Source organism: Oncorhynchus tshawytscha, linkage group LG28 (assembly GCF_018296145.1).
Source record: "Oncorhynchus tshawytscha isolate Ot180627B linkage group LG28, Otsh_v2.0, whole genome shotgun sequence".
NCBI lineage: Eukaryota > Metazoa > Chordata > Actinopteri > Salmoniformes > Salmonidae > Oncorhynchus > Oncorhynchus tshawytscha.
Genome location: NC_056456.1, coordinates 8,845,838 through 8,971,322, shown reverse-complemented (window position 1 = coordinate 8,971,322; position 125,485 = coordinate 8,845,838). Strand labels below are relative to the sequence as shown.

General features: G+C 42.8%; 6 protein-coding genes across 6 annotated transcripts in view; 3 read left to right on the top strand and 3 right to left on the bottom strand.

The window, feature by feature from the left end:
* Window positions 1-15,103: 15,103 nt before the first annotated feature.
* LOC112226641 (cactin-like) lies at window positions 15,104-24,054 on the bottom strand. The gene is made up of 10 exons (XM_024391095.2): window positions 23,708-24,054; window positions 22,915-23,599; window positions 22,039-22,134; window positions 19,430-19,575; window positions 17,564-17,726; window positions 17,332-17,446; window positions 16,862-17,054; window positions 16,548-16,667; window positions 16,095-16,438; window positions 15,104-15,969 (listed from the first exon to the last, which is right to left on the bottom strand). Exons 1-10 carry the CDS (start codon window positions 24,007-24,009, stop codon window positions 15,479-15,481), a joined length of 2,655 nt encoding a protein of 884 aa, XP_024246863.1. The 5' UTR covers window positions 24,010-24,054; the 3' UTR covers window positions 15,104-15,478.
* Window positions 24,055-24,744: 690 nt separating this feature from the next.
* Window positions 24,745-28,971, top strand: LOC112226629 (ubiquitin-conjugating enzyme E2 R1). Its single transcript, XM_024391089.2, has 5 exons — window positions 24,745-25,465; window positions 25,844-25,930; window positions 26,276-26,373; window positions 26,984-27,118; window positions 27,231-28,971. The coding sequence occupies exons 1-5, from the start codon at window positions 25,280-25,282 to the stop codon at window positions 27,436-27,438; spliced, it is 714 nt and encodes a 237-aa protein (XP_024246857.1). The 5' UTR covers window positions 24,745-25,279; the 3' UTR covers window positions 27,439-28,971.
* Window positions 28,972-34,477: 5,506 nt separating this feature from the next.
* Window positions 34,478-42,136, top strand: sirt6 (sirtuin 6). The gene is made up of 8 exons (XM_024391094.2): window positions 34,478-34,698; window positions 35,148-35,275; window positions 36,377-36,559; window positions 37,441-37,500; window positions 38,674-38,769; window positions 38,923-39,003; window positions 40,499-40,622; window positions 41,462-42,136. The coding sequence occupies exons 1-8, from the start codon at window positions 34,633-34,635 to the stop codon at window positions 41,873-41,875; spliced, it is 1,152 nt and encodes a 383-aa protein (XP_024246862.1). The 5' UTR covers window positions 34,478-34,632; the 3' UTR covers window positions 41,876-42,136.
* A 19,556-nt stretch (window positions 42,137-61,692) lies between these two features.
* LOC112226622 (cyclic AMP-responsive element-binding protein 3-like protein 3-B) lies at window positions 61,693-75,342 on the bottom strand. Its single transcript, XM_024391078.1, has 10 exons — window positions 75,167-75,342; window positions 71,828-71,920; window positions 70,670-70,946; window positions 68,671-68,786; window positions 66,199-66,291; window positions 65,926-66,032; window positions 63,228-63,296; window positions 62,890-62,974; window positions 62,602-62,698; window positions 61,693-62,479 (listed from the first exon to the last, which is right to left on the bottom strand). Exons 1-10 carry the CDS (start codon window positions 75,185-75,187, stop codon window positions 62,289-62,291), a joined length of 1,149 nt encoding a protein of 382 aa, XP_024246846.1. The 5' UTR covers window positions 75,188-75,342; the 3' UTR covers window positions 61,693-62,288.
* A 17,253-nt stretch (window positions 75,343-92,595) lies between these two features.
* Window positions 92,596-119,622, top strand: LOC112226611 (elongation factor 2-like). The gene is made up of 14 exons (XM_042308241.1): window positions 92,596-92,746; window positions 101,120-101,334; window positions 103,511-103,692; window positions 105,788-105,999; window positions 106,226-106,404; window positions 108,931-109,036; window positions 109,200-109,452; window positions 109,582-109,777; window positions 109,878-110,001; window positions 110,189-110,431; window positions 115,045-115,398; window positions 115,619-115,801; window positions 115,938-116,070; window positions 119,049-119,622. The coding sequence occupies exons 1-14, from the start codon at window positions 92,744-92,746 to the stop codon at window positions 119,240-119,242; spliced, it is 2,577 nt and encodes an 858-aa protein (XP_042164175.1). The 5' UTR covers window positions 92,596-92,743; the 3' UTR covers window positions 119,243-119,622.
* Window positions 119,623-122,039: 2,417 nt separating this feature from the next.
* Window positions 122,040-125,485, bottom strand: part of LOC112226615 (BTB/POZ domain-containing protein 2-like) — a 4,790-nt gene continuing 1,344 nt past the window's right edge. The window contains exons 4-9 of the mRNA XM_024391068.2: window positions 125,253-125,358; window positions 124,845-125,042; window positions 124,502-124,694; window positions 124,294-124,381; window positions 123,848-123,994; window positions 122,040-123,657 (exon numbers count right to left, since the gene is read on the bottom strand). Of these exons, the coding sequence (XP_024246836.1) occupies window positions 123,496-123,657; window positions 123,848-123,994; window positions 124,294-124,381; window positions 124,502-124,694; window positions 124,845-125,042; window positions 125,253-125,358 (894 nt within the window). The 3' untranslated portion in view covers window positions 122,040-123,495. The remainder of the gene's footprint in view (window positions 123,658-123,847; window positions 123,995-124,293; window positions 124,382-124,501; window positions 124,695-124,844; window positions 125,043-125,252; window positions 125,359-125,485) is intronic.

Sequence of the window (125,485 nt, the reverse complement as noted above, 5' to 3'; positions counted from 1 at the left end):
TTTAAGCAATATAAGATGGAACGGAGTTCCATGCAATAATGGCTCTATATAAAACTGTACGCTTTCTTGAATTTGTTCTGGATTTGGGGACTGAAAGACCCCTGGTGGCATGTCTGTTGTGGTAAGTGTGTGTGTCAGAGCTGTGTGTAAGTTGACAATGCAAACCATTTGGGATAATAATGTTTCTTATAAAAAGAAGTGATGCAGAGCCAAGAGAGACTGGCATGCATATTATTTATATCAGCCCTCTTATTACAATGAAGAGCAAAACATGCCGCCTTGTTCTGGTCCAGCTGCAACTTAACGAGGTCTTTCCTTGCAGCACTGGACCACATGACTGAACAATAATCAAGATTAGACAAAACTAGAGCCTGCAGGACTTGCTTTGTGGGGTGTGGTGTCAAAAACCAGAGCATCTCTTTAATACGAACAGACCTCTCCCCATCTTTGCAACCATTTAATCTTATGTTTTGACCATGACGTTTTACAGTCTAAGGTAACGGCAAGTAAATTTAGTCTCAACTTGTTCAACAGCCACACCATTCATTACCAGATTCAGCTGAGGTCTAGAGCTTAGGGAATGATTTGTACCAAATACAATGCTCTTAGTTTTACAGATGTTCAGGACCAGTTTATTACTGGCCACCCATTCCAAACAGACTGCAACTCTTTAAGGGTTTCAGTGACTTCATTAGCTGTTGCTGATGCGCATATGGTTAAATCATCAGCATACATGGACACATATATTTTGTTTAATACCAGTGGCAGGTCATTGGTAAGAAAACAGTAGTTTGTGTTTCGTTACACCAACAGAATCGGCTCTTGCAGCCTTTACTCTGCTCTCATCGGAGCCTTGCACACCAGCAGGTGGAAGCAAAGTGCAAATTTGAATGAGAGCAATATCCTCTTCAGCATACCTTCCATAACTGTTTCAAAAATGTTTTGTAACATTTTGCTCATTGTCTTTATTTTGTTAGTCAGTCTCAGTCAGATATCATATAAAAAAAACTGCAAACATTTCTCTCCACCCTATGGAGAAAAAAATTGAATCGCAGGAAATTAGCTGTAAAATTTCCTCTCTGCCCCATGGCAAAATGAGTAGAATTGCAGAAAAGGAGTTATATAATTGCAAAATCCTCTCTCCGCCCCATAGCAAAATGTTTAGAATTGCAGCAAATTTGCTTTAAAAAAAAACGATAACATTCTCTCCACCCCATGGCAAAATGTGTAGAATTGCACTAAATTAACTCTGAAACTTTTTTTTTTTTTAAGATATATCTCAGCTGTCAAGACGGAGGCCACTAAAATGTTTCGCTCGCAATGTGGTGGTGGTGAGGGGGCAGGGGTATGGATGTGGGTACGCAGACCAGCGAGCAACTGTGGCCCCTCATGAGTTCCGTTTTTTTTCCGGCCCATCCCTGCTGTAAAATACTATACTACACACCGTAGTATCCCTTGATCGTACAGTGCTTACTATATAATATTGTAGTCTACTGTAGAACAGTGTTTCTTAATCCTGGTCCTGGGGACTCAAAAGGGTGCACATTTGCGTTTTTGCCCTACCACTAAATAGCTGATTCAAATGATCAACTCATCATCAAGCTTCGATGAATCGAATCAGGTTTGTAGTGCTAAGGCAAAAACTAAAATGTGCAATGCTTTGGGTCCCCAGGACCATGAATAAGAATATGCTGCTGTAGAATTCTATACTCCACACTGTAGTATCCCTTGATCGTGTGTGGTACTTACTATAGAATTTTGTAGTATACTGTAGAATACTATACTACACGCTGTAGTATCCCTCAATCGTAATATATATATATACAGGTAACTGCCTAAATAAGGAAACACTTGAGTAATTGAGGGATACAAAGTATGTTGAAAGTATGTGTGTGTGTGTGTGTGTGTGTGTGTGTGTCTTAGTCACCAGATCTCAACCCAATTGAACTCTTCTGGGAGATTCCAGTGCGGCGTCTGAGGCATTGTTTTCCACCACCATCAACAAAACACCAATTGATAGAATTTATTGTGTAAGAAGGGTGTCACATGCCTCCAATATAGTTCCAGACGCTTCTAGAATCTATGCCAACGTGCATTGAAGCTGTTCTGGTGGCTCATGGCGGGCCAATGCCCTATTAAAACACTGTATGTTGGTTTTTCCTTTATTTTGGCAGTTACTGACAGATCATACCCCCAAGACATACCCTCCACTGTTAATGTTAATTTTTTAAAATATACAATAAAGCTCAGTAGTTCAATGATTTACTTCATACAGTCATTATTGCTCATGGTTATCAAGGGTGTCAATAATATCGGACCTATTGTACCAGTCAAAATTCTGCACACAACTACTCAATCCAGGGTTTTCTTTATTTTGACTTTTCTACATTGTAGAATAATAGTTAAGACATCAAAATTATGAAATAACACATATGGAATCATATAGTAACCAAAAAAGTGTAAAATAATCTAAATATATTTTGGCATTCTCTCAACCAGCTTCATGAGGTAGTCATCTGGAATGCATTTCAATGCATTTTCATGCGTTTGAGCCAGTTGTCCTGTGACAAGGTAGGGGTGGTATACAGAAGATAGTCCTATTTGGTAAAATACCAAGTCCATATTATGGCAAGAACTGCTCAAATAAGCAAAACCATCATTACTTTAAGACATGAAGGTCATCAATCTGGGAAATATCAAGAACTTTGAATGTTTCTTCAAGTGCAATTGCAAAAACCATCAAGTGATATGATGAAACTGGATCTCATGAGGACCACCACAGGAAAGGAAGACCCAGAGGAACCTCTGCTGCAGAGGATAAGTTCATTAGAGTTACCAGCCTCAGGAATTGCATCCCAAATAAATGCTTCACAGAGTTCAAGTAACAGAGATATCTCAACATCAACTGTTCAGAGACTGCATGAATCAGGCATTCATGGTCAAAATGTTGCAAAGAAACCACTACTAAAGGACATCAATAAAAATAAGAGACTTGCTTGGGCCAAGAAACACAAGCAATGGAATTTAGACCAGTGGAAATCTGTCCCTTTGCCTTTTGAGTCCCAATTTTAGATTTTTGGTTCCAACCGCCATATCTTTGTGAGAAGCAGAGTAGGTGAAAGGATGATCTCCGTGGAGGAGGAGGTGTGATGGAGGTGTGATGGTGTGGGGGTGCTTTGCTGGTGACACTGTCTGTGATTTACTTAGAATTCAAGGCACACTTAACCAGCATGGCTACCACAGCATTCTGCAGCGATACGCCATCCCATCTGGGTTGCGCTTAGTGGGACTATCATTTATTTTTCAACAGGACAATTACCCAACACACCTCCAGGCTGTGTAAGGGCTATTTGACCAAGAAGGATAGTGATGGAGTGCTGCATAAGATGACCTGGCCTCCACAATCACCCGACCTCAACCCAATTGAGATGTTTTGGGATGAGTGAAGGAAAAGCAGCCAACAAGTGCTCAGCATATGTGGGAACTCCTTCAAGACTGTTGGAAAAGCATTCCAGGTGACGCTGGCTGAGAGAATGCCAAGAGTGTGCAAAGCTATCATCAAGGCAAAGGGTGACTACTTTGAAGAATTTAACATCTAAAATATATTTTGATTTGTTTAACACTTTTTCGCTTACTACATGATTCCATATGCCCAGACTCTAAAAACCTGTTTTCTGCAGCATTGAAGGTCCCCAAGATCACAGTGGCCTTCATCATTCTGAAAAGGAAGAAGTTTGGAACCACCTAGACTCTTCCTAGAGCTGGTCAAACTGAGCAATCGGGGGAGAAGAGCCTTGTTTGGGGAGGTGATCAAGAACCCGATGGTCACTCTGACAGAGCTCCAGAGTTCCCCTGTGGAGATGGGAGAACCTTCCAGAAGGACAACCATCTCTGCAGCACTCCACCAATCAGGCCTTTATGGTAGAGCAGCCAGACTGAAGCCACTCCTCAGTAAAAGGCACATGACAGCCCACTTGGAGTTTGCCAAAAGGCACCTAAAGGACTCTGAACATGAGTAACAATATTATTTGGTCTGATTGATCCAAGATTGAACTCTGGCCTGAATGCCAACCATCACGTCTGGCATCATGCTGTGGGGAAGTTTTTCAGCGGCAGGGACTGTGAGACTAGTCAGGTTTGAGGGAAAGATGAACAGAGCAAAGTACAGAGAGATCCTTGATGAAAACCTGTTCCAGAGCGCTCAGGACCTCAGACTGGGGCGAAGGTTCTCCTTCCAACAGGACAATGACACTAAGCACACAGCTAAGGCAACACAGAAGGGGCTTCGGGACAAGTCTCTGAATGTCCTTGAGGGGCCCTGCCACAGCCCAGACATGAACCCGATCAAACATCTCTGGAGAGACCTGAAAATAGCTCTGTAGTGATGCTCCCCGTCCGACCTGACAGAGCTTGAGAGGATCTGTAAAGAAGAATGGGAGAAACTCCCCAAATACAGGTGTGCCAAGCTTGTAGCGTGATACCCAAGAAGACTCAAGACTGTAATCGCTGCCCAAGGTGCTTCAACAAAGTACTGAGTAAAGGGTCTGCAATCTTATGTAAATTGATTATTTCAGTTTTTATACATTTTCAAAAATGAATAAAAACCTGTTTTTGCTTCATCATTATATTGGGTATTGCGTGTAGATTGATGAGGGGAAAGAAATATTTAATCCATTTTAGAATAAGGTTGTAACGTAACAAAATGTGGAAAAGGTAAAGGGGTGGAACGCTCTTAGACTCACCCAGAAAATCTCACAGCTGTAATCGATGCCAAAGGTGCTTCTACAAAGTATTGACTCGGGTGTGAATATATTGTTAAATGTAAATCTGAGATCTGAGACCAGGCTAAATTCTTTAGGTTGATATCTTCTATATTTTTATTTCCCAGAGCCCAACTTCATCTCCTTGGCCCAGATGCCAGAGAGTGAGAGCAGGTCAGCGGTTGTTGATGACAAGGTATACCTGTTCTTCAGTGAGACTGCTGTGGAGTATGACTTCAACAGCAAACTGGTGGTGTCCTGCGTGGCTCGTGTCTGCACGGTGTGTGTGAACCACCGCATTTAACCATGACAAGGTGACTGGGATTATGGCCGAATACAAACAGTGTAGTTATTCCCTCCGTAAGGCAATCAAACAGGCAAAACGTCAGTACAGAGACAAGTCGAAATACAACGGCTCAGACACGAGCGGTATATGGCAGGGTCTACAGAGTTCCTCTGTCCAGTCTCTGTGTTCTTTTGCCCATCTTAATCTTTTATTTTTATTGGCTAGTCTGAGATATGGCTTTTTCTTTGCAACTCTCTGTTGACGTTGAGACGAGTGTTTTACGGGTACTATTTAATGAAGATCCCACTATAGGACTTGTGAGGCGTATGTTTCTCAAACTAGACACTCTAACGTACTTGTCCTCTTGCTCAGTTGTGCACCGGGGCCTCCCACTCCTCTTTCTATTCTGGTTAGGGCCAGTTTGCGCTGTTCTGTGCAGGGAGTAGTTCACAGCGTTGTACGAGATCTTCAGTTTCTTGGCAGTTTCTCGCATGGAATAGCCTTCATTTCTCAGAACATGAATTCAGTTTCAGCTTTGCTAACATAATTGCAAAAGGGTTTTCTAATGATCAATTGTCACACCCTGATATGTTTCACCTTTCCTCGTTATTGTCTCCACCCCCTCCAGGTGTCGCTTGTTTTCCCCAGTGTATTTATCCGTGTTTCCTGTCTCTCTGTGGCAGTTTGTCTTGTAAAGTTTCCAAGTCAACCAGCGGTTTTCCCGTTCGCCTACTTTTACATATATACATATATATATATTTTTTTACCCTTGCCTGTTTCTGGACTTTGTAAGCGCCTGCCTTGACCACGAGCCTGTCTGCCACTCTGTACCTCCTGGATCTGGTTTTGACCTTTTTGCCTATCGATTACCATTCTCTTGCCTACTCCTTTGGCTTAATAAACATTGTAAGACTCCAACCGTCTGCATCTAGGTCTCGCCTTGATAAATTTGCCTTTTAAAATGATAAACTTGGATTAGCTAACACAATGTGCCATTGGAACACAGGAGTAATATTCCATAAAAAAGCTGCCGTTTCCAGCTACAATAGTCATTTGCAACATTAATAAGGTCTACACTGTTTTTCTGATTAATTTGATGTTATTTTAATAGAGAAGAAAATAGCTTTTCTTTCAAAACAAGGACATTTCTAAGTGATCCCAAACTTTTGAACGGTAGTGTATATCCTACCAACGGGACATTAACTGTAATATCTTATGTTTCACTGAGTCATGGCTGAACGACGACTATCGGCAGCATAGAACAGAAGCCTCTGGTAAAGACACGGTACGGGGGCCTATGCATATTTGTAAAGAACAGCTAGTGCACGATATCTAAGGAAGTCTCAAGGTTTTGCTCGCCTGAGGTAGAGTATCTCATCATAAGCTGTAGACCACACTATCTACCTAGAGTTTTAATCTGTATTTTTCGTAGCTGTTTACATACCACCACAGATGTATGCTGGCACTAAAACCACACTCAATGAGCTGTATACCGCCATAAGTGAACAGGAAAATGCTCATCCAGAGGCGGTGCTCCTAGTGGCCGGGGACTTTAATGCAGGGAAACTTAACTCAGTTTTACCACATTTCTATCAGCATGTTAAATGTGCAACCAGAGGGGAAAAAACCTTAGACCACCTTTACTACAAAGCTCTCCCTCGCCCTCCATTTGGCAAATCTGACCATAATTCTATCCTCCTGCTTACATGCAAAAATTAAAGCAGGAAGCACCAGTGACTCGGTCTATAAAAAAGTGGTCAGATGAAGCAGATGCTAAACTACAGGACTCTTTTGCTAGCACAGACTGGAATATGTTCCAAGATTCTTCCGATGGCATTGAGGAGTACACCACATCAGTCACTGGCTTCATCAATAAGTGCATGGATGACGTTGCCCCCACAGTGACTACGTACATACCCCAACCAGAAGCCATGGATTACAGGCAACATTCGCACTGCGCTAAAGGGTAGAGCTGCCGCATTCAAGGAGCGGGACTCTAACCCGGAAGCTTATAAGAAATCCCACTATGCCCTCCGTCGAACCATAAGGCAAGGGTCAATACAGGACTAAGATCAAATCACACTACACCGGCATCGATGCTCGTACTAGCCTCAAAGCTCATCACTAAGCTAAGGACCCTGGGACTGAACACCTCCCTCTGCAACTGGATCCTGGACTTCCTGACGGGCCGCCCCCTGGTGGTAAGGGTAGGTAACAACACATCCGCCACGCTGATCCTCAAAATGGGGGCCCCTCAGGGGTGCGTGCTCAGTCCCCTCCTGTACTCCCCGTTCCCTCATGACTGCACGGCCAGGCATGACTCCATCCCCATCCTTAAGTTTGCTGATGACACAACAGTGGTAGGCCTGATCACCGACAACGATGAGACAGCCTATAGGGAACTGGCAGTGTGGTGCCTGGACAACAACCTTTCCTTCAATGTGAGCAAGACGAGTTGATCGTGGACTACAGGAAAAGGTAGGCCGAACTGGCCCTCAATAACATCAACAGGGCTGCAGTGGAGCAGATCGAGAGTTTCAAGTTCCTTGGTGTCCACATCACCAACGATCTATCATGGTCCAAATGCAACTGCTCGGCATCTGACTGTACAGAGTGTGTATGGCCCAGTACATCACTGGGGCCAAGCTTCCTGCAATCCAGGATCTATATAATATGCGTGTCAGAGGAAAGCCTATAAAATTGTCAGAGACTCCAGTCACCCAAGTCATAGACAGTTTTCTCTGCTACCGCACGTCAAGCGGTACTGGAGCACCAAGTCTAGAACCAAAAGGCTCCTCAACAGCTTCTACCCTCAAGCCATAAGACTGCTGAACAATTAATCAAATGGCCACCAGACTATTTACATTGACTCCCCCCCTCCTTTTTTTTGTACACTGCTGCTACTCGCTGTTTATTATCTATGCATAGTCACTCCACCCCTACATACATGTACAAATTACCTCTAACCTGTACCCCCGCACACTGACCCCCGCACACTGACTGGTACCCCCTGTATATAGCCTCGTTATTGTTATGTTATTGTGTTACTTTTTATTTTTTACTTTCGTTTATTTGGTAAATATTTTCTTCTTCTTGAACTGCACTGTTGGTTAAAGGCTTGGTAGTAAGCATTTCACGGTAAGGTCTACACTTGTTGTATTCGCCGCATGTGACAAATAAAGTTTGATTTGATTTTGATTTGATATTCTACTGTGTTTTAGTTTATGCCGCTCTGACACTGCTCGTTCAAATATTTATTGATTCTTAATTCCATTCCTTTACTTTAAATGTGTGTGTATTATTGTAAAATTGTTAGATATCATTGCACCGTTGGAGCTAGAAACACAAGCATTTCACTACACCCGCAATAACATCTGCTAAACATGTGTATGTGACCAATAAAATTTGATTTGTGTGTTAGTGTATCTGTGTGTGTGTGTACGCGCATGTGAGAGTTTCTCTTTAATGCACTGTGTTGTTGTGTTCAAGGGACCTCTCTGTGGTGTGTGCATACAGCATGTTGGACATCGATAACCGTGGAACTGTTCTTTGTGAAGTTGGTGATGTACAGCTGTGACATCCCCACCCCCAGACTTGGAGCTGTGAGTCAGACTGATATCCTCTCTTTTCTCTTGTTTTTTATTAAACTTTATTCTCTTCCCACCCCCATTTTGAGAAATGGAAACAGAACCCGGAACTAAAGTGATCTCTTCTGTTCTGGAACAGAATGGTTATTTTCAAATCTTCAAGCCAAGCCCCCTCCATGTTCACCCCTCTCTCTCCCCACCTGTGAAATTTCTGTTGCATCTCGTGCCGAGCGTTCCATAGAAAGCTTCTCTAGCTGTGCTAATAGGTTGAGTAAATTAATGATCTATTCTGTAAAAACTATGTTGATTTCACAGGTTACAAAAATTACAAAAATGAACTATATGGGTTCGAACTGGTTCAGAACTTATTTTTTGATCAGACAGGAACAAAGAAAATATGGGTCCTGTTCAAAATGATTGGAAAATAATTTTGGTTCCAACTAAGTGGATCATATTTTGAGTGTATTCAGCACTCATTGTGACTGAACAGTATGCAAAGGATGAAAGTTAAGTTTTCATTGGGAAAATCATTTGAATTAGAACAGATAGGTGTTCTGTTACCAAATAATGACATTAACAAATTTTCTAATCAATCAAATGTATTAATAAAGCCCTTTTTACATCAGCAGATGTCAAAGTACTTATACAGAAACCCAGCCTAAAACCCCAAATAGAAAGCACGCTACTGTGTGCTTGTGTCTTGAAAGGCTTATTACATTTTGTGTAATTGCCCATTGTTGATATGCTGTAAGTGTGTGAATGAGATTAAAACATGATCACACATTGAAAAACTAGTTGGCTTCGGCTATTCAGACACAGAGGCATGGCAGTGCCACTAATAAATATAGCAAGAGCTGTATGAAACCCTTTTAGAATTTGTTATTTGATTTTATTTCACCTTTATTTAACCAGGTAGGCAAGTTGAGAACAAGTTCTCATTTACAATTGTGACCTGGCCAAGATAAAGCAGAGCAGTTCGACAGATACAACGACACAGAGTTACACATGGAGTAAAACAAACATTCAGGCAATAATACAGTAGAAACAAGTCTATATACGATGTGAGCAAATGAGGTGAGAAGGGAGGTAAAGGCAAAAAAAAGGCCATGGTGGCAAAGTAAATACAAATATAGCAAGTAAAACACTGGAATGGTAGATTTGCAATGGAAGAATGTGCAAAGTAGAAATAAAAATAATGGGGTGCAAAGGAGCAAAATAAATAAATAAATTAAATACAGTAGGGAAAGAGGTAGTTGTTTGGGCTAAATTATAGGTGGGCTATGTACAGGTGCAGTAATCTGTGAGCTGCTCTGACAGTTGGTGCTTAAAGCTAGTGAGCGAGATAAGTGTTTCCAGTTTCAGAGATTTTTGTAGTTCGTTCCAGTCATTGGCAGCAGAGAACTGGAAGGAGAGGCGGCCAAAGAAAGAATTGGTTTTGGGGGTGACTAGAGAGATATACCTGCTGGAGCGTGTGCTACAGGTGGGAGATGCTATGGTGACCAGCGAGCTGAGATAAGGGGGGACTTTACCCAGCAGGGTCTTGTAGATGACATGGAGCCAGTGGGTTTGGCGACGAGTATGAAGCGAGGTCCAGCCAACGAGAGCGTACAGGTCGCAATGGTGGGTAGTATATGGGGCTTTGGTGACAAAACGGATTGCACTGTGATAGACTGCATCCAATTTGTTGAGTAGGGTATTGGAGGCTATTTTGTAAATGACATCGCCAAAGTCGAGGATTGGTAGGATGGTCAGTTTTACAAGGGTATGTTGCAGCATGAGTGAAGGATGCTTTGTTGCGAAATAGGAAGCCAATTCTAGATTTAACTTTGGATTGGAGATGTTTGATATGGGTCTGGAAGGAGAGTTTACAGTCTAACCAGACACCTAAGTATTTGTAGTTGTCCACGTATTCTAAGTCAGAGCCGTCCAGAGTAGTGATGTTGGACAGGCGGGTAGGTGCAGGTAGCGATCGGTTGAAGAGCATGCATTTAGTTTTACTTGTATTTAAGAGCAATTGGAGGCGACGGAAGGAGAGTTGTATGGCATTGAAGCTTGCCTGGAGGGTTGTTAACACAGTGTCCAAAGAAGGGCCAGAAGTATACAGAATGGTGTCGTCTGCGTAGAGGTGGATCAGAGACTCACCAGCAGCAAGAGCAACCTCATTGATGTATACAGAGAAGAGAGTCAGTCCAAGAATTGAACCCTGTGGCACCCCCATAGAGACTGCCAGAGGTCCGGACAGCAGACCCTCCGATTTGACACACTGAACTCTATCACAGAAGTAGTTGGTGAACCAGGCGAGGCAATTATTTGAGAAACCAAGGCTGTCGAGTCTGCCGATGAGGATGTGGTGATTGACAGAGTCGAAAGCCTTGGCCAGATCAATGAATACAGCTGCACAGTAATGTTTCTTATCGATGGCGGTTAAGATATCGTTAAGGACCTTGAGCGTGGCTGAGGTGCACCCATGACCAGCTCTGAAACCGGATTGCATAGCAGAGAAGGTATGGTGAGATTCGAAATGGTCGGTAATCTGTTTGTTGACTTGGCTTTCGAAGACCTTAGCAGATAATTTTAGAAAGAAAGGGTCCAGATTGTCTAGCCCGGCTGATTTGTAGGGGTCCAGATTTTGCAGCTCTTTCAGAACATCAGCTGAACGGATTTGGGAGAAGGAGAGATGGGGAAGGCTTGGGCGAGTTGCTGTTGGGGGTGCAGTGCTGTTGACCGGGGTAGGAGTAGCCAGGTGGAAAGCATGGCCAGCCGTAGAAAAATGCTTATTGAAATTCTCAATTATGGTGGATTTATCAGTGGTGACAGTGTTTCCTATCTTCAGTGCAGTGGGCAGCTGGGAGGAGGTGTTCTTATTCTCCATGGACTTTACAGTCCCAGAACTTTTTGAGTTAGTGTTGCAGGAAGCAAATTTCTGCTTGAAAAAGCTAGCCTTGGCTTTTCTAACTGCCTGTGTATAATGGTTTCTAGCTTCCCTGAACAGCTGCATATCACGGGGGCTGTTCGATGCTAATGCAGAACGCCATAGGATGTTTTTGTGTTGGTTAAGGGCAGTCAGGTCTGGGGAGAACCAAGGGCTATATCTGTTCCTGGTTCTAAATTTCTTGAATGGGGCATGTTTATTTAAGATGGTTAGGAAGGCATTTTTAAAGAATATCCAGGCATCCTCTCCTGACGGGATGAGATTAATATCCTTCCAGGATACCCCGGCCAGGTCGATTAGAAAGGCCTGCTTGCTGAAGTGTTTCAGGGAGCGTTTTACAGTGATGAGTGGAGGTCGTTTGACCGCTGACCCATTACGGATGCAGGCAATGAGGCAGTGATCGCTGAGATCTTGGTTGAAGACAGCAGAGGTGTATTTAGAGGGCAAGTTGGTTAGGATGATATCTATGAGGGTGCCCGTGTTTAAGGCTTTGGGGAGGTACCTGGTAGGTTCATTGATAATTTGTGTGAGATTGTTTAGATTGTAGGATGGCTGGGGTGTTAAGCATGTCCCAGTTTAGGTTGCCTAGCAGCACGAGCTCTGAAGATAGATGGGGGGCAATCAGTTCACATATGGTGAACACAGCTGGGGGCAGAGGGTGGTCTATAGCAGGCGGCAACGGTGAGAGACTTGTTTTTAGAGAGGTGGATTTTTAAAAGTAGAAGTTCAAATTGTTTGGGTACAGACCTGGATAGTAGGACAGAACTCTGCAGGCTATCTTTGCAGTAGATTGCAACACCGCCCCCTTTGGCAGTTCTATCTTGTCTGAAAATGTTGTAGTTTGGAATTAAAATTTCAGAATTTTTGGTGGTCTTCCTAAGCCAGGATTCAGACACAGCTAGAACATCCGGGTTGGCAGAGTGTGTTAAAGCAGTGAATAGAACAAACTTAGGGAGGAGGCTTCTAATGTTAACATGCATGAAACCAAGGCTATTACGGTTACAGAAGTCGTCAAAAGAGAGCGCCTGGGGAATAGGAGTGGAGCTAGGCACTGCAGGGCCTGGATTCACCTCTACATCGCCAGAGGAACATAGGAGGAGTAGAATAAGGGTGCGGCTAAAAGCAATAAGAACTGGTCGTCTAGAATGTCTGGAACAGAGTAAAAGGAGGTTTCTGGGGGCGATAAAATAGCATCAAGGTGTAATGTACAGACAAAGGTATGGTAGGATGTGAATACAGTGGAGGTAAACCTAGGTATTGAGTGATGAAGAGAGAGATATTGTCTCTAGAAATATCATTGAAACCAGGAGATGTCATTGCATGTGTGGGTGGTGGAACTAATAGGTTGGATAAGGTATAGTGAGCAGGACTAGAGGCTCTACAGTGAAATAAACCAATAAATACCAACCAGAACAGCAATGGACAAGGCATATTGACATTAAGGAGAGGCATGCTTAGTCGAGTGATCAAAAGGGTCCGGTGAGTGGAGAGGTTGGCTGGGTGTCACGGCGATTTAGACAGCTAGCCCGGCCATCGGTAGTAAGCTAGCATAGGATGGAGGTCTGTTATTAGCCACCTCTTGCGTTCCGTCAGTAGATTAGTGGGGTTCCGTGTGGTAGAGGGGATTAATCCAAATCACACAACAACAACAAAAGTAAAAACAATAGATATAGTTATAGAGGCCCAAGAAGAAAACATAATAATAATAATAAAAATAAATAAATAAATTGTCGATTGTCTATTCAGATAGCAGCCGATAAGACAGCTAACGGTTAGCAGGCTGCAGATGGGCGTTCAGGTAACGTCGCAACGGAGGAGCCAGCCGGATAACTCCTTCGGGTAGATAACGTCGGCAGTCAGGATAGGTGACTATAATAACACAATACAAAATGAACAAGGGCTACTTATTTGTGGGCAAAGGTATTGAGTGTAATCATGTTGGCCATATTGGATTCAGAATAAAATGTATTTACAGGGCCTCCCGACTGGCGCAGTGGTCTGTCACTACTGACCTCGGTTTGATCCCAGGCTGTATCTCAACCGTCCGTGATCGGTAGTCCCATAGGGCCTAGCATCGTCCGGTTTAGGAGAGGGTTTGGCCGGGTTGGCTTTACTTGGCTCATCGAGCTCTAGCGACTCCTTGTGGCAAGCCGGGTGCCTGCAGGCAGACCTCTGTCGTCAGTTGAACGACGTTTACTCGGACAGGGGTTAAGCGGGTGGATGTTAAGAAAAGCGGTTTGGCGGGTCATGTTTCGGAGGACACATGACTCGATCTTCGCCTCCCGAGCCTGTTGGGGAGTTGCAGCGATGAGACAAGATCGAATTTGCGGGTAAAAAGGGTGTCAAATACACACAAAAAAAGAATTTACACCGACAGTCTTTATAGGCATGAGTGTTGTACACAATTCTTAAAAAAGGCCTCATTTACAAAAGTTATATTTACAGGTGATTTAACCTCCATCAAATGTTATTATGGCAGCCATATTGAATTTGAGACCAAATATAAAGATAATCTGTAATGGCTCTCTGACTTAATTGCAAGATTAGGGAACCTTTGACCCCAAAACATCTTATTTGGATGTCAGAGCCCACTTGTTTTCCTTAGAGCGATTACAATAGCCACAACATAAAATAATGTGTAACTGTATGTATTTTTGCCAGGCGGTAACATACAGCACTGAATGAATGCAAATTTGACATGGAAAGTTGTCTATTGAACAGCTACCAAAAAGCAAAGTTTACATTCATCATGATTCTTGATAGTTATTTTTGCCTATTGTATGGATCTGTGTTTACAGGTCTTTATTTTAAAAGTTATTTAAGATATCCCAATGATGTTTGTGTATTTGGGCAGACATTTGACCTGTTGTATTCAAAATTTGAGCAATATCAGAGCTTGCCATATTGGGTTACCCCTGCAGCCAGGCATTATTCTGCACTGTTTGAGTCAAAGGGGGTCACAATATCTATAAATGTAACCCCTTCTGCAGTAAAATATTTTTACACAACCATCCATTTCATACATGGGAGACCTTAGAGATATGGAAAAACATGGTTGTGCTTTGTTATACCTCAGGTAGGAGTATCTAGAAAAACCATTTTTTTTGAGGATTGGCCACTAGCCTAAAGTGCATTCTCAGGATCCTGTTAACTGTACTGTATCAGTGTTGTTTACGTTATTAAAACTCTTTCTATCTGAACTGTTTTTGGCATCTCCAATGTGTGTGAATAGAATAGTCAACAGGCATGACTGGTTTCAATCTGGGGCAGGAGTGGACTTGCTAAGAAAGTGCTAACATTGGGGGTTAATTAGTCCTAAATCAAACAGCTGTTGTTTCTAAGATTGAAAATAGGTCAACGTTACACTTAGCCAATGGTAAAAAGGACAGTTTACTATCTTGTGATTTGTTGACATCCTCTTCCTGACTGATTATGAGACATAGCTAATGCCACTCCTAGGAAAATTGAAATCTTGTCAAATGTTTTGTTATTAGACTGTTTTACCTCACAGCTCTGATGGCAACAAATGGAAGTCAGCTAGGAAAAGAATCTTTAATATGTAATTTCAGAGACAGGTACATTGAAAGCCTATCTGATCAAACTAAAATACAAACCATTCTTTGTGACAACAGAATGGACAGTAATAACTAGGAGAAAGGTTAACACTAAGATAACCAATAAAAACACAGTAGATCCCAAGTGTGTAATTTTTTTTTTTTTAGGCCTTCAGACTAAACATTAACCGCTAGAACACATATTAACCTTACTGATGATCCCAACTGATGTGATGTCTGATCTATACATTCTATTTCTATGGTTACAACCTGGCAGTGTGAGTTTCCTGGTCCGGATTGGGGTCCAGGCCCAAGGCTGGTGATGTACTGTTGTACTGAGGTTCTAAACTCAGCTGGTTCTATCTTCTGTAGCGGTACCTCTTGAAGTGGAACCACAGCTGGAAGATCCCGTTGGCGAACTGACAACGGAACCCGTGGCGGTGAGAGTACTCCCACTCGCGGTTAACGATCTTAAAGGCAATGTCCTCATATGGCGGGCCCGCATGGAACCGCAGAACCCCAAAGTCCTTGTTGTCGGGACTGGGTTCTAGGAAGTACTGCGGTGTGGAACGTTTGTTGATCAGGTCCGGGTAGAAGATGTTGAACTTGTAGCCCTGGACGATCTTAGGCGGAGGGTTGTCGAAGTCGTAATGGGTCTGGTTATATTTGTTCCACTCGAAGCCTGTGTGGACCCTGTTGAAGAAGCGAGGTTTCCGGGGACGGTATTTATCAGCCCACAGGTACATCTTCCCTGTGAGGGGAAGCTCTACGCTAAACTGAGCCTCGTCCCCGCCCATGCCCTGTTTGGCGCGACGCACAAACTCATCCTCTGCATTCTCATTGGCATCACCTGGAGAACAAGGGGTGAGCAGAGAGAGAAAGATTGATTAATAGGACGATGGGTAGAGATAGTCCTTGTAAGAATGTCTGAGCGTTTTTGTGTATGTATGAATATGGGTTTGTAGAGCCTCTTACCTGTGACGGCGAGCTGTCTGCGTGAGAGGTGTAGTTTGTGTGTGTCTTCGTCAGGTGTGATGGTGTGTGTGTCCAGCGGTAGCTCTGAGGGAAGCAGCAGTGTGGGACTGTAGCGGCCAGAGTCATACTCTGCCTGGCTCTGCTGGATCAAATCCTCCTCTGTCAGAACAGCCTCTACCACCTCACCCTTCTCCTCTCCATCCCCCTCTTTCTCTCCGTCTCCCTCCGTGGATGGGCCCGCCACTTGCTCATCCTTCTCCTCTGCATCTCTCTTTTGATTGATGGAAGGGGAGGAAGAGGAGGGTCCAGGCACCCCTGAGGGAGTGTCTTTCTCGCTCTCGGTTCTGTGAATGAAAAATAGAGGCGGCAAATGTCAAACCTAGTGTACTTGAGCGTGTGTGTGTGTGCGTGCGTGCGTAGAAAGAGGTTGACGGTGTGCGTGCGTGTACTCACACAGCCTCGTCCTCAGGCTCCTCTTTGATGATCGGGAAGAGAGGCTCACTCTCCACTCCCTGCTCCTGTTTCAGCTTGAACAGCTTCTGACGCAACACGTCCTGGTGCCTCTCTCTCAACCTACAACACAGATAGGGGTTGACATTTTTTATTTTAGTCATTTAGCAAACACTCTTAGCCCGAGCGGCATACGATAAGAGTGTGTGAGTGGATACATTTCTGTACTTTTGCCTGTACTGGTCCCCAGTGTGAATCGAACCCACAACCCTGGCGTTGCAAGCACCATGCTCTACACGCAATCAACCGGTCCTCACCGTGCTCGGCCCATGAAGACCCTGACTTGCTGCATCAAGCTCTCCCAGTAGCCTATGTCCAGGTTGGATCCCCCAGCTCGGATCTTAGTCTCGATGTTGAGGTTCAGCGCCTGGAGCTGGCTGTACGTCTTTCCCTTAAACACTATCTGAACATCGGTGCTCACTGACGTGTTAATGCCATCACGACGGTCACCTGGAGAACAGAGAGAGACAGTCAACTAAACAGTAAACCTCACTTGACAGACTAGGGCTGCACCAGAAATGGTACCCTATGCCCTAATTATATATTACACTACTTTTAACTAGGGTGCCATTTCCGACACTCCCTAGGAGAAAGAGACGGGGAGAAATGCCTAGGCGTAAAGTATAGAGGTTGATGATGGACAGCCAAGACATAAAATGGGCCAATGAGAGAGAGCAATACTGAGATGTCCATGTAGCTGGGCCTATGAGAGGTTGAGGTGGTGCACCTGGGCCTTTTCCAGATGCCTCCAGTTTCCGGAGCTTGCTGATCTCATCCTCTGTGATGGTGGTCATATCCCTCCAGAAGTCTACATTCTTCCCCTGCTCCAGCTCCATGTATACCTACGGAGAAAACACACAGGGTCACACAAAAAAACACTCTCTTCCTCTGCACACCACAATTTCTCAACCAACAAGCTCCATTTATTCTAGAAAGACATTAAGCACACACACACACACCTTGATATCTTCAAGCAGGTCGTCCATGTCAGTGACGGTGAGTCCGTTGAGGAAGGTGTAAGGTTCGTGCATCTCCACAGCCAGGTCGTCATCCTCAGCACTGATGTACTTAGCCAAAAGGTCTATGGGCTTAGCACGGCCGTCACGGATACGGATCTTAGACCTAAACATACAAACATTTATTAGTTAGAGGGCTACACACAAATCCACATCGGCAGACACCGGAGCACTGAGGTGTTGTTTTTGGACCAGGCTGTTTTTGAGTGAGTAAATGGAACCACCGTGCCTTCGGAAAGTATTCAGACCCCTTGACATTTTCCACATTTTGTTTGGTTAGCCTTATTCTAAAATGAATTAAATAAAACAAATCCTCATCAATCAACACACCCAACAACAAAGGGTATTCAGACTCTTTGCTATGAGACTCTAAATTGAGCTCAGTGCATCCTGTTTCCAGTGATCATCCTTCAGATCATCCTTCAACTCGACTGGAGTCCACCTGTGGTAAATTCAATTGATTGGACAGGATTTGGAAAGGCACACACCGGTCTATATAAGGTCCCACAGTTGACCGTGCATGTCAGAGCAACAACCAAGCAATGAGGTCAAAGGAATTGTCCGTAAAACTCAGAGACAGGATTGTGACGAGGCACAGATCTGGGGAAGGGTACCAAAACATTTCTGCAGCATTGAAGGTCCCAAAGAACACAGTGGCCTCCATCATTCTTATATGGAAGAAGTTTGAAACCACCAAGATTCTTCCTAGAGCTGGCTGCCCGGCCAAACTGAGCAATCGGGGGAGAAGGGCCTTGGTCTGGGAGGTGACCAAGATCCCGATGGTCCCTCTAACAGAGCTCTAGAATTCCGCTGTGGAGATGGAAGAACCTTCCAGAAGGACAACAATCTCTGCAGCACTCCACAAATCAGGCCTTTATGGTAGAGTGGCCAGACGGAAACCACTCCTCAATAAAAGGCACATGACCGCCTGCTTGGAGTTTGCCAAAAGGCACCTAAAGGACTATGACCATGAGAAACAAGATTGTCTGGTCTGATGAAACCAAGATTGAACTCTTTGGCCTGAATGTCAAGGTCATGTCTGGAGGAAACCTGGCACCATCCCTAGGGTGTAGCATGGTGACAGTATCATGCATCACGTGGTGACAGAATCATGCTGTGGGGCTGTTTTTTTTCACCGGCGGGGACTGGGAGACTAGTCAAGTTCGAGGGAAAGATGAAAGGAGAAAAGTACAGAGAGACTCTTGATGAAAACCTGCTCCAGAGCGCTCAGACTGGGGCAAAGGTTCACCTTCCAACAGGACAATGACCCTAAGCACACAGCCAAGACAACGCAGGCTGTGGCTAGGACACTCCTTGAGTGTCCTAGCCACAGCCTGGACTTGAACCCCATCGAACATCTCTGGAGAGACCTGAAAATAGCTGTGAAGCTATGCTCCCCATCAAACCTGACAGAGCTTGAGAGGATCTGCAGAGAAGAATGGAAGAAACTCCCCAAATACAGGTGTGCCAAGCTTGTAGCATCATACCCAAGAAGACTCAAGGCTGTGATCGCTGCCAAAGATGCTTCAACAATCTACTGAGTAAAGGGTCTGAATACTTGTGTAAATGTTTTTATTTTATACATTTGCACATAAAAAATAAAAAAACACGGTTTTGCTTTGTCATTATGGGGTATTGTGTGTAGATTAATGAGGGACAGAAACAATGTAATACATTTTAGAATAAGGCTGTAATGTAACAAAATATGGAAAAAGTCAAGGTGTCTGAACTTTCTGAATGCACTGCATGTGAGAGGTTATTGAGGGTCAGGGTTTACAGAAGGATAGTAATGAAGGTGGCACCACTAACCGTAGCTTGGCCTGGTGCAAGTGAAAGTTGTCCTCTTGTTCCGCCCAGGTTTTGAAATGCTCTGCCTCCTTCTCTCTCTGCAGCATCTCCAGCTCGGTCTCTCTCATGGCCTTCTCCCTCTCCCTCTCCAGACGCAGCTGCTTCACCTAAACACAGGCAGACACACAAACACAGTTACACACACACAGGTCCTGCTCTTGCATGGCTTTCTCTCTCTTGCTCTACATTGTCCGACAGTAAAATTGCATGACTTCGTTGGAGTCAAATGTAACACTATTTTGGGGTTTAAATAGTCCCAACCCCATTTTGTTTTAAAACTACATTGTTTTAAAAGATTTTCAAACCACAACTCTATGCACAAGGGCTACTTTTAACAATTTCCACAAAAAAATTTACAAAAACGAGTTTAGTAGAAGAATTGTGCAGATGTAACCCTAAGGTTTTTATGCGACCAACGTTTTCCAAAAACGATGTTAAATATCTTCTCCGAATGAAGATTAAAAGATGTCTGCTATCAGTAATGATAGCTTGCGTTTGAAAAATCTCTTTTGGTTATTGAACTACAGTAAACGAAGTGGATTTATACCCGGTGCTGGCACTACGGTAACAAAATTACATCATGGGTCCCTGATCTGTTCTACACAGAAATGCATAAATATGGAAACTAATGTCATTTACATTTCACAAGTTTGGACATCACAGTAGAATACAATGCAGTACAATACCGCGCAGCAGAGTTCAGTAGAGTTTAGTTCAGTACAATATAAACTCAGCAAAAAAAGAAACATCCTCTCACTGTCAACTGCGTTCATTTTCAGCAAACTTAACATGTGTAAATATTTGTATGAACATAACAAGATTCAACAACTGAGACATAAACTGAACAAGTTCCACAGTACCAGATTTGCTGTAAGATGTTACCCCACTCTTCCACCAAGGCACCTGCAAGTTCCCGGACATTTCTGGGGGGAATGGCCCTAGCCCTCACCATCTGATCCAACAGGTCCCAGACGGGCTCAATGAGATTGAGATCTGTGCTCTTCGCTGGCCATGGCAGAACACTGACATTCCTGTCTTGCAGGAAATCACGCACAGAACGAGCAGTACGGCTGGTGGCATTGTCATGCTGGAGGGTCATGTCAGGATGAGCCTGCAGGAAGGGTACCACATGAGGATGTCTTCCCTGTAGCGCACAGCGTTGAGATTGAGCTTGTTGTCATTGCAGGCAGTCCGATGATGCTGTGACATACCGCCCCAGACCATGACGGACCCTCCACCTCCAAATCGATCATGCTCCAGAGTACAGGTCTCGGTGTAACTCTCATTCATTTGACGATAAACAAGAATCCGACCATCACCCCTGGTGAGACAAAACCGCGACTCGCCAAGAGCACTTTTTGCCAGTCCTGTCTGGTCCAGCGACGGTGGGTTTATGACCATAGGCGACGTTGTTGCCGGTGATGTCTGGTGAGGACCTGCCTTACAACAGGCCTACAAGCCCTCAGTCCAGCCTCTCTCAGCCTATTGCGGACAGTCTGAGCACTGATGGAGGGATTGTACATTCCTGGTGTAACTCGGGCAGTTGTTGTTGCCATCCTGTACCTGTCCCACAGGTGTGATGTTTGGATGTACTGATCCTGTGCAGTTGTTGTTACACATGGTCTGCCACTGCGAGGACGATCAGCTGTCCGTCCTGTCTCCCTGTAGCACTGTCTTAGGCGTCTTACAGTACAGACATTGCAATTTATTGCCCTGGCCACGTCTATAGTCCTCATGCCTCCTTGCAGCATGCCTAAGGCATGTTCACGCAGATGAGCAGGGACCAGTGGCATCTTTCTTTTGGTGTTTTTCAAAGTAGAAAGGCCTCTTTAATGTCCTACGTTTTCATAACTGTGACCTTAATTGCCTACCATAGGACTGTAAGCTGTTAGTGTCTTAACGACCGTTCCACAGGTGCATGTTCATTAATTGTTTATGGTTCATTGAACAAGCATGGGAAACAGAGTTTAAACCCTTTACAATGACGATCTGTGAAGATATTTACGAGTTATCTTTGAAAGACAGAGTCCTGAAAGAGGGACGTTTCTTATAGTTTAGTACACTCTACTGTGCTCTACTCAATGTACAGTACTGTACTATCCAAACTTATGAAACATACATCTATGATAGATTCAGATTTGGTTCAACTACTTTTAAAAGTCCATGGACGTCCAGTATCCATGGAAAGAGAGGGGGCTCGTGGGTATGTGTCAGTAAGACCTGGGAGAGGTGACATTAACTAGAGAGAAAGAGAGGGGGCTCGTGGGTATGTGTCAGTAAGACCTGGGAGAGGTGACATTAACTAGAGAGAAAGAGAGGGGGCTCGTGGGTATGTGTCAGTAAGACCTGGGAGAGGTGACATTAACTAGAGAGAAAGAGAGGGGGCTCGTGGGTATGTGTCAGTAAGACCTGGGAGAGGTGACATTAACTAGAGAGAAAGAGAGAGGGGGTTGTCCAGACTCAGACTGTTTTAACACTTGTTACTTTCTGGGGACTTAATTTAACACCGATTTCAACTATCCTTGATTTATTATGCAGACCCAGAAAACTTGTGTTGCATAGAAGCATACCTTCTGCAGTTCTCTGCGATTCTCCTCCTGGATACGTTTGTTCCTGTCCTTCAGGTCCTTCTCACCCAGATGGCCAATGCCCTTCCTGTCCAGAGCCTGACCACAACAACAACATAGAGAAATACACAAATTCCTCAGAGCCTTGTCTGATGAAGCCTGAAGACCTGACGTTGAATTGAATATAATTCTCAGTCGGGCAGAAATTAGCATTTAGATCAGGAAAGTTTCATTTCATGACCTCTACAAGCCAGAATGCTGAATAAAAGTATTGGTTATCCGTGTTGTTGTTCCTTTTGCTGGTAGAAATGTGAGACAAAATTACCAACAGAATAATGTTATCAACCCAACCTTCAGTACGCTGTTCTGTAGATAATTTGTATTTCTGGTTTTTATTTTCAATACTTATGCAATTAGCACGTGACAAACACTTTACAATATACCCGAGTCTAACCGAAAGGCAAACACTTCCAACTGATTGCGAGGAAACGTGTTTCGGCTATTGTTTACATATTGTGCATCACGTGTAATGTGACAACAGATTGATAATACAAGTGACAGAACCTATCGGCGCTGCAAAAAGTCAGGTAAACACATTCCTGTGGAAACATTATCTCCACCTCCTACCGCCAAAAGGACCAACAGCATGTACAACCTGTAAAATAAGTATAAATATTTTATTTTTAAAAATTCTGCCTTGTAGAGACTATTGCGTTTTCTTTTACAGCGACTTCTTTCAGACTGATATTCATGGAGTAACCATTGTATCAGTCTGCTGTTTAGACTAGGTCTGACAACCACTGCACTTCTAAAAGCAGGAGGTTGATAGTCTCATATATACCCAATTCTCAAGTGCTCATTCTCCTCTCCCCGTCTTACCTTCTGCCATTTGAAGGTGCCCAGCAGGTTGTTGTCTCCGAAGGGGTTGTCTGCATTGGTATAGCCCATGTACTCCTCACTCCAGCCCATCTTTTCTCTCTTCTTCCTCTCCTTGGCCTCCTTCTTGGCCAGTCGTCTGGCCCTCTTCTCCTCTGGGGTCTCCAGGGCCTTCAGCATCTCTCTCTGGTTCTTCTTCTCATCTCGTACCGAGGGACCGGCCTCTCCAGACCCCGGGCTGCCTCCACGGGCCCCGCCATCCGACCCAGAGCTCTTAGACGAGTCAGAGGATCCAGAGCGACGTCTATTACGCTCTTTGTCCCTTTGGTCCTTCCCTCTGCTTATTTCTCTCCTCCCTCGGTCTTCACTCCTCCGGCTGCTTCTTTCTCGACTTTTCTCCTTACATCGGCTAGGCTCCTTGTCTCGGCTTCTCATTCTCTCCCTGTCTCTCGTTCTCTCCCGCATCTGTCGTTCCCTTTCTCTGCTGGGGCTTCTACTCCCTCTGTCTGCACTCCTCCATCTCCTCTCCCGGTCATTGTTCCCCCCGTCCCTCGATCTCTTCCGGTCTGCACTAGACCCTGAGTCGGACTGGGACTGGCTCCTGCCAATCATCTTCTCTCCTTTGTCTTCTCTTCTGCTCTTCTTTTTCTCTCTTTTCTTCCTTCCCTTTGGATCATCTGAGTCAGACCTGATGGATAGAAAAACGTTTAGTTGCAGATACAGTATGTGGGCCACTTTTTGCGAACTACATACACAGTACATTTTTATTTCATATAGCTTAACCTGTAACGTTTACCTGGATCTGTCTTTTGATTTGCCCTTCAGTTTACGTCTCTTGTCGCTGTCTGAGTCGCTTCTCGATCCGGGATGGTCTCTGCTACGGGGCCGCTGTCCTTGTCGCCTCGTAGATCCACCACTGCTGTTCGAGTTTCCGCTCTCAGAACGCGCAATTCTCCGGGTTTTTATGTTTCGATCAATGGACCGACTCCGGCCTCTCTTCTCTTCGGGTGATCGTGATCTGCTTATTTTGGACCTGTTTCGATCCCGGTTCCGACTACGAGAGCCAGAACGGGACCGACGATGCTTTTTTGGACCCATGGCAAAAGAGTTCCCAAATTTTTGTGGTCCGTTCTCTTCTAGGTCGCGTAAATAGGACCTGTATAATTATTTTTGTTCGCAGCACACAACTGTATTGTATTTGAGGGGAGAAACACATTAAGAAAATTACAAACATAATTATTTAACTTAAACCACGAAGGGATCCTCTCCTAATAACCTTTATATTGACTTTGTTCACATTTGTTTAATTCTCAGGTATATTTAAAGCCTACCACTGGGACTTGTATTGAGCCCCGACGCAGTTTGTACGCGTCATATTATAAACTGATTGGTCGTTTGGTTTGGAGCAGAATGGGGGATGGTGAAATACAACTGCGCTTTTCTCAAGTATTTTATCATGATCAATGAAATCCGCACACTACATCCCATCTATAAGTATTTTGTATAGAAATATTTCCGTTTACACACAAATTGACATCGAAAATGCCAAACAAGGCACTTCACATCAAAACAAACAACATTCGTGTTGTTGTAACGTCACACCATTTGACTGTTTTCCAGAAATGCAGTGAGTGTAGTTTTTAAAACCTCGAAAATAATGAAAGAGTTGTAAATACATTGCTATACACAATTAATTGGAGTACTTGTACAATAAACATGGTGAATAAAATGTATATCATGAAACCTTTTGGCAATTTTTGCAATGCTGATATGAGAAGTTTAAGTTCCATGTTTCAGTGGAACTTCATTTCCCAGACGGCACTGCAATCTTATTGAACGTTTTGAGAGGAGAGGAGACTGCTTTCACTCCTCACATTGCTAGCCAGCAGGGACACACACGTTCGCAGTTGAAAAATATATTCGGTGAATAATTATTCATGTTGTATAGACTTTGGCTGGTCAGAAACTAATTATTTTAGTATAACTATCAGTAGCAAAGTAACCGCTTTTTAAAATATTCATTTGTGCAATAGCTAGCGCCTTATGCTAACTACTAGCTATCTCCACGGCAGTCAGCTAGGTCGGTGAGCCTAACTACTGAAATACCAAAACATTGATTTTTAGTATGAGTTTTTCTAAATTTAGTTATTTTATAAAGATAATTAGCCAGATAAAACATTGCGCGGTTTCACAACAAATCCATCCACCTGAATCAAAATAAAAGTTAGCTAACTAGCATTTGTCCGCATCGCGAAATCGCAACAAAGAAAAGGTTGTTTTTTTTGCAGAATCAGGTGGCTAGCTAGGTTGTTACGTGTGTTCGAGTAAACAACGAGGTTAACTAGATTCGCTAGTTTGCTATTTTACCATGGCGCAACATGGTCCTACTCACGTAGCAAGCTCACAGAAAGCATTAATGTTAGAAATGAAGAGCCTTCAAGAGGAGCCAGTCGAGGGCTTCAGAATAACATTGGTGGACGAGGCAGATTTATACAATTGGGAAGTGGCCATTTTTGGACCTCCTAACACTCACTATGAAGGAGGGTATTTCAAGGTAAGTTCGACGCGTAGGTATGTCAGCTTGTTTTGCAAATATGTTACATACACAAATGCTATTTTACTCATTTATTTTGTTTGCTAGCTAGCCACCATTACTAATGGACAACTACATTGTTGGCTTCCGTTAATAATAGGCCCGTGAAAAACGTAACATCGCATCTGCATTCTATTGATGCAGCCTGCAGTGACAAGCAGTACTGTTTAGTGTCAAACTTGTTTCTGGGTCACGCTGTTGTTGCTCTCTAGTTTGGTCTACTTAGCACTGGGTTGTGACATCAGGATTACAATTGAATCCGGTTAGGTAGTTTAGGCCCCAGAGACGCATGTTAGGACATGTTGCTGACATATTTGCTTCTCTCCCTGTGTCCCACAGGCTCGCATCAAATTCCCCATTGACTACCCCTATTCACCACCTGCTTTCCGTTTTCTCACCAAGATGTGGCACCCCAACATCTATGAGGTAAGAAGAGATACAATTTTAATTAAAATTTAAATACATTTTAATTCTAGAAAAATACATTGTGTAACCTTTTATTAAAGTCAGTTAAGAACAAATTCTTATTTACAATGACAGCCAAACCCGGACAACGGCAGCTGTATGGTACTCTCAATCACAGCTGAATGTGATTCAGCCTAGATTCGAACCCCCTGCGCCAATTAATTACTCCATATAATTCATTTTCAGACATTTTGTGGTGTTATTCTACATTTCTCTCCATCTTTTTGTGGCCTAATCCTAGTCACACCTGCAATTTGTGAACATGAACATGTCTGTGTATTAATTTTAGCCTCTTCCCTGTGTTAGAATGGGGACGTGTGTATATCCATTCTGCACCCTCCAGTTGATGACCCTCAGAGTGGAGAGCTGCCCTCTGAGAGGTGGAACCCTACCCAGAATGTTAGGTACACATCTCAGCATGTTCTCTAATCCCACATCCCCTTCTCTCTCTACCTTTTCCTTCTGCTTCATTTTTCCTCTGTGACCTTCTCCCATTACCAAACAGTTGACAAATTCAGCTATGTCCCTCCCTGTTTCATTTGGTTTGCTTCCGTTTAGGAAATGTTTTCCAACAGAATCCATATAATTAATACACCCCTGCTCTCCCTCTGCTTACTATATCACTCTCCCTTCTATCACACTCCCTTTTCATCCCTTCTTTCTATGCCCCGCTCTCTCCCATTGTGCTGTGTCACTCATACTCAGATCACATGACACATGTCTATCTGGCTTCAGTGGAACCTCTCCAAGACTGCACAGAAACCCTGTTACACTTTGTTTATTTTCTGTCTGACCCAGTTACGTGGAATACTATGTCATGTTTGTCAGTTCTAATTTAAGAAGTTGTAGGTCTTATTTTTACCAGCAACATTTTAGGTTTATATCAACATCGACAGGCATAAATATCCTAGCCTGTATCCCACAAATCAGGATCAATGAGTCAACCAGCTTACTTCGATAGGAACTGCTTGGTGCTTCTTTCTGACATCAAACCCTCTGTGTGGCTCCTGTAAGGACCATCCTTCTGAGTGTCATCTCTCTGCTGAACGAGCCCAACACCTTCTCCCCGGCCAATGTGGATGCCTCCGTCATGTACCGCAAGTGGAGAGACAGCAAGGGCAAGGACAGAGAGTACGCAGAGATCATTCGGTAGGTACACACAAAGGACAAAGTGTAGCATGCATACATACCGCAAGTACAAGGACAGAGAGTACAGCACACACACACACTTATTCACCCTCTCTATCTCACTGTCTCTCAGGAAGCAGGTGTTGGCCACTAAGGCTGAGGCGGAACGCGACGGGGTGAAGGTCCCCACCACACTGGCCGAATACTGTGTCCGCACTCGCGCCCCGCCACCTGACGAGGGCTCTGACCTCTTCTATGACGATTACTATGACGACGAGGATCTGGAGGATGAAGACGACTGCTGCTACGATGAAGATGACTCTGGGACAGAGGAGTCGTGACGCGTCCTAAATGTGAACCTGGATGGCTGACGCATGCGCTCCCTGACTTCTCCCATAGGAGAGACAGTTCTGAAAGGACTACTTCACATATTTTAAACCTCTCACTTTTTCTATCCACAGATGGCAAGTGGTTCTCCTCCTCAGTTTCTTCTCAGAATCCAAGAACACTTAGGCTGGGCCTGGTGTGCTCAGTTTTCTACCAGTGGAAAGGCGGCACCTGTTGTTTTCTGAAAGGATTGACTAAAATAAAGCAAAAAATGACATGCTACCTTTTGTCCTTGTTTGACTACCTGTTAAAAAAAACAGGTGTCAACATTGCACTGGTGAAAACACTTGGTAAATCAGGCCCATAAGTTAGATCTCTCACTTGTTAAGTTTCCCTTCAACTTGCCGCCTCTAGTTCCCTCACCTATAGACTTCATTGACTGAACAGGTGACTGAAGAATTCTCCATCTGTCATGGTATCTGTGTGACTGACACAACAGAACTTATTTATCTCCAAGATGAGGTTCTGTGTTCTCACCACCCTTAAATTTTTGTGCGAGGGAAAACGGACGATACATTTTGCAACATGGGTGTTTCTGCATGTCAGACATCTTGGACACGTTAAATTTTCTCTTAGATGGACCGTTGCTCTTGTCGCCATACTGGTTTGATTGAATTTAGAAAAAAGTGTGATCATGGAAACGCTAATGACTTCTGTTTGGGGGTCCCCAGGTTGAGCTTGAGCTGTGGCCCAAACCCAGTTTGAACATTTTAACAGCGTTTTGCTGGCTTAGAGAACATCACCTCAGATAGTTACGGCTGTCATTTGAAAGTGGAGTGTGTGCTTCTAAAGCGCCCAACGATGCTGCGGCAACCAGTTCTCCTGCGTTTGGACAGAATCTCCTCAGAGACCCTTTGCTCATCAAGGTTCTCCTCTGTGAAACATGATGGAGCCAGTGATCTCAACCAAGTGGAGCCCAACTGTATGGAGAGAAAACAAAGCTGTATGGATTTAGCAGCTTCATAATTAGCTACTTTTGCAGTTTTTACTTTCATTGAGAATTATGCCTGTAGTCTTTGTTAGAGAATGCTTTCAAATGTCCTGGGGTCGATGTTGGTGGGTTTCTGTAGGAAGATTGTATCTCTTCAATATGTTGTATCAGTCAGCAAGCAGTGGGAATCAGGAACGAAAATGGCAGCCACTTTTGTTTTTGCTTATTTATTTTGTGTGTGCTGCTGGGGGGTGCTATCATGAATCTCCAAACAGGTGTGTGTGTGTCAGCAATATTGGATGTTGCATTTTATTCTAATTTGGCTTAATTTAACTTTCTCAGGATATTTAAGAATGAGGAAAAATTATATTTTAAGATGGTAACGTGATCTAGTTTATCCTACCTGGTGGGCTTCGGATATGGTTTACAGTAACATGTACACTTGCTGATATGCACATGTGGCTATATGGACGATCACCTTTTCATTTTATTTACATGTATTTTATTTTTTGCCTATTTAAAACTGAACAAATAAAGATCATTATCGAAAAACAAATTGTATTTTCTTCCTCCTACACCCAATTGAAATGGGCTGTATACATCACAATTGTTTTTACAACAATGCAAAAGTTGATTGTAGTGTAACAATGGTGTGTGTGCTGTCGATAGTACATCAACCATAGACAGCCTACAGAAGTAATTGTCAAACTCAAAAGTTCCAGAAACGGTTGAAAATGGCAGCCATATTGGTCAGCAAGAAAATAAAAGGTGATATCAGAAATTATGTAAAGATTTGTCAACCAAAAATATTCTCATACTGAACAAAAATATAAATCCAACTTGCAACAATTTAAAAGATTTTGTGTTACAGTTCAAATAAGGAAATCAGTCAATCCCTAATCTATGGATTTCACAACTGGGCAGAGGCGCAGCCAATTAGAATGTTTTTTCCCCCCACAGTCACCTTTTTTCCCCCCTGCTTATTTCTGTAAGCTTTATTACAGAAATACTCCTAAACAATATTTTGCTCCGTATGGAACATTTCTGGGATCTTTTATTTCAGCTCAAGAAACACGGGACCGGCACTTAACATGTTGCTTTTATATTTTTTTCACGTCAGCACAGGACCTCCACATTCGACTTGTTCACCTGCCAGATCACCCATGTTTGCACAACTGAAGAATTTCTGCACAAACTCAGAAACCGTTGCAGGGAAGCTCATCTGCGTGCTTGTCGTCCTCACCAGAGTTTTGACCTGAATGCAGTTTGGAGTCGTAATTGACTTCAGTGGGAAAATGCTCACCTTCGATGGCCACTGGCACACTGGACAAGTGTTCTCTTCACGGATGAATTCTGGTTTCAACTGTACCAGGCAGATTGCGTCGTGTGGGCGAACAGTTTACTGATGTCAATGTTGTGAACAGAGTGCCCCATGGTGGCGGTGGGGTTATGGTATTGGCAGGCATAAGCTACGGACATCGAACCCAATGCATTTTATCGATTGCAATTTGAATACACAGAGATACCCTTACGAGATCCTGAGGCCCATTGTCGTGCCATTCATCTACCGCCATCACATATTTCAGCATGATAATGCACGGCCCCATATTGCATGGATTTGTACACAATTCCTGGAAGCTGAAAATGTCCCAGTTCTTCCAAATCAAACTTTATTTGTGACATGCGCCGAATACACTGGGATTCTGCTTGAAACATGTAGGTATTTCAGGGAGAGGTTGAAAATGTCAGTGAAGACACTTGCCAGTTGCTACATGTCCTGGTAATCCATCTGAACCCTGCGGCTTTGTGAATATTGACCTGTTTAAAGGTCTTGCTCACATCAGCTACCGAGAGCATTATCACAGTCATCCAGAACAGCTGGTGCTCTCATGCATGCTTCAGTGTTGCTTGCCTCGAAGCGAGCATAAAAGGCATTTAACTTGTCTGGTAGGCTTGTGTCATTGGGCAGCTCATGGCTGCTTGGGATATGTACGTACGGTCACTGTGGGGACGATGTCATCAATGCACTTATTGATGAAGCCGATGACTGAGGTGGTATACTCCTCAATGCCATTTGATGAATCCCGGAACATATTCCAGTCTATGCCAGCAAAACAGTCCTGTAGCATAGCATCCGCGTCATCTGACCACTTCCGCATTGAGCGAGTCACTGGTACTTTCTGCTTTAGTTTTTTCTTGTAAGCAGGAATCAGGAGGATATATTTATGGTCAGATTTGCCAAATGGAGGGCGAGGGAGAGCTTTGTAAGCGTCTCTGTGTGTGGAGTTAAGGTGGTCTAGACATTTTTTCCCTCTGGTTACACATGTTAGTAGAAATGAGGTCAAACGGATTTAAGTTTGCCTGCATTAAAGTCTCCGGCCACTAGGAGCGCCACTGCTGGATGAGAATTTTCTTGTTTGCTTATGGCCTTATACAGCTGGTTGAGTGCTGTCTTAGTGCCAGCATTGGTTTGTGGTGGTAAATCGATGGCTACGAATAATATAGATGAACTCTCTTGGTAGATAGTGTGGTCTACAGCTTATCATAAGGTACTCTACCTCAGGCGAGCAATACCTTGCCCCTAGTCTTACCAGATGTAGCTTCTCTGTCCTGCCTGTGCATGGAAAATCCCGCCAGCTCTACATTATCTGTGTCGTCGTTCAGCCACGACTCGGTGAAACATAAGATAATACGGTTTTTAATGTCGCGTTGGTTATATAATCTTGATTGTAGGTCATCCATTTTATTTTCCAATGATTGCATGTTGGCCAATAGAACGGATGGCAGTGGGTGTTTACTCACTCGACTACGAATTCTCAGAAGACAACCCGACCTCCGCTCACTTTTCCATGGCCTGCATATTCACCAGACATGTGACTCATTGAGCACGTTTGGGATGCTCTGGATCGACATGTAAGTCAGCGTGTTCCAGTTCCCGCTAATATCCAGCAACTTCGCAAAGCCGTTGAAGAGGAGTGGGAAAACATTCCACAGGCCACAATCAACAGCCTGATCAACTCTATACGAAGGAGATGTGTCGCGCTGCATTAGGCAAATGGTTGTTACACTAGATACTGACTGGTTTTCTGATCCATCCCCCTGACTTTTTTTGTAAAGGTATCTGTGACCAATAGATCAATATCTGTATTCCAATTCGTAAAATCCATAGATTAGGGCCAAATCGATTTATTTCAATATACTGATTTCCTTATATGATCTGTAACTCAGTAAAATCTTTGAAATGGTTGCATGTTTAATTTGCATTTTTTTCTGTGTAAATATCTTATCACATCACTGGAAAACCATGGTTGACCAACTCCCTGACCAAAATGGCTGACCTTTATACCATCATAAGTTTATATACCAGAAGAAGCAACAGCCCCGAAATTAGGTCTTTAGTACAGGAGCAGCCATGGAAGCTCTATCATTCCGCACTCTAGTTCCACCAATCTGTCTTAAAGCCTCTCCATATGATACATCATGAGTGATTCTATAACTCTGAGCCTCTCTCTACACCTTCCATCCACTTAATGCTGCAGTATGTTCTCCCCCACAATTACAACACTTGACCTTCACATTGCTCCCGCATTCATCGTAATCATGTTCATGGGAGTTTCTCCCATTCTTCTCTGCAGATCCTCTCAAGCTGTCAGGTTGAATGGGGAGCATTACTGCACAGCTATTTTCAGGTCTCTCCAGAGATGTTCGATCGGGTTCAAGTCTGGGCTCTGGCTGGGCCACTCAAGGACGTTCAGGGACTTGTCCCGAAGCCACTCCTGCGTTGTCTTGGCTGTGTGCTTAGGGTCGTTGTCCTGTTGGACGGTGAACTGTTTCCCCAGTCTGTGGTCCAGAAAGCTCTAGAGCAGGTTTTCATCAAGGATCTCTCTGTACTTTGCTCCGTTCATCTCTCCCTTGATCCTGACTAGCCCCCCAGTCCCTGCTGCTGAAAAACATCCCCACAGCATGATGCTGCCACCACCATGCTTCAAGGTAGGGATGGTGCCAGGTTTCCTCCAGACGTGACGCTTGGCATTCAGGCCAAAAAGTTCAATCTTGTTTTCACCAGACCAGAGAATCTTGTTTCTCATGGTCTGAGAGTCCTTTAGGTGCCCTTTGGCAAACTCCAAGCGGGCTGTCATGTGCTTTTTACTGAGGAGTGGCTTCCGTCTGGCCACTCTACCATAAAGGCCTGATTGGTGGAGTGCTGCAGAGATGGTTGTCCTTCTGAAAGGTTCTCCCATCTCCACAGAAAAATTCTGGAGCTCTGTTAGAGTGACCATTGGGTTCTTGGTCACTTCCCTGACCCGAATGCTCAATTTGGCCAGGCAGACAGCTCTAGGAAGTCTTGGTGGTTCCAAACTTCTTCCATTTAAGAATGATGGAGGCCGCTGTGTTCTTGGGGACTTTCGATGCTGCAGACATTTTTGGTACCCTTCCCCAGATCTGTGCCTCGACAAAATCCTGTCTCAGAACTCTATGGACAATTCCTTCAACCTCATAGCTTGGTCTTGTGGGACCTTATATAGACAGGTGTGTGCCTTTCCAAATCATGTCCAATCAATTCAATTTACTACAGGCGACTTCAATCAAATTGTAAAGGATGATCAATAGAAACAGGATGCACCTTTGCTCAATTTTGAGTCTCATATCAAAGGGTCTGAATACTTATGTAATAAGGTATTTCAGTTTTTTATTTTGAATACATTTGCAAAAATATCTAAAAAACAGTTTTCACTTTGTCAATATGGAGTATTGTGTGTAGACTGATTAAGATTTTAGAATAAGGCTGTAACGTAACAAAATGTAGAAAAAGTCAAGGGGTCTGAATAATTTCCTTATGCACTGTACATGTCCCATTGTTTCAAATCAAAATCAAATCAAAGTTTATTTGTCACGTGCGCCAAATACAACAGGTGTAAACCTTACAGTGAAATGCTTACTTACAGGCTCTAACCAATGGTGCCAAAAAAAAGTATGTGTGTGTGTGTAGGTAAGTAAAGAAATAAAACAGTAGAAAGACGTTTGAAAAAAGAGCAGCAAGGCTATATACAGACACCTGTTAGTCAGGCATATTGAGGTAGTATGTACATGTAGGTTTGGCATTTAAAACACTGCAATGGAGATGGGACAAATTCTCTGACATTGAAACTAAGGAACTTTTCCAGGCAAAACCTTCTCAAACCTCAGCAGCACTGATAAGCTTTCATTTCTTTGACCCTCTTTCCTACTGATCAACTTTTGGCCTCAATCACTCTGCCTCCCTACACATTTTCTTTAATATCATATATGGACATAGATATTGGGACCCCAGTGATGACTCCCCTCAACCTAGCATAAGCACCAGGGACATGGCTTTTATTCTTCTTCCCATTACCATTTGCAGAATCTTCCCTTGCTGATCCTAGCTACCTCAAAATATTAACAATCTACCATTTACAATGAACCGGGCTAATTTGACTTCACATATCTCTTTCTCAACAGCCTTGGTTAGTCAGATTGGGTGTAAATGAGGCCCTGTGCTCTCATCAAACACCATCACCACTTTCCACTCCAACACATTATTACTATTGCTTCCTACCTTGGCCCTCTTTATGGTTTCTTTACTAGATGCTACACTGCTTTCAGTATCATGATCTCTCTTCTTCATGTCTTTCCACTACAGACCATTCCAGTCCTTGACCCTCATCCTCCTGCTCCATATAATCAGAACTGACACCCATATTGTTAGCATTAAAGCACAACTGGAACCTTTTCTCCATTTCGTTCCTTACTACTCGCCGCCATTTCGGCTGTCAGACTTCCAAACTTCTCACACACCAACAACTCATTCACTAAGTCGGATGTCCCACTCGTTAATTTTGCTTGAACTCGGTAGCTGAAGTCCTACTCGTTTCAAAATTGCCCGCCTGGAAGTACCGGAAATACTCGAAGAATGCCTACCGTGCAGCCACTTGGCTTCCTCTCATCACCATATTTGGTAGTGAGTGGAAACGCCAACCGGATGCTTCACATTTATACATCCGGTGAATTTTCTGTTTTATCTGCACTACAGCCAAGCCAAATAACTTATCAGTCATTTTAAGTAGAATCGTCCCTTATAGATGACGTCACCAAGCGGGCTGGTTTTCAGAAAGAAACAAAAGCTCATTGCGTTGAACGAGAATATTTACGAGAGCATTGAGGTATATTTCTGAGTTTTTGTTGAGGAGCTGCAGTAATGTCTGTAAACTACGCCGCTGGACTGTCTACATATGCGGACAAAGGTGTTTGCGGGCTCCCCGAGGTAAACACACAGGCAGGTGTTAGCTAGCTAGCTAAGTTACTAGTAGCTACAAAGCTTTTCGAGGATTCCCTCTAGTCTAGCCAGAAGTGTACCTACTACCGCAGCACAATATCCAATACTGCCAATATACAGGTAGTTCAAAACTAGCTAGCTAATACTATTATATCTCTGTTACACACTAAAGCTAACATGAACGCCAGTGTAGTGTTTCCCCTACCATTACGTTGTTGTTGCTGGTGCCCTAGTCCTTTTGGCACGTTTTGCCATGTTCTCCACACACTGCACCGGGCACCCCACTGAAATAGATGAGTCAAACCTGCCCTACACCAACACTACCCTCTACTCTCTCTCCCTTCTTTCTTACTCTTCCTCTCATCTTCATCCCCATCCTCCCTTCACTTTCCCCTCATCTCTGCCCCCGTTATCTCCCCATCCCTACTCTCTCCCAGTCGTTTGACAGTAAAGAAGAGTTAAAGGGGAAGGTGGAGGCTCTGGCCCAGCTGATTAGGGAGTCCCAATACCTGGTGGTCCACTCTGGGGCAGGCATCAGCACCTCTTCAGGCATACCTGACTTCAGGTAAGCCCATTACCCTGTACCGCTCAACCACTCAGAGTGCATCGCCATAGGCTAAAGAAGCACACTCTCCTCCACCTCTCCTTGGTTGTAAAAAGCTTGGTTCATGGCTATGCTAAACTGACACAGAGGATTTGGCCAGTTTAGAAATTTATTATTAGTAAAGGCTCGTTATGTTCAATGAACCTACTTGAATTGGATCAGTGTCTTTTTCTCGCTCAAGAAATTGAATGATGCATTTTAAACGATTCAAGTAAGAATATAGGAAATGTGAGTCAACACCATCCTCTTATTTGGCTGCAGTACTGTGGTATCAGCAGAGGGGGGCAGTATAGGCTAGCTTTAATACCAGAGCAATGATTGTACCGTAGTGTTGGCTGGATCTCTGTGATGTTGATTTTCACACCAACTTTCCAACGTTTTATTTTATATTACTTGTCATTACAATGTAATTCTTATTCTCTCGGTCTCTGCTTGTGTCTTCACGGGTTTTCCCTTTTCTCCAATGCTGCTGTCTGCTGTCTACATTCATATTTAATTCATCAGCCTTCTGTCATGCTGGTTTGTCTGCCTGCCTGTCTGTTTGTCCTTGAATTTAATTAATGGTCCATTACTGAAAAACCTAGGCATAAAAAGGACACGTTCCCCCCTAAAGCCAGTTTGCAGATTTTCATTGCTCTTCATGTCCAGCGGCCCTTTTCTCTAAAAGATAAGTACATAATACCTGGCTGACGTACTCCTCTAGCCTAATGACTGTCTTACCAAATAGCTGAGTAGCTTTGATCTGGTCTGAGCAGGCGATAAGTCACACAGTGAGAGGTGAGAGAGAGGGGGCTGTGTCAGTTAAAAGAGAATGGGAGAGAGGGGAATGCTATGGCCTTCATTCTGTATTCTCAGTATGTCTCGCTCTTCCTCTTGCATAGAAATGCATCTCTTGCCTTTTGAAGCCCGGCAGCTACCACAACAGATGCTACACCTTACTACAGAGATGTGGAGAGATTGCTTGACAGTCTGTCTTGTATGTTGCCCTGTCATAACCTTAGATGTGAGTGTGCGTGCGTTTGTACACACCTCTCACACTTCTATGTTGTCTCCCTCTCTCAGGGGTCCCAAAGGAGTGTGGACAATGGAGGAGAGGGGCGAGTCTCCCCACTTTGACACCACATTCGAGGAAGCTCGGCCCAGCCTCACTCACATGGCCCTGCTGGGGCTGCAGAGAGCCAGCTACCTCAAATACCTCATCAGCCAGAATGTGGACGGCATCCACGTCCGCTCTGGCTTCCCCAGGTAACACTCCTTTGCAAAAGAGACTCTGTATCTCAATGGGTTTTTCATGGTTAAATAAAATATGAAACCTGCTATACTATCCCAATGAAACACTACAATCATTCTCTGACCAGGACCCGTATGTATCAAGTGTCTCAGAGAATAAATGCAGATCTAGGATCAGTTTTGTCTTTTAGATAAAACATAAATGATAAGATTCTATGGACAGGAGGGACCTGATTCTAGATCATGACTCCTATTCTAAAAACTCTTTGAATAAGCCCTGGTCTCTCTTGTGAATAGGATTTCATAGAATTGGAACGGCTACAGCTAGAGAGTGAAATCAATATGATTCAATACATTAGCAGGAGAATACCATTATTCCAATCTATATGGTATTCAGTTGGGAAGGAAATGCAAAACTAAAGTACTCTGTTCAAATCAAAGTTTATTTGTCATGTGTGCCGAATACAGCAGGTGTAGACCTGAGAGTGAAATGCTTACTTACAGGCCCTAACCAACATTGCAATTTGTAAGTAAAAAATAGGTATTCGGTGAACAATAGATAAGTAAAGAAATAAAAACAACAGTGAAAATAACAGTAGCGAGGCTATATACAATAGCGAGGCTGTAACAGTAGCGAGGCTATGTACAGGCACCGGTTAGTCGGGCTAATTGATGCAATACGTACATGTAGGTATAGTTAAAGTCACTATGCATAGATGATAAACAGAGAGTAGCAGGAGTGTAAAAGAGGGGTTGGCGGGTGGGGGTGGCGGGACACAATACAGATAGTCCGGGGAGCCAATGTGCGTTGCTTCAACACTCATTTACATTCATATAAATAGTTTGTCACTACATACTTATGTGAAATAAGCAGTCTCTTTCTCTCTCTGATTCAGAAATCTGCTCTCTGAGTTGCATGGGAACATGTTCGTGGAGGAGTGTGGGAAGTGTGGCAAGTACGTCTGTTCAAACCACTCTTTGTGAAAGATGTCACACACAACGAATTCAAAAGAATAGAAATGTTATGCGCTTCACATTAGAATGAAAGCATAGCGAAACACAGTTCAGCCCATCTTGAACAAAAAATGTTATTTTGTGTGCCCTCAACTGGTTAATTCATACTGAACACACTCTCTTTGTCACATACACACGTCATATAAACGCCAGATTGATTAACCCTGCACTGTTTTCAATTGATGCTAAATCTTCTTATTGTTACCGCTTTTTTTCTTCACAATTTCTTGATATCCAATTGGTAGTTACAGTCTTGTCCCATTGCTGCAACCCCCGTACGGACTTAGGGAAAGGTGAAGATAGAGCGCCATGCGTCCGCCAAAACACGACCCCGCCAAGCCGCACTGCTTCTTGTCAACACTGCTCGCTTAACCCTGAAGCCAGCCGCACCAATGTGTCGGAGGAAACAACGTACAGCTGGCGACCGAAGTCAGCTTGCAGGCGCCCGGGCCACCACATGGAGTCGCTAGAGCGTGATGAGACAAGGATATCCCAGCCGGCCAAACCCTCCCCTAACCCGGACAACGCTCTGTGAATTGTGTGCCGCCTCATGGGTCTCCCGGTCGCAGCCGGCTGCGGCACAGCCTGGGATCGAACCCTGGTCTGTAATGATGCCTCTAGCACTGTGAAGCAGTGCCTTAGATCCGCTGCCCCACTCGGGAGGCATTGATGCTAATTGTAATCTAAATCTGCCAACACTGTTTCCCTACTTCAACTGTCAATTCCACAAAAATAAACAAGAATAGACAGACTTCTCACTTTCCATATGTTAACAACCTGAGGCAACTTGGGCAAGGGAGGCTGGCTTGTTAGCAGGGGAAATCCATTCCAGCAACATACTAATAGGAATCACTTATCTAGCCTTCAGCCACCATCTGTACTGCCCTACACGGGCATGACAACAGCAAAGTATTTACATCAGCCACCTCACACGCTCTTTAAACTCTTTGAAATGTGTTTGTTCGCTGATCTGTGTTGATAACTGTCACATGTAAAGTGGCACTGTCCATCAGAGTTCTAATACTGAATTATATGGCACTGCCTCACCGAAGGTTCTTCACCAGTAAGTCAATGTGAAAGGCATCACAGGTTCTGATGGATGTGTGGTTTTTCAGGCAGTATGTGCGGGAAAAGGTGATTGGTGTGATGGGGCTGAAACCCACTGGAAAATACTGTGTGGAGGTCCGGGGAAGAGGACTCAGGTCCTGCAGGTAACACACGCACACACTGGGGATTACTCATCCAGCTTCACTGTCTTGGTATTTCAGGGAAATACACTAATAAGATATCAGATCATCACGCTGTATCAGTACATAGCCAGGTGTCTGCTAAGAAATTACCCTAAAGTGTGTGTGTTCACACAGGGGGAAGCTCATCAGTACCATACTGGACTGGGAGGAAGCTCTGCCTGAAAAAGACCTCAACAGAGCCGAAGAAGCTAGCAGGTAAGAGAAAAAGATAGACAGACAGAGAACAAAAGCAGAGCACCTCCTTAAATAAGTATGTGTATTTCTGTTGGCCCTGTAGGTCAGAATGTTAGGTAACCCTGTTAACCCTGTTATATGGCGGCACAGTCTTCTTGTGTATGCCTCTATCTATTGATGTGCAAACCACCGCTCCATTTCTGGGTCAACTAATTCCCAACGTAATCCCCTTTAATGGATGACCTTTCTCCTCTTCATTAAATCTACAATTATGCGCGCACACACACATTGCACTTACAGAAACACCTTATTTAGATGTGTATTTGGGCTCTTTGCTATGAGGCTCAATTGATATCAGGTGCATCCTGTTTCCATTGATCATCCTTGAGCTGTTTGTACAATGTGATTGGAGTCCACCTGTGGTAAATTCAATTGATTGGACATGATTTGGAAAGGCACACACCTGTCTAGATAAAGTCCTAGAGTCGACAGTGCATGTCAGAGCAACAACCAAGAAATGAGGTTGAAGGAATTGTCCGTAGAGCTCCGAGACAGGATTGTGTCGAGGCACAGATCTGGGGAAAGGTACCAAAAAATGGCTGCAGCATTGAAGGTCCCTAAGAACACAGTGGCCTCTGTCATTCTTAAATGGAAGAAGTTTGGAACCACGAAGGCGCTTCCTAATGCTGGCCACCCGGCCAAACAGAGCAATCGGGGGAGAAGAGCCTTGGTCTGGGAGGTGACCAAGAACCTGATGGTCACTGACAGAGCTCCAGATTTCCTCTGTGGAGATGGGAGAACCTTTCAGAAGGACCACCGTCTCTGCAGCACTCCACCAATCAGGTCTTTTTATGGTAGAGTGGCCCGATGGAAGCCACTCCTCAGTAAAAAGGCACATGACAGCCAGCATGGAGTTTTCCAAAAGGCACCTAAAGGACTCTCAGACCATGAGAAACAAGATTCTCTGGTCTGACGAAACCAAGATTGAACTATTTGGCCTTAAAGTCTCAATGTCCCTGCCCAATCAGTGCCTGGACTTGAACCTGATCGAACATCTCTGGAGAGACTTGAAAATAGCTGTGCAGTGACACTCCCCATCCAACCTGACCAAACTTGAGAGGATCTAAAGAGAAGAATAGGAAAATTCCCCAAATACAGGTGTGCCCAAAGAGGACTTGAGGCTGTAATGGCTGCCAAAGATACTAAAACAAAGTACTGAGTAAAGGGTCTGAATACTTATGTAAATGTGATCTTTCAGTTTATTTGTATTTATAAATTTACAACAACAATTTAACCAGTTTTTGCTTTGTAATTATGGGGTTTGTGTGTAGACTGGGGAAGAAAAAGCTGTTTAAAGTAATTTTAGAATAAGGATGTACATTTACAAAATGTGGAAAGTCAAGGGGTCTGAATAATTTCCGAATGCACTGTATATAGCAGGTTCTATGGTGGTGGACCTGGTTGTTTATAGGTAATGATTATGGGTAATGTAGTTTTGTGGTGTTTCTCTGTCTAGACGGGCCGACCTGGCGCTGACCTTGGGTACCTCTCTGCAGATCAAGCCCAGCGGAGACCTGCCCCTCTTCACCAAACGCAAGGGGGGCAAGTTGGTCATCGTCAACCTTCAGCCCACCAAACATGTGAGGCTCGCAAACCACACGCACACACATACAAACTCCAACTTAAAAAACACATGAGTAACGCACACACTCACTCACATATACAAGCATTACGCTACACCTGCAATAACATCTGCTAAACATGTATGTGACAAATAAAACTATTTGATACACACACACACAACAATCTGTGCACCACTAAATGGACACGCACACAAACCTCAACTTACATGTAATTAACTCAATCACGCTGTATCCTATTAAACATGAGCTGCGAACATGAACACAATATCGGCCGATTTCCACAAATGATTGTTTGCACAGTTCAAATCAAGTAGCTCTCAGATGTTTACAGCCTGTTATCTTCAGAAGTTTCCTATTGTAACATAGAACCGTGTAATTCTAAGGTCTGGTGTTCCACAGAAGTTTCAAGCTAAAAATAGAAACCCAGCTGCATGAATAATTCAGCCAATGTGTTCAGTGAGATCATACTTGATTAATGACTCAACACATTCTCTCAGCTAATCCTACTGCAGGACCTGTAGAAAGTTTAGAGGCAATTCAATGATGGCCTATGTTCCGTAAGGAATACAAAGGCATAAGTAAGATGCAGTAGTGTCTTGATGTGTAGTCCTGCACTTGTCTGGGTGGTTTCACCCTTAAAGGTGGACAAGTAAAATTTTCGCAGCTGACGGTTCTCATTTGAGGGCCTGCCGTTTTTTGGATCAGGTTACATCACATGGTAAGTATATACTCCTATCCTGGCCCTTCTGTCGTTTGTGTTTTGCAAACACTGACGTGGTAGGTACTAGGTTGTTACTGGTCGAGGTCTCAAGCTCATGTTCGTTTCTGTCTGGCAGGACAAACACGCGCACCTGCGTATCAACGGTTATGTGGACGAGGTCATGAGCCAGTTGATGGAGCTGCTGGGATTGGACATTCCAAAGTGGGACGGGCCCACCGTCTGCGAGAGCTCCACCCCTGACCAGAAACCACTTCCTGCCATTGCTACAAAGAAGGAAGTAAAGAAGGGTGTGAAGAAAGAGGCTAAAAGGGAGGGTAGGAAAAGACTAGGAGAACCAAAGAAGGAAGAGGAGGATGAAGAGAAGATTGCAGTAAAGAAAGAGAGGGCGGAACAAACAACAGAAGAGCATGAGAAAGACCTGCAGGCCTGTACTGACTCTAACCCTATCCCAGTCCAAACACAGAATCAGGACCTGTCCAGAGGTGGAGACCAGAACGAGGGGGCCAACTCCCCAACTCTCTCCCTCTGACAGTTCAGACAGCCCCCAAGAGCCCAACAGAGTGAAGAATAAGCCAGTAGTGTCTTAGTATTGTCCCTTAATCAGTTCTTATACACACTGACCTAGAACAATGCTGCCTGAGACCAATGCAGAAAGGTCTGTGTAAGTGAGAATGTACAGTACCAGTCCAATGTTTGGACACACCAACTCATTCAAGGGTTTTTCTTTATTTTTGCTATTTTCTACATTGTAGAATAGTAGTGAATACATCTATGAAATAACACATATGGAGTCATGTAGTAACCAAAAAAGTTTTAAACAAATCAAAATATTTTATATTTTTGTTTCTTCAAAGTAGCCACCCTTTGCCTTGACAATTTTGCACACTCTTGGCATTCTCTCAACCAGCTTGGAATGATTCTCCAATAGTCTTGAAGTTGGGTGATTGAGGAGGCCAGGCCATCTAATGCAGCACTCCATCACTCTCTTTCTTGGTCAAATAGCCCATACACAGCCTGGAGGTGTGTTGGGTCATTGTCCTGTTGAAAAACAAATGAAAGTCCCACTAAGTGCAAAAATATCAAATTTGTACTCATCAGACCAAAGGACAGATTTCCACTGGTCTAATGTCCATTGCTTGTGTTTCTTAGCCCAAGCAAGTCTCTTCTTATTGGTGTCCGTTAGTAGTGGTTTCTTTGCAGCAATTCGACCATGAATGCCTGATTCACGGAGTCTCCTCTGAACAGTTGACGTTGAGATGTGTCTGTTACTAGAATTCTGTGAAGCATTTATTTGGGCTGCAATTTGTGAGGCTGGTACCTCTAATGAACTTATCCTCTGCAGCAGAGGTAACTTCCTCATGAGAGCCAGTTTCATCATAGTGCTTGATGGTTTTTGCGACTGCATTTGAAGAAACTTTCAAAGTTCGTCATTTTCCGGATTGACTGATCTTTGTCTTAAAATAATTATGTACTGTCGCTTCTCTTTGCTTATTTGAGCTGTTCTTGCCATAATATGGACTTAGTCCTATTTGGTAAAAGACCATCTTCTGTATTCTAGCCCGACACAACAGATTGGCTCAAACAAATTAAGAAGGAAAGAAATTCAACAAATTAACTTTTAAGAAGGCACACCTGTTAATTGAAATGCATTCCAAGTGACTTCCTCATGAGGCTGGTTGAGAGAATGCCAAGATTGTGCAAAGCGGTCAAAGGTAAAGGGTGGCTACCTTGAATAATCTAAAATATGTCCTTAACCATTTTGGTTACTACATGATTCTATGGGTGTTATTCCATAGTTTTGATGTCTTCACTATTATTGTACGTTAAGCGTTTGACTGTTACTGTATACCTCTGACAGAACATAGGGAAGGCTTGATTAAGTAACAGGGAGAACCAGCAGGAGTGCGGCTCTCTAGTGAACATTTCTCAGCAATACAGATATAGAGAAGGGAAAGAAGAGCCTTGAATATAATAGTAATCTGACCATGAAGACATGTACACAAGAAGTGCCAGAGCAAGGCCACCCAACACCACACAACCAACCATACTTAAAATGTATGCATGCATGACTGTAAGTCGCGTTGGATAAAAGCCTCTGCTAAATGGCATATAATATTTATTACATTTTCAAACACAGATAAGTGATGTATGGGTCAATCACCTGTTTAGAACTCTGTAGTAGAGCACTACGACATGGTGTCTTGCAGAGGGGGCTAACGGGTGTAAATTGAAGGCAGGTGGTGTGAAATGGTAAAAAGTAAGTGATTTTGCCATAGATCTAGCATACATGATCACATCTGTGTTTTGTTAGACACTTTACTGTTTATTTGGAGTACGGACACTTCGTTTAGTGATGGGCATTACACTGGGATTTCTAATGCAGTCTAATTTTGTACAGCCATTCTAGAATTCTTTCGCCTCGCAACTCAGTAACTCCTTCCTGTCATGGGAATACTATGACAGGAAGTTTGTTTTGTTATTGTATACTCTGCTTCTTGTCACTGTCAAGCCATCTGTCCTAGTTGACTTTCTCTTTAACTTTTATTTAGAAAGAATGATGTAGTTTGTTGCAACATTGTTTATTTCTGTACCTTTTTTTACAGATGTTTTGTAATAAACACTTGATTGTCGCTGTGTGTGTCTATCTGAGAGACGTGTTTGTGTGAGTGATGTCCTAGTTTTTCTGTATGGTTTCTGCTTGGTCCATTTAGCTCAAGTGTTCTGCTCGGCAAACCCAGGGCCCTTGTGGTAAATGCATGTGCTCCATTTGTGTGAGGGGACACTGCTTACACCCATCTGACCTGATTATACTCAGGGGAAGTGTCTAGGTTTGTTAGGGACTAGAGACACCAGAGCCCTATACTACGTAGCAGATTTTGAAGAGTTGGCGAGGTAACTTTGTTCAACGGAGTTCAACTTGGGATAACCGGTCATATGAAAGTGTCTCACCTTTTAGCGAGGTACATTTCTATGGCAACGAATCCTTCAGAACTAACCTGCTACGGGGCAGGCTAATTCAAGGCCAAATCCACTTTCCCTGAATGAAATGACTGAGCCGCTAGTTGAGTATCAATGAAATCAGATTCCCTCCCTCGCAAAGATTGCATCATCCCCTTCATTTGAGTGAAATTACTAATATTTTATTAATCAAATGTTTTATTAATAAGTAGGTAAAGTAGCTATCACATTAAGTCATGACAGGATGCATTTGAAAGTTTTACGCACAGTAAAACTTGTATGACTTTATCAAAATAATTTTATTGGCAGGTGCGGAAGAAGGTGCTTGTGCATTGAAGCACAACAAAGTCACATCAAAGATGGCATTAATAATACGTAATACAATTAAAACGGCACTTCTAGCCTATTTCACACCATAGTCTGCTGAATTTGCAAGAACTTTTTTTTCATGTTGATTTCAGCAAAAATTAGAACGTGACACTGACCCATGGATTTATGTTTCAGCATTGTCTCAATGAAGAGTTCGGCTAACAATGCGTAACATGCACGCACAGTTACAAGCCTGCTAGAGTTAGCATCTGGGGGACAAGCAATATCCACCGTCGTACGGATGAAGCCTGAGCTGGAATGTGAAGCTAACTGAAGCTGGCTAGCTTTATAAAATCCTGAGTAGATTTAGCTTGCTTTCGTAATATACCATTCTGGCAGTTCCAAAGCAATCATCTATTAAGAATGCCATGGTTGAACAGTGTTCACTCACACACCTTGAAGACTCTTGCCAGTGGACATCTTGCCAGTAGACACTCCCAAAGTACTCACTCATCATCTTCGCTTGCTCTTTGGAGCTTAACGCCTTGACAAATGGATCTCTACGCCATCTTATTCTGGGCCAGGCCCGAGGCTTTGTAGGTTGTCCTCCGACTGATCGGACCATCTGGCTATTTGTCTTCCTCTTGGGTGTGGCCAGTTGGTGGATGGCTCTTTGAGGATAAGGGCAAGCTCCAGAGGTGGGTTTGATCTGACCAGGTGACTGAACAGTCAGTGTCGGAACGATCTGACCAGGGAGGAGACTGGGTTAGTCATAGAGTTTGGGATGTGGTCGTGACATGTGATGCCATGACATGCCCTGTATGCGGCGTAGGCACTTAGAGTCAAAGGCGTCTAGACAACGTGTGAGGTCTAAGGTGAGGGTCCAGGTGAGGGTTTTGTTGTTTCCAGAGGATGTTTGGACTGGCCATGGCTGAGGCTGCCTGGCAGAATTTGTAGGTGGATGTCAGCTTTGCTCTTGCAGTCAGTTGTTAATTTGCTTCCAAGGTAGCAGAACTTAGGAACAACGCAGACCTGGTGGGTGTCCACAACAGGGCTGGCTGGAGGGGGTTCGAAGTCACTGAAGGACAGGATCTTAGTTGTCGCAGCTGATCAGAGGCTGAGTGGCTGGCTCTCCTTATTCATGATCTCAAGGGCAAGGTGTATGATGTCCAAGATCTTGGCCAGGATTGCGACGTCGTCCCCGTAGTCCAGATCAATGAAGCTGAGGCTGCCATAACTGGTACCGCACGTGTCGGGCGACAGTCCGAAGCCATTACGAAGTCTATGTCTGTGGTAAAGATGGTACGTGCCATGAGATAGAAGCTGTTTTTCAGGCTCTCAGTCCCTGCTTTGATGCACCTGTACTGACCTCGCCTTCTGGATGATAGCGGGGTGAACAGGCAATGGCTCGGGTAGTTGTTGTCCTTGATGATCTTTATGGCCTTCCTGTGACATTGGGTTGTGTAGGTGTCCTGGAGGGCAGGTAGTTTGCCCCCGGTGATGCATTGTGGAGACCTCACTACCCTCTGGAGAGCCTTACGGTTGTGGGTGGAGCAGTTGCCGTACCAGGCGATTGTGCATATCAACGTGCCAATGTGCCAAACTGACAATGACAGACAGAAGGCCAGTGTGAGTGGAGACACAATCAGTTAACTGTATGAGGCTACTACTGTGAGCTAGAGAAGAAGAGATGGTTACACAATTGAAGTGGCTTGTTATATTACTCTGTGCAAAAATAGTGTTCGACCGGATGTAGGTTAAAGCTGGGATCTTAGCTTTGATCCACGAGGGATGCAGTGTCTGCTTCATCCTTATCTTACCATTCGTTGATCAATTTAGTGCCAGGGATGAATCAAAACCAACAGAATTTGTGGCCCTTGATAACTGGAGTTCCTGCCCTGTCTTCCTCAACCCCAACCACAAGCCCATCCTCCAAATAATTGAGTCCCTGAGCAATGTACTTGAACTCTTTGGTATTGCTTGCTCTTTGGGGTTTAGGCTGGGTTTCTGTATAACCACTTTGTGACATGTGCTGATGTAAAAAGGGATTTATGAATAGATTAGATTGATTGAAAACTTATCTTGACATTTCTGCCATAGAGTTTTGTCTCTATCAGGTATCACCACCTGTGTGGAATAACTGTTGCTTAATTAGCTGATAAATTTCTCAGTATGATTGCATAATTTCCTCCAGTCTTCCTAGGCCCAGTGAAAAGCATGAACGACCCCCTTCTTTTTCTATATTTACCACAAGCAAAACCATACTCCATATATTCTCCCTATCTAGAAGGGTAGAGCTTCTAAAGCCTATTTAGTTGGTTCACCATGCAGGTTATAGATTTAAGTGCTTTTTCATTCCCCATATAGAGAAAAGCACTTCAGCTCATTCTGGTCATGGAAGTAGACACAGTGTGATTTGATAGGGAATGTGCCATTGTCTAGGGCAGTGTGGATATAGGATGTTGCCATGGCTACTTCACACAGCTGCTGTTGTTTTCAGGCGATTTCAGTGCAGTAGCAGAGACGTAGAGTGGCTGTTTATTAGATATCCGCGGTTGCTTTAAGGGAGTCAATGTGGGGCTTTCAAACACAAATCAATTTACACAATACTTGCCAGCCAGTGAGGTCTGACTGCGATGTGGTGAAATATTGACATGTAATCATCACACAAATACTACCCATCAGATAACTTTCTAATTTATGCTTTTAAATGACATGTTTACTAGTATGAAATACCAGTGAATGCATGATGCTCCCACTACCGCTCTGTTTCCATTTTGTGTTATGTATGATTCATAGTTCATAAACATTAGTCACAGGTGGCAGCACTACACGATAAGGCCCAAGTCAATACAGACCCTCTCTGCTGGCGTCATGGTAACCTCAGCAGATAAGCAAATGAGGCTGAAGACGAGGCTGAAGATGAGGTGTGTTGTGGAATTAGAGTTTAGAGGAGTGTTTGCTTGACTGCACATCACATCATCTGTGTATGCAGAATACATCTTCAGAACACATATTAGGCATATAATATGGTTTCCGTTTACCTTTGTCTTGAAAGTGTTGTCTCACCTCCTGAACCCCAAACCTGATTCAACTTATCGTGTTGATTCGACTTGTTCATAAATATAGAAGTTATGTCACTTGTGTTAGTGTTGGGATGAAACAAAAGCCTGCACACTCTGTAGTTCTTTAGGACCATGGTTGGCTGGTAACCACTGCAGTTCCCTACTGTTTGAAGATATTGGGCAGAAGGAGCTGTCCAGGGTCCTGAAATGTTAAGCCCCCGTGGTGGTGGTGCTGCTGAATGGACAGCTCTGATCTCCATTAATTGTATATAACATTTACATTTTCATTATATAAACATTTACATTACATGAATACATTACTTAATACTTATACATTTACATATACTGTACATACTACATTTTCTCATTTTCGTTGCATTCAAATGGCCTTCGAATGCCGACCATTTCAGACCAGCAACAGCCAGTGGCGCAGGTCCTCTTAAATGGGTTTTTGTTAGGCTATAATATATGTACCCTATGGATAATATTCTTGTAATATTCTTTTATTTCCTCTAAAACATGTTTCCCTGAGGATCCTGTAAACCTAATTTTACATTGTTAAATATGTGCATCAATGTTTAACCTTACCACTAACCTCTTCTTTACTGTAAGTGGTGTTTATTTCATGAAACAACCTTCATCTCTCCAGACATAGGATGCCACTCTTCTCTTGACTTGATAATAATGGTTATACCCACACAGACACACTTAGCATTCCAGTTCAGTGCAATCATCTTTACCACAGTTCTTCTGAAAATACCCAATGTTTCAATTGCTGTTTTTATCACAAGTACATGCCTTTTTCTGGTTGGAATAAAAAAGGCTAAGATTATCTGACAAACCACCACAATCTTATCATTCGTGCTCTGCTGCTATTACTGGCGCAGCAAAATAAACATATGCAGTTCATTTTAATGTATAAAAATGCATATTCAAGATGATGTGATAAAAATGCATTGAATCAAATCAGCATAATGACAATGTATTGATGATTATCATCATCAGTTATGTCAGTTATGTTATCATTTATAAGCTTTATGCTTTTCTCAAACTGAAAGCGCTCTACATTGCATGGGAGTAACTCACGTCTCACATCACTTTTAATCTCCCCGTCCTCAGCCTGATGCTGTTTGTTTTAATATTGGACTAGATTGAAGGTAGATATCTTCCTCTCTCAGTCCCCTAGAGCTGTGGACCGTGATTTGATCTTGGTGCTTTCTACTAGTGATGTGGGGGGAAAAATGGATATAGGTACATATCGCAATATTATGTTTGGACGATATTATATTGATATGTGACTCCAAGTATCGATTTGTAAATAGACAGAAGTAAACTCAGCAAAAAAGGAATCGTCCCTTTTTCAGGACACTGTCTTTCAAAGATAATTAGTAAAAATCCAAATACCTTCACAGATCTTCATTGCACAGGGTTTAAACACTGTTTCCCATGCTTGTTCAATGAACCATAAACAATTAATGAACATGCACCTGTAGAATGGTTATTAAGACACTAACAGCTTACAGATGGTAGGCAATTAAGGTCACAGTTTAGTGTCCTAAGAAAACTTAGGACACTAAAGAGGCCTTTCTACGGACTCTGAAAAAACACCAAAGAAAGATGCCCAGGGTCCCTGCTCATCTGCGTGAACGTGCCTTAGGCATGCTGCAAGGAGGAATGAGGACTGCAGATGTGGCCAGGGCAATAAATTGCAATGTCCATACTGTGAGGCGCCTAAGACAGCGCTACAGGGAGACACGACGGACAGCTGATCATCCTCGCAGTGACAGACCACGTGTAGCAACACCTGCACAGGATCGGTACATCCGAACATCACACCTGGAGGACAGGTACATCACACCTGCAAGGACAGGTACAGGATGGCAACAACAACTGCCCGAGTTACACCAGGAACGCACAATACCTCCATCAGTGCTCAGACTGTCCGCAATAGACTGAGAGAGGATGGACTGAGGGCTTGTAGGCCTGTTGTAAGGCAAGTCCTCACCAGAAATCGCTGTTAACAACATTGCCTATGGGCACAAACCCACTGTCGCTGGACCAGACAGGACTGGCAAAAAGTGCTCTTCACTGAAGAGTCGCAGTTTTGTCTCACCAGGGGTGATGGTCGGATTCGCGTTTATCGTCGAAGGAATGAGCGTTACACCGAGGCCTGTACTCTGGAGCGTGATCGATTTGGAGGTGGAGAGTCCGTCATGGTCTGGGGTGGTGTGTCACAGCATCACTGGACTGAGCTTGTTGTCATTGCAGACAATCTCAACGCTGTGCGTTACAGGGAAGACATCCTCCCCCCTCATGTGGTACCCTGACATGACCCTCCAGCATGACAATGCCACCAACCGTATTTCTCGTTCTGTGCGTGATTTCTTGCAAGACAGGGATGTCAGTGTTCTGCTATGGCCAGTGAAGAGCCCGGATCTCAATCCCATTGAGCTTCGTCTGGGACGAAGGGTGAGGGCTAGCACGTCTGTTGGATCAGAGGGTGAGGGCTAGGGCCATTCCCCCCAGAAATGTCTGAGAACTTGCAGGTGCCTTGGTGGAAGAATGGGGTAACATCTCACAGCAAGAAATGGCAAATCTGTTGCAGTCGATGAGGGAGAGATGCACTGCCAGTACTTAATGCAGCTGGTGGCCACACCAAATCAAATTTTATTTGTCACATACACATGGTTAGCAGATGTTAATGCAAGTGTAACGAAATGCACCAGATACTGTTACTTTTGATTTTGACCCCTCCTTTGTTCAGGGACACATTATTCAATTTCTGTTAGTCACATGTCTGTGGAACTTGTTCAGTTTATGTCTCAGTTGTTGAATCTTGTTATGTTCATACAAACATTTACACATGTTAAGTTTGCTGAAAATAAATGCAGTTGACAGTGAGAGGGAGTTTCTTTTTTTGCTGAGTTTATGTGGACACCGGGATTTGGCTATTTCAGCCACACCCGTTGCTGACAGGTGTATAAAATCAAACACACAGCCATGCAATCTCCATAGACAAACATTGGCAGTAGAATGTCCTGTACTGAAGAGCTCAGTGACTTTCAACGTGGCACTATCATAGGATACCACCTTTCCAACAAGTCAGTTAATAAAATTCTGCCCTGGTAGAGCTGCCCCGGTCAACTGTAAGTGCTTTTATTGTGAAGTGGAAACGTCTAGGAGCAACAACGTCTCAGCCGCAAAGTGGTAGGCCACACAAGCTCACAGAACGGGACCGCCTAGTGCTGAAGAGCGCAAAAATTGTCTGTCCTCGGTTGCAACACTCACTACCGAGTTCCTAACTGCCTCTGGAAGCAATGTCAGCAACGGAACTGTTTGTCGGGAGCTTCATGAAATGGGTTTCCATGGCCGAGCAGCCGCACTCAAGCCTAAGATAACCATGTGCAATGCCAAGCGTCGGCTGCAGTGGTGTAAAGCTCGCCGGTATTGGACTCTGGAGCAGTGGAAACACTTTCTTTAGAGTGATGAATCACACTTCACCATCTGGCAGTCCGACGGACAAATCTGGGTTTGGTGGATGCCAGGAGAAGGCTGCCTGGCCCAATACATAGTGCCAACTGTAAAGTTTGGCAGAGGAAGAATAATGGTCTGGGAATGTTTTTCATGGTTCGGACTAGGCCCCTTAGTTCCAGTGAAGGGTATTCTTAATGCTACATTATACAATGGCATTCTAGACAATTCTGTGCTTCCAACTTTGTGGCAACAGTTTGGGGAAGGCCCTTTCCTGTTATTACAAGAACTTGACTGGCCTGCACAGAGCCCTGACCACAACCCCATCGAACACCGTTGGGATGAATTGGAACACCGACTGTAGTAAGCCAGGCCTAATTGCCCAACATCCGTTCCTGACCTCAGCAGGTTCCAGCGCAATTTCCCAACATCTAGTGGAAGCCTTCCCAGAAGAGTAGAGGTTGTTAAAGCAGCAAAGGAGAGACCAACTCCATATTAATGCCCATGATTTTGGAATGAGATGTTCAACAAGCAGTTGTCCACATACTTTTAGTCATGTAGTGTATATATTTTTGCGACTGTAGGTAGCGTTAGCTAGCGCTAGTTGGCTGGCTGTACCTGAGCCAAAAAAGCGAAGAGATTTTTCATCCTATCGCTTGTTCTCAATCTTCTTTTTAATTAATGCAAACATGTTTTCAAATAGTGAGCCAACAAACTTTAATCACTTTTATTTCCCTGACTGGAACTCATTTTCTCATGCTCTTTTGTCTCTTTGCAGCAGACATGTAGTGAGCAATTTGGACATCAAATCGCAATAAAATCAGTTTCGAATTGCCATACAAATGCAGTACCAGTCAAAAGTTTGGACACACCTACTCCTTCCAGGGTTTTTCTTTATTTTTACTATGTTCTACATTGTAGAATAATAATAAAGACATCAAAACTATGAAATAGCACATATGGAATCTTGTAGTAACCAAAAAAGTGTTAAACAAATCAAAATATACTTCATATTTGAGATTCTTCAAAGTAGCCACCCTTTGTCTTGATGACAGCTTTGCACACTCTTGACCTTCTCTTCATGAGGTAGTCACCTGGAATGCATTTCAATTAACAGGTGTGCCTTGTTAAAAGTTCATTTGTGGAATTTATTTCCTTCTTAATGTGTTTGAGCCAATCAGTTTTGTTGTATACAGAAGATAGCCCTATTTGGTAAAATACCAAGTCCATATTATGGCAAGAACAGCTCAAATAAGCAAAGAGAAATGACAGTCCATCATTACTTTAAGACATGAAGGTCAGTCAATCTAAAAAAGTTCAAGAAGTTTGAAAGTATCTTCAAGTGCAGTCGCAAAAACTATCAAGCGCTATCTCATGAGGACCACCGCTGGAAAGGAAGACCCAGAGTTACCTCTGATGCAGAGGATGAGTTCATTAGAGTTACCAGCCTCAGAAATGTCAGAAATAATGCTTCACAGAGTTCAAGTGTTCAAGTAACAGACACATCTCAACATCAACTGTTCAGAGGAGACTGCGTGAATCAGGCCTTCAGGGTTGAATTGCTGCAAAGAAACCACTACTATAAGACACCAATAAGAAGAATGGTCTTGCTTGGGCCAAGAAACACGAGCAATGGACATTAGACCAGTGGGAATCTTTCCTTTGGTCTGATGAATCCCAATTTGTGATTTTTGGTTCCAACCGCCGTGTCTTTGTGAGATGCAGAGTAGTTGAACTGAGGATCTCTGCATGTGTGGTTCCCACCATGAAGAATGGGGGAGGAGGTGTGATGGTGTGGGGGTGCATTGCTGGTGACACTGTCAGTGATGTATTTAGAATTCAATGCACACAAGCAGCATGGCTACCACAGCATTCTGCAGCGATACGCCATCCCATCTGGTAAGGACTTAGTGGGATTTCCATTTGTTTTTCAACAGGACAATGACCCAACACACCTCCAGGCTGTGTAAAGAGAGTGATGGAGTGCTGCATAAGATGACCTGGCCTCCACAATCACCCGACCTCAGTCTAATTGAGATGGTTTGGGATGAGTTGGCCCATGAGTGAAGGAAAAGCAGCCAACAAGTGCTCAGCATATGTGGAAAGTCCTTCAAGACTGTTGGAAAAGCATTCCAGGTGAAGCTGGTTGAGAGAATGCCAAGAGTGTGCAAAGCTGTAATCGTGGCAAAGGGTGGCTACTTTGAAGAATCTTAAATATAAAATATATTGGGGATTTTTAACACTTTTTTGCTTTCTACATAATTACATGTGTTATTTCATAGATTTGATGTCTTCACTATTATTCTACAATGTAGAAAATAGTAAAAATAAAGAGAAACCCTTGAATCAGTAGGTTTGTCCAAACTTTTGACTGGTACTGTATATATGTATAAGATATATATAAGATCTGTACCTTGTCGTGGAAATTTCCTCTATTTACCAAATCATGAGATCAAACCACACACAAGTCAGAGTTAGTTATCAAAGTCCATCTTTAATTATATGAGCTCTATCACAACCCTGTGACTCTCAGATCAATTCGGTGTCTATCAATGAATTCTCTGAGAGTCCCTTCCACATTTCAACTGAGGTCCTTTATAGCAAAGACACACACAGGATAAGACAGCATCGGCATAATTCATCGTTCAGCTTTGTCTCCTTTCTCAAACTCAGAACCATAAACCAATCCTCCATATCAACAGGCATATATCAAATCCATCCTATCTTGACAAGATCACAGAGACACACTGACTGGCACACAGACATTGTGGAGCCAAGAGATACACGCTTGACCTCTCCCCTCTCTCCTGCCCAAACAACTTGGTCTTGACATAGAACAGATACTGCAACCCCGCCACAGTATTATACAAAAATAACATACTGATGAGAAGTAACTTACAAACATATGATGAATATAAAACATCTTACCTATGTTACCAACCAATTCTGATTATTCCCCAACATTCCCCTCTCAAGGGACATTGTCCCTTCTAAAGAATCAGAATATTAATTACATACTCAATATAAAAATTCAAATCCCCTCAATGCCAAATACCTTAGCTTATATGTAAGCTTTCTCCCTTCTGAAACTAAGTTTACAACCTTTATTCTACAAGACAAAAACACATGTTTAATAACACAGAATAATCCATTTGAGGAAAATAAAAACATAACATATTTATGCTCTTTAAGTTACATGAGAACCAGTGTCTAAACACAGGCCTCCTCACAACATATAGGACAGACATCCCCCTAAAATCTCATGCTCAGAAATGTACTCAGGAATACAGAATAGGGCAGTGAAATCATTCATATTCCAAATCTTAAGTAACAACCCAACTATTTATCAAACCAATATTTAGAATAGCATTCCTCAGTGATTCAAATTTGTCTTATCACTCAAAGTAAAAACCTCAATTTAACACACATCAATATTAGCAGATTTACTTACATTCAGTATAATTATCCCATAATTCTACTACTAACTTTTTTAATCATGATTATAATACAGATCAGTATCTCAATGCATTCTTAATCTAAATTACTACAATTTACATGGTGTAGACCTCTTCAATCAACCTGATACCACAAAAGTATAAACTATTTAATGGCACAGTTGACCAACCCCACCCTCTCAGGCACGGCATCTTCTGGCGTCTCTTTCGTTTTTCTTCAGATAGCTTTACAGTTCAAAGTGGACGGCCCATGATAATGTCCCAATTTCAATGTTTCATCTTTTACCACTCATGTCTTGTCCATTCGTCAACCAATATACCAGCATCATAAGAAAATGTTAGAACAGATCTTTCTCCATGATCACTTCAAGTGGACTCATCACAGTATGAGAGAAACATGAAAGCAGTTGATAGCTTAGATCTGAGACTGTACACCAATTTCTGGCTTGGTTCTTTTCTCTCGGTAGAAGTGGTTTGGAAAGCCTCCTTCAACGCCTTTGTCACCCTTCTTCAGCCAGTTAGAGGGGTTTTGAGGTACACAACACCATTCGGTCCAATTATCTCTTCCATGCATTAAGATACCGTCTGATGTCACTTTTCATGATAACCTCGAAAGAACAGATCAGAACAACAGTTTAGTTCAGTTCATTAACTACATGATAAATGATTACTTTTACCAATTATTCTTAATACACATATCTAAACATATTTCACAGAGAATATCAACACATTCTATTGAAACTATTCTTTCAAATTGGTTTATACTCCCCATCTCACTGTCAACTCCATCGTAGAGCCAAGGATCAAGAAGTTAGACCTATACCCCTCGGGAATAGAACAAAACAAACACACTATACACTCAATAATACAATACACTCCTTCACATATCACTTAAGTTGTATAACTTCAATTCAAACCCTCAAAAAACTGAATCCTCCCCCATGTTTTACACACATGTCTCCGTATGAGAGTAATGTAAAACAAAATTTCAGCTAACCTAATCAAATTAAAATCATAAACTGAAAAAAAACGTTTAAAAAATTATTTAACCCCCATGGCCATAGGAAAATAGACTTAAAGCAGCATATCCTTAGTTAAAAGCAATGCCCTCTCACTCTTCACAGTGATCCAAATTACAAATATGGCTCAGAAACATATTCACCAATTACACAAATTATCTTGAAAGCAGTAAGCAGTAATGACCATAATTTCATTATCCAAATGGCTTTCCAATGCGGGTGATCAAGCCACAACGGAAAGTCATCAGAAGGTCATAGGTCATACAAAACCCTTCAAAGCAGTGTTTTTCACTATATGAAACCATTTGCAAACAATAATCAACTAGTTCCAACATTTTTGTATTTCCATGTTCCCAGAACATTCCTTTATCAAAAGAATTTGCGTGTGTAAAACAAAAAACTTCCAGGCCCCCTCCAATGTGGTAGTTTATGGCCTCAATTTCACTCACTCTCCCCAAGAGTATAGTCCCTGGAAACATTCCAGAGAGAGACCGTGAAATATCAATTTTCCCAGAGAAAACACAAAACACTTAGTATTCATTACACTACATCGATTCAGAAACTCAAACATGAACTATAAACCAAACCTAATGATAATTCCACTGTATCTCAAATCATTAATCATAAGTTTTAATCACCATCAATGTATATGTATGATACAATGTTTAATTAAGTTAAATCAACTCCTAAAAAAAACCTTTAATCAGCAATCTAATAATTTCAACCTGTTGATATAAATTTTGTAAAAACCAATCCTGATTTTTTTAAACAAATCTAAAATCTTTCAAAAGTTGGCGCTGTCTCATCAGCGTAAAAATCTAAACAAACTTATTATTTTTCCCACTCATATCCACAAAGCTTTCATTCCCCAAAACATATGAAATTATTTTGACTATTGCGGTAACAACACTATAATTAAAATCTATGATACTCCCCCACTTAACATATTAGTTTAGTCTTCTGCCAACAGGCTCTCATACTACTCAATCCAGCAATCACCTTTAATGACCTGACATTGCTCCACATAATGGAAACATACTATAATGTTAGACTACATGAACTTTCCTGCTCAAATTAACTGGTGTTACTTAAACAATCAAACCAAGAATCAATAACCATCAGAATCTATTCTCCCAATGTCTTACTCACTCACATCTTTCAGATCTCTCTTTCTTCCTCTTCCAGTGGGCAAAAATATAACCCCTCTCATTTCAACGTTTTCCTAACCTCTATCGTAAGATTAAAACCCCAACTTTATAACTTCCTCTTCTCTTTGCTCTCCACACTTATGAAATGTATCCTATTTCTTTAAAAATAACACACGCAGCGCCAAAATTATAACAAGTGTCAGTCAATCTATAAGAATGAAAAACATTTCGGTAAACACTTTCTATCGCCATTCTCTCCCCGCTATTATTCCGATTTTTTTTTTAAACTTAGGTAACTGTCTTCTCTATTGATACAGTAATTTAAATACGACTCAATTCTCAATACATTCCAGCAGATAATTTAGTGAACAGACATCGTCTTGCATCAGAATTGGCTTCGTTATTATTTTAAGTTGAATTAGTCTATCAATGTAACCTAAACAATCTATTAAAAACGTTCAATTTATCCCTTCTATCAATTTGAACCAGACAAGCTATTAAAACGTTCAGTTTATATCTTATACAAACACTAGCGACCATAACTTTCCAGGCAAAACATTCAAATAGATTATTTACAATCAAAAACTCAGAATTCAGCCAGCGCAATGACTGGGAATGGAACCCACTGAACCACTAATGCTATGTGGAAAACTAAGATTCTCCGCAAATAAACCCCATTTACAAGTAAAATCAAAATACGTCACTGTCGGCAATTCCCAGAAGAATAACAGCCCAATTTTAAAAGTACAAACGTTACTCCAGCTATGATTCTCAAATTCCAAATGAATATATTAGCAATCAAAGAATAAAATCGACAGTTAATGACTAGGAAACAGATATTGCGCCTTTTAATAAAAGTAGATTATGTTTACTTATGCAACGTATTTCAATTACTTTACTACATCACATTAATCACGCAATGATAATTAGTTTGATGGAAAACCTTAGGCTTTGTACGACATTATAAATTACATCGAGATTCCCCATTAATTCTCTCTAACTTTATTCCGTTTATTCAATAAATCCCGCAACTTCTCTCATACTGGGAAGAAAAAATATAACATGTTCAGACCTTAAGGGCAGTTCAATTTAAAATGTTTCACCCAGACGGAGATAATCCAATATGCGTTTTATAGTTACATCGTTAGGGTAAGATAACCAAAAGTGGACACACTCTAATCAGTTTCTAGAGCTCAATTTTCCAGATTTTGTAGATTATTTTAATAGTGCTTAAAAACTTCATTTTTATCAAATTATCCATTTAAGATACCAACTCAAAACCTACGTACGTCTACGAATGGGTGGTTTAAATTGTATCTTATCATTCTCAGCATTACTTTATCAAATCTCTAGTAATTGATTATACACACATACAATTTATCATAATTTCAAATAATTCACAGAATCCATATAAAACTTAAGAAATCTTAGGTACTCACACAGAACTTTAAGGATCACCCACACAGGATTGGTCAGATGTTCACACAGAACTGGTCAGACGTCCACACAGAACATCAGAACATAAAAAAGTTTGCCCACACAGAGTCAACCCTACCCCGCTCACACAGAACGGTCCGACAACTATTACCTAGTGATCCCATAACAAAATACTCACACAGAGTAACCCAGGGCATACCTGGCTAGCACATTTAAAATAATTGGAATTCACCACATCTGAGGGTCACTTAGACAAATCACACAGACGCACAGAATGAGGTCCTTCTTCCAATAGGGCTTCACCAAGTGCCGTGTTTCACCTAGAACACACAGTCCCCTGGCCCCTCACCCCGACAGACCTCACCAAATCCCCACTGTGATCAATTCAGTGTCAGGAGGGCTCTTGGTCACTGGTTACCGGACAGTGCAGAGTATCTTTTGAGTCCACAAAACCCCCAGATTACTCTCCTCTGACTCGGCCCTGCTTACGCCGCCAAGGTGCCTTCCTTACAAAGCAATTCACGCTCAGAGTATACGTAACAGGCATAATTTAAAAAACTCGACTTCAAATCTGTGTGTGGTTCGCTCACCTTTTTCTTTAAAAAAACTCAGTTCGAGATGTGGTATCCACTCGGCTCGCTTCCTCTCAGATCAAAGGTTGGTCCATCTGCTTCGTTCCCGAAGTGTGGTTTCCCTGAGATCCCAAGTTTAGGGGATCCCTCGTGCACGATTTATTTACCTAGATCGTAGGAACGGTCACAGAGTGAAGATTCACATCCCCTCCTCGTCGCCAAATGTCGTAGAAATTTCCTCTATTTACCAAATCATGAGATCAAACCACACACAAGTCAGAGTTAGACAACCCTATGACTCTCAGATCAATTTAGTGTCTATCAATGAATTCTCTGAGAGTCCCTTCCACATTTCAACTGAGGTCCTTTATAGCAAAGACACACACAGGATAAGACAGCATCGGCATAATTCATCGTTCAGCTTTGTCTCCTTTCTCAAACTCAGAACCATAAACCAATCCTCCATATCAACAGGCATATATCAAATCCATCCTATCTTGACAAGATCACAGAGACACACTGACTGGCACACAGACATTGTGGAGCCAAGAGATACACGCTTGACCTCTCCCCTCTCTTCTGCCCAAACAACTTAGTCTTGACATAGAACAGATACTGCAACCCCGCCACAGTATTATACAAAAATAACATTCTGATGAGAAGTAACTTACAAACATATGATAAATATAAAACATCTTACCTATGTTACCAACCAATTCTGATTATTCCCCAACAACCTGACCTAATGAAGGCTAGATATAGATAGATAAATAAATAAGTGCATAGCAGTGATGGTTGGCCTTCAATAATAATACTTTGACAAACTGTTAGTGGAATTCTAAATTCCTCTGTATTATTTCCCAATCAGAATTATTACTCTGTCAATGCATTCTAAAGGGATTGTAAGACCCAATATTTCTATAAGAAATGGACAGAGCCCCGGTCTTAAAAGTCAGGTAACAGTGTTTAATTCAAGAGAGTACTGGGTACATACACATTTTGCCACAGGTTATAAACTGAAAATGACGTCAGCGTTTCCTAAATGTTCTATCTCTTCATATGACACCGGTAGAGAGGCCCTATAGTTCTCGAGCCTTCCCTCCTCTCCTAAAGCCAAGGTCAGTCACTGTAAATCAGCATTCTAGACCATCTGGAGATAGTCCGTCCCTGCCATCTGGAGATAGTTCATTCATTTGTACAAAGGAACAGACCGTCATTATTACTAAACTCCTGACTATATTATATACAATTAGGAATGGGAGCAAGAGAGAAAATTCATATATGTACAGTACATTATAGCATTTGGAGTAGTCAGTTCTGATTGGAATGTATACATAATTAGTCATTTCAACTATAATTTCCTCCAACACAAACCTGGCTGAGCTCTGAAATCCTTTCATCTCTATTCACAGTGCTCGAGTTGCAATATGTGCAGTAAAGCAGGTTGATGAATTATTGCATTCTGAAATCAACTGTGGATGTAATTTTTTTGAGGCTATGGTATCATTGTGCGCTTTTGAAATCTTCTGCTTTTGATATTCTCTTGTTGTGTTCTTGTCACGCCCTGATCTGTTTCACCTGTCCTTGTGCTTGTCTCCACCCCCCTCCAGGTGTCGCCCATCTTCCCCATTATCCCCTGGGTACTTATACCTGTGTTCTCTGTTTGTCTGTTGCCAGTTCGTCTTGTTTGTCAAGTCAACCAGCGTTTTGTCTCAGCTCCTGCTTTCCCCCAGTCTATCTGTTTCTTGCCCTCCTGGTTTTGACCCTTGCTTGTCCCAACTCTGAGCCCACCTGCCTGACCCTGACCCTGAGCCTGCCTGCCGTCCTGTACCGTTGCCCTCAACTCTGAATTATCAACCCCTGCCTGCCTTGACCTGTTGTTTGCCTGTCCCTGTTACTGTAATACACTTTGTTACTTCAACAAAGTCTGCATTTGGGTCTTACCTGAAACCTGATAGTTCTCTTATCCCCCAGGCTCCCCTGTTCTTGCATATTCAGTAGTTTTGACACTTGCTAGGGTTTGTTTAAAGATTTACGTAGACCTTAGACAAATTTGCCGCTGGTGCTGTATTCTCATTGATTTAAGACTGTCATAGCTGCATACTCATATTCACGTTGAAAACATAAACATTATAACATTATTTCACGTACCTGCAAGATATGTTTATTTGGATTGTTATAAAATAGGAAAGCTATACAAAGCCATTTAAGGTATTTTTAAACCATATTCTTTAAAAAAAAAGCTGGAGACTCTTACCTCCCTCACTAGCTTTAAGCACCAGCTGTCAGAGCAGCTCACAGATCACTGCACCTGTACATAGCTCATCTGTAAATAGCCCATCCAATCTACCTGATCCCCATACTGTACTTATTTATTTATCTTGCTCCTTTGCACCACAGTATCTGTACTTGCACTTTCATCTTCTGCACATGCCACCATTCCAGTGTTTAATTGCTATATTGTAACTACCTCGCCACCATGGCCTATTCATTGCCTTAACTCTCTTATCCTACCTCATTTGCACATGGGGTATATAGATTTTTCTACTGTATTATTGACTGTATGTTTTGTTTATTCCATGTGTAACTCTTTGTTGTTGTATGTGTCGAACTGCTTTGCTTCATCTTGGCCAGGTCGCAGTTGCAAATGAGAACTTGTTCTCAACTAGCCTCCCTGGTTAAATAAAGGTGAAATAAAAAATGTAATTAAATAAAAAACACACTGAGAAGCACCCAAGTTATCCCTGTCAACCACATTGTTTTTCTCTGATTGTCTGTATTTTAGGGACATTAGGCAAATCACAGCTCTGCTTCGTAAACAAATACACAAATATAAAATAACTACATTTACACCTTTTCCATGACTACATGGAAAACAAACATGTCCTACAGACTGATGCAGTGTAAGGGAATCCTTTTTAATAATACTTTTTTATTGAGTTTGTCAATGAAACTTAAATAAGAAATTCTATGAAAATACAGTAAGTCAAGTAAGTAAAAAAAAAACAAGTAGGTAAATATTGTTCAATAGCCACATTATTCAGTAAATCAATATATTACATGATATCTATAATGCATTACCCCACCTATTAGGGTTCAACAACCTAGCCTCAGGGCAATTCATATGATTTGGGAAATACTTTGTGTCCCTCCATTTCTTTGTGTCCCTCCATTTACATATCATACTAAATGGAGGTACACACATTTTTGTAAAATGTCCTACTTATGGCTCTGATTTCTTGTTGGGTTACTGAGGCTCAGTTGATCCCATCAACTGTTTAATACATAGCAGTACGGTTCTCTAAGGCAGTGGCCACCAACCCTGGTCCTGGGGAGCTAACAATGTGTTTTAACTCATCACTCACTGATCAATACCTTAATTAGCTGAATCAAGTGTATTAGAGCTGGTGGTGCTACAGTAGCCTAGTGATTGAGTAGGAAGTCAGTGGTGTTGGTTAGGAAGGAGCTCCGTATCTGCGTGGTTGAGATTGCATTTGCGATAGTGTAGTCAGAGGCTGTGGTTGTAGTCATAGTTGTGGTCATGGTTGTGGTTGGTTTGGGGGTCTGAGTCGGCGTACTCTGGCCTGAGTCGGAGCTTCCCCACCAGGGTTGACAGGGCCTCCACCCACCCAGCCACTGAGAAGACAGGTGGGGGTGATATCTCTGTGTCCACCACTGCCAGCAGGGAACGAGATCTCTCTGAGAGAGAGCGAAAGAGAGAGGTGAGCCGTATAGTCAGATAGTAAGGCGTGTGTGCACGCATAGGTCTGTGTTTGTGTGTGTGTGTGTCTGTGTGTGTGTGTGTGTATTTTCACACTAACCCCTATCCTTGCTGAAGTCTCCCTCCTGGCTGACATGGCTGTGTGGGTCAGGCAGCAGACTGGGAGAGAGGAGGAGAGAGAAAGAGAAGAGCAGCACCTGGAGAGAAAAAGAGAGGGAGGGAGAGCATGAACTGCTGCTCGACCCATTCTATTTATATAGTGTTCAACTGTGGATCTAAGTATTCAATCACAGGGCCTGAGTATTCAATCACAGACATGGTAACAGCCCAGCAACCACCGCAGTGACCTATTTCTTATGTGATCCTGCTCTTTGTGTATATTCCATACCAGGATGCAGGTCGCTTTCTGGGCAGTCTTACTGGAGCCATTAGGTAGAAGAATGTGTAGCCTGGCCAGCTGCTCCAACAGAGAACTGCAGTACCACACACAGAGAGGATTCAGTACATGAAGAGACACGAGAGAGGATAATGAGCTGTATAGTCAAATAGAGATGATTCAAAGCATTCCATTCAAGACAGGAAAGAAGGAAGGAGATTGTAGGGGAGGAAGGAAAGAAGGAGAGAGTAGAGGCGAAGGGGAAGAAGAGAAGAGGAAGGAAGGAGGAAGAGTTAAGGGGAGGAGCCTTGAACAGGTCTCCCTTGTAAACAAGATGTTTAATGCCTTACGTGTTGGTTTCCTCCAGTTGGTGGACTTTCCTCTGTAGCGCCAGGTTGTGTTTACTACAGGCATCCATCCTGCCAGGGCAGAGAGAGACACTCCATCAGTTCGCAAACTTTTTATACATTACAATACCGCAATCAACGAGCTGTATAAGGCCATAATCAAACAAGTCAATGCTAACCCAGAAGCGGCGCTCCTAATGGCCCGACTTTAATGCAGGAAAACTTCAATCCGTTTAACCTCATTTCTACCAGCATGTCACGTGCAACCAACGGGGGAAAAAACTTTAGACCACCTTAACTCCATGAGCTCTCCCATGGCCTCTATTTGGCAAATCCAACCGTAATTTTATCCTCCTGATTCCTGCGTACAAGCAAAAAATCAAGCAGGAAGTACCAGTGACTCGCTCAATATGGAAGTGGTCAGATGACGCAAATGCTAAGCTACAGGACTGTTTCACTAGCACAGACTGGAATATGTTCCGGGATTCATCCGATGGCATTGAGGAGTATACCACATCAGTCACCAGCTTCATCAATATATGCATCGATGGCATCGTCCCCACAGTGACCGTACATACATTGCCCAACCAGAAGCCATGGACAACAGGTAACGTCCGCACTGAGCTAAAGGCTAGAGCTGCCGCTTTCAAGGAGCACGACACTATTCTGGACGCTTATAAGAAATCCCGCTATGCCCTCCGGCAAACCATCAAACAGGCAAAGTGTCAATACAGGACTAAGATTGAATCTTACTACTGGCTCTGATGCTCGTCGGATGTGGCAGGGCTTGCAAACTATTACGGATTACAAAGGGAAACCCAGCCACGAGCTGCCCAATAACGCAAGCCTACCAGACGAGCTAAATGCATCCTATGCTCGCTTCGAGGCAAGCAAAACTGAACCACTGTGTGATCACGCTCTCCGTATTTGATGTGAGTAAGACCGTTAAACAGGTCAACATTCCCAAGGCCACAGGGTCAGACGGATTACCAGGACGCGTACTCAGAGCATGCGCTGACCAACTGACAAGTGTCTTCACTGACATTTTCAAACTCTCCCTGACCGAGTCTGTAATACCTACATGTTTCAACCAGACCGCCATAGTCCCTGTGCCAAAGAATGCCAAGGTAACCTGCCTAAATGACTACCGCCCTGTAGCACTCACGTCTGTAGCCATGAAGTGCTTTAAAAGGCTGGTCATGGCTCACATCAACACAATCATCCCAGAAACCCTAGACCCACTACAATTTGGATACCCCAACAGATCCACAGATGACCCAATCTCTATTGCACTCCACACTGCCCTTTTCCACCTGGACAAAAGTGACACCTACGTAAGAATGCTGTTCGTTGACTACAGATCAGCGTTCAACACCATAGTGCCCTCAAAGCTCATCACTAAGCTAAGGACCTTTGTACTAAACACTTCCCTCTGCAACTGGATCCTGGACTTCCTGACGTGCCGCCCCCAGGTGATAAGGGTAGGCAACAACACATCTGCCATGCTGATAAAAAACACGGGGGCCCATCAAGAGTGTGTGCTTAGTCCCCTCCTGTACTCGCTGTTCACCCATGACTATGTGGCCTCACACGACTCCAACACCATCATTACGTTTGCTGACAACACAATGGTGGTAGGCCTGATCACCGATATCGATGAGACAGCCTATAGGGAGGGGGTCAGAGACCTAGCAGTGTGGTGCAAGGACAACAACCTCTTCCTCAACGTGAGCAAGACAAAGGAGCTGATCGTTGACTACAGGAAAAGGAGGGCCGAGCATGCCCCCATTCACATCAAGGGGGCTGTAGTGGAGCAGGTCGAGAGCTTCAAGTTCCTTGGTGTACACATCACCAACAAACTATCATGGTCCATCACACCAAGACAGTCGTGAAGATGGCACAACAACTCCTATTCCCCCTCAGGAGACTGAAAAGATCTGGTATGGGTCCTCAGATCCTCAAAAAGTTCTACAGATGCACCTTTGAGAGCATCCTGTTACTGGTTGCATCACCACTTGGTATGGCAACTGCTCATCATCTGACTGCAAGGTGCTACATAGGGTAGTGTGTACGGCCCAGTACATCACTGGGGACAAGCTTTCTGCCATCCAGGACCCCTACATCAGGCGGTGTCAGAGGAAGGCCCTAAAAATGGTCAAAGACTCCAGCCACCCAAGTCATAGACTGTTCTCTCTGCTACCTCACGGCAAGCGGTACCGGAGCGCCAAGTTTAGGTCCAAAAGGCTCCTTAACAGGTTCTACCCCAAAGCGGCTGCTTAACAATGACCCCTTTTTTACGGTGCTGCTACTCGCTGTTTATTATCTATGCTAGTCATTTTACCCCTACTTACTCTATGCTAGTCATTTTACCCCTACCTACATGTACATATTAACCTCAATTACCTCGACTAACCTGTACCCCCTCACATTGACTCAGTATCGGTACGCCCTGTATATAGCCTCGTTATTGTTATTTTCTTGTGTTACTTTTATTTATTTATTTTATTACATTTTTCTTTATTTTATTAGCAAATATTTTCTTACTTAGAAAATTCTGTATTGTTGATTAAGCACTTGTAAGTAAGCATTTCACGGTAAAGTCTACTCCTGTTGTATTTGGCGCATGTGATAAATAACATTTGATTGGATAATTACTGGTGCATTGGACCACCAACTGGGCTACATTGCTTTTGGTCCATACCTGCCCTCCAGACCATCTACGTACTCCCTCTTCTTCTTCCTGCTCTCCTGGGCCGACTGCTTGTTGCGGATCTTCCTGCGGATCTTCTTCAGGACCCTCTCCTCGTACTGATCCAGGAGAACATAGTCAGACAGCAGAGAGAGTGAGCGAATGAAGACAGAGATGATTAGAGTTGGTTAAAGTGAAAGAGTACAAACGTTTTTTTAAAGTTAAATTGTAACAAACAGGGATGGTTGGCTGGCCAGGTGGACATTAGGGCCAGTGGTAGCCTACCTTAGTAAAGGGCAGTTGGCTGGGCAGGTGGACACCCTCTTTAGCCAGCAGCTTCTTCTCGTCCTCGTTAAGGACCACCTCCTGCAGGGAATTCTGGGAGTCACAGGAGAATGGGAAGACACAACGATTACTGCAAGGCTTCAGACAGTCACATAAACGGGTTGTCTGACAACGTCCTGAAAATGATGTGCACGCATTGCAGGGGTAGAAGGACCTATGTTGTTATGATTCTGAACGGTCAGATAGCTAGCAACAGTGAGAAGCTGCCATGTGGGGAGTGGCTTGTTTCAGCTAGTTGAATCTTGTTCTTGATACCATGTCTTGTTTTGAGGTGTTTTGACTTATACCATGTCTATGATAATTTGGCTCATAATTGATACATACAGTTGAAGTCGGAAGTTTACATACACTTAGGTTGGATTCATTAAAACACATTTTTCAACCACTCCACACATTTCTTGTTAACAATTTAGAGTTTTGGCAAGTCGGTTAGGACATCTACTTTGTTCATGAGACAGATCATTTTTCCAACAATTGTTTACAGACAGATTATTTCACTTATAATTCAATGTATCACTATTCCAGTGGGTGCAAAGTTTGCATACACTATGTTGACTTTGCCTTTAAACAGCTTGGAAAATTCCAGAAATGGCTTTGGAAGCTTCAGGGAGAAGACGCGTTCTGTCTCCTAGAGATGAACGTACTTTGGTGCAAAAAGTGCTAATCAATCCCAGAACAACAGCAAAGGATCTTGTGGGGATGCTGGAGGTAACAGGTACAAAGGTATCTATATCCACAGTAAAACAAGTCCTATATCGACATAACCTGAAAGGCCGCGCAGCAAGGAAAAAGCCACTGCTCCAAAACCGCCATAAAAAGCCAGACTATGGTTTGCAACTGCACATGGGGACAAAGATCATACTTTTTGGAGAAATGTCCTCTGGTCTGATGAAACAAAAATAGAACTGTTTGGCCATAATGACCATCGTTATGTTTGGAGGAAAAAGGGGGAGGCTTGCAACCCGAAGAACACCATCCCAAACGTGAAGCACGGTGTCACGCCCTGACCTTAGACAGCCTTTTTATGTCTCTATTTGGTTTGGTCAGGGTGTGATTTGGGTGGGCATTCTATGTTCTGTTTTCTATGTTTTTGTATTTCTATGTTTTGGCCGGGTATGGTTCTCAATCAGGGACAGCTGTCTATCATTGTCTCTGATTGGGAATCATACTTAGGCAGCCTTTTTCCCTTCTGTCATTGTGGGTAGTTGTCTTTGTTAGGGGCACTATAGCCCTTGTAAGCTTCACGGTCGTTTTTGTTATTTCTTGTTTTGTTGTTGTACGCTCACCACGCTGAACCTTGGTCTTCCTTGAACGACGGGCATGACACAGGGGGGTGGCAGCATCATGTTGTGGGGGTGCTTTGCTGCAGGAGGGACTGGTGCACTTCACAAATAGATGGCATCATGAGGGAGGAAAATTATGTGGATATATTGAAGCAACATCACAAGACATCAGTCAGGAAGTTAAAGCTTGGTCGCAAATGGGTCTTCCAAATGGACAATGACCTCAAGCATACTTCCAAAGTTGTGGCAAAATGGCTTAAGGACAACAAAGTCAAGATATTGGAGTGGCTTCACAAAGCCCTGACCTCAATCCTATAGAAAATTTGTGGGCAGAACTGAAAAGGCGTGTGCGAGCCTGGAGGCCTGCAAACCTGACTCAGTTACACCAGCTCTGTCAGGAAGAATGGGCCAAAATGCACCCAACTTATTGTGGGAAGCTTGTGGAAGGCTACCTGAAACGTTTGACCCAAGTTAAACAATTTAAAGGCAATGCTACCAAATACTAATTGAGTGCATGTAAACTTCTGACCCACTGGGAATGTGATGAAAGAATAAAAGCATAAATAAATCATTCTCTCTACTATTATTCTGACATTTCACATTCTTAAAATAAAGTGGTGATCTTACCTGACCTAAGACAGGGAATGTTTTTGTAGGATTTAATGTCAGGAATTGAAAAACTGAGTTTAAATGTATTTGGCTAAGGTGTATGTAAACTTCAGACTTCAACTGTAGCTAACTACCAACTGTAACGACGTATTAGAGACAATAAGTGATTATTGTCCAAATGTATTTATGTTTTTAATAAACATTTGAAGATGAAATATAGTTTACATGTTATCAATAATACATGTTATCAATAATCTAAACCAACCCCGTCTGTTTGACCCACCGAAGATGCGCACACATCGGTTTTGTCACTCAAAACCTATACTGTGTTTATGTCCTATTTTCTTCCCATCTCTGTCTGTGTGTCTGTTTGTCTGTGTCAATCTGGGTCTCTCTGTCTCTCGCCTCCTCCCCTAGAACCTAGACCTACAGCTCCAGTTTTGAACAGTTCTGAATGGATTTCGTACTGTAGATGAAAGCAATATGGCGTGGCCTCCACTCCCCTGTCCCTCTGACTCACCGTCTCTCTTATTCCAGAAAGCAGCAGGTCCTTGACAGTGAGATGGTAACCAGAGGGCAGCTGGGAGTTGTGGGTATCCCCATTGCTCTCTTGGAAGAGGCCAGACTCCCATCCATCTGAGAAGACAGAGAGATGTAGGACCAGATTTACTGAGGGCTCAAAACAGTTACAAGATTGTATTCTATTTTATTCTATTCCATTCCATTATTCTATTTACTAACGTTACTGTGTGTCGGGGAAATCTGTCATATTTGGTCAAATCCAATGGCTCTCCCACAGGCACCAACAGCTGGCTCTGATCTACTTAACACCCAACTTGTTAAGAAGGCCTGAGCGGTGGGAGACATTATCACAGGGATGCAGTATGCCTGTCACAAGATGGTCATGAGATGGTCACATTCACCAATGAGAATGTATAGATAGTTCTGTACGACCAATGAGATGTTGTGTGTGTTGACAGTTAAAAGGAGATGTACTTTTAGATCTGATTGCTGACCGTTGAAGCGCGACCCTTCATCGGCCGGTGTATTATCAAACAAGTAGAGTTTTGAGAATTGTCTAAGATTCCTTGATTTGTTTTCACTCCTCTGCAAGTCTTAATTTCATTCATTCATTCCTAGTGGTTAAGGTTAGGTTTAAGAGAGGGGTTCCAAAACTTTTATGCCCACGACCCCATTTTGATATCAACATTTTCTCGCCACCCCACCATGTAAACAAAGTGATGTAATCAAAGGACAATGTTCACTTTTTTATTGGTGCTATAGCAGTCTATTACAAATCAGTTTGACAGTACTTTTGACAGTATTTCAATCTAAAATAAGTATGGTTTGATGTGACTGAAATGCATCAGAAAGGAAATTCAGAAGATCATCAGACAATCATTTTGTATGATATTCTGTGTAGAAAAGAATATTATCATTGTTTTTCCCCCAGTCTGATTTAGTGCCTGGTCTTGTCCGCTCTGTTCTAATGAGTCCAGCTTGAGCGAAACAGAAGACACTGAGTATACCAAACATTAGGAACACCTTCCTAGTGGATTCAAATACATGTGTATTTGTGTATTTATATTTATAACAAATAAACAAATAATTTGTTTCTCTGTATTTGACTATTTTTCAAATAATGTGGCCAAATCAAATAAATGTAGGAATTTTAAAGTATTTTCAAATATTTGTTTCCAAATACATAATTTCAAATACACCTTGGACCAAACAGACCTGAGTTTTAATGCATGAAGTATTTCAATATTTGTATTTGAAAATTGTATACCAACACTTGTGTATTACCAAATCACTTGTGTACCTGTTACTTCCAGCATCTTCACAAGGTCCTTTGCTCTTGTTCTGGGATTGATTTGCACTTTTCGCACCAAAGTTCGTTCATCTCTAGGAGACAGAACGTGTCTCCTTCCTGAGCGATATGACAGCTGCTTGGTCCAATCGTGTTTATACTTGCGTACTATTGTTTGTACAGATGAACGTGGTACCTTCAGGCGTTTGGAAATTGCTCCCAAGGATGAACTAGACTTCTGGAGGTTTACAATTTATTTTCTGAGGTCATGGCTGATTTCTTTTGATTGTTCTGTGATGTCAAGCAAAGAGGCACTGAGTTTGAAGGTAGGCCTTGAAATACATCCACAGGTACACCTCCAATTGACTCAAATGATGTCAATTAGCTTATCAGAAGCTTCTAAAGCTATGACATAATTTTCTGGAATTTTCCAAGCTGTTTAAAGGCACAGCCAACTTAGTGTATGTAAACTTCTGACCCACTGGAATAGTGATACAGTGAATTATAAGTGAAATAATCTGTTAACAATTGTTGGAAAATTACTTGTGTCATGCACGCAGTAGATGTCCTAACCGACTTGCCAAAACTATAGTTTGTTAACAAGAAATTTGTGGAGTGGTTGAAAAATTTGTTTTAATGACTCCAACCTAAGTGTATGTAAATTTACGACTTCAACTGTCTGTGCATCTGTTCCAGAGGTGTGTATTACCTAAGTCGATGGAGACATCAGGTGCCAGGCAGTGCAGTGCAGACCTGGTGAGGTTAGAGTGGAGGTTAGGGAGATGGGCTTGGTCGAAGGCATGGAAGGGGGGGCTGGAGGGCGGGTTACGGCTGTCCAGGTGATCGGAGCCAGAGTTGGGATCCTCACTGATGCCACTGTCGCTGGGGGAGTAGGGCCACATGGGGGAGGTGGGGGCAGACGATGAGTCAGTGCCACCTAACAGAGTATCCAGGAAATCATCACCGCCACCTTCTTGGCTCAGAGACTACAGGAGGTTGTGTGTGTGTGTGCGTGTGTGGGTATGTGTGTGTGTGTGTGTGCGTGCGTGCGTGCGTGGGGAGGGTGAGATACATGCAGAGAGAGAAAATAAAACCAAAGACACATCATCAGACATACAGTACACAAACAGATTACAGGTTATCTTACTATACAGAAACCTACTACACACTCAGGAATAATGCAATCACTCACACACACACAAACATGCACGCACACGCACGCAAACGCATACACACCCATACATCAGCCAGAGATATTACCCCTGTCTAGGGCCATTAAAGATAAAGAACTGCTATGATTGAGGTCTGACAGTTCTGGTGAAGGGAACAGGATGCCCCCTCCCCACAAGCTGTCAATGAGAGTCATATATTTAGAAATATAAATATATGTCTCTGCTGTCAATCAATAACTGTCATTGGGCAATGGGAAAAGATGATGATGGCAGATGGGCAAGGTCAACATGGACCACGCAAGACCAAAAAAAGACATGGGATTGAGCATATTATCCTATTCAGATTGGTTACATTTGTGGCTGACTTTCCATAAGTATGAATGTAAAATCTCTTTTTCTCGTCTTCCTGGCTTTTGACCCTTGCCTGAGCCTACCTGCCATCCTGTACCTTTGCTCCACCTCTGGATTACTGACCCCTGCCTCCCTTGACCTGTTGTATGCCTGCCCCGGTTACAATCAACATTGTTACTTCACACAGTCTGCACTTGGGTCTTACCTTGATACCTGATACCAGGAAAACTATGGGTCCTAGTTACTTACTGACAAGGAGAAACTCAGATATGTCACAAAATCTCTAGGGTGCTTTTACTGATGGAAAGGGCTGGAGGAGAAAGTGGAATGGTGTTGTCACTCACCTCGGGTGATGTGATTTGCCAGGGCTGGTTATCATGGCAACTAAGGGTTCCGTCTGACTGGTTGAGCAGGAGATCTATAAATTCAATTCCTCCCTATAGAGGAGAAACATACTGATTGGTTACAACTCGGGACAGGATTATTTTCTGAACATATGAACTGACCAGGTGTTACGCCCTGATCTGTTTCACCTGGCCTTGTGCTTGTCCCCACTCCCTCCAGGTGTCGCCCATCTGCCCCACTTATCCTCTGGGTATTTATACCTGTTTTTCTGTCTGTCTGTGCCAGTTCATCTTGTTTGTCAAGCTTACCAGCGCCTGTCTTTCCCAGCCTCTCTTTTTCTTTGTCCTCCTGGTTTTTGACCGTTGCCTGCCCTGACCCTGTACCCGCCTGCCTGACCACTCTGCCTGACCCTGAGCCTGCCTGCCATCCTGTACCTTTGCTCCTATCGACCCCTGCCTGCCTTGACCTGTCGTTTTCCTGCCCCTGTTGTTACAATAAACATTGTTACTTCACACAGTCTGCACTTGGGTCTTACCTTGATACCTGATAGTACAAACTGGCCATGACTGACCCAGCAGACTTGGACCAGCTCCACAATGCCTAAGGAGCCACCATTGGTAGGCAAGAGGAGTTGATTCGCGGTCTGATGGAAGGGTTCCAGGCCATGGCCGAATGTCACGACCTAGCCTTGGACGCATTGCGGGAGCCATTCCGTGGGTTGCCTACTAGGCAGCCAACCACGATGGTAACCTCCCAGCCCCTCTGTAACCCGGCTGGTAGCAGCGCTGTCACCCCGATTTCCCAGGAACCCCCAATACCTCCCCCGGAGCGCTATGATGAAGATTCCAGAACCTACCGGGCCTTTCTCTCCCAGGGCTCCCTCATTTTCGAGCTGCAGCCTTCTTCGTTCCCCTCGGACCGCTCGAAGATAGCGTATATTATTATGCTGATGTTCGGGAGGGCACTTGCCTGGGCCACGGCAGTGTGGGAGCAACAATCCGCCGTCTGCCTCAGTCTGGAGGTATTTGTGGCAGAGGTGAGAAAGGTGTTAAAGGCTCCGGTGTCTGGGAGAGAGGCTGCCCGGAGGTTACTCCAGCTTCGGCAGGACACCCTCAGTGTGGCAGACTGTGCGGTGGAGTTCCGCACTCTAGAAGTGGAGGGTACCTGGAACCCGGAAGCGCTATTGGACACGTTCCTGCACGGATTATCGGAGGAGGTAAAAGATGAGCTTGCAGCCCAAGAACTACCAACGGATCTCAACTCACTCATTGCCTTAACCATCCGGATCGATGGTCGGCTACGGGAACGTATGAGGGAGAAGAGGTCCGATTGCGATCCCAATCACTCACTGAGGGATCCCACCTTGCAGCTGATGAACTCCGGAAGTCCCCGGCGTCTACGTCCCCGATCCGAGCTTACCCGAGTCCCTCCAAGAGCCTCCAGAGACTGCCGATTCACCTCTTCCCGAGCCGATGCAGCTCGGCAGGACTAGGCTGTTTCCAGCCGAATGTGCACGCAGACTTGAGACCCAGAGTTGTCTGTATTAAAGTATTGCCTGTCATTTTGTGTCTACCTGTCCCTTCAAGAGACCTAGCTCATTCGTTGGAGTGAGTACTCTGGTGGGTCTGAAAGATGATTGTTTTTCTCCCCTTACTCGCCCCCCTCTCCATGCCACCCTGCTGTGGGGCGACCAGTCCAAGTCTCTCCAGGTACTCATCGACTCGGGGGCCGATGTGAGTCTCATGGACGTTACCCTGGCATCCGAGCTGGGCATCCCCACTCAACCCCTCTCCATTCCCATGGGTGTTAGAGTGCTGGACGCACGCTCTATAGGCCGGGTCACCCACCAGACCACCCCCAGTCAACCTACAAGTGTTGGGGAACCACAGCGAGATGATCCAATTCCTGCTGGTTGAGTCTCCTCATGTTCCCGTGGTATTGGACCCGGCCCTCATCGCCGACTTTCACCACCGGCACCCCAGTCAACCAAGGGTCTGCCCAGGTGGAATGCCAGGTGGCGTCCCTAGAGGGAGGGGTACTGTCACGCTCTGATCTGTTTCACCTGTCCTTGTGCTTGTCTCCACCACTTCCAGGTGTCGCCCGTCTCCCCCACTTATCCTCTAGGTATTTATACCTGTGTTTTCTGTCTGTGCCAGTTCGTCTTGTTTGTCAAGCTTACCAGCGGTTGTCCTGTCAGCTCCTGTCTTTTCCCAGCCTCTCTTTTTCTTGTCTTCCTGGTTTTTGACCCTTGCCTGTCCTGACCCTGTTTCCGCCTGCCTGATCACTCTGCCTGTCCCAGACCCTGAGCCTGCCTGCCGACTATAAGTGGGTCACATAGCAAAAATGACACAGGGAATCTCTTCACAGGAGCTATAGACACAGAGGAATGTGGGTGTTTGTTATAGTTGTATTTTTGTGTTTCCTGTGCTCCCTTCTTGATTGATGTAATTGTATCACTAGCTCCTTATTGTGTACTTTCTGTTTGTTGCTTTTGTAATGCAGTGCTCCCTTGCAAAATAGACTTTGTTCTCAATGTGACATTAAATAAATTAAATTAATAGACAGGTGGACACAAAAATAACAGATCAGGGCACCTCTATAGAAGTATAAACTTGTTAACATGGATCCTGAGACCAGTCAGAGTCAATGAATAATCCTGACTCTTCCTATAGATAAATATAAACAGTAGACTACATGACTCCATAACACCAATACATATACACAACTTTGGTTTTAGAAGTGGGGGGGACATAATCATTATTTTTTATTATTTTATTATTTTCCAGTCGGATAAACACTCCAAGCAGCCTATCCGACCACTCGGTGGTGTCAGGCATGGTCCTAAAGCACACCGTTGCCTGATTTTTGGATCACATTCCAATGATAAAAGCCGTCATTGTAAATAAAAATTTGTTCTTAACTGACTTGCCTAGTTAAATAAAGGTTCCATTTTTTTTTAAACTGGGCGGACAAAAATGCTATTTCAGAATGTGGGGCATGTCCCCCCCCTCGTCGCCAGTGAAAGTTGCTCACCCTGCATATAGAGCATATGGTTCCTGGGTTGAGAAGTCTAAAATAAGTCACAAAAATATACTTTCAAAGAGAGAATGTTGATATAATACAGGTCAATATCTATGTCTGTATGTCATTATAGAACCCACAAATGAGTATGTTTTTTAAATTTAAGTCTTAATATGACCACAATGCTCTATGGTGAAATAAGCTGACATTGAAAGCCACTTCAAACTATGAATGACAAAGCACACATCTAATTCAATCACCTGTCTAAGAAACACAACAACAAAAAACAGAAATCCACACAAGATAGTTTTCTTTACCTTGTTTGAGATATGGGTCATTATTCCAACTTTCCAATGAGATTGGTGCAAGAAGTTGTAAATATCCAACAGGAATGGTCAAAAGTTGTCAATAGCTACCTTGATAAATATTTCAAGCTGGGATTGCAGTGAGTGTTTCCTGTAGCTAAGTATGTGTGTTTTTGTATGCGCATATGAGCCTGTTCCACGGGACAAAGTTGAAATTCCAATCATATTGAAATCTCAGCAGAATTGAGATTGTGTGTGTGTGTGTGTGTGTGTGTGTGTGTGTGTGTGTGTGTGTGTGTGTGTGTGTGTGTGTGTGTGTGTGTGTGTGTGTGTGTGTGTGTGTGTGTGTGTGTGTGTGTGTGTGTGTGTGTGTGTGTGTGTGTGTGTGTGTGTGTGTGTGTGTGTGTGTGTGTGTGTCTGTGTCTGTGTGTGTGTGTGTGATTCCACCCCTTACCAAACACACACACACATTTTAATTTAAATGATCAAATTTTGTTTAATCTGAATAGTTATCTCCTAAATTCCTTTCCATGTTTCATATTTTAGATATTTCATTCATGTAATTGACACAGGGGTACTTTTATCCATCATGGAGTACCATGTAGAATGTAATCAAACTGAGGTGACCATTTGGGGTTTTTGTTCCATTATTTGCACATATTACATCACTTTTTTTTCTGGTATATCATATGATTCATAAATAAGCTATGCATATAAATCGACACATTGTTGTGTTTAGTTAATGACAGCTATTTCTCAATTCAACAATAACCTGAGGCCTTATCAGCGTGCCTTGCTCTTATCTCTATATACGAGGGCGTCTGCCTGCCAATGTGCGTGTGTCTAAGAATTACACCTACCATAAAGAACATTATGTCATGTTCTCTAATAATGTTTTATCATTGCATTTATCAAAGACAAAAGAGGTGTACCTTTCAGAACATGGTTTCCAAATTACTGTAGCTGGAAGTTTCCATGCAATTGTTTTACACAAATTCCCATGGATATGAAAATTGTGGGGGAGTGTATCAGAGATATCTGACCACAACATAACATCAGAATGAATGACCAAGAGAGTTATATATTTGCCTGTAATATGACTTTTGCAGGTGGGTGTTGTCCAGAGGCAATATTCAACCTTACCATGATGAAGATATTAATGCCAGGAGTCAGGACACTTTGTTTTTTTAATGATATACAGTGCATTCAGAAAGTACTCGGACCTCTTAACATTTTCCACATTTTGTTACATGGATTTAATACATGTTTCCCCATCAATCTACATACCCCATATTGACGAAGTGAAAACAGGTTTTTAGACATTTTTGCACATTTATTTCAAATAAAAAACAGAAATACCTTATTTATGTAAGTATTCAGACCCTTCGCTATGAGACTCTAAATTGAGCTCAGGTGCATCCTGTTTCAATTTGATCATCCTAGAGATGTTTCTACAACTTGATTGGAGTCCACCTGTGGCAAATGCAATTCATTGGACATGATTTGGAAATGCACACACCTGGCTATAAAAGCCATGAGGTCGAGGGATATTGTCCGTACAGCACCGAGACAGGATTGTGTCCAGGCACAGATCTGGGTAAGGGTACCAAAACATTTCTGCCATATTGATGGCCCCCACGAACACAGTGGCCTCCATCATTCTTAAATGGAAGAAGTTTGGAACCACCAAGACTCTTCCTAGAGCTGGCCGCCCTGCCAAACTGAGCAATCGGGGAAGAGGGCCTTGATTCGTGAGGTGACCAAGAACCCGATGGTCACTCTGACAGAGCTCCAAAGTTCCTCTGAGGAGATGGGAGAACCTTCCAGAAGGACAACCATCTCTGCCGCACTTCACCAATCAGGCTTTTATGGTAGAGTGGCCAGATGTAAAAGGCACATGGCAGCCAGTCTGGAGTTTGCCAAAAGGCACCTAAAGGACTCTCAGACCATGAGAAACAACATTTATTTTAATATAAAGTTAGCAAAAATGGATAAGATTATAAGGTAAATACTTGTCTATTTATGGAAAAATCCCATTGATGAACTATTTGGTACTGTCACAGTTTACTTACTAATGGCACTGCCTACTCCAGATTACTTGTTTTTTTAAATGATATGCGCAAGAAAGGTTTTTTATTTGGAATGTTAAGCCAGGCAAAATTAAACGTGCCTATTTATATAATGAATATGAGTTTGTGGGGCTAAAATAATTCAATATTAAAGCTTTAAAACTCTCACTAAAAGCTTCACTCATACATTGCCCTTTCTTAAACAAGCCATATAAAGCTAGATACAATTTCAGTTTTATCCTCCAGAAGAGATAGAAGAAGTATTACAACAAATGTTATGGTAAAATTCAAATATACTGATTAATTTAAAAAAACATTCTTTATGGACATTTAAAAAAAAAGGTATTATATTTATGAATAGAAACGGGGGAGTTACAGTACGTCACATATGCAGCTATCGAAAATGGGAATATCTGCTCAATCCAAATTTACAACCAACTGATTGCAGAACTACCACAAAAATGGAGGAGGCAAGTGGAAAAGGGAGAAGGTAAGGAACTTGTTTGCCTGCCATATATTAAAGATACAAATTGGCTGAAAGGGACTGTCATAAATAGAAAAATATACCAGTTTTATTTGAGGACAAAAATGTTGGCAGCTGAGCCATACAGGTTGCAAAATAAATGTGAAGAGATTTTCAATTTACCAATCACATGGTTTGTGATTACACTTGATTCAACACTTTTTCAATTTAAATTATTTTATAAAATTCTTGCCACCAACAGAATTCTATATAGATGGGGCATACAACAAACTCAGCTCTGTAGATTTTTCTGTGAAGAGACAGAATCAATGGATCATTTATTTTGGTATTGCCCCCATGTAGCTTGTTTCTGGTCACAGGTTCAGGAATGGTTTAAAAAATCATTACATGCACTTAAAATGAACCTTACAAATAGCAATGTTGGATGATTTGGAAAGCCATAGTCAGTCAATAAATAATATAATAATACTCATAGGAAAGGTATCTGTGGATACTATACGATTAGAAAGGTTAAAAATTATGTAAAACATCACAGCACAACTGAAAAATATATGACACATGGAAACCAAACGAGGGTGTTCTATGGTGATAGGTGGGATGGGCTGAGAATGGCTGAGGATTGGGGTTAAAGAACTTATGCTAATGCATAAGTTATGTGACTGCTTTATATAAAAGTATCATGTATGTGTATGTCAAATGTAAAATGTGTATGTAATATGTATATCAGCAAAACAATAAACGTCCTCTCACTGTCAACTGCGTTTGTTTTCAGCAAACTTAACATCTGTAAATATTTGTATGAACATAACAAGATTCAACAACTGAGACATAAACTGAACAAGTTCCACAGACATGTGACTAACAGAAATGGAATAATGTGTCCATGAACAAAAGGGGGGGTCAAAATCAAAAGTAACAGTCAGTATCTGGTGTGGCCACCAGCTGCATTAAGTACTGCATTGCATCTCCTCCTCATGGACTACACCAGATTTGCCCTTTCTTGCTGTGAGATGTTACCACACTCTTCCACCAAGGCACCTGCAAGTTCCCGGACATTTCTGGGGGGAATGGCCCAGGCCATCACCCTCTGATCCAACAGGTCCCAGACGTGCTCAGTGGGATTGAGATCCGGGCTCTTCGCTGGCCTAGGCAGAACACTGACATTCCTGTCTTGCAGGAAATCACGCACAGGATGAGCAGTATGGCTGGTGGCTTTGTCATGCTGGAGGGTCATGACAGGATGAGCCTGCAGGAAGGGTACCACATGAGTGAGGAGGATGTCTTCCCTGTAACACACAGCATTGAGAGTGCCTGCAATGACAACAATCTCAGTCTGATGATGCTGTGGCACACCGCCCCAGACCATGACGGACCCTCCACCTCCAAATCGATCCCGCTCCAGAGTACAGGCCTCGGTGTAACGCTCATTCCTTCGACGATAAACTCAAATCCAACCATCACCCCTGGTGAGACAAAACCGCGACTCGTCAGTGAAGAGCACTTTTTGCCAGTCCTGTCTGGTCCAGCGACAGTGGGTTTGTGTCCATAGGCAACATTGTTGCCGGTGATGTCTGGTGAGGACCTGCCTTTACAACAGGCCTACAAGCCCTCAGTCCAGCCTCTCTCAGCCTATTGCGGACAGTCTGAGCACTGATGGAGGGATTTTGCGTTCCTGGTGTAACTCGGGCAGTTGCTGTTGCCATCCTGTGCCTGTTCCTCAGGTGTGATGTTCGGATGTACCGACCCTGTGCAGGTGTTGTTACACGTGGTCTGTCACTGTGAGGACAATCAGCTGTCTGTCCTGTCTTCCTGTAGCACTGTCTTAGGCGTCTCACAGTACGGACATTGTAATTTATCTGCAGTCCTCATGCCTCCTTGCAGCATGCCTAAGGCACGTTCACGCAGATGAGCAGGGACCCTGGGCATCTTTCTTTTGGTGCTTTTCAGAGTCAGTAGAAAGGCCTCTTTAGTGTCCTAAGTTTTCATAACTGTGACCTTAATCGCCTACCGTCTGAAAGCTGTTAGTGTCTTTAACGACCGTTCCACAGGTGCATGTTTATGAATTGTTTATGGTTCATTGAACAAGCATGGGAAACAGTGTTTAAACCCTTTATAAGGAAGATCTGTGAAGTTATTTGGATTTTTACGAATTATCTTTGAAAGACAGGGTCCTGAAAAAGGGCGTTTCTTTTTTTGCTGAGTTTATATGTGGAAAAAAAGCTGTAACTAAAACTAAGATATTTGTCCTCTGAAGAGGGGGGTGGTGGAGGGGTTAATAAAAAATATATTTAAAAAAAAGATCCTCTGTTCTGAATGCAAAGCGTCACCATCTTTACAATGAAGCATGGTGGTGGCAGCATCATGCTGTGGGGATGTTTTTCATTGGCAGGGAGTGGGAGACTAGTCAGGATCGAGGGAAAGATGAACGGAACAAAGTAAAGAGAGATCCTTGATGGAAACCTGCTCCAGAGCGCTCAGAAACTCAGACTGGGGTGAAGGTTCTCCTTCTAACAGTGCAACTACCCTAAGCACACAGCCAAGACAATACTGGAGTGGCTTCGGGACAAGTCTCTGAATGTCCTTGAATGACCCAGCCACAGCCCAGACTTGAACCCGAATGAACATCTCTGGAAAGACCTGAAAATAGCTGTGCAGCGATGCTCACCATCAAACCTGACAGAGCTTGAGAGAATCTGCAGAGAAGAATGGGAGAAACTCCCCAAATACAGGTGTGCCAAGGTTGTAGCGTCATACCCAAGAAGACTCAAGGCTGTAATCGCTGCCAAATGTGCTTAATCAAAGTACTGAGTAAAGGGTCTGAATTCTTATGTAAATGTGATAAATTATAAATGTTTTTGCATTGTCATTATGGGGTATTGTGTGTAGATTGATGGGGGGGGGACAATTTAATCCATTTTCAAATAAGGCTGTATTATAACAAAAAGTGGAAAAGTCAAGGGGTCTGAATACTTTCTGAATGCACTGCATATACAGTTCCAGTCAAACGTTTGGACACACTTACTCAATTCCAGGGTTTGTCTTTACTTTTTACTATTTTCTACATTGTACAATAATAGTAAAGACATCAAAACTATGAAATAACACATATGGAATCACGTAGTAACCAAAAAAGTGGCTACCTTGCTGGCGAACACGGTCAACAGACATTCACCTATGATGGAGTGGTTTGCAGGTCAGGAAGATTACATTTGAATTAACCTCTCTTATACCGTATGATTGACACCACTGAGTAAACTGTCCTGCTAACATCTCAAGAGTATAAAGTCAATGTCTGTCAAGTACCTAGGTCTCTAAAGCCAGCTCTTCAAATGGTTTTACACGTCACATTCTATTCCTCTCAGGTGGCTATGGCAAGGCCTGAGAATCAATTGGATGAGTCGTACTCCTTATCCAAGGGCCTTTGAGCAAACCAAACTACCCAAGCAATTCACAGTTAGAATTGCAGTGTGTTTAGATTAATTCTCTCTATTTTCAGGCTTCCTTCTTTAATAGTGCCGTCCACCACTGCAGTGGTTTTCATCCTCCTCTCAAACACCCACCGGGACTCTGTGAAAAACCAATCTCACCCCAGAGATACAATTTGGAAGACTACATCAATGCTGGATCAGTTCCCCCTGTCCATTCATTGTTAATCTAAAAGGCAAAATGTGTCCTAGATCAGCACTCCTACTCTGAGATGCTTTTTGAATACGGGCCCTGGTGTACGTGAAACCACAACCAGTGCCTCTCAGGCACAACGTGGAGCTCTTAGAGTTGTCCTATAAGGGTTATATGTAATCAACAACAACAATAACTATTTACCGTATAACATTTCTCTCTCTCTCAGTCTTTCTCAAAGTGTACTTTTTGCTCCATTAAAGCACACTTATCTATGAAATGGGACACAGATTTATCTGTATTTGTAACAGTATGCTAGCTGAAATCCTGTATCTTTATTGTTGTTCTATCTGGGAAGTTTAGAGATCCAAAGTACACATATATATATTGCGCAACCAGGTCAGAGCAATAAATAGTAGCTTACATGTATTTCCACCCTATTCATGTACAGTATATGAGGGTTAGAATACATTACCAATGTACTAATACCTGTATTAGTATTTAGATCCAGTCCAGAATTACTTTACAGTAAGCGTTTTGAAGGGGGGGGGGGACTATTTAATCCAATTTAATCCAGTTCTGTATTGTCGTCACCAACTGAACTAAGCCATGACATCACAGGTTCTCTTCCTATCATGTAGTGGTGCTGTAAATACACATGTAGCCTATGTGCCATTTTATGGGTGTATCTCAATCGCTAGTAGCTTCTTCTCCCCGACTCTTCTATCTACACTGATATTAAATAACTGGATAGGTGGGGAAATCCCACCTGCTGGGCATTCACCATATTATTTTAACCTGTGCTGTGTTGTCAGATCAGTAAAGATGAAGGAGAGGAGACAAGGACAGGATGTAACTTTAGACCAGCAATATTCCCTAGATGGATTGCGGACCGGGCCTAGGACGGGATCCATATGGGCCGTGGATCCCAACCAAAAAAAGGGGGGGATTCAGTCAGGTTTCAACCTTCTGCTGTTGAGAGTTGTCCTAGTACAATGCACAATTTCTAAATTTAGTAGTTCATGGGCAGTTTTCATGGGCAGACCTTAGAGAGCTATTTATAACATGTCAAATTCCATTTGAACAACTAGCCCATGTTAGCTAGGTAGGTAAATTAGGCTAACCATCTATATCTTGTAGGTTATGCCAGGTTAAGTGACCAGCTGCCTCAACTCTCAGGGGGCCTCCATTGATTTTGTTGAGTCACTCATGTATCATGTAAACGCACAAAAGACATGGCAAAACATGTAGAATTTGAGGAAATTAGCTTAAAACGGCAAGATTTACCCTCCACCCCATGGCAAAATGTCTAGAATTGCAGGAAATTATTGTCTTTCCACCAAGAAGAGGAGTGTGAACAGTTTAAACAGTTTGGGGTCGCATTGCTCACGAGGTGGGGGTTTGTCACAGATGAATGAAAATATCTATCTGAACCTTCGTGTCACCGGACCTTCTCAAACAGTATTTGAGTACCCCTGCTTCAGACTATTGATACGCAGCCATATGTATGTGTGTTCCTAAGCATCCCACTTTATCATTACACTATACACTCAAAGAGCTGGATCTTATCTTCAGTCTTCTGTGATAAGTACAGTTGAAGTACAGTTGAGGTGGGAAGTGTACATACACCTTAGCCAAAGACATTTAAACTCAGTTTTTCACAATTCCTGACATTTAATCCGAGTAAAAAGTCCCTGTCTTATGTCAGTTAGGATCACACATTTATTTTAAGAATGTGAAATGCCAGAATAATAGTAGAGAGAACGATTTATTTCAGCTTTTATTTCTTTCATCACAATCCCAGTGGGTCAGAACTTTACATACACCCAATTAGTATTTGGTAGCATTGCCTTTAAATTTTTTAACTTGGGTCAAACGTTCCGGGTAGCCTTCCACAAGCCTCCCACAATAAGTTGGGTGAATTTTGGCCCATTCCTCCTGACAGAGCTGGTGTAACTGAGTCAGGTTTGTAAAGCCTCCTTGCTCGCACACACTTTTTCAGTTCTGGCCACAAGTTTTCTTCGGGTTTGAGGTCAGAGCTTTGTGATGGCCTCTCCAATACCTTGACTTTGTTGTCCTTAAGCCATTTTGCCACAACTTTGGAAGTATGCTTGGGGTCATTGTCCATTTGGAAGACCCATTTGCGACCAAGCTTTAACTTTCTGACTGATGTCTTGAGATGTTGCTTCAATATATCCACATAATTTTCCTCTTATGATGCCATCTATTTTGTGAAGTGCACCAGCCCCTCCTGCAGCAAAGCACCCCCACAACATGATGCTGCCACCCCCGTGCTTCACGGTTGGGATGGTGTTCTTCGGCTTGCATGCATCCCCCTTTTTCTTCCAAATATAACGATGGTCATTATGGCCAAACAGTTCTATTTTGTTTCATCAGACCAGAGGACATTTCTCCAAAAAGTATGATCTTTGTCCCCATGTGCAGTTGCAAACCATAGTCTGGCTTTTTATGGTAGTTTTGCAGCAGTGGTTTCTTCCTTGCTGAGCGGCCTTTCAGGTTATGTCGATATATAGGACTTGTTTTACTGTGGATATGGATACTTTTGTACCTATTTCCTCCAGCATCTTCATAGGGTCCTTTGCTGTTGTTCTGGGATTGATTAGCACTTTTTGCACCAAAGTACATTAATCTCTAGGAGACAGAACGCGTCTCCTTCCTGAGCGGTATGACGGCTGCGTGGTCCCAAGGTGTTTATACTTGCATACTATTGTTTTTACAGAGGACGTGGTACCTTCAGGCGTTTGAAAATTGCTCCAAAGGATGAACCAGACTTGTGGAGGTCTACATTTTTTTTTCTGAGGTCTTGGCTGATTTCCCCGTGATGTCAAGCAAAGAGGCACTGAGTTTGAAGGTAGGCCTTGAAATACATCCACAGGTACACCTCCAATTGACTCAAATTATGTCAATTAGCCTATCAGAAGCTTCTAAAGCCATGACATCATTTTCAGGAATTTTCCAAACTGTTTAAAAGCACAGTCAACTTAGTGTATGTAAACTTCTGACCCACTGGAATTGTGGTACAGTGACTTATAAGTTTAATAATCTGTCTGTAAACAATTGTTGAAAAAATGTCTTGTGTCATGCACAAAGGAGATGTCCTAACCAATTTACCAAAACTATAGTTTGTTAACAAGAAATTTGTGGAGTGGTTGAAAAACGAGTTTTAATGACTCCAATCTAAGTGTATGTAAACTTCCGACTTCAACTGTATGTCTACCCCAATATATAATTCTGGCTGTGATGGAAGGAATGACTTGCTATATGCATTTCAGGCTAAATAAATGAAAGTGATAGTGGATGATAATGAGTCAATGGTCACAGTTTAAACTTTATAGCGCTCCAAGCAATTGCTTTACTATATGCAACTATTACAGTAACATTACTTGCCCTTTTAGGATTTTATTTGGATGCATGTGTGTGTGTGTGTGTGTGTGTGTGTGTGTGTGTGTGTGTGTGTGTGTGTGTGTGTGTGTGTGTGTGTGTGTGTGTGTGTGTGTGTGTGTGTGTGTGTGTGTGTGTGTGTGTGTGTGTGCGTGCGTGTGTGTGTGTGTAAGAGTGTGTGTAAGAGTGTGTGAGAGTGTCTGTGTCTGTGCCTGTGTTTTTGTGTGTGTGCGTCCCAGTCCCGAAACAACCCCTATAGGACCTAGCTCCTAGCACTTCACTCCAGGCACTTCTGTTTTGGAGGTTTGATTGTCAAAGCCTTTTTCAGATGTCTTTGATAATATTGTGGATACTCATGCTCCCTTCAAAAACGAAAGGTTAAAGGTATATTGAATGCCTGGTACACTCCGGAGTTATCAGAAATCATTCATAAAAGAGATTAGGTCAAGGCCAGGAAAACAGGCTTAGGACCGGACTGGCATGTTTTTAAGCAATTGAGGATTCGTTGTGTAAGACAAATCAGAAAGGCTAAATCTGATTATTATGTAACCGCTCTTTCGGATTGTAATGGGAACCCGGCAAAATTCTGGAAAACTGTTAAATCCCCAAAGGGTTCTACTTCCTCCTCTGCCACAACAAATGAGTTTAGACACTGGCCGCATAACGGGAAAAATTTCAATCATTGATACATTTAATCAGCATTTTATTTCAGCGGGCTATCTCTTTGAAATAACTTCTATGCCAATTCACAATGATATTGGGCCAGCCAGATGCTGATAGGGGAAACCTGCTGAATGATAAGAGAAATTATAGTCAAAGCTTTTCTTTAAGGCTATTTCCAGAAAAATAAGTCCTGGATGCTTTGCTAGCAATAGACAACAAGAAATCAACAGTTGGATACCAGTCTGCTTAAGTGTACAGTGTCCATCTTTTTTGGCCCACATTTTTTATGTAACTTTTTGTCAGGAAAAATGTAAAAAGTATGGAAATCGGATCTTGTGCAGCCACTCCATAAGGGCGTATATAGTTGTGATCGTAATCATTATCGCCCCATTTCTTGCTTTTCTAGGCTAATATTCTTGAATTCTTAGTAAATGCACAACTTTGCTCTTTTTTATCTTGACTGTAAACCAATCAGGGTTTAGGCCTCCATATAGAACTATTAAAGCAACCACTTTAGTTGCTAATGAACTTCTCAGTGCTTAAGGCACTTAAAATAAATGTGCTGCTTTTGTTTGTAGACCTGTCAAAAGCGTTTGATACTGTTGATCATGATATTTTATTGAATAAGTTGTTCTCAATAGGCCTGAGCTCTGACGCCTGTTCATGGTATAATGATTATCTTAGTGACAGAAGTCAGGCCATCGTGATTGATGGGGTTAAGTCTGAATTTCTTGATGCACATAAAGGTGTACCACAGGGGTTGATTTTGGGACCTGTTCTCTTCACTATTTATATAAACACCATTGGTCAATCAGTTTAAAAAAAATGTTTCTATACTGAACAAAAATATAAACACAACATATAAAGTGTTGGTACCATGTTTAATGAGCTGAAATAAAAGATCCCAGAAATCTTCCATATGCACAAAAACCACTCAAACGTTGTGCACACATTTGTTTAAATCCCTGTTAGTGAGCATTTCTCCTTGCCAAGATAATCCATCCACCTGACAGGTGTGACATATCAAGAAGCCGATTAAACAGCATGATCATTACACAGGTGCACCTTGTGCTGGGGGCAATAAAAGGCCACTCTAAAATGTGCAATTTTGTCACACAATCCAATGCCAAAGATGTCTCAAGTTTTGAGGGAGCATGAAACTGTTATGATGACTGCAGGAATGTCCACCAGAGCTGTTGCCAGATAATTGAATGTCAATTTATCTAACATAAGTCACCTCCAACGTCGTTTTAGAGAATTTGGCAGTACGTCCAACCGGCCTCACAACCGCAGACCACATGTATGGCGTTGTGTGGGCGAGTGGTTTGCTGATGTCGGTTTGCTGAACAAAATTACATTTTATGGATGGTAATTTGAATGCACAGAGATACCGTGACGAGAACCTGAGGTCCATTGTCGTGCCATTCATCCGCCACCATCACTTCATGTTTCAGCATGATAATGCACGTCCCCATGTCACAAGGATCTGTACACAATTCTTAGAAGCTGAAAATGTCCCAGTTCTTCCATGGCCTGCATACTCACCAGACATGTCACCCATTGAGCATGTTTGGGATGCTCTGGAGTGAAGTATACAACAACGGTTTCCAGTTCCCACCAATATCAGGAACTTCCCACAGCCATTGAAGAGGAGTGGGACAACATTCCACAGGCCACCATCGCACTGCATGAGGCAAATGATGGTCAAAGAAGATACTGACGGGTTTGCTGATCCACGCCACTACTTTTTTAAAAAGCTATCTGTGACCAACAATTGCATATCTGTATTCCCAGTCATGTGAAATCCATAGATTAGGGACCAATGAATTTATTTCAATTGACTGATTTCCTTATATGAACTGTAACTCAGTAAAATTGTTGCATGTAGCGTTTATATTTTTGTTCAGTATACACTACCATTCAAAAGTTTGGGGTAACTTAGAAATGTCCTTGTTTTTGAAAGAAAAGCACATTTTTTGTCCAGTAAAATAACATCAAACTGATCAGAAATACAGTGTAGACATTGTTAATGTTGTAAATGACTATTGTAGCTGGAAATGGCTGATCTTTAATGGAATATCTACATAGGCGTACAGAGGCCCATTATCAGCAACCATCACTCCTGTGTTCCAATGGCATGTTGTGTAAGCTAATCCAAGTTTATCATGTTAAAAGGCTAATTGATCATTAGAAAACCATTTTGCAATTATTTTAGCACAGCTGAAAACTGTCATGCTGATTAAAGAAGCAATTACAACTGGCCTTCTTTAGACTAGTCGAGTATCTGGAGCATCAGCATTTGTGGGTTCGATTACAGGCTCAAAATGGCCAGAAACAAAGCACTTTCTTCTGAAATATATATATATACCCTTACTATATCTATGCACACTAGGTAAGACCTGGGCGGACCATCCCCTGTATTTTGGTTAGTGTGCTAGTTACAGTTGAAGTCAGAAGTTTACATACACTTAGGTTGGAGTAATTAAAACCCATTTTTCATCCACTCCACAAATTTCTTTGTGGGGTGGCAGGGTAGCCTAGTGGTTAGAGAGTTGGACTAGTAACCGAAAGGTTGCAAATTCGAATCCCCGAGCTGACAAGGTACAAATCTATCGTTCTGCCCCTGAACAGGCAGTTAACCCACTGTTCCTAGGCCGTCATTGAAAATAAGAATTTGTTCTTAACTGACTTGCCTAGTAAACTAAAGGTAAAATTAAAAAATCTTGTTAACAAACTATAGTTTTGGCAAGTCAGTTAGGACATCTACTTTGTGCATGACACCAGTCATTTTTCCAACAATTGTTTACAGACAGATTATTTCACTTATAATTCACTGTATCACAATTCTAGTGGGTCAGAAGTTTACATACACTAAGTTGACTGTGCCTTTAAACAGTTTGGAAAATTCCATAAAATGATGTCATAGCTTTAGAAGCTTCTGATAGGCTAATTGACATAATCTAAAAATTGTAGAGCTCCGCAAGTCTGGTTCATCCTTGGGAGCAATTTCCAAATGGATGAAGGTACCACGTTCATATGTACAAACAATAGTATGCAAGTATAAACACCATGGGACCACGCAGCCGTCATACCGCTCAGGCAGGAGACAAGTTCTGTCTCCTATAGATGAACGTACTTTGGTGCGAAAAGTGCAACTCAATCCCAGAACAACAGCATAGCACCTTGTGAAGATGCTGGGGGAAACAGGTACAAAGGTATCTATATCCACAGTAAAACGAGTCCTATATCGACATAACCTGAAAGGTCGCTCATCAAGGGAGAATCCACTGCTACAAAACCAAAAAAGAAAAAGCCTGGCTATGGTTTGGAACGGCACATGGGGACAAAGATAATTATTTTTGGAGAAATGTCCTCTGGTCTGATGAAACAAAAATAGAATTGTTTGGCCATAATGACCATCGTTATGTTTGGAGGGAAAAAGCGGAGGCTTGCAGGCCGAAGAACACCATCCCAACCATGAAGCATGGGGGTGGCAGCATCATGTTGTGGGGGTGCTTTGATGCAGGAGGGGCTGGTGCACTTCACAAAATAGATGGCATCATGAGGAAGGGAATTTATGTGGATATATTGAAGCAACATCTCAAGAAATCAGTCAGGAAGTTCAAGCTTGGTCGCAAATGGGTCTTCCAAATGGACAATGACCCCAAGCATACTTCCAAAGTTGTGGCAACATGGCTTAAGGACAACAAAGTCAAGGTATTGGAGTGGCCATCACAAAGCCCTGACTTCAATCCTATAGAAAATTTGTGGGCAGAACTGAAAAAGCGTGTGCAAGCAAGGAGGCCTACAAACCTGGCTCAGTTACACCAGCTCTGTCAGGAGGAATGGGTCAAAATTCACCCAACTTATTGTGGGAAGCTTGTGGAAGGCTACCCAAATCATTTTGGGTAGCCTACCTCCCGGGTAGCGCAGTGGTTAAGGGCGCTGTACTGCAGCGCCAGCTGTGCCACCAGAGACTCTGTGTTCGCGCCCAGGCTCTGTCGTAACCGGCCGTGACCGGGAGGTCCGTGGGGTGACGCACAATTGGCCTAGCGTCGTCCGGGTTAGGGAGGGTTTGGCCGGTAGGGAAATCCTTATCTCATCAGGCACCAGCGACTCCTGTGGCGGGCTGGGCGCAGTGCGCGCTAACCAAGGTTGCCAGGTGCACGGTTTCCTCCGACACATTGGTGTGGCTGGCTTCCGGGTTGGATGGCGCTGTGTTAAGAAGCAGTTCGACTTCGTCTCTCCTGAGCCCGTTGTAGCGATGAGACAAAAAAATGTGGTGTTTTATGTTTATGTTGTATGGCACATTCGAAAAAGGTCAATATGTTAAACGGCCCTGTTAAAAATAAAGGTTAAATAAATAAATAATAATGATAAAAAGTCTTACCATCCCCATAAGAGGGTAATAATAATACGTATCCTATCCTTTTATGTTTCTCAAATCAAATCAAATCAAATCAATTTTGATTTGTTACATGCGTCAAATACAAATACAAATACAACAATTTATGCATGATGGTGTTATAGCATTCACTTTTCACAGGTCGAAAATGTTTGTTTACTCCTTTGGGCTATGGTCACCGGTTGCTGTCATTCTCCATGTGTGGAATTTGCAGTGCGGTTTCAGAATAAAAGTCCCACATTAAAAGTGACACAAACGAATACAAATAGTGCAATCGTTCCATTTTTGAACTATATCATTATTAAAACAAGGTTGGAATGTTGTTGCATAATTTAAAGTCATATATAATAATTAATTAGTTTGACAAGAAACAGAAAATAACTGTTGAAATTCCATTAGACTGCATATTGAACTCTATGGATTGTGCACCCATAAAATGGGGTATCAGCCTACTCAGTGACACCCACAGAACACAACTATGCAGAGTTTACATAAGTATTAGTGTCATATCTTTTACTGCAGGACTCTGAAAATACTTTGAAATGAGCCACATATTTTAAACTTCAATTAATAGCCCAGGCGTTTATTTGCTTAAATCACTGAATACAACATGCGCTTATTAGAGACAGGCTTCTATTTGAGCCAGGCGTCTATTTCCTTAATGTACACAGCTTTTGCTCATTTGCATAGATAATTGTTTAATTCTAGAATTAAATTCCAGCATTTTAATCTATTTCCTCCACTAATGTGTTATCATTTACACACTGTGTGTCACGTTCTGACCTTTATTTCCTTTGTTTTGTCATTATTAGGTATGGTCAGGGCGTGAGTTGGAGTGGGCAGTCTATGTTTGTTTATCTATGATTTGGGTATTTCTATGTTTCGGCCTAGTATGGTTCTCAATCAGAGGCAGGTGTCATTAGTTGTCTCTGATTGAGAATCATACTTAGGTAGCCTGGGTTTCACTGTGTGTTTGTCGGTGATTGTTCCTGTCTCTGTGTTTTGCACCAGATAGGGCTATTTTGGGTTTTTGTTTGTTTGTTTTGTTTGTTTGTTTGTTTGTTTGTTTGTTTGTTTGTTTGTTTGTTTGTTTGTTTGTTTGGTTGGTTGGTTGGTTGGTTGGTTGGTTGGTTGGTTGGTTGGTTGGTTGGTTGGTTGGTTGGTTGGTTGGTTGGTTTTGTTTGTGTGAAGTGATTTATTAAAACATGAATCAAAATAACCACGCTGCGCTTTGGTCTGCCTCTCCGTCAATGGAAGAAATCCCTTACACTGTGCCCCGTTTATTTTGTCTTGGTATACCTCTATTTAAAAAATAATAATAATAAATTTTAAAAATCCTTGACAGAATAATTATTCTCCTCTTTTCAGCTGTGCATTTATGGCAGTTCTTACTTTCGCCACTAGAGGACGACGGACGATATCCGTGGGTCTGTACTCCCGAAGTTGTTGACAGTTCTTGTACTTGTCAGTTAGCTAGGTGTTCCCAGCTGTTAGCAGCAAATGGCTAGCAGTTTCTTACTGGCGATGAAAACGGATGATTGCCATCATTTTTGTTGAGTCATTACTGAATTACTTAATGCAACAAATCAAACATTAAACCTTGGAAACAATTAATGGCAATTCATGGTAACCTTGTAAACAATTCATTTAGACTCAGGAGGCTGAAAAGATTTGGTATGGGCCCTCAGATCCTCGAAAACTTCTACAGCTGCACCATCGAGAGCATCTTGACTGGCTGCATCACCACTTGGTATGGCAATTACACTGTCCTTGACCGCAAAGCGCTACAAAAGGTGATGCCGACAGCCAAGAACATAACTGGGGTCAACCTCCCTGCTATTCAGGAGGTCTATATCTGTTTCAGAGGAATGCCCAAGAAATTGCCAAAGACTCCAGAAACCCAAGCAATAGACAAAAACTCTATATAGCTAAATTATTGTGCATTTGATTTTATTCCTCGTGTTAGTTACTTTTGTATTTTGTATATCATATATATATTTTTAGCTCTGTTGGGAAAGGTTTGTAAGCAAGCATTTCACAGTAAAGTTTACACCAGTTTTATTTGGTGCATGTGATAAATAAAATGTGATTTTATTTGACTTGCTGTTTATTTGAAACAGGCCTTTATTTGCTGCAATGTGTGTCATTGCCCAGCTGAAAGGGACAGGTGGCTTTTGAGACAGCAGTTAATTGAAGTTTTAGGGTAAGTATGCCTCCAATGCAATTATGCAGTCTAATACATCCACAATGGGATTAACAGCCTTTTATGTTTATTGTCAAACTAATGAATTATTGTATTTCATTTTAAATTATGTAACAATATTCTAACCTTGTTTAGAATTATATTGTTCAAATATGGCACAATTACACTTTGTATACGTTTGCATCGCGTTCAATGAGGGACTTTTATTTTATTTTGAAGGATCGACCTCCAATTTCCCTATTGTTGGTAATCGTTATTGTGGCTAGCTTCACATAAATTGGGACAAGCGGGTAACGGCCGCGTTCAACCGGAGAACGCAGACATTGGCCAACGTTCAGATATAAATATAGAATGTGAACAAACATGCCTATCTGATTCTAAGGATTCATGTCAGAATAATTAGTGCCATCTCTACCAACGTTCCAAAATGTTTTTTGTATTGAACCTGCCCAGCGAACCCACTGAACTATATGAGCGCGGCTCTTGCCCATAGCTTGTCTGTCTGGAAAGCCTCCGCAAATGAAAACGTTTGGGGAATGGGGTCGGCCCGGGCAGAACTCGCCCATAACTAAGCCCGCCCCGTTCGGTGGCGAAGGGCTACTACACCGAGTTTATCAAATAAACGTGATACAATGCAGCGTAGGCTGTCATAAGCGTTCTCTTTCCTGCCTTGCCTTGGACGAGGAAGGCGGTGTATTCGCAGTGTTCATTTGACCAACAAGTTCATCTACGAACATCAGGCAAAATGGTAAGTCGAGTTTGAAGTGTTTTACCATAATTAGGTGAACCGGAAATTCTGTGTTGTCAGTGGGTAAAGAGTTGGCTCATGTCCTTCGTCCGTGACCGGTGAAATTAACCGGGCCGGGTGAAGCAGCCTCCGAACTGAAGATGGATGCTCCATCTGTTCGAACGGCATGACGATGTTTAGAAAACCGCGGCGGACAACGCTAAATAAACCTCAATTTGAGTTACTGATTTGAAAGCTTCCAATTTCTCTGAATAATTTCGTTTGAGGAATATGACTGATGTCTGAATCTACGCAGCTGTCATGTTGGTTTTTATTATCTAGTTAGCCATCTTTAGAGGTTGTCTGTCTTGTCTAACTGTCACCCGCTTTGCTTTTGGGAGGACATGACTTTACGGTGTTTTTGACCACAGTAACTTTAACTGTTCACAAGTGTCATTGCATCGGTATTCAAAACAGTTGGTAACTGTGTCCCGTGTCTAATTGTAAATGAATGACGTACATTAGCTAGCACATATTGTTCAAGTTGTCTAAATTGGCCACCTGCAGTAAAACGTCAGTTATTTGGTCAAAGGGGGCATTACTTTGTTTGAGAGAAATTGGCTAGTTACGGGTATGTGCTGGAATCGCAAAAAATGTAGGCCTGCAAGTGCAGCGTGATGCAGTTGTGCACAATGGGCAATTCCCTTTAGTGCGTCACCGTTTTCTATTATAGTAGGCTGGACACATTAAATGTTCTCTGATTTAAAATTAGTTTATTGCATCCGCCATGGAGCCCAGTTTAATAATACTGTATGTCCCAGCTGCTTGCCGTAGTTATGAAGTAATCGCGAAAAAACAGACCTAATTTGAGTGAATTTGTAACCCTCCCATCTCGTATTAATAACACCGTGGCACCAACTCGCCTCCCAAACGTTCTGTTCCCATCCCATTGTTCTGCGTCACATTGCAGCTTCGCTATTGTTAGCAATGAGATCTACCCGCGTAAACCTTGTAACACAGGAGGTTGGTGGCACCTTAATTGGAGAGGACGGGCTCGTGGTAATGTCTGGAGCGTAATATGTGGAACGTGTCAAATACTTTAAAGAAATGGGTTCCATGTGTTTGATTCCATTCGCTCCTCTCCAGCCATTTTATGAGCCGTCCTCCCTTCAGCAACCTCCACTGCCTTGTAGCTTCAAATCAAATTTTATTATTCACATGTGCTGAATACAACCAGTGTAGACCTTACTCTGAAATGCCCATAACCAACAATGCAACAATAGTTAAGGAAATATTTACTAAATAAAGGAAAGTTAAAAAGTAATACAATAACAAGGCTATATACCGGGGTACTGGTACCAAGTCAATGTGAGGGGGTACAGGTTTAGTCGAGGTAATTTGTACATGTAAAGTGACTGTGCATAGATAATAAGCAGTGAGTAGCAGCAGCGTAAGAACAATGTAAATAGTCTGGGTGGCCATTTTTAGTAATTGTTAAGCAGTCTTATGGCTTGTGGGAAGAAGCTGTTAAAGAGCCTTTTGGACCTAGTCTTGGCGCTCCGGTACCGCTTGCCATGCGGTAGCAGAGAGAATGTCTATGACTTGGGTGCCTGGAGTCTTTGACCATTTTTGGGCCTTCCTATGACACAGCCTAGTGTGTGTATATAGGTCCTGGATGGCAGGAAACCTGGCCCCAGTGATGTACTGTAGCGCCTTACGGTCTGATGCCGAACAGTTGCCATTTCAAGCGGTGATGCAACCGGTCAGGATGGTGCAACTGTATAACTTTTTGTGGATCTGGGGACCCATGCCAAAGCTTACCTCAGGTAAGTTAAAGTGGAACTGAATGTTTAAACTACTTTGCAGATATGAAAATAATCATATCAGTCAGAAATATGAAATTCCTGGTTTATGCCTCAAAACCAACTTTATAAGAGGTTTTAAAATAGGTTGGTTCTATTTGACTCAAAATCCCATGACATACAGTAAGGTATTGTTGGCAGAAAAGTTGGATGCAAATCAATACATTTCTTGGTATTAATTTTTTTTTATTGCTATCAGGTTGTAAATCACAGCTGGCCTGTACATTGTTTGCTGCCTTCACCCATTCAGCATGCACAAGGCCTGTGGGCTGACTAGGACACACAAGCGAGTGTAAAATGAGTTGTCATCTACTACTTACATCCTGAATTAGAAACAAGCAAGCCTATTATTACAACATTTGAGCAGTAGCCTAGGTTGGCTACTCGACTACAATACATTTTGAGTGCACCATACAGCAATGCTGCATTCAACCAGACAGCGATCTATGCAGTGCATAAACAATGAAGAACATGTTTAACCCTCCTGCTGTGTTCCAGCCAAATTGGACCGATTCTCTGAAAAATGTAATTCATTTAATCTGATTGTCATAAGGTTCCATGACTTTGTCGACACAGGGAATCTGCACACATGAAAATCATCAAAATATATTTTGTAATATCTTGGCTGTTTTTTATTTAACTTTTGTACACCCGTGGCGTGGTGTTCCCGGTCAAAAATGACCGGTCATTAGAAATTAATGGGTGAGACTACAATTAGTGTGTAAAACTTAATTCAGGCACATGCCCATCACTCAGATGGACACACTTCCTCTCCCAGACCACCACATGCATGTGTGTTTGAGCACACACCTCACTCCCCTTCTTAGCTTCCATGGCGTCCCCCACGGGAACCTTTCCCCCAGGGGAACCACACCTATTGACAGTCTCACAAACCAATTGCAACATTGGTTCAATAATATATAGAACTTTTCTGGCACCTCTGGTATATAGAGCTTTTTTGAGGCCTTGCTCACAATGCATTCTGTGGCAGCACAATGACCAAACGGTAAAGTATGTGAGTCTCTTGATCATATCTTTGATCATGACACTGGTGAGGAGGAGAGAGAGTCCGTGTTAAACTTTGACACAAAGTAGTCTGATAAATAGCACAATATGTTACATCTGAGTTTTTTTTATAGTCAAAATAATCCATACATAATCCATACATACAAGTTGTATGAGGCCTACAGGCCATAAATAGCAAATAGAAGTTCAAAATTGTAAAGTTCACAAGAACTTAAGTTGATAAAAATATCTAATATTAGATATATTATGGATTTATAATCAGCTATAATGGGGTGGTCATTTTGGACCGGGAACACAGAATTAATTAACATGAAACGAACACAACGGGAGGGTTAAATGTTACAACCTATAGCTTTTTTTTTTTGGCGTTAAATACTTTTTTATTAGGGTCACATCATATTATGCACATCTGCAAGCATAGCACCATAGGCTGGACAAATGTTTTTTGTTAGGATGCTAAATATAGCATTTTATGTACATAAGTGGACATTATAAAGGGCTATACTTTTTTCCAAATAAAACAATGGCCAGTGAATTCCCTTGTTTTGTTTTTTTCCAATATGGCCCGTGCGAATGTTTCCATTCAGTTGTTAAAAATGTGGGTTGGGGCAAGCTGCAGAAGGATGAGCAGGCTACTACTTCCCACTGTTTATCAGTGCAATTTTGACAGCAACTAGCTGAAAGTTTGAGAAGGTTCATCTAATGTTCCCTCGTAAGATTTTTAGCTCCTCAGGCTAGCATTAGTTGTTGATTTGCATAAGAAAGTGAGGGAGGGAGAGAGAGCCTACCTTTTTGTTCATGTTAATTTGATCAATAGGATTGTGACGTTCCCAAATGTAAGAGGACTCCCTTGGTATTTACATATTTGCACAAATCCATTCAGGTGGCTGTTGGCGAATGTGTTCTAACGATCTTAATTTGAGCTGTGGCTACTGCCTGTAAATGCTCAGTTCAAAGTGAATGATGGGTTGTCTTGGCTGTGTGCTTCGGGTCGTTGTCCTGTTGGATAGTGAACATTCGCCCCAGTCTGAGGTCCTGAGCGCTCTGGAGCAGGTTTTCATCAAGGATCTCTTTGTACTTTGCTCCGTTCATCTTTCCCTTGATCCCAGTCCCTGAAAAATATCTCCACAGCATGATGCTGCCACCACCATGCTTCACCATAGGGATGGTGCCAGGTTTCCTCCAGACATGATGCTTGGCATTCAGGCCAAAGAGTTCAATATTGGTTTCATCAGACCAGAGAATCTTCTTTCTCATGGTCTGGGAGTCTTTAGGAACTTTTGGTAAACTCCAAGTGGGCTGTCATGTGCTTTTTACTGAGTAGATTCAGTCTCTACCATAAATGCCTGATTGGTGGAGTGCTGCTGAGATGGTTGTCCTTCTGGAAGTTTCTCCCATCTCCACAGAGGAACTCTGGAGCTCTCAGTGACCATCAGGTTCTTGGTCACTCCCCTGACCAAAGCCCTTCTCTCCCAATTGCTCTGTTTGGCTGGGTGGCCAGCTCTACGAAGAGTCTTGGTGGTTCCAAACTTCTTTCATTTAATAATGATGGATGCCACTGTGTTCTTTGGGTGTCACGTTCCTGTGGGTGTATATGAACAGATTTGAATTAAAATGTTGCTAAAACACTCAGTTCTACTTCAATATTAACATGTTCACGGCTACTTGGTGAGTGATATCACATTGTGGTGACCCATGGTGCTAGAGATGGCTGGTACCTATCCAGCAAAAGTGAAACATTTTCTGGTCATGATTAACCATATTTTTTCCAGAAAAAGGTATAACACCTCAAAACGGGTGTCCCTGTCTTTTTCAAGTTGTGGCCAATTTTTAAACTGCTAGATTGGTTTTATGAAATAATACATTTGTTTTTTAGATTTGTTGTTTCTAAATGGCTGCTCTGTAATTTGATATGTGTCAATCTATGTTCATAGGCAACGACTTGAGCGTATGCTGCACATGTTCACGGAGTTGCAAACCAAATGGATGAGCCTAGCTCATTGATTTGTAGATCTGATGCACTTTCTGCCTCTGAATTTGAGCCCAGTGAGTGTTGCGAATGAGGTATGTACTACCCGCAAATGACCACAGGGAGTAGCAAGAGCTATAAACCATACTGTTTGCCGGAAGAATTTAACCCTAGCCATAACCATAATTCTAGGGTTTAGTACTAATATTATGCTAGTTAATAGGGATAGGCGTCCCGTTAACGGGACAGTTATAAATCATGCACCGCGTTATGCAGATTTGAGAGAAACCACAAATGTCGGTATAGATGTGTCTTATATTGGCTGAAAGCTTAAATTATTGTTAATATAACTGTACAATTTACAGTAGCTATTATGGCAAAAATTCCATGCAATTGTTTGAGGAGCTCCTAACACTTTTTTTCAATGTGTTAGGTTTGATAACTACACCTCTGAAGGTGAAATGTGTACTTACATTCTGAAATCTTGCTCTGATTTAACATCCAAAGAGTTCCAGAGATAATGTGAAGTGTCGTTTTGTTAGATAAAATCCTTTTTCATATCCTAAAAAGGTCCATATAGCACAGCACGTATGATTGATTTTGTATTTCCACTCGTTCAATTTGCAAGAAAGGTATATGTGAAAATCTCGCCCTAAACGTTGTTTCAACGAGTCAAATCACATTCGTCTCTATCCTAGAAGGTAAGACTTCACTATTTCATTAGGGGTGTAGTATATCCTTTAGCCGGTGACACGGGCGGCCATCACTTGAAGGACTGTATCTTTGTCAAATAAGCACCAATCGGGGTCAAACAAAGCTAGCTAGATAGCCAATGAGCTAGGTTTTATGTGGGTGTTGCAAAATGTAGGCGCTAACCTTTTGCGACAGCATGACTTTTCCTTTTGGACACAACGTAGCAGAATATTCAGAGTTTTGCAAATGTTGATCATATAACATGGATGCTAATACTTGGAAAGCTAAACCAAAGTCCAAGTATACAGATTTGATGATATTCTTACAGAAAAATGGAATATGAATGCAAATGTCCCCTTCGCGCCCAAATGTACTTGGGGACTTTTCAAGATATCCATCTGAAACTTCACACACACTGCTGCCATCTTGTGGACACTATCGTAATTACAACCAGAGTGATGGCTAGAACTGGGACAATTCTCTTGCATTTCAAAGATGGTGGTAGAAAAAAGTTTTTTTGTTGTATTTTCTTCTACCAGATCTATTGTTATTCTCCTACATGCAATTCACATTTCCACAAACTTCAAAGTGTTTCTTTTCAAATGGTACCAAGAATATGCATATCATTGCTTCGGGGCCTGAGTTACAGGCAGTTAATGTCATTTAGGCGAAAATTGAAAAGTACCAGTAGTAAATGTTATTTTATCAACCTATAAGTATTATCTTTTTTAAATGATTTGTTATTGTAATGGTATTTTATTATTGCAAGGCAAAACAGTTGATAAACAAGCCACATTTTATTTCATTTATTTCAAATGTGGTTTGAACTGGGTGTGACCAAGTAATCTCGGTGAAACTCCAGCAATCGGTGTAGGATAGGTGGGGCTGGGGCCTTCCGAGTGGCGCGTTGGTTTAAGGTCACTACAGACCCAGGCTCAATCCCAGGCTGTGTCACAACCGGCCGTGAATGGGAGTCCCATAGGGCGGTGCACAATTGGCCCAGCATCGTCCGGGTTAGGGGAGGGTTTGGCTGGGGGGGCTTTACTTGGCTTATTGTGCTCTAGCGACTCCTTTGGTAGTCAGTTACATTGTTTCCTCCGACACATTGGTGCAGCTGGCTTCCGGGTTAAGACGTGCGGTTTGGCAGGTCAAGTTTTGGAGGACGAAGGATCAGACCGCCACCTCTCCTGAGCCTGTTGGGGAGTTGCAGTGATGAGACGATCAAAAAAGTCAATAAAAGAAATAAGGATAAGTGGGGCAGGTTTGAGACTGATCCTCAAATAATATGAAAATATACTTTATTTCTAAGTTGCCTCAGTGTCTTTACGGTCTGCTGTAAATTAATAACTTTTAATTGCTAAATATTTCCAATAGATGGCAGCATAAGGCCACGAGGCATCAGTTATAGGCTACAGTTGAGGCCAGTTGGACGTACTACCAAGTTCTCTAAAATGACATTGGAGACCATATGGTATTGAAACTAACATTACATTCTCTGGCAACCGCTCTGGTGGACATTTCTGCAAGCAGCATGCCAATTGCATGCTCCCTTAACTTGAGACATCTGTGTTATTGTGTTGACACAACTGCACATTTTAGTGGCCTTTTATTTTCCCCAGCACCTGTGTAATGACCATGCTCTTTAATTAACTTCCTTTGGCAGTTTTTCAGCCTTGGATTCATTTTTACTCATTCTATTGTCCAGATGACTTATAACACATCATATTTCAAAGGTCTTGGGCGGTATATGAACTAGCGCTGACCTGTTCAGTTCAAAGGATAATCGATCATTATAGTGTCAACAAGTAAAAAGGCATATGTTGGTGGTCTGTCCCTAAAATGGAGTAATGGGTTAAATTCTAGTCTGTGAGCCAGACCGTTCTATTCTACTTATAGTGTCATGCCACCCACCCACCAAGATATGACATACCACCTCACCCCATATGACCAGATGTCTGACTAAGCCTAAGCTAAGGCAAATGTCAGCATCCCACACTGATGTGCCTTCTAAAAGAGCTAGATCATCAGTCAACATGTTGTATCCCCTTTTTTCCTCTAGCTGGGTGTGGTTATCAAATGAAAATGTATGCTGACAGTCCATCAAAGATAATTTTGCTTTCATTGTTGTTTTTGGGGGGGGTTGTTGGACCAGGGTTACTGCTGTTAAATGTCAAATGCATATGCACAGTACAAATAAAGAAGTGAAGCTTAATGGCCACTCAAATTTTCACTTGGGGTGGATTTACATTTAGTAAAGTATGTCAGATCTTTTTCTAACATCAGATTTGCTACTTTTCACACTAGCCTTGGGTATGGTGTGGCCTAAGCTACAGTCTTGCTTCACGTGAGTGCAGTGTACCATAATAAATAGATAGCTATCCTTATTTTGGTTATTAGAGGAGCTTTTCATCAAAACCATATTGTACATAGTGTTCGCAATGATTTGCATTTTTGTTAACAGCAAAAATGCTGTCTACTGGTATTAAGGTAATTCTTCCAGGGAGATGTGGGAGAGCCATTATCTTTACACTACTCCTCAGAGGAGGGTATGTGGTGAAGATGTCTCCCACATTACCTCTGGAGGTATCCCTTAAAGAGATTTGAATCTAGATCTCTCTTCACACTATGCAATTATCTCACTTGGACCTAGTTTGTGTCTTCAAAGTAGTGTAAAGAGTCCCATAGTCATGCATGTCATTGGGAGACGTAAGTGAGCATTTGACATACGTGAGTTAGGGTTTGCCCCCAAATGACTGAATTAACCCTTTTATTTAGCCGGGCTAGTCAAGACGAGAGCATATTTATTTTTTTACAATAATGCCTTGATTGATCTGTGCTCTTCAGGTGAACTTTACAGTGGACCAGATCCGTGCGATCATGGACAAGAAGTCCAACATCCGTAACATGTCTGTGATCGCTCACGTGGACCACGGCAAGTCCACGCTGACTGACTCCCTGGTGTCTAAAGCCGGGATCATTGCAGGGTCTCGCGCCGGAGAGACTCGCTTCACAGACACACGCAAAGACGAGCAGGAGCGGTGTATTACCATCAAGTCCACGTAAGTAGTACAGGGTCATATTCATTAGTGCACACTGTTGCAAAACATTTTGCAACTAAAATCGAAAGCAAGGGTTTCTTAATGGGACAAGTTCATGTCGTCCGTCCCAGTTTTGGCCCGTTTGCCTCGGTTTCATTCATAGTGAATAGAACCCCAGGAGTGCGTGTGTTTGGCTCTTACATCTATAGGAATTGGTAGGTTGTATGTTGCTTGAGTTTTTTTAAGTACTTTGTTAAAATCATTGACATTATGACTTGTTGGCCTTCATCTGAATAAATGTAAATTATTTTAAAGTAATTTCTCAAACTTGAAGAGCGAGGTCTGTATCTTCACCACACATGTGATCTTCTATAGACTACAGGTCGGTTTCTGATCACTGTCTTTTCCCACGGTTGTATATTTCTGTCATATGAACAGTGTTGTACAGAGGACAGTGTGTTGTAAAATGCACACTTTCATATGGGCTTAGCTAGCATACAGTGCCTTCAGAAAGTATTCAAACCCCTTGACTTGACACATTTTGTTACACCTGAATTTAAAACGAATTGAGATGGCCACTGGCCTACACACAACACCCCACAATGGAATTATGTTTTTAGATTTTTTTACAAATGAAAAGCTGAAATGTCTTGAATCAAGTATTCAACCCTTTATGGTAAGCCTAAATGAGTTCAAGAGTAAAACTTTGCTTAGTAAGTTGCATGGACTAGTGTTTAACTTTTTTATTTTTACTGACTACCTCAATTCTGTGTGTGGGGTACAGAGATATCTGTAACATCCCTCAGTCAAACAGTGAATTTCAAACGGATTCAACCACAAACAGGGAGGTTTTCCAATGCCTAGCAAAAAAAGGCACCTATTGGTAGATGGGTAAAATAAAAAAGACATGATATCCCATTGAGCACGGTGTTAATTACACTTTGGATGGTGTATCAATACACCCAGTCACTACAAAGATACAGGCATCCTTCCTAACTCTGTTGCCGGCGAGGAAGTAAACCCCTCAGGGATTTCACCATGATGCCAATGGTGACTTTTAAAACGGTTAGAGTTTAAAGGCTGTGATAGGATATTTTAAAAATTTTACTAGGCAAGTCAGTTAAGAACAAATTTTTATTTTCAATGACTGCCTAGGAATAGTGGGGTTAACTGCCTGTTCAGGGGCAGAACAACAGATTTTGTACCTTGTCAGCTCGGGGATTTGAACTTTCGGTTACTAGTCCAATACCACTAGGCTACCCTGCCGCCCCTAACCAATGGATCAACAACATTGTATAATGAACAAAAAATATAAATGCAGCAATTTCAAAGATTTTACTGAGTTACAGTTCATATAAGGATATCAGTCTATTGAAAGAAATTCATTAGGCCCTAATCTCTGGATTTCACATGACTTGGCAGTCGGGGCCACCCAATCAGAATGAATTGTATTTTTTTCCCACAAAAGGGCTTTATTACAGACTGAAATACTCCTCAGCACTTTTTGGGATAAAAAGAAACAGAATAGAGCTAAGCACAGTAAAAATCCTAGAGAAAAACATGGTTTTCAGACACTGGGAGAAAATTCACCTTTCAGCAGGACAATAACCTAAAACACAAGGCCAAATATTCTTATCTACAATAGTTTTGCATTGAATGAGTCCTAGTTTTGAATAAAATTGGCTCAAATCTATGGCCAGACTTAAATGCTGTCTAGCAATGATCAACAACCAACTTGACAATTTAAAAAATGCAAATATTGTAAAATCAAGGTGTGCAAAGCTCTTAGACTTACCCAGAAAGACTCACCGCTGTAAATGCTGCCAAATGTGATTTTCTAGCATGTATTGCCTCGGGGGTGTGAATTCAGGCTGTCAAAGGGTATAACTACTTTCTGAAGGCGCTGTATGTATGGCTGAAAACAACACTGCCTATACTTATGCCTGAGCTGAAGATTCCAGATTAGAAAACAATAGAAAACAATTATTTACCATGCTTTGGAGATTTCTTTGGCTTTACACAGATGACAAACAACAAAGCAGGATAAGTTACAGTGCACACATTAACTTGACTACTATCCCTGTTAGTCTGCATCCCACGGCTGACAGGGACACTTGGTTTTAGACACTATATAATAAAAAATATATAATTTAATGTTGAAACATCTACCATTCACCTATCCTCTCCCTCTTCTCAGGGCCATCTCTATGTACTATGAGCTGGGGGAAAATGACATGGCCTTCATCAAGCAGACGAAGGATGGGCTTGGTTTCCTCATCAACCTGATCGACTCCCCGGGCCACGTGGACTTCTCCTCTGAGGTCACAGCTGCCCTCAGGGTCACAGACGGTGCACTGGTGGTGGTCGACTGTGTCTCAGGTAGACTCTCCTTTCTTACTCAGTCTTTGTTTCTCTTGCTCTCTCCTTTCTCACTGGGAGATTCTCAATTGCAAATGACGTTTACAGAGGTGGAATTACAAATGAAATGTATAAAGTAGTAAAGATCTTTAGCTAGTTGTGCAACATTTTATAGATGAAAGGATAAGTAAGCATGTCATTTTTTAAATATGTGCATACTTTTCTCTGAAAAAACATCTGATTCAAAGGGGGTGTTGCGGATTTCAACTCTTCCGCGAAGGACTGGTAGGATATTCTTGTGCTTCCTTGACAGGAGGAGGCGAGGACACTTCCGTTCACCTACTAACTAATTTTCCTTTTCTATATTGGATTTGCTCAACTCCTGCATGCTTCCTCGCCTCCTTTTGGAGAAAAAAAAGTCAAAGGCTCCCGAGAGGGGTGGTCTAAGGCTCTGCATCTCAGTGCTAGAGTCGTCTCTACAGACACCCTAGTTCGAATCCAGGCTGTATCCCAACCGGCTGTGATTGGGAGTCCCATAGGGTGGCGCACAATTGGCCAAGCGTCGTCCGGATTTGGCCATGGTAGGCCGTCATTGGGGCGGCAGGGTAGCCTAGTGGTTAGAGCGTTGGACTAGTAACCGGAAGGTTGCAAGTTCAAACCCCAGAGCTGACAAGGTACAAATCTGTTGTTCTGCCCCTGAACAGGCAGTTAACCCACTGTTCCTAGGCCGTCATTGAAAATAAGAATTTGTTCTTAACTGACTTGCCTAGTTAAATAAAGGTAAAATTGAGGTGGCGAGGAGAGGGTGTGGACCAGAAATGGAATTAAACTCCTTCCCCACTCGCGTATCATCAGGCAAATTACGTTTACAGGGGTGGATCCCAAGAAACTACATTAATTTAAGACATTTCATAGATAAAAAGATTGTTTTTTAACATGTGCATGCTTTACTTCTCCGACAAAGCTGATTTAAAGTGGGTGTGGCAGATTGCAAAACGCTTCCGCGAAGGACTCTGGTAGGATATTATGGCCCTATAAAATCTGCGTTAAATAGATCACGGATGGAATCACTGAATCCAGACATTAAAACGGAATTCGACAATATCAAACATTTTATTGAACTTATTAGTAAGAAATCAACTTTATGTTGAATTTTAGAATATACATTATTTTTTCCAAGATTATCAAAATGCATCAGTGATTCATATTTTCCTTCAACTCTCTGAATAGGCAACGGCACAGGAATGTCCCTGTCTGTGTGTGCATGCATTTGTCTACCACTTTGTAGCTGTTAGTGACGATGCTAATGTAATGATGACCGTCTTCTGGTTGTTTTGGGGAACCTCTCCATCTTTCTCAATTAACTGTTAACTACAAAGTAGCTTATGCCTGCCTTGCGGAATGATATGATTATTTACATCAATCCAGTGACCAGTAGTTTTTCCAACTTTGCAATCGCATGAGCGCTACTTAAACATCGCTAACACCCCCCAAAATAGGCTGGTGCACAGTTGACTTAGTGTAACTACACCCCAAAATCCATAAAAAGATTTTCCTGGACTTCAAAAGTGGTCTGATGTGGTTTATTAAGCATTGTGGACATAAATGTTGTTTTAATATAATACAAATGCAAAACTGTATGACGGAAACCCGTTTAAAAACAAAACTGAACAGGATTTGGGAAAATGTAAACTTATTTGATATGGCCCTAGGATACACATAGCTTGATGAAATGTGGCTATCGAGGAGGGGAGAGGACCCTTCTGTTCACCTACTAACGAATTTACTTCTCCTCAACCACATCTATCGGTTTCCGGGTCAAGGAGGAGAGGGTGGAGGACAGACCTTTTGCCCATTGTCCTTCTTTCTCTCGCTCAGGCCTTTCTCAATGTCCTTTCTCTCGCTTTCTCTCTCTCATTGTTCCGGTCTCCTTTCTCAATGTCCTTTCTCTCGCTTCCTCTCTCTCATTGTTCCGGTCTCCTTTCTCAATGTCCTTTCTCTCGCTTCCTCTCTCTCATTGTTCCGGTCTCCTTTCTCTCAGGGCAGTCTTTCTTGCTCTCTCAATTTCTGTGTTTGGATTTTCATATAACACCCTCATTCTCCATCCCCTGTTCAGGTGTGTGTGTGCAGACAGAGACTGTGTTGAGGCAGGCCATTGCTGAGCGCATCAAGCCGGTGTTGATGATGAACAAGATGGACCGGGCCCTGCTGGAGCTGCAGCTGGAGCCTGAGGACCTGTTCCAGACATTCCAGCGCATCGTGGAGAACGTCAACGTCATCATCGCCACCTATGGAGAGGATGAAGCAGGACCAATGGGTGCCATTATGGTGAGAGGGACACACACCTGACAAAAATAAGTCTAAGTAGTGATCAGTTGGATTGAATTCCTTGTAAATTCCTGCCAATTTAGGAGTGGAGTTGCACCGCTATAGAGAAAATTCATGTCCAGTTCAACTGACAGATTTAAATGGGACTTGTCTCCAAACTCTGACGTGATCAAAGGGAAACATGTTTGGCCTAAGACAACGACATGGTCCTCTTGTCGTCCCTCAGATTGACCCTGTGATCGGTACCGTAGGGTTTGGGTCTGGCCTCCACGGCTGGGCCTTCACCCTCAAGCAGTTTGCTGAGATGTACGTGGCCAAGTTTTCTGCTGGCAAAGACACCCAGTTGGGACCAGCAGAGAGATGTAAGAAGGTGGAGGACATGATGAAGAAGCTATGGGGAGAGAGGTACACACACACACACACACATATATATATATATATATATATATATACAGACTACATGCATACACACACACCACACTGTATGTACTTGCGTAAGTAATTGCACACACATTGTATGAGTAAACTTTGGACAACTGCTTATTAAAGGGTTTTACATAGTTTTAATGTCTTCACTATCATTCTATGAAATAACACACATGGAATCATGTAGTAACCAAAAAAGTGTTAAACAAATCAAAATATATTTTAGATCTTAGTAGCCACCCTTTGACTTGATTACGGCTTTGCATACTCTTGGCATTCTCTCAACCAGCTTCACCTGGAATTATTTTTCAACCGTCTTGAAGGAGTTCCCACATATGCTGAGCACTTGTTGGCTGCTTTTCCTTCCCTCTGCGGTCCAAATCATCCCAAACCATCGCAATTGGGTTGAGGTTGGGTGATTGTGAAGGCCAGGTCATCTGATGCAGCAGTCCATCATTCTCCTTCTTGGTCATATAGTCTTTACACAGCCTGGAGGTGTGTTGGGTCATTGCCCTGTTGAAAAACAAATGATAGTCCCACTAAGCGCAAACCATTTGTGATGGCGTATGGCTGCAGAATGCTGTGGTAGCCATGCTGGTTAAGTGTGTCTTGCATTCTAAACAAATCACAGACAGTGTCACCAGCAAAGCACCATCACACCTCTTCCATGCTTCACAGTGGGAACCACACATGCGGAGATCATCCGTTCACCTACTCTGTTTCTCACAAAGACACCGTCGGTTGGATGTGTAAAATCTCAAATTTTGACTCCTCAAACCAAAGGACAGATTTCTACCGGTCTAATGTCCATTGCTCGTGTTTCTTGGCCCAAGCAAGTGTCATTTTATTGGAGTCCTTTAGTAGTGGTTTCTTTGCAGCAATTTGACCATTAAGACCTGATTTCAGGCTGGTGACTAATGAACTTATCCTCTGCATCAGAGGTAACTCTGGGTCTTCCTTTCCTGTGGCGATCCTCATGAGAGCCAGTTTCATCATAGCGCTGGTTTTTGCGACTGCACTTTCAAAGTTCTTAATTTTTTGGATTGACTGACCATCTCTTAAAGTAATGATGGACTGTTGTTTCTCTTTGTTCATTTGCACTGTTCTTGCCATAATATGAACTTGGTCTTTAATAGGGCTGTCTTCTGTATATCACCCCTACTTTGTCACAACACAACTCATTGGCTCAAATGAATTAAGGAAAGAAATTCCCCAAATGAACTTTACAAGCCACACCTGTTAATTGAAATGCATTCCAGGTGACTACCTCATGAAGCTGGTTGAGAGCATGCCAAGATTGTACAAAGTTGTCATCAAGGCGAGGGTGGCTACTTTGAAGAATCTAAAATATATTTTGATTTAACACTTTTTTTGGTTACTACATGTTTCCATGTGTTATTTCATAGTTTTGATGTCTTCACTATTCTAACATGTAAAAATAAGGAAACGAGTAGGTGTCAACTTGACTGACAGTGTACATGGACAAACACATACTGTACATGTGTAAACACAAGTGTAATAAGATAGGACTTGAGGAAGAATCTGTTCACAGTAGGATCTATGCATCTGACAGAATAGTGGGCCAAGAGGTACATGCTGAGGTGAAAGAAGGGTGGGAGATACAATGTAGACAGGTACACACTGACTCGGATTGCGTTCCAGATAGACATTCTCTGCGGCCTGTGCAGTTTGCAAGATCTTGCAATGTCTTGAAGTGTAACATCTCAGGAATCACACGAATGTGGAGTGATCCTATAATTTCTACAGAGCTGCACTGAGAATTTGTATCTGGAATGCACATTCTCTATCTCTCTCTCTCTGGGCGCATTTGATTTAGAACGCCTATCATGCTGGGTAGGTATAGCTTGCACCTTAGGACCAATGAAATGGTTCCAAAGGGGACGACGCCGCCTACCCCAGCATTTCGGACTTAATAAATTAAGTGTGCCTGTTCTCTCTCGCTTTCTCAATCACACGCACACAGGTGAGGGCGTGGCAATATTGAAAAGTGTTTGCAGGTATGTTACGTGACACGGGCAGCCACCTATATGTACAGGGATTCTCTCTGTATGGAGACCTGTTGAAGACAAAGTAAACTCATTTGGGAGCCTAAATCGCAGGTGCGCACTCTTCTCTTATGCTGGCAAACAATCTGACGTGTTGCAAAAATGTCCTGTCTTGGGCTGTTGACTTGTCAAAGCTGATTGTATCGTACTGAATGTAAAATGCTTGCGAGTTCCTGGCTGTCATAGTGACATGAAATGTAGTTAACTTGTCTTAACTTAACTTGTCTTTTTTCCTTGACTCTTAATAGCACTGGTTTTCCATTTAACTTCCTGAATAGAGAGACTTCAATTGGAATGGACCTCAACCAAGCTTGCAACTTGTTGAATGCACTGAATGCACGTTTTGTTGACATGTGGGCTGCTCTGGATAAGAGTGTCTGCTAATTGACTGAATTGTCAATTAAAAATATTTGTGTAAATCTATCCATCCATCTGGCAGGTTTTTTGACCCAGCCACTGGGAAGTTCAGTAAGACTGCCACTGGCCCCGATGGTAAAAAGCTTCCCCGCACCTTCTCTCAACTCGTGCTGGATCCAATCTTCAAGGTGAGACCGGCCATGATGACCCTAAGTGTTTTCCTTGATTAATTTATGCAATGCATTGACCAATATTAATGCAATGCATTGATCAGTATTAATGTATCAATATTTTCTTTTGAAAGGATGAAAATCAACTGTCTAAACCCTCACCCGTTCTCCATCCCTCCAGGTATTCGATGCCGTCATGAACTTCAAGAAGGACGAGACGGCCAAGCTGATAGAGAAGCTGGACATCAAGCTGGACACTGAGGATAAGGAGAAGGAGGGCAAGCCCCTACTGAAGGCAGTGATGCGTCGCTGGCTCCCAGCCGGAGAGGCTCTGCTCCAGATGATCACCATCCACCTGCCCTCCCCCGTCACCGCCCAGAAGTACCGCTGTGAGCTGCTTTATGAGGGTCCAGGAGACGACGAGGCCGCCATGGGTGAGGACAGGCACGCACACCGAGACACATGCACCCCCAAACAACTGACTGGGGGCAGAGAAAAGTACACTGCCTGTCCTAATTAATATAAAGTCTCCTACTTAAAGCCCCCCTTTCCTCTTCTCTCAGGCATCAAGAACTGCGACCCCAAGGCACCTCTGATGATGTACATCTCTAAGATGGTGCCCACAACAGATAAAGGTCGCTTCTACGCCTTCGGCCGTGTCTTCTCTGGCTGTGTGTCCACCGGTCTGAAGGTGCGCATCATGGGACCAAACTTCACCCCCGGGAAGAAGGAAGACCTCTACATCAAACCCATCCAGAGGTGTGTGTGGTACCATTTAGAGTGCCAGATACGTGTGAAGTGAACTTTTAAATATTGTATATTCTCTCCCCTTCAATCTCTTCTCGTCCTCCCTCCATAGGACCATTCTGATGATGGGGCGCTACGTAGAGCCCATTGAGGATGTACCATGTGGAAACATTGTTGGTCTGGTTGGAGTAGACCAGTATCTGATTAAGACGGGGACCATCACCACCTTTGAACAGGTAGCTTGTACATCATCACATTATACTATAGGAAAACTGAAGGCCACATTGACTTTTAATGACAGAAGGATTTTCCACTCCTAGACTTTTGCTCTGGTCAAAAGTAGTGCACTATATAGGGAATAGGGTGCCATTTTGGATGAACAATAGATGAATATTTCTCCCATCTTGTATGCTCGTCCAACAGGCCCACAACATGCGTGTGATGAAGTTCAGCGTTAGCCCCGTGGTGAGAGTGGCTGTGGAGGCCAAGAACCCAGCTGACCTGCCCAAGCTGGTGGAGGGCCTGAAGCGTCTGGCCAAGTCTGACCCCATGGTGCAGTGTATCATCGAGGAGTCTGGCGAGCACATCATCGCCGGGGCCGGAGAGCTCCATCTGGAGATCTGTCTCAAGGATCTGGAGGAGGACCACGCCGGCATTCCACTGAAGGTGAGGGAGGGGGAGGAACAGACTACATATGAGATGGGGTTGAATGCGCTTTCTCCAAGTACAGTACAAATGGTGCACTACAGAGAAAAGGGGATTTTGTTTTCCACTGCCTAAAAAAGATAATCTGCCATAGGGAGTGGGTGTCTTTACTCTGTAGACATTACACGATGTGGCAAGACTGCCGTCAAGGAAATATGTCTGTTGATGAATGCACCGTTTTAACCTCTCTAGGATATGTGGGACGGTAGCCAAAAATGTCATTTTACATTGGCGCGTTACGTTCAGTAGTTCTAAAACATGCGGTGATTGTGCAGAGAGCCACATCTATTTACAGAAATACTCATTATAAATGTTGATGAAAATACAACTGTTATTTGTGGAATTAGAGATATACTTCTCCTTAATGCAACCGCTGTGTCAAATTTTTTAAACTACGGAAAAAGCATCTGAGTACAGCGTTCAGACAACAAAGCAGCCAAAAAGATATCCGCCATATTGGGTGGTCGACATTAGTCAGAAATAGCATTATAAATATTCACTTACTTTTGATCTTCATTAGAATGCACTCCCAGGAATCGCAGTTCCACAATAAATGTTTGTTTTGTTCGATAATGTCCATTTATGTCGAAATAGATTATTTTGTTAGGGCGTTTGGTTAAACAAATCCAAAAGCGCGTTCAGGTCCTGTCGGACGAAAAGTTACGTTATACAGCCCGTAGAAACTTGTCAAACTAAGCATAGAATCAATCTTCAGGATGTTTTTATCATAAATCTTCAATAATGTTCCAACCGGAGAATTCCTATGTCTGTAGAAAAGCAATGGAACGAGACATAACTCTCTCGTGACCGTGACTCAGAGCCTGTGGCAATCTGCCAGACACCTGGCTCATTCCTCTCATTCGGTCCCACTTCACAGTAGAATCCTCAAACAAAGTTCTAAAGACTGTTGACTTCTAGTGGAAGCCTTAGGAAGTGCAACATAACCAATATCCCACTATCTACAATGGGGGCTGAGTTAAAAAACTACAAGCCTCAGATGTTCCACTTCCTGGTTGGAGTTTCTCAGGTTTTCGCCTCCCATATGAGTTCTGCTATACTCAAAGACATCATTCAAACCGTTTTAGAAACTTCAGTGTTTTCTATCCAATACTACTAATAATATGCATATATTAGCATCTGGGACAGAGTAGCAGGCAGTTTACTCCGGGAACCTTATTCATCCAAGCTACTCAATTACTGCCCCCCTGTCACCAAGAAGGTTAGGCTAGGTTTGGGCATAGTAATTAAAATATCCAAATGGGCGTTAGTATTCAAATACTTGCGAGAGTTCTTTTTTTGGGGGGGAAATCATAGGCCTATTTTAACAATAAAGGCTTGGTCTAAATAAAAGTATGTGACAGAAGGATATACCATGACATTTTAAATTCTTAATTCAATAAAATAAGTGTTTGAATGTAGTTTGACGTCCATACCATAGCCTCGGATTTCACACACTACCCCACAATGACAAAGAAAAAACATATTTTATTTTTTGCAAATAGACACCTTATTTACTACTACTATTTACTATATGTACTATTTTTTTTATTCTACTGTGTTATTGACTTGTTAATTGTTTACTCCATGTGTAACTCTGTGTTGTCTGTTCACACTGCTATGCTTTATCTTGGCCAGGTCGCAGTTGTAAATGAGAACTAGTTCTCAACTAGCCTACCTGGTTAAATAAAGGTGAAATAAAAAAATAAATTCAGACCCTTTGCTTGAAATTTGACTTGAAATTAAGCTCTGGTGCATCCTGTTTCAGTTGATCATCGTGAGTCCACCTGTGGTAAATTAAATTGATTGGACATGACAGATTGAAGCCACTCCTCAGTAAAAGGCACATGACACCCCACCTGGAGTTTGCCGAAAGGCACCTAAAGGACTCTGAGCATGAGAAATAAGATTCTCTGGCCTGAATACCAAGTGTCACATCTGGAGAGAAACTGGCACCATCCCTATGGTGAAGCGTGGTGGCAGCATCATGCTGTGGGGATGCTTTTCAGGGACTGGGAGACGTCTGGATTGAGGTAAAGCTGAACAGCGCAAAGTACAGAGATCTTTGTTGAAAACCTGCTCCGGACCTCAGACTGGGGTGAAGGTTCACCTTCCAACAGGACAACAAACCTAAGCACGAAGCCAAGACAACGCATGAGTGGCTTTGAGACAAGTCTGAATGTCCTTGAGTGGCCCAGCAGGTGCCCGGACTTAAACCAGATCAAACATCCCTGGAGACCTAAAAATAGCTGTGCAGCAACACTCCCCTTCCAACCTGACAGAGCTTGAGATGATCTGCAGAGAAGAATAGGAGAAACTCCACATACAGGTGTGCCAAGTAGGGATGCATGATATCGGAATTGTCCAAAATGGCAACCTCGGTATCGGCCTGATGTCTAGTTTAACAGCGACATTAAAAAATGTCAAAGCGAGGCCTCCCGGGTGGCGCAGTGGTTAAGGGCGCTGTACTGCAGCGCCAGCTGTGCCACCAGAGGCTCTGGGTTCGCGCCCAGGCTCTGTCGTAACCGGCCGCGACCGGGAGGTCCATGGGGTGATGCACAATTGGCCTAGCGTCGTCCGGGTTAGGGAGGGCTTGGTCGGTAGGGATGTCCTTGTCTCATCGCGCACCAGCGACTCCTGTGGCGGGCCGGGCGCAGTGCGCGCTAACCAAGGTTGACAGGTGCACGGTGTTTCCTCCGGCACATTGGTGCGGCTGGCTTCCGGGTTGGATGCGCGCTGTGTTAAGAAGCAGTGCGGCTAGGTTGGGTTGTGTATCAGAGGACGCTCAACCTTCGTCTCTCCCGAGCCCGTACGGGAGTTGTAGCGATGAGACAAGATAGTAGCTACTACAACAATTGGATACCACGAAATTGGGGGTAAAAATGTTTTTTTAAAGTATTAGCTAGGTTGCCATTTGTTGAAATTGAACTTCAGTTCATGAAAATAAATAGCTAGCCAGCTACTTAACCCTGTTGCCTTAAGCTAACGTTATAAGCAGCCAGCAAGCTTCATCTGGCTAGTGAGGCTTGGGTTTTGTGCTGTGAAGCTAGCCCTATAAGGAATAAGCACAATAGTGGAATCTGCGGTTTGCCTTCAAAATAAAAGTATGTCATTGACAGTGACGCAAGTTAATACAAATAGTAGAATTATTCCATACTTTTATTTAAGGCTAACCGCAAAGTCCACTATTGTGGCTAATCCTTATTGTGGCTAGCATCACATAGCTGGGTCCGACCACCATTAATCAAATAAGGACTGTTTTATAAATTAGGGTTATTTTAGATGATGACATCTTGATTACGTCGTTTTGTTATGTTTTTTGGGGAAGAACATTGTTTGCATCATGAGCTAGCTAGCTTTTTTTATGACCAGCACTAGGTGCGCGAGACAACTTTACCAGCATCATAGCATACGTATCGATGAATCGTTGTGACATATGAAATACGAGTGATTGTGTAATAACTACGTAAAAAAGTGTATGAATGCGTTAAATTATGTGAAGTGCAGTCCTGATAGGTCAAATAGTGTTTCAGGCGTATCTTTTTTTGACACGCAAAGACCCAAACGGCGTTCCATAGAAATCCTGGTTGAGAATGAAACTACTGAACAAATGAACGATGAAACCGCAAGTAAGTGAAATAAATAGCTTTGATTATGTTTTTCTGGTAATGGGTACATGAGTACATGCCATCAAAATAACTTTTTGGTGTGTGTGTATTTTTTTAATTTAACTAGGCAAGTCGGTTAAGTACAAATTATTATTTACAATGACGGCCCGGACCCCGCTGGGCCAATTGTGCACTGCCCTATGGGACTCTCAATCACGGCCGGATGTGATACAGCCTGGATTCGAATCTGACTGTAGTGACGTCTCTTGCACTGAGATATGCAGTGCCTTAGACAAAAACAAGTGTGTGTGTTAATTGTACTAGAATGCTTAAAAGGCAGCTAAAATTGTAAGTATTGGTATCGCTTTTTTTTTTTTTTTGCAAGGAAAGTATCGGCCAAAAATGTCATATCGGTGCATCACTAGTACCCAAGAAGACTGCTGTAATTGCTGCCAAAGGTATTTCAACAAAGTACTGTAAAGGGTCTGAATACGTGTAGATGTGATAGTTTAGTGTTTTGTATTTTGCACATCTCTAATCTGTTATCTTTGTCATTATGGGGTATTGTGTGTAGATTAAGTTTAAGTCCATTTTAGTATAAGGCTGTCAAGTAACTGTGGAAAAAGACAGATCTGAATAATTTCTGAAGGCACAGTAGCTGGCTAGCTTCTTTAAATTGATTTGATGCAGTCAAGACAGGCACTACCAGATGGGATGATAACCTATCTGTATCGCTACTCTCTCCAATATCAAACTCACCATCCACTGTCTATTCCCCGCACTTCTGCAAGCAAAAGAAGGAATTCTCCCAAGTCGCGCAGCAAGCCAGTTCCCAAGTTGTAATTTTTTTTTAAATCACATTTCGACTATCCAGGTATACAAAAAAATGTCATGATATTAGTGAAGTTGTTTAAAATTCCCATCCCAAGTCCTAACCTGACAACTCTCTCTCTCTCTTCCCCCTAACAGAAATCAGACCCGGTGGTGTCCTACAGGGAGACTGTGTCTGAGGAGTCTGAAGTGATGTGCCTGTCCAAGTCCCCCAACAAGCACAACCGTCTGTACATGCGTGCCAAACCATTCCCCGACGGCCTGGCCGAGGACATCGAGAAGGGTGACGTCAGCCCCCGGCAGGAGCTCAAGATCCGTGCCCGCTTCCTGGCTGACAAGTACGAGTGGGACGTGTCGGAGGCACGTAAGATCTGGTGCTTTGGTCCCGACGGCACCGGGCCCAACCTGCTGATGGACGTGACCAAGGGAGTCCAGTACCTGAACGAGATCAAGGACAGCGTTGTGGCCGGCTTCCAGTGGGCCGTCAAGGAGGTGGGTTTAGGTTTACGTTTAGTTAGTTAAGCTTGACAACCAACTAAGGCACAGTCAATTTTCCTTGCTTATTGAAGCATTGCAGTTCAAATCTGCATTCATGACTTCAGTGTGTAAGTAGACTTGAATCTGCAGTTTAGGCCATGCTACAGGTAACACATTTGCTTCGTCTTTTCTCTATCCTGAGTTGTGACGTGGTGTTCCTTCTTCCCTCCTACAGGGTGTGCTGTGCGAGGAGAACATGCGTGCGATCCGCTTTGACATCCACGACGTGACCCTGCACACAGATGCCATTCACCGCGGTGGCGGACAGATCATCCCTACCGCCCGCAGAGTGCTGTACGCTTGCCAGCTCACTGCACAGCCAAGACTCATGGAGCCTGTCTACCTGGTCGAGATCCAGGTGTGTGTGTGCATGCGGGTGGTGTGCGACTACTTTGACACTTGAACTTGACCACTGTCTCACATTGAATTGTATGCTAGGCTATTGGGGGCTATAAGTGTGACATGACGGAGTCATGCGTTTTCTGTCTCTGCAGTGCCCAGAGCAGGTAGTGGGCGGGATCTATGGCGTGCTGAACAGGAAGCGAGGTCACGTGTTCGAGGAGTCCCAGGTGATGGGCACGCCCATGTTCATCGTCAAGGCCTACCTTCCTGTCAACGAGTCATTCGGTGAGTGAGAGTTAACTTTATCCATGGCTTACCAGGGAAAATTTTAATTTCAGTGTACTTGACGGAATTGAAATGGAACTGACCCCAACCCAGTGTAGGACATTTATTCTTATTTGATGGGCGACATATAGAGATGACCCATTGCCTTGACACAACCTTCTGAACATTTCACCGTTTTAACTCAAGCTACCACCTTATTTTATATACAACCATTACTAACTGGGGTAATTTTGACCCCAAGAAACTATTGGAATCACAGCAACAACTTTCTTATCAAAACATCCTTAAACATGTCATTAATGTTATCAGATTGAAGAAAAGACACTTGTTTTTGTATGTTCTGTAAAACGTGTGTAGCTTTTTTTCCAAAGTACAATCCATATTAGTACTAAACTTAATTTAACATCTGAATATACTATCATTTAGTTTTCAGAATGTATGTGGTAAAAAACACTGCCATTTAAAGGGACAGTACACCAACATTTTGAAATGTACTTAATTTGATTTACAAAAAGTGATCCTGAGAAACAACAAATTGCATTATTGCTGTTAGTGAAACAATGTTAGCCGTACGGCTATAGCAGCATGCCTAAAATTGATATGCGTTAGTTAGTTTACACCAAATGGTATAGCACCCAAAATATCCTAAGCTACACAAAGAATATTGGATATGAATTCTGGTATTTTATTTAACATTTTCAGTGTTGTTTTAGGAGAATGCACACCAATACAGCAATATTCATACCACTGACAGACTTATGAGCTGTTTTGACTGCAACTTATTCCTATATCTAAAGGTCATTTTAATTTTGTACACAGTCATACCTAGTTATAAGCGAGTACTAGGGATGCAACGACTCACGGATAGGCGTCGGCCCCCGACTCAAAGTATCGGTCGGCGGACCAGGTCAACGATCTACAAGTCATTTTGCATGATGAACAACCCCACAGCATATTAGTTGCCTAGTTGTGCTATATATTAATTGGCGATGTCATCGCTCATTTATAAACAAATATTGATGCATTACTTGCTCAAATCGGCAAAAATTAGTTGATTAGTGGGGGGGGGGACAAAATATAGGCTACGTTGTCACCCCTAATCTGATAGTGGTAGATCCCTAGTTTCCCTTATGGCTCAGGTCAATAGTGGTAGATCCCTAGTTTCCCTTATGGCTCAGGTCAGGTGCCTACTAGGGGCAGGATTGTTATGTTGGGCCTCAAGTTTCCACTCTGATGCTATGTTTGTAGCCTAGTGGTTAGAGCGTGGGACTTGTAACCGAACGGTTGCAAGATCGAATCCCTGAGCTGACAAGGTAAAAAAAATCTGTCATTTTGCCCCTGGACAAGGCAGTTAACCCACTGTTCCTAGGCTGCCATTGAAAATAAGAATTTGTTCTTAACTGACTTGCCTAGTTAAATAAAGGTATAAAATAAATGTGGGAGGTGGAAATGTACTAGTTATGGAGTGGTAAATACCATTTGGCTGCATTCATGTGATTTGAACTCGTTGAGACACGCTGATTGGCCAACAAACTGTCAACCATAAACTAAAAGTTAGTACTACTAACTAAATGGCCTCCAACAGCATTTTCGGCAGTTAAAATGCATCAAAACATTATTTATAAAAAGCAATCTATTAATGTGGTTTTTGAACTGATTTGTTTACAAGAGGTCCCCATGTGGGAGAAGTGGGTGCTCCGGATGATAGACAAGTTTCCCACTAGTAATTACCAGTTGGACGGCTGTTCAAGTGGATTTTTCTAAGTTGTATTTTGGTTACGAGCTCAACATAACACTGCCTCCTTCAGTGCCAGATGCACACTTGTGACTCATAAAGGGAAGCGTGTCTGTAGCACAGTACATCCCCCAATCCGTGGTAATGTAATGGGCTGTTCAGTAAGCGCAACACAGGGTGCATTGGCCAATTCATTGAAAGCTTTAGCTTGCTTTATATAGTGGGAACTAACCGTTTGCTGAAAAGGGTGCAAGAGTGAAACCCCCTATTCTCAACCACCGAGAATGGGCGCATATGTGCAGCTATAAACCAAAGACTGTAAAAAAATATATATAAATAGCCTACTTATTACTTGTCATTTTATTTGGCTCGGTCAGAATCAGCTGCTTGAATGCAGAGGAGACGGTTTCTTTGCTTTTCCATCTTGCACCTCATGGTGACATACTGTTAATGTTTTATCCACAATTCTATGTCCGCCTTTAATTAAAAAGGCAAGTCTGTTAAGAACAAATTCTTATTTACAATGACTGCCTAGGAACAGTGGGTTAACTGCCTTGTTCAGGGGCAGAACGACAAATGTTTACCATGTCAGCTCGGGGATTTGATCTACCTTTCGTTTCTGGCCCAACACTCTAACCACTAGGCTACCTGCCTAGTGATTTTAAAATATGGTAGAGAATCTTCCAATTCTGATTTATCGAAGTAGCGTATGAGATCTGTTTTTCTTAACTGATATTTTCATCAGTCACATGAAATCGCTTTATGGACAGAGTGCCCTTGACAATAGTGTTTTCCTGCTAATTGTGTTATGGAACGAACATCCCTGCGTAACCTCCTTTACTTGAGCGCATTGTTGGGCTTATGAAGAAATTATTTTTATCAACATTTTAAGCTAAACTTCATGATCTGGGTGGGGGGGTGTTGCCTTGGCCTACTAGTTGTATGAATTTGGGATCTATCGTCCCACAACTGTCCCAGAGTCTGTTTTGGAATAGGCCATTTCTTTCTTGACAAGCTGACCAATAGAATTGGTAGCCTACATGTTTCTACTATAGTACATTGACATAGGCTACTGATTTTAGTTTGTTACTTGTCGTGTTGGCTGAGGAATAGTAAATGTGTAGTTTATCCTACCGTGTTCAAAGTGCACATCAGAATTTGGTAAGCAGGTCCGCACGTTGCTACATCCTCGACTTGCATGTTCTGTTAATATCATCTTCACCCCCCCCTCCTCCTCCCCCAGGTTTCACAGCTGACCTGCGCTCCAACACTGGTGGCCAGGCCTTCCCACAGTGTGTGTTTGACCACTGGCAGATCCTCCAGGGGGACCCCCAGGACCCTACCACCAAGACTGCCATTGTGGTGGCAGAGACCAGGAAACGCAAGGGACTCAAAGAGGGCATCCCCGCCCTAGACAACTACCTGGACAAATTGTAAATGCTAAGTCTGAATCCCAAATGGACCCCTAGACACAACCCCCTCTAGGCACTACAATTTAAGTTGTTGGCTAGGCATAAGCAATATGGGGAAGATTTCACCTAGCCTATCAGAGGGTAATGTGGATCTGTAAGTATATTGCTTATGGTATACCTATCTGACCCTTTCAGATCTACAGTGCCTAAAGGAATGGACTAGGGGTTGGTTTGGAATTTAGTGGATGTCTGACCATTCCTCCCCCCATTCCTTCTATTCCTCCACTGTACGAGTGAGGGATGGGACTGTACAGTGCGCAGTGGCGCTTGCCTAAATGGAAACCTGGTGAAAATAAACCAAGGATACAAATGTGTAAATCATAATAAAGATTAATAGAAATTGTACTTGGGGTGGACTTCTGTTCATATGCTGTTGAATGGTGGTTAACATTTTTATAAAAAATATTACTGGGTTGATTTGACTTGTAGAACAGTGATTCTCAGATGGTGGATCAGGACAGCCAGAGAAAGTTAAATGCTAGCATAAATTGTATAATTTTGAACACATGATAAAGAAAGCAGCCCAAGACGGATTTTTGTTGCGTCTTGGTACTGCAGCGTTGGTACTGTTTCGGGACCTAAAAGGGATAGACCGCAGTTGCTACATCCATTTTTTTTTTATGTACCCATATTCTTTTCTTCAAGCTAAACCTATAAATGCCTCATGAGCTTAGTTCAACTGCTGTACCCCATCAGAACCACATAAATTTGTTTACTCCCAATGGTTGTAAAAAGTTCATGTAGACAACCATGTTGAGGTTATAGTTTAAACTTTAGTTTTCGTATCCTGGATGCCCAGTCCTTGCATCCATATGAATGAGTGGTTACATTTCTTCAGCCCCATCCTTCCGCTTTTCACTGAAACCGGCACAAAACGTTTTGTTTCTACTGTTGATTGAAGCTTTAACTAGGTTAAGGTCTGGATTCAATCAGTAACATTTTAGCGCGGCTCTAACACGATAAGGTAATTTCAGATTGAGCCGCCATAAACAGAACGCCGTCTCCGCGGCCAAAATAACATTGCCTTTCATTGTCAATCGCGTTATAAAGCACATCTTCAGTGGTAGGTTTTAAATAGGGTCCGTGCTATGTGGCTACCTTGGGACGTCCCTACCGCGTATGAAATTTAAAACGGTGAAAGGGTTTCATTGAGGGTATGGACGTCCCTAAGCATCCCAGATATCACTAACCGAATGGAGCTATATCGCGCTAAAGTACAAAATGGCAGTGTAGGATCTAGATATAAATAATGACAAGAGAAAGAATGTTAATTTGAAAGGGGGGATTTATAGCCTCAGTCTGAGGTGTTACAATAGAACATCACGCATTCAAGTGTTTTTAACTTGTAAACGCGGATGCAAAGGATATGCAGTCTGGTGTGGATTCGTTGCATCTGATGAATGTGCGATAGGTAACTTGCTGACTAGACTTTGACGCGCCATCGCACATGTTGATTTTTGTCCATCCACACTAGGACAAACTGGTTGAAATATCACAACGAACTCTGAACCAACTATATTAATTTGTTGCTAGCTAGTTTGTCCTGGGATAAACATTGGATTATTTTTTTACCTGAAATGCACAAAATTCTCCGACAATTAATCCACAGATAAAAGGGCAGATTAAGTTCCAAATGTCTTCACATGGCGGTTGGCAACCAACTAAGGTGCATTCCCGCCACCGACTGGAGTGTGGACCTCAATTCATATTTCAATCATACTCGTGGGTTTATGCTCTTAAAAGCCAATGATGGGAGAGGCGGGACTTGCAGCGCATCACAAATGGAACCGAGTTCTATTGAATAGACCCGTGCCCCAAACAGGCTGCGCGCGTGCGCACGTTGATTTTGTCCCCCCACACAACGTGATCACGACACGCAGGTTGTATAACAGTACGTCCGTCCCCTCGCCCCGACCTGGGCGCGAACCAGGGAAGCTCTGCACACGTCAGTCACCCTCGAAGCATCGTTACTCATCGCTCCACAAAAGCCGCGGCCCTGCAGAGCAAGGGGAACCACTACTTCAAGGTCTCAGAGCAAGTGACGTCACCGATTGAAACGCCACTAGCACGCACCACCGCTAACTAGCTAGCCATTTCACATCGGCTACAGTTGCAATATTAAAAACAAACTCTGAACCAGTTATATTAATTTGGGGACAGGTCGAAAAGCATTAAACATTTGTCAATTTAGCTAGCTTTACAGTTGCTAGCTAATTTGTCTTGGGATATAAATGTTTTATTTTACCTCAAATGCACAAGGTCCTCTACTTCAACAATTCATCCAAACATAAAACAGTCAACCAAATCATCTCCTCCTTACAGTCTTTTTCTTTGGACTTTATATTGCGATTGGCAACTAACATGCATAAGTATTACAACCACCGACCTCTGTCTTTGTCACCCACATGGATATCTGCTTCTATAAACAAATGAGATGGGAGAGGCAGGATGCAATCAGCTCACAAAATAGAACTGACTTCTATTTTAGCACTTGGCAACGCCGACGCTCGTTAGCGTGCAATAATTGAATAACATGTCTACATTTATTTTGCGACATGAGCGGTGTAGTCAGTAAATACATTTTCCAATGCTCTCGGATGTCGGCTAGTGTGGCTCTGATCAAATCTAGCCCTAGGTTTACACATAAATCATTTAATGGCTAGAGTTGTTACAAGGCCTTACCAAGTGCTGAACATCCTGTAGCTTTGTCTTCACCTGATACAAACTGAATTAACATAGGAATAATAAAAGGGACAATCACACAAACTAACATATTTTAATCCATTGTGAATTCAAACTACATTAATGTTAAATGCCAGTATAATATACAACCCACAAACTTATTTTGTGAAAGCAAAGAATTTTCCCAGCTGGACATTTCAAGACAAGGCTGTTAAAGATGGATTTACACTAGCTCTTATTCATGTTTAGACAGGCAGAACAAACAAATCCAAAAGCTTTGTTTTAGTGCTGAATATCCTGGGAGAAGACATTTCGATATGGTGACCTGATGGTTGAAATGTTGTCTTAATAAAATATCAGGTAGGAGGGCAGATATTTCCCCAAGTTTCGTTAAGTGTAACTCAAGAGAGGACTCATCTTTATCTGTGCCATTATAGCCTCAATGGCGCTGCCCATGCTATCTCCATTTTGAAGTAGTCAATATTACTCTTCACAATTGGCTGATGATCCAGTTGGACATGTCACCAGGAGGGATCAGCCAATTTAGTTGGAAGTCCAACCCAGTTGACTACATTAAAATTGTGGAAGCCCATGTTAATACAGCTTTTTGGCCACTAGTCTATGGTGTAACTCCAGACTGTCACATGGCCCTGGCCTGTGACTCCCCATTGAAGCAGGGAGAGACTGGGTTATTTCCATCATAACTCCAGTGTGGAATGGACAAAGAGGCACAATCCCATTCCAGTCTCTTATTTCCTTCCGTGGTACAGATCTGAAGAGATAGGAAAAGCATAAGCTTGTGATTGCCCCCACCAGCCCTTCAATAGGCTGAGTAGAAAACTTCCACACATTTATCCAGTCCATTCATATTTGTACTCCCTGAAGAGCTAGAGCAAAGGAATAGCGACTGGAGTAGTCTGAAGTATGGTGGATCACTGATCAGAGATGGAGCCTATTTGAAGAAACCCTTCTGAGTGGTAGTGTAACAGTCTGTACATACATTAGAGCCCCTGGATACATCTCAATCTTTCGTATGCTTTTGGATACAGGCAGACAGAGGGTGGTACTTAAATGCATGTCAAGCTTTCCTCCTTTTCCCATGTAAATACTTCTGACAAGTTTAAGACTCTTCCACCAGTCCATTCTGGGACTTAACCCCAGGACTCTGGAAGCAGACAAGACGACTGTCATAGTAACAGTAAAAACAACCCGACTCAGAATTTACTCCCCCTCAACATCAAACATGCTCCTCTCCACGTTCAGTGGGTAATGGAAGGGGGGAGTTGAGAGAAAGAAAAATACCATGTTTGAATAGTTGACAAATGCCTTCTCGCCCCCTCCCTCCGACAGGTCTGAGTGCGTGAAAGCAATATTTCCCTGTATTTAACAATCACCTACGATCAGAGATACTGTACATCACCAAGGAAGGTCCAAAGGGTGAAGATAGGCATTTGATACATATTCAAACAGGGTCAGAGTCTCAGCAGTCCTGTGATCCCCGAGCCCCCTGAGGTCATAAGGTCAGGTCAGAGGGGACTATGTGTAAAAGATGACCTCGGGGATCTGTCCGTCCTCTACTGAGGTGCCGTTGTTGTTGCCCGCAGCGTAGCAGAAGGTGAAGCAGGTCTTGGTGCCGGTTGAGGAAGACTCGTGGGTCACCTTACGCATGCCCTTGGTCCCGTAGTGAGAGTCAGGACCCTGAGAGAGAAAGGGAGGGAGTGGGAAATGAAAGAGGGGAACAAGGGAGGGATGGATGGAGATAAGAAGAGGGAATAAAGAGGGGGATAACGAGAGAATCACTATGGTTACATAGCCAGAACAGGACCACAGCTATCCAGTGAGGAAATAACATCAAAACCTAAACAAACATGTACAGTAAAGCCTGTACCTTGAGTGTGGCGCAGGCTGTGTAGTTGACGTTGGGCAGGATCTCCACCGGCTCCTTGAACATGACTCTGAAGGTGTTGGACGAGCCATCACAGCTGAAGCCTGTGTCGTTCTGACCCAGCACTGTGTTACTGTCTGTATGAATGATCTGGGACGAGAGAGGGACACATTATAGAAACATCATCTGAGTCCCAAATGGCACCCAATTCTCTTTATTGTGCCCTGGTCAAAAGCAGTGCAATATAAAGGGATCCGGTCGCTATTTGGGACACAGATGTCACACATTCCGTCCCGACACACAGTTGACAGAAACATATATACTGTCATCAATGATTTAGGAGAGACAAATATCTGAGAGGGAGGGGAAGGGAGTCTTCTTTCCAATGTATTTTGTCTATACAAATTAAAATGTGATTGACTGATTTGGTCAGTTGAGGTGGAAATTACCTGGATGTTGACTTGGTAGTCTGTGGGGCCGTGTATGGAGCCGTAGAGGCCAAAGCCCACCACGAAGATCCTCCTGTTCACTGAAAATCTGGGAGGAGGATGATAGGTGAGGCTAGGCGGGATAAATGATGTCCAGAGGCAATATTTTTCTAATAAAAATGTGTATCTTTGTGTGTGTCATTGTTAATTTGGGTCTGTGTGTTCTCACCGTATGCGGTCACTGGTTCCGCTGTAGCCCCAGCGGCTCTCCACCTGTCCGAAGCGTGTGATGCTGCACTCCTTCCCCCGGAGGCAACAGCGAGGCCGGTCGATGAACTCTACGTGGGGCTTAGGGTTCACTGTGAAGTGAAGAAACAGACTCACCACCTCCCTGTCTGTCAGGATACTAGACTGGGCTGGCCCTGGTTGAAGACACACAGCGGGGAAAGGAGGACACGTCAGCGTGAGTGTGTGTTCGTGTGAGAGAGATAGTAAGAAAGAGACATAACCCCTGCAGGAGATGGTAAAGGTTCTGCATTCTAATAGTGCAAAATTTACTAAGTGTCTGTTACCTGCAGCGAACTCCTCAATAGTCATGAGTGGGAAGCGGATCAGGGCGAGGGCCTTGCCCAGGACCCTGCGTTTGTTCTCTGGAGTGGGCTGTAGCTGCTGTCGGTGGGCCTCTGCCTCTGCCCAGCGCACCGCCGCCACAAAAAGACGCACCTCCCTCACTCCTAGAGTGTCCCTCTCCAGCACAGCCACCAATGTATCTGAAAGATGGAGAGAGTGATCAAGATGGAAAGAGAGGGAATGAGAGAAGAGGATAAGATGACCGAGGGGGAGAAGAGAAGGAAAGAAGGGATGGCAAAGATAGAAGGGGAGAGAGTGAAATGGAAGAAAAGCGAAGTCATCATGATACACAGAAACATTGCCTTTCAATATGAAGAGTGAACTACAAAATCTAGAGTGAACTACAATACCCAGATCTATGTCCGTGAAGCCCTCAGCGGCGAGTGCATCTCCAGTGTTCTTATCGATGTTCTCTAGACACAGGCTGGCAAGCTGGGGCTCATCGAACAGTCGAGCCTGAAACACAAGCGGTTATACATTGATCAGAGAGACACACACAGTAAACAGTAGTTTACTTACATGAACTGACCAATAATCTATGCGAATGCTGCTTTGGGACTGACGGGTGCTATTGTTTTGAGAC

Bases quoted from the DNA above. Each gene is read 5' to 3' on its own strand.
- LOC112226611 (XM_042308241.1), top strand. The intron at 106,000-106,225 runs GTGAGAGGGACA...GTCGTCCCTCAG, and splicing joins GACCAATGGGTGCCATTATG to ATTGACCCTGTGATCGGTAC. The intron at 109,778-109,877 runs GTGTGTGTGGTA...CTCCCTCCATAG, and splicing joins TACATCAAACCCATCCAGAG to GACCATTCTGATGATGGGGC.
- LOC112226641 (XM_024391095.2), bottom strand. From the start codon at position 24,009: ATGGGTCCAAAAAAGCATCGTCGGTCCCGTTCTGGCTCTCGTAGTCGG. The intron at 17,727-19,429 runs GTTAGTGGTGCC...TTGTATGTTTAG, and splicing joins TTGCACCAGGCCAAGCTACG to GTCTAAGATCCGTATCCGTG. The intron at 17,447-17,563 runs GTGTGTGTGTGT...TTTTCTCCGTAG, and splicing joins ACCTGCTTGAAGATATCAAG to GTATACATGGAGCTGGAGCA.
- sirt6 (XM_024391094.2), top strand. From the start codon at position 34,633: ATGTCTGTAAACTACGCCGCTGGACTGTCTACATATGCGGACAAAGGT. The intron at 36,560-37,440 runs GTAACACTCCTT...TCTCTGATTCAG, and splicing joins GTCCGCTCTGGCTTCCCCAG to AAATCTGCTCTCTGAGTTGC. The intron at 39,004-40,498 runs GTAAGAGAAAAA...TTCTCTGTCTAG, and splicing joins AGAGCCGAAGAAGCTAGCAG to ACGGGCCGACCTGGCGCTGA.
- LOC112226622 (XM_024391078.1), bottom strand. From the start codon at position 75,187: ATGACCCATATCTCAAACAAG. The intron at 66,292-68,670 runs GTGAGTCAGAGG...TGTGACTCCCAG, and splicing joins TTTCTGGAATAAGAGAGACG to AATTCCCTGCAGGAGGTGGT. The intron at 62,699-62,889 runs GTATGGAATATA...TTTTCTCTCCAG, and splicing joins AGAAAGCGACCTGCATCCTG to GTGCTGCTCTTCTCTTTCTC.
- LOC112226629 (XM_024391089.2), top strand. From the start codon at position 25,280: ATGGCGCAACATGGTCCTACTCACGTAGCAAGCTCACAGAAAGCATTA. The intron at 25,466-25,843 runs GTAAGTTCGACG...TGTGTCCCACAG, and splicing joins ATGAAGGAGGGTATTTCAAG to GCTCGCATCAAATTCCCCAT. The intron at 25,931-26,275 runs GTAAGAAGAGAT...TCCCTGTGTTAG, and splicing joins GGCACCCCAACATCTATGAG to AATGGGGACGTGTGTATATC.